A 144179-nucleotide genomic window follows, 5' to 3' on the forward strand; every position below is an offset into this window, starting at 1 on the left:
TTGTTTCTTTCACTATAGGAGGACCACTCGGCAAGCCCTTATGGGTTTTTTTTGGTTCCTCCTGCCCTTTTTTTCTGTTAAATTGTATTTCTTTTTTGTTGTTTCCGTTTTTTCTACATACTGTTTGTCTGAATTTTTGGCGGTTGTATATATTTTTTTATGTGCAAATAAATAAATAAATAAATAAAAAATAAATAAAGATTGATTCATGCTCAACTTATAAGTAAAAGTTCGGAGCTCAAAACCCAACAAGAGTCTCGTGATCAGGACTGCAAAACGGTACTAGTTTCTTCTGAGCTTAGTAAGATTTTGGTCCGCGGGTCGAGGTGCGGCCGGCATGTGATCCCGCTGCACCCGTAACTAGTAACCAGTTACTAGTAAACACAATATATCAATATTAGTAACCCAATATAGCGCTACAGTTTGTCATCTCCACGACACGTATCGTGACGTTTTTGTATCGCAAAATTTCGTGGCACGATATATTGTTACACTTTACAGCAGTAAACAAGCCTGGATGTGATGATATTTTTTTCCTCATGAAAAGCCTTGTTAGGCCCGATCCACGCCAACAAGCTGACACCCGCAGACGGATCTGCCGGAGAAGCCCTGAGCTCGGAAATCCGGGGGGCGGAGGCGGCGCTCCCGTTCCCCAGGAGCCATCCGTCATTATGATCCCAACACGACAAAAACCAGCGATATGCAAACACAACACCATTTGCTAGAACTCATCATGCATGTAACATCATTTCCCGGGAAGACAAGGGGGGACGGGGGGACGGAGAGGAGCAAAGAAAACTTTGTATAATCTCCATTTCTCAAGGTGATTTGTTTAGATGCTGCTTTTTTCCTTAACAGGCACAAAGTGACGGCGACGTGGAGAATGATCAGAGTGAGACGGAGGCTGCAGGAAATTATGCAAATGCGCAGGAATTCTGAATTAAGACCATGCTGAACGTTTCTACCTGAAGGTGCAGTCGATTACACAGAGACCAATCTGAGATGATTCAAGGCAAGGCAAGGCAGAACATGAACAGTTGGATATTAATACTGTTGGCCTTTGTAACCACCTGATCCTTGACCTTGAATCCATTCAAGCACTTTTGGTACATCCTAGAAGCCTGATGCATTCACCAAACCCTGGATCCTCCAGGGGCTTAAACCAATTAGAGAACTTTGTTTTTGTACAATTTGTTTCTCATGCACCTCTGAAAATTTTTGTAAGATTACAAAAACCTGATAAGAATCATCTTTAGGATTTGTATTAACCCCTTGAAGCCCATTAAAACGTATACTTGAATTCTAATCTTTAAAGACAAATTTAACTTCCCCTTGAGACTTTGCAATAACCTCAGAAACTATTTCAACTAATTTCTTAGACATTAACTTCTAGTAGGACTTTGGAGCCCATTAAGAGATCTGTAATTTCTTCAATATTAATACTTCAAACCACATTTTACAAGACCTTCCAACTCTCCAAATACTATCATGACATCAAGACGAGACTAGGTCTTTTAAAGTTCACTAATGAAATCTCTGGAACACTTTTCTGAACACCAGTTACGTCAAAAGATCAATTAATTTCTCCATGAGTCAGTCAGACAGCCTAAAGACTGGACTGAGTTCCCAAAGTCCATCAGAACCTCCTGCAGAATCTTTGGAGACCTTCGCTTTTAAGCTGGGCATACACTGTGCGATATTTTAAATCGTTTGATTCAGGCCCATCTCAAACTGCACGACTAGATCGTTGAGTTCAAGAGTTCACAGCCCACGATTTATGGTCTCACACTGTACGACCCGTCTGCTCACACTATACGATCATAATCCTCACGTCGGACTTCTGTTACTGGAACTGCAACGTCAAAAAGAAGTGGAAGAGGAGGAACCCGGAAGTGTGGGAGACACCGAAGATGCTCAGCAAAAACAAACCTTAAGCCTGATTTAGGGTTCCGCGTTAAATCGGCCGCGTAACCGTACGGTGCGGGTCACCGCGTACCCTACGGCGTAGGCTCTGCGTTGGTGTAACGCGGAACCATAAATCAGCCTTTAGCAATTTGTGCCATTCTGTGTGGCGATAAATTAAAAAAGATTAGACAACGCCGTGATTGGACAAGGAATTGGCTGGGCAGACGTGGGAAATGCAGTCTTTTTTTTCTGCTATTAAAACATGATTTGTAATGTGAATTTGCAACACTTTAAACTACAAATAATAGTTTTTGACGTGACATCAGAGATTGCGCATGCTCTCTGTGAAAGGATGAGGCCAATCGGGTCGTAGCTGCTTCAACTGTGCGATTCCTTCACGAGGAGCAACCAGGATTTCAAACACGTTTGATTTTCTTGCGAGCACACGATTTGTGATCGGGAGCTCGTCGTGAGGTGTTAATCTCTTGTCGTTACCACACGTACACTGCACGAGGCACGAGCAACGATTGGGTCGAAATCCGGCCCGATCCAAAAAATAGTCGCACGACTGGAAAATCGGTTCAAAACGAGCCGGCTTTAAACTCCCCAAGATCCTCATCAAGGACCATTTCAGCCTCTTGGTCGACCTCTGGGACTCTTCCAGGAAGTTTGTAAAGGCCTGGAATACCAACAGCTGATGCTTAGGGCCTTCAAAGATTCCTTGAACATGATCAACTGACCCTCTTGAACAAGACCATGGTCTTCTTTCCAAATACCCTGGAAGGTCTTGTGACATATTCTCTGAAATGTGCAGAAAGACAACAATGCTGGAAAGATTTATGAGGCTCACCGTTGAAGAACTGCTGCAGCGCCTCATCCTCCCCCAGGACCTGGACCGGCAGCCGGCCGGCTCCAGGATCCATGATGCCCAGCGATGGCCGCTATGGTGGGGGGGGCTGGAAGGACTCCAGGGGGGGCAAACTGGTGGAACCAACAACCCTGAGACGAGAACACAAACAGAATACTTACATACAGTCTGTGTGTCATAATAATGGGGAAAGAAGGCAAGGCAAGTTTATCTGTATAGCACAATTCAACACAAGGTAATTCAAAGTGCTTTACATCAACATTAAAAGCGGCAAGACACAATTAAACAGTAAATAACTAATAAAATGAAATAAAATTATAAGAAAAGAGGTAAAATAATAAAAAGCACAAGTTGTTAAAAGTAAGGGCAGTAGAGTACAGCAGGTACATCTCATTCTTAAAATGGCAAGAATTATGTTTCTATACGGTCAAAACGTACAAAGACCGGGTCAAATACAGTATTACAAAGTAATCTGTAACAATTCGTACGGTGAATTAAACCAATTTGACAATTCTACGTCACAATGCCTGTTTCCAGGGCTTATCCATAACTTTTCAAAAAGTATTTAATTTAAGAGTACACTTAAATAACAAATTAAATGAAATAAAATGATAAGAAAAGAGGTAAAATAATAAAAAGCACAAGTTGTTAAAAAATAAGGGCAGTAGTATGGAAGAGTATTAAGGCCAGGCAGGAGAAAAATAAAAATAATATTTTAGAGAAGGAAGATTTTTTTTTCATTATGCACTTCGAGAAAAAAGTGGAAATGTCGAGAAAAAAGTGGAAATGTCGAGAAAAAAGTCGAAATGTATTTCAACTTTATTCTCGAAATTCCGACTTTATTCACAAAATGTTGACTTTTTTCTAGAAATTGTATTTTCACACTAATCTCGACATTTTGACATTTTTCTCGACATTTCCACTTTTTTCTCAAAGTGCACTATAAAAAAACTTTCCCTCTCAAATATTTTTTCTCCTGCATGGCCCGAATACAGTAGAGTACAGCAGGCAAGTATTTAATTTAAGAGTACGCTTCAGTAAACCGTAATTTTTAGGACAGTAATGTTTTTATTGTTTTGTATCTGTTTTTATTATTCAGGGTAAAAGCTCATTTTAAATCTGGTTTCAGTTAAAGGAGAACCCCAGATCCAGCCGGATGAGTTCTGCCGGGAGAAACAGTGCAGCAGATATCAGTGTTGCCTCTGAGCTTCTGCAGGTCAAGGGGAGTCGGGCCCAGCAGGACGTTATGAGCTCAGCGGGAAGAGTCCAGAGGACCAGGGAAGGTCTGGGGAAGGGCAGCTTCTGATTAATACCTTTCTACTACAATGCTTAGTAGGAATTTCCAGCTGCACGCTGCTGCTTTAGTGCAGCAAGGTCATCCGTGTTGGCAAGCCTGTTAGGTTGCAGCTCCGGGTCAAAAGCCCGGTGCAGAGGCGATTGAATTGTAAAAAGCTTCGCTGGTACTTTCCTTGAAAAAGAAAAAGGAAAACCCATCAAACTAAACAGGTTTTTTGTGTTTGTGCAGAAAGCTTCATGAAGCTGCAAGAAAAAAGGAATCAACGTTTGACACTTTGACGCTTCGCGTTTCTTCCCCTTCAGCAATCCGCTTCATGTCATTAAACATTTTCCACCTGAGTAAAGGTGCAACGGGGAAACACAAAGGCAGAGCAGGGGAAGAAATGAATTTAACCTGCTGATTAATTACGTAGGACAAGAATATTTAGGTTTTTTAAATACGTGACATGTTTCGGCGATTACTTCCGCCTTCATCAGTCACAAGATGGTGTGTGTTTGTATGTAACATGTAAAAAAAACAAGAAAAAAGCCAAGAAAACAAATACAGGTGGGCATTCCAGCACATAAAGAAAAAAAACAACATCTATATGAAGTTCTATATGAAGTTTTTTTTAAAGATGAATACTGTATTTACATTTTACTTATTTATTTTTTCATATGTTATTTATTCACTGGTTTATGTGTGATTCTCCCTACGCCTGTCAATTTCACTGGAATTTTATATTAATTTTTTTGTTACATATATATTGGAGCACTTGTCTACGGAAGAGTATTAGGACCATGAAGGAGAAAAAATATTTGAGAGTCAATTAGTTTAAGGGATCTAATGTACTCTTTAAACCCAAGGAAGAAACCTTTAAAGTGGGTGGAGTTTTGGAGTATTTACACTTGCCGTACAGAATGAACAGGTTTATAATAAAAGTGATGTCATTTTCTTCATGGACAAAATAAAATATCACACTCCTACAGTCAATTGAGATGTTTATCTTGATTTTAGGAATAAACATTTGACACTTTTCACAATTTAAAAAAAGATACAAAAACTTTTTTTTCAAAATATAGATGCGAATAAACATGTAGATATGTACATTTATTAATATATGTAGATATATAGATTTATATTATGGATATAGATATGTTATATGTAGGTATGTATATAGATATATTGAGTTACATTATACGTACAGTATTTATATATCTATATCGCTATTAATATATATTGATTTATAGTTATATGTAGATATATGTCGATATATAGATTTATAGTAATTTCTATGTATATAATGAGGTAAATATATGAACCAGTATATATTGCATATCTACTCTTATATAGTTAATTAAGTATATTGTTATATCATTGCTGTCTATTGTTCTCTATTATATTGTAGTATTATAGTAAAGTAATGATAATGTAATACTATACATTATAATTACTTCTATTAGTACATACATACATAGTAGCACAAATAAATGCTGGGCGTTTGTTTTGTTTTCTTTTTGCTTGCTTTGATTTGTTTTGTTTTTAACTATATTTATATATATATATATATATATATATATATATATATATATATATATATATATATATATATATATATATTTGTATTCTGTTTTATCGTGCATGTTCGAAAGAAAATTTTCAAATCAAAATCGAATCAAACTTTTGTCTTATAGATAACCAGCCTAGATTGTTATGTTGCTGGACACATTAGATCTATAAAGACACAATAGAGCACAGCGTGCAGCTTTATTGTGACCGGTGTGACCCACCATTCATCAGCTGATGTTGACCCACCTGTCAGAATACCAGATACTGGTTCATCCCAAGGACAAAATACACCCAGAAAACAGATATAACACCATTTACGAAATACCATCCAACCATAAAACATACATCTGGAGACGGGGAGGAGCTTTATTACAAGGAAGAAGGAACATAAAAAGGAAAGCCGAGAACCATCAACAGGGACGAGGGGGGTCTACATGCTCTCTCTCACCTGGAGGGGGGGTGTGACAGCAGGGGGCGGGACTCACCTGTCAGATCTGACAGGTGAGTCCCGCCTCCTCCATCAGCTGATTAATGACGGGTCACACACACCATCTCTGATGAAGGCGAAAGGTTATTCTACCACTGTACTACATCTCTCAATTTCTGGTCTCCATTTGAACAATATATTGTGTCTGAATTTGAATATTTAATTTGAACATGCATGTAAAAAAAAAAGAATACAAAAAAGTCAAAAAATAAAGTACAAATATATATATATATATATATATATATATATATATATATATATATATATGTACAGCACTTGGGCAGACCTCATGGATCCACCAACATGTTCCAAACGGAGTAGGATTGAAGTAAACACTTATCGAGTCCTACCCCTGAATCTTACATACATTCTTACATATAACAAGAGTTTCAATAAACTTACTTATAAAACACACATAACCAAACACCCCTACTTTAATAACTATTCAATCTAGTGATATAATACTCAGTTATATGTATAGATAAATAAAGTCAAAAACAAAACAAATCAAAGCAAAAAGAAAAAGAAAACAAAACAAACGCCCAGCATTTAGTTGTGCTACTATGTATGTATGTAATAATAGAAGTAATTATAATGTAAAGTATTACATTATCATTACTTTACAATAATACTACAATATAATAGAGAACAATATACAGCAATGATATAACAATATACTTAATTAACTATATAAGAGTAGATATGCTATATATACTGGTTCATATATTTACCTCATTATATACATAGAAATTACTATAAATCTATATATCGACATATATCTACATATAACTATAAATCAATATATATTAATAGCGATATAGATATATAAATACTGTACGTATAATGTAACTCAATATATCTATATACATACCTACATATAACATATCTATATCCATAATATAAATCTATATATCTACATATATTAATAAATGTACATATCTACATGTTTATTCGCATCTATATTTTGAAAAAAAAGTTTTTGTATCTTTTTTTAAATTGTGAAAAGTGTCAAATGTTTATTCCTAAAATCAAGATAAACATCTCAATTGACTGTAGGAGTGTGATATTTTATTTTGTCCATGAAGAAAATGACATCACTTTTATTATAAACCTGTTCATTCTGTACGGCAAGTGTAAATACTCCAAAACTCCACCCACTTTAAAGGTTTCTTCCTTGGGTTTAAAGAGTACATTAGATCCCTTAAACTAATTGACACCAAACAAAGTATAACATCCACTGATATATATGAGAAGTTTTTTTTAAAGATGAATACTGTATTTACATTTTACTTATTTATTTTTTCATATGTTATTTATTCACTGGTTTATGTGTGATTCTCCCTACGCCTGTCAATTTCACTGGAATTTTATATTAATTTTTTTGTTACATATATATTGGAGCACTTGTCTACGGAAGAGTATTAGGACCATGAAGGAGAAAAAATATTTGAGAGAGGGAGATTTTTTTTTATTGTGCACTACGAGAGTGTCGAAATGTCAAGAAAAAAATCGAAATGTCGAGAATAATGTTGAAATACAATTTAAAGAAAGAAGGTGATATTTTGCCTTTTTTCTCAACATTTCAACTTTATTCTCGACATTTCGACTTGACGGTGTCGCTGCTGTTGTCTTGAACGTCTGTGACGATTCCGCAGGTTTTAGCGCCGTTACTTCGGCGACACCAACTACAGTACCCACAATCCCCCTGACTACAGTAACAGAAATTACCGTAATGATCATATATAAGGCGCAATGCATTATAAGGCACACTGCCGTTTTTTGAGAAAAATACTTATTTAAAAATACGTATTTTCATAACGGTATTTAAAAAAAAAAAAAAACTATTTTTGTCAGACGGAAAAGAATCAGCAAGTTAAATTGTAAATAAATGGACAAAATGAACTAAATGAATTTGTCCACCCACCCCAAAAACAAATGTAGCCAAGTAAATGTCATTATCAAGTCTGCCTGGAGTCGACCACAGACCCGATGAGATTCTCAGTCGTCTGACTCAGGTATCAGCACCAGCTCCTAAACTCTGAAACAGATCGCCCCCCCCCTCGCCCAGGCCGGGTCTGATGAGCTGATACCTGAGCTCCTCAGTGGGGCTGATGGACCCCCGACGGGGACACGAGTGGCTGCCCAAGCATGGCCTGACAGGCCGACAGGTGAGGAGATGGGCTGGCGTCGCCGGGGAGAGGCTGTACAGTAGAGGGGGGGCCCACGTGTAAGACACGACACGGTTAGTTACATCTGTCAAGTCTGCACCAAAAGTGAAACATGAGAGGTAAAAGACGGGGGGGTTGGGAGGCGCCGGTGCGGGCTGGAAGATCATGCACCTCTCCGACTGCACCTGACGGCTTCAAGGACCGCTGGAGTTCAGGAGACGAGATGAAAACACCAAAAACACCGACTTGAAGCAAGTCTGGGTCGTACCGTCTTATCAAGCCGTCCTGCATGGAGGGATTTCAACCTGCTGCACTTTATTTCAGGTATTTTGCAGGAAATCGGAGTCTGCTAATGTTTCCCGAGACGTCATCCTCATGAACTTCATTTATTTATTTATTTTTGTTCAAATTCTGTTTATTGATTTTCTCTCAAATAACCAACATACAAAACATTCATGACCATTCATACACTTCATATCACCTAACATTTCATGTCACCAAATATTTCAAGACACCAAATACTTCCTGTCACCAAACACTTCCTGTCACCAAATATTTCATGACACCAAATACTTCATGTCACCAAACATTTCAAGTCACCAAATACTTCATGTCACCAAACACTTCATGTCACCAAACACTTCATGTCACCAAACATTTCATGACACCAAACACTTCCTGTCACCAAACACTTTCTGTCATCAAACACTTTAATAAGAAATCCTGCACCTGTTTGCCTTGTTGAAGTTACTGCACGAAACTGTTAATACAAACATAACACAGGGTTTAAAGCAAAAAAAAATCCCAGGACGGAAAGTTTTCAGACCCCCCCCCCCCGTTGCGGTTGAAAACGTAAATTTATAATCCATTCCAGTTCATCTTTTAATCCAGTGGCAATATCCGTAGATACTTTTTATGTAATAATGACAGGGGGTTCTAAACGAGCACTACAGACTCGCTACATAACTTTGAACAAAGCATCTGAAATTAAAATGCAGATATACAAGCTCACAGCGCGTCACATTCGTAATGCAACGTAGGCTTGTAGCTCCGCAGTGTTTACATTGCGGCACACCGACATGCGACGAGGTCTAGCGCTGAGTTATGGTTCTGCGTCACACCAACGCAGAGCACACGGCGCAAGAATACACACAAAAATACACACAAAAAATCTGAATTTTTGCAAAGAATGATGCATTTTGATAACATAATAACACGCATTCATCATCATGGGTAATTCTTCATGCATGAATAAATCTTGAAATGAAGATAATTATATCTTAAACTTCTACAATGGCCAGAATCCCCCTTTCCCACCGAAAAAACTAGGGATGCACCTTAGTAATTAAGGAGTTAAAACTCACTCGCCACTTACGGGACTCAGTATCCAGGAGAAACGGCAGTAGGAGCATTTATTACATTTATTAACTGTACACCGCTATTATGAGAGGTTATTTCTCACAGTATTAACCTAAAGGGACTTAAGTCTGATTTATGGTCCCGCGTTACACCAACGCAGACGCAGGGTACGCGGCCGTACGCACCGTACGGCGCGCGTCGCCGCGTAACCTACGCCGAAGCCTACGGCGTAGGTTACGCGTCGATTTAACGCGGAACCATAATTCAGGCTTCACAGCGCGACTCCACTGTCGGCCGGTGCGCGCGCAGCTCCTCGCCACGCCGACTCCGCGCTCATATATTTAATACATTTATAAAGCCCATATATTTATAAAGCCCCACCTGGCCGAGCCCTAACACTGAGGCCATGGTAGATTTAGGTTACACACGGACACGCGGCACTGTTGACTTTTTTTCCCTGCCGGCTCTGCTCACTGCCGCAACGTGTTGCCTCCAGTCATTTCAATGAGAAGCACACCGCAAAACACTGCATTGCATATTCAGCGCCGCACAGAAGCTCCCAAATGGAAATGATTTTTGATTTCTGAATGAATGGATAGATACGTCGCTTATTTTTTGCATATTATGTTTTTCTTTTCTGGCCTGGTCCGTTGTTTGGGGAATTTATTTTTTTTTTCCCCGTTCCGCGGAAATTTTTTGCTGAGACCAAAATCCGCGGAAGATTCTGATGCCTGTATAATTGCAACACATGGTGCTTTACATGCAGAATAAAATAACAATCAAAAACACGTCGACGCAAACCACATGCGTAGTACGGCGTCGTTTTGACGCAGAACCATAACTCAGCCTAGGCTGAGTTATTAGGTGTCAGGTTACGTGGATCTAAAACCAGAGGAGAACTTTACTGTGTGTGCACAGCCAACAGCTGATTGACTGCAGTGGGCGCCGTTCGACAAGTCACCGCGGCGCTACAGACACCCCGGTGTTCATATTTTTTGTTGGATTTGCGCTGATCTCATAAAAAAATATCCCAAAAAAATCCCCAGGACGGAAATCCGTACCCAGTACGGAGAACTTTAATCCCTGATAACACAATTTGCATCCTTTTCAAATCATGAGCCCCCTAGTTTCAGTGGTCATTCAGCTCTAAAAAGATGCTTTTATTGTGAAATATTTGCAGAAAGCTGTTGGCGGAACACTCAATAACTTGCAAAGTTCAAATTAGCGGTAATGTAAAAAAAAAAGAAAAACAAAGAAGAAGAACAGGATAAGCACAGTAACACATAAGAGAAGAAGAAAAAAGATGGGGGGGGGGGTCTTCAGAGTTGACCAAAAATGTGCAACCAAATACAGTAGGTTGAGAACCACTGATCTAGTACATCTACATCTGGTGACCTCTATGTGACCCCCACCAACGGCCGTCGGATCCATCCAACTGGATGGATCATGGTCTCACAACCATCTGTGACTCAAAGGGGACCAAGTCAAGACCTGAAGGACGTGCAGCGGATCTGCATTTTCTACACCTTTTCCACCAAACCGGTTCCAGGACTGGTTCTGGTTCTGGGCCAGTAATGAGTTTGGAACCAGGCTTTCTGTTTCCACTGACAAAGAACTGGCTCCGGGCCAGAAAAAGGTAGCACCAACTCGTAACTGACGTTTGCAGCGATGTAATGATGTGGCTCCTCTTAGCACTCGAGTTGTGGAAAAGCAAACCAGTTCTCAGCTGGTTCACAAGTTGAACGAGTTGTAAACCAGCACCAGCACTGGTCCAGAACCAGCACTGGTCCAGAACCAGCCCTGGAACCGGTTTGGTGGAAAAGGGGTATTCCTAGTCTGGCGCAGTCTCCTGGTACCACGCAGGATTTCAAATTTTCATCCAAAAGACTCAGGAGCAAGCAAGAGAAGAAAAAAGGCAAAACACGAGGAAACTCGGGCTTCACTTGAAGGTTGGGATGTTGTTGAAATAAAACTTTGTAGCACAAACACCTGAGCTGCCACTCAGATAGGAATCTGTCTCCATCTCTGTCTAGACTGGAGATTTTTGTTTTTCCAGCAGCCCTGATGAACATTTATTGAACGCCTTGTTAACACCCCATGCATTCACCTCTGTTGAAAAAGAGTGGTAAAATGACCAGTTGGTCGTATATAAGCTACAAACCTTAGCCAATAGTTACCTCCAATAGTTAATATATCATACACATTGGCTATAGTTTTACATCAATATATATTGTTATGTTTTTTGAGTTTTTAATGAGATAAATGCATCTGTAAAAGGCACACGTACGTCTTTAGCTCTGATTTCAGACCTGCGATACCTGCTTTCAGTTTATTGTGGGGTATTGAGGTGGTGGAGGTAACTTGATGGCCATTTGTGACTTGTTTATTTAAAGCGACACTACGTAACTTTTCCACCTTAATATCATATTTCCAGAGTCATTGTGATGGTACATCAACTTCCAACAGGTTTAATGAACCTCTGTTATGGTCTGAGGGGTCTGCATCGCCTTCACTGGCACTATGTAACTTTGAGGAGCATGGTAGGAACCCTGCCACACTAAAAAACTACAAATCGTTACGACTTTGACTGCTTTACGGCATACGTCACTTCCCCCTCCTTCCCGATTCGCAGTCGAGACGAAAATGGGCGGGGCGTGGAGCGCAGAGCTCCACAGAAACTGGTAACCCGTTGCTGCTGCAGCAGCTCCACACAACAGACGTGGGGAAAAGATCCTAATGGTTTAACTTTTCAACGGTTTCCTGCTCGGAGGCAGAACCACGCAGGCCAAGTATCTGATATAACAAAGTAAAAGAGTGAAAGAGTCGTCGGCTCGCTTTGGATCGCGGCTGTAACGACCAAACACACAGTAAAGCATGATTTATGGTTCTGCGTTAAATCGACGCAGACCTACGGCGTAGGGTACGTGGCGACGTGCAACGTACGGTGCGTGTCGCCGCGTACCCTACGCCGTAGGCTCTGCGTCGATTTAACGCAGAACCATAAACAGCCTTAAACCACAAACACTCACACAGACGGGTCGGATCAAAACACAGGTTTTATTCCCCACTTCGCCAGCTAAACGCAGTTGCTGGCCAGCTCTCTGCGGTGCAATGAACCCCAATCTTCAGATAAAACTAGTTTGTTGAGGAAAAAATATTAACTCTTATTTGTAGCTGCAGAGGAAAAAAATAATCTCACGAGGAAAACAAAAATATTGCTCACGCCTCTTCAACATAATATAGCAGTCAAAAAAAAAGAAAAGAGAAGTAAGAGGGATACAAAACATGTACTGTATGTTGTACTATTATACAAATTTATTGAAACACATGGCTCTTCAGTAGGGATTAATTATTATTATAATTAATAATAATTAATAATCATTATTTTCTCCATATACCGCTCCCTGGCTTCCTTGTTTAAGGTATCCCGGTAAATTCCAGTTCCTTTCCAGCAGTTTAACATCTTTTTTTTTGCGTTCTGTCTGTTCACTTGGTGAAACAGAAAAGTGTCCCGTCTCCTCTCATCAAAACACATGCAGCGACGGGACAGGAGTTTTCCGGCAGTACGCGCTGGTGCTCATGGGAAACGTAGTGTTCTTTCTGGTAAAGCACTACCGCTTTTGTCCAAAAGATGCCGCCAAACTCAGAAAAGCTGAAAGTTACGTTGTGCTGCTTTAAGTTTTAAGTTTTTTATTTAACATTTATTCATTATTTCAGATTGATTTTTTTTTTTAAATTTCATTTGACTCAGACAGTCAAATTACCTTATCTACCGTACATGTGTTATTATTGATGGGTTGTCAAGTTAAATGGCATGTTGTGATACTGTCATTTATTACCATTGGCCACGGTTACATGATGTTTTTTAATTCTGAATTAATAATTTTGAATTAAATAATTCAGAATTAAACTATTTTCCTTCGAGTTTACATGGAAATAGTAATTCTGAATTTAGGTTTACATGGAAAACACGTTTGATCGGCTTTATCCAATTCCTCTTAAGGTCTGGGGGTTGGGAAGGTTCTGATTGGATAGGGGGGCGGACGTCTTTGAATTACCTTGTGTTGAATTGTGCTATATAAATAAACTTGCCTTGCCTTTACGTATTACGTAAAGACGTCTACCAGAAGAAAAACAAACTTAGCCACTACAACTTTGAAAAGTTCACAATTTTTATGTTTCCTGTTTCCATCTGTTCTTTTAATTATTTCCAGGTCGTCCAAGCTATTTATTAAATAAATGGTCTCTGCTCTTGACCACCGTTTACTGCGTGCTGCCATCTTGAAACTTTGTTTGGAAAACAAGCCCAGCGCGGAATCTAAGCGTCATGGAGACAGACGGGCGAGGGAACGAGCAGAAAGAAAAACCGGAATTAATTTAAAGTGGAATGAGTGTATACATGATCGCAGAATTATTCTATTCGGATTTAAAATTGGAGCAAACCAGCCACTTACTTGGATTGGAATTAAGTTTAATTCGGAATGGCCATTTTAATTCGGAATTAGGTGTTTACATGGTAATTTTTACTCATTTTGAACCGGATTTAATTTTAATTCTGAATTAAAGAGGAATTAAACTCCCCATGTAAATGCGCTGAATTATACATTTGGGATGGGGAGAGGTTTGAGGGTGGGGGGGCCTCCAATTAACATTTCGCTTAGAGCCCCATTTGGCATCACTCCCATCCTTAACCTCTAAATGGGTCATGCTGCCGTATGTCAAGTCTACGTGATCTAAACTGACAGTTTGCATCAGAAAACCTTAACAAGTCCAGGTTTTTTGAAGAAATTCTGCCTCATTGTTAAATAAAAAGGCAGTTGTGTGGATTTCTCTTTGATTCATCAGTTTGCGTGGGAGGAAACGCTCTAAACTGAACAAAAGACCAAACAAACAACAAAAATGTGATTGTAGTTGTTTGAGGGCGACTTAAAAAAAAAAAGAAGATCAAACCAGGAAGAACGAGTACGAATTGTTCCGCTGTAATGATGCGGCACCCTCGGGAGACGCAGTTAGTAAGCTTCTGGCTACACGTCTTCTTGTTTCCATCGCAGCGAGATCCGAGGCCCGGACAGACAAAGCCGATGTGCTTGGAAGTGGGCCTGATGAGGCAAATGGGGAGATTATAGCTGCACCGCGGCGCGGCCCGCGGCTAAGACGGCAAAAACCTTCGCCGAAACAAGCTGAGACAAACACCAGGCAGGGGATGTTGAGGGGATTTCATGAAAAGGAAAAGCAGATGAAAAGCAACCCCCGTCTGCTCTTAAAGCCGGAGTTTAGCCTTCACAGGGAGGGCGTTTTAAAATCACAGTTTTGGCTTTCAAAAGAAAAAAAAAAAAAAAAGGTGAAAATACAGACTTTTTCTTTTTCCATGACACTTTCCATCATTTTGTATCATAAATCAGCACAAATTACAAATAAGAGACCGTATCACAAAAACATATTTTTCAGCATGTATCAAATTTACTTTAATAATCCTTTAATAATCGACGGTACTGTTCTCATAATCTAATGCCGCAAATCTCATAAGAATCTGAAGACTTGCAAGAAACATATTTAGATGAGTTGGATGCAGCTTCTCACATATGATCATGCATCCACACGTAGAATCATTTCAGACTGAATCCAACTTGTTCTCTGAATTTGGGAAAAATGTTAAAAATAAATAAAGATTTATTTAATACTATTTTTTTATTTAATATTAATAATAAATATTAATTTATTCAATATTAAGTCATTTAATATTTATTTATTTATTTATTTAAAATCTTCAAATTCTACAATTGAAAATGTAATAACATGCATGTTATTATTAAATAAATGTTCAATAATATTTATTTATTTAATACTAACTAATAAATAAATATGAATGTATTTAATATTTATTTTATTTATTTATTTGTATATTATTTGTATTTATTTGAAAACAAACTGATTAAAAATAATAACTCAAATTCCAATGGCCCATTTTTTGGCTACCTAAACTAAGGTTAAGTATTTCTTCCTGTCTATATCCATCATTGCAATGACTTTCACTCCCATCTCTTTAATTACTATATTTATCTTTGGTAATATACTGTCAAAGCTCAATCACAGTTGGCTGGTACATCATCATCTCCATAAATCTTCTAAAGGATGAAGCTGCTTTGCTTCTCATTGCAAGACGCTTTAAGACAGAAAAGCAACCATGAAATGACACCAGGGCCAAACAGTGTTGGTCATCGTCCTTTAAAAAAGTAATTAGTTATAGCTACAAATTACTTCTCTCAAAAAGTAGTTGAGTTAGTAACTCAATTACCTCATTGTAAGAGTAATTAGTTACTCAGCAAAGTAACTGATGTTATTTTTCATGTCATATGCGCTATTACGTTCTATAACATCTTTAACGTCAAAGATGTTTATATTAACTGAGTGAAGAATAAAGACACTATATACAGTATTTCATAACATTTGGTATTATTTGAACTAAATAGAGTGCAGCCTGGCATATGATTTGCATAGAAAATATGTCAAAAATAAATATTGAAAATAAAATTCAAATGCAAAATTAGGAAACACATGCAAACTTGTGTAAAAAGAAACAAATTAAAATTTGGCATTTTTGTAGTGCAATTCTCTTTACCTGCATACCACTGGACAATAAACAGAGCAGTATCCAACTGTTAAATATTCAGTAAAGTAATAGAAATTAAATATTGAAAATGAATAATATTCAGTTATTCACACACTTTGCAATTAAGTGCAAAACTAAGACACACAAATCTAAACTTGGGTAAAAAGAAACAAAGGAAGACTTGGCCATTAAGTAGTGCAAATCTCGACGGCACAATAAATACTATCCAGCTCTCTATGTTGTTCCTGGCAACATGTTGTTTGTTCTTAGTGAAAATGAACAATACATTAATCTATACTAAAATACTCCTCTGATATAATGACTAAACCAGTACGTAACGTAGGAGGAGAAGCCTCAAATCTTTGGTCAGTCTTAGCAAGGATAGCTCTGAATGGGTCTCTCAGGACCTCTTGTTGCATGCAACACCTAAGGCCAGGTTTACACATAGTAGTGCAACTATGTCCTTTTTATTTACAAAAAACAGATATTTCCCCCTCTAGGTTTTGAAAAATTCCATCATTTACACAAGATCGTTTTCAAAATCTCTTCATTTACACGAACCTGCATAAATACGCTGTTAAGGTGCTATGAGCAGCCAAACCTGCAGGGGGCAGTGTAACGAGAAGCATAAAGTCATGCTAGCCAATCAGAATTCTGGAAAAAATCATCAACAAATGACACGTGTAACTTCCAGTTAAGGCTGATTTATGGTTCCGCGTTACACCAAAGATACTCTATACAGAAGATCACGCATTACCGTTTCTGCCAATGGTATGAAATGGTATCCACTTCCTGTCTCCTAAGTGGGCGTGGTCGCCCCTCTCCCCACATCGTTTTGGAAGTGAACGAGATACAGTACAACTTTAATATTTGCAACTTATTTTGCCGCTCGTTCTTTTTATCTGCTACTTTAATGTCTGATATCAACCTGATATCAATCAGTATCTTTTTTTGCCTTCCAAAAAGACTTCAATAATAACAATAACAGTATTATTAGGCAAAGAAGCAAGTTTTATTTTAATTTTAAATTTTAGTTTATCCGATCGGAAAAGGACTTTGGCAGTTCTGCAGTGACCGACGACTCTGAATCTCTGAATCAGCACCACCAGAGAGGAGAGCTATGAGAGCCAAATCTCACGAGAGTGTGTTGCTCAGACAGAAACAGGTCTCAAACAAAGTTAATTTTCTCCTAATCTGTCGGTCTGAAAATTGCCATTTTGGTGTCAGAATGTTCAGAAGGTTTGTGGCTTTTGAAAAATGGGTCCCATATTTACTTAGGTTACTATGGGGCGAAGGAATTGGTAATAATATGTGCTCATGTTCACTTTTCCCATAGGACTCAATAGATCAGGACCTACTGTTAGTCTCATAAAGGGGCAGGGCAGTGGGGAAACCCACGTGACACAGATACGTAGGGTCTGCATTGATTTAAAGCGGGACCATAATTCAGGCTGACGGAACGAGAGTCTTTCGTTTGGAGTGACAGAGAAGTGGAGTTACTTTTAAGTGTGACTTTAGAATATAAAACAGGTAAAATACAAGAAAATATTGACGGTGGCCAAACAAATTGTAAACGCAGGTCGCGCACATGACGCTGGTGACGTTTCTGTCGCATAATGTGACTTTCTGAAGCCTAAATGTCCGTTTCCCTCCGTTTACAAGCAAACGTGAAAACTGAGTTTTTGAAAATCTCCACTTTGGTCGGAGTTTTCAGAAATGATCGTTTTTAGTGACTTTGAGCTTCGTTTTCGTATAAACGAACAGCCAAAACGCATGAAAACGCCACCGTTTTTGCTACGTGTAAACGGGGCCTAAATGCTGGTTGTTTCTGAGGAGCACCGAATCAGAGGAAAGGCAACAGAAGCGCTCACAGGGAAATTAACGGAGGACAACGATCTGACATTTTGATTAAGGAACCAACAAATTTCATCTGCACTTTCAAAACGTCTCCTCAGTATTTCCCAGCGGACGCTTGAGGTTTGGACGCCAGCGGGTTTCCAGCCCAACTTTAGCCGTCAGGCATTGATCCTCCCCAGATTACACACCGGCCGCCGTCACGTCTCCCCAGCAAGACCGGCGATATAAATAATGGAGCAGCTCGCATGTGAAGGCATCTCCAGGGCGGATCTGCAATCTTTCTAATGGCAGAATTTAACGTAAAACCTGAAGCGATGTAAAGGTCAATGGCATCCAAAGCTGGGATACTATTGACCTTGAGTAAATATCAGCTGGAGAAGGATTACTGTATTTTCCGCACAATAAGTCGCACCAGCCATAAAATGCATAATAAAGAAGGAAAAAACATATAGGCCTACAAGTCGCGCTGGAGTTTAAGTCGCATTTTTGGGGGAAATTTTATAAAATCCAACACCAAGAAAAGAGATGAAAGGCAATTTAAAATAAAAATAGAATAGAGGCAACAACAGGCTGAATAATTGTACGGTTTGCTTACGCTGCATGACACAACTGAGAACGAGTCTGGTATGTTAACATAACATAAAGAGTTATTCAGATAACTGTAGCATGAGAAAATTACCAAACCATCCGTGTCTCTCCAATTAACTAAAATCCAATGAAATCTTCATCCTTGGTAAACAACTCTGCTAACTCCGGAGGTAGAAGATGCGGCGCTTCCTCTTCTACGTCGCTTACGTCAGACTCATCGTCAGTTGCGGTTTAGTGTGAAAATAACATGTGAAATGATAAAACGGTAATAATGTGTTAATAATTTCACACATACAGTAAGTCGCTCCAGAGTATAAGTCGCTCCCCCGTCCAAACTATGAAAAAAAAACGCGACTTATAGTCCGGAAAATACTCAAAATGTGGGTGGCTGCATGCGTGGTGAATCTGTGAAAGAGTGGTAAATCTGATGATGTCACGTGACCCGGATGTGAAAACGTTTACATGCATCTCCTCAAGACAAACACGTTTATTGGTCTTGTGACACACACACATACATATATATATATATATATATATATATATATATATATATATATATATATATATATATATATATATATATATATATATATATCAGCTGGATATATATATATATATATATATATATATACACACATTTATACATACACATATACATATATATACACACACAAGTGTGTGTGTATATATATATACACACACACACACACACACACACACACACACACACTATAAGCTATATATATATATATATATATATATATATCAGCTGGATATATATATATATATATATATATATATATATATATATATATATATATATATATATACATACACACACATTTATACATACACATATACATATATATACACACACACTTGTGTGTGTATATATATATATATATACACACATCATCTCATCATATACACATCATATATCATATACATACACCTCATCATATATATACACACACACACATACATTATGGCGTACAGTTTAAGATTCCCAGAATATTCTAATTTTTTGAGATATTTGAGTTTTCTTACAGTTGATTTGTAATCAAGAATGTATGACATTTTTGCATTACAGAAAATAAAGGATTTTATCACAATATTCTATTTTTTTGAGACAGTCCTGTATATACAAATATACATATACATACATACAGAAACACATATATATTTATATATAGATTTTGTAATGTTTTAGTGTGTGAATGTGCCTTAGACGCTCTATTTTTAGCCTCTCAGGAAACGAGGCTCCACCTGAAGTCCCGGGTGTTCCTCCTGAATCCATCACCGGGGTTCCCCACGCCCAGAGCCGGATTAACGGAGAGGCAGAGTAGGCACGTGCCTAGGGCCCGACAGGGGGGGGGGGCCCAGACAGAGGGGAGAAAAAAAAAAAAAAAAAAAAAAAAATTTTTTTTTTTTTTTTTTTGTCTGCACACATATTAATGGTTGATAACATGCCGGTAAAAACCTAAGGCATATATATATTATTATTACTATATTTAGTATACATACATATATATATACGCATACATACGCACAGGGCCGCCGCAAGGGATGTGCGAACCGTGCGACCGCACGGGGCCTGGCGCCCCAAGGGGCCTGGCGCCCCAAGTCTTTGCATATCAATAAATATATGTGCAATGATGACGCGTGTCTGTTGTTCAATCCAATGATCAGACCAAGCGCAGACACAAGCTGCTCTGATCCAGACGGGTGGAGGTGGAACAAACTGTCACACAATGTCGAGAAAACGAGACAGATTCAGGAAATTTCCATCAGGGGATGAAAAAATAAAAAAACTAAAGACAATGGAAGAGTTTAATGCCTCTCTGAAAGGCACGTTTGATAAATTTGTTACAAAAATCACCGATCCGCTCGGGTCTCAAGCAGCCGTGGGGCCCCGCGTCGAGGTAAGCCCAGATGATGATGAGGCAGGGGAAGGTATCCAGTATTTTGCTAATTGGAGAGTTAAAATTGCGCATAGAGACACCAGATCTGACCCGAAAAACCCAAAAATTTCGCGCGCGCTCGCTACGCTCACGCGCGAGGGCCACCCTGGCTATTTCACACAGGGCCTCGCAAATCTCTCTAACGGCTCTGCATACGCATACACATACACATACATACATATACACATACAGACATACATACTACAGCACACTTTGTCTTACTGCAAATTGTATTGGTCTTTGTAGATTTGACTTTTATTTAACTATTCAATTTAATCAACACATTTAATTAAGATTTTCTGCAAAATGCTCACAATCGATAAGATAAGGATAATTTAATAGCATTTAATAGAGCATTGTAATAACGTATAAATAATAAAAATCTAAAAATAGTCTGATAGACTGTTTAATATACAACACATGACTTATTTTGGAATACAAAGAACCAACTTGACTATGACTTTGCTATGTAAAATGTGAATTAAGTTTTATTAGTAACTTTGGTAAGTTTAAGATTTCATAAATAACATCGATGGAGGGGGGCCCGAAAATCACAGTCTGCCTAGTGTAGTCCATTTATTTAATCCGGCTCTGCCCACGCCCCTCCACGTCCAAGAGGATGAGAACCCCCCCCGACTGCTCGGCCTAAATCTGACACTCTCTCTCTTTGCCCTACGGGGTGAGGAGAGGAACGAGGAAATGTTCCTCCTCAGCTCCTCCCACAGGGAGACGGGCGAGCGCCACGCTCATGAGAGGATCACGCGCCGAGGAGTTGATGGTGGGGGCCTCTAATAGCCGAGAGTTTAAAACCCCCCTCAAGCTCACTGAGATGATGGGCGGGGGTGTCCTATGGGATGGAAACCTAACATATGGGGATGATGCGAGGCGGGGAAGACCGGAGCCGTCACCAAAGAGGTGGAAATGACTGATGCCTGGAGAACAGAGGAGGAGACTAATCTGACCTCGGCCAGACCGGCAGGAAACCAGACGTGGACGACGGTGTGAGTTTTAGATGAGGCCCCCGTGGGGATCTCGTCCTCTCGGTCACAACTCAGAACCAGCAGCATCATCCGACTCCTGTCCGGGCCAACTATTGATTTCCTGCGGCAGAATGGGAGGAACCCCCGGCTGCCAACGGAAGAGCGTTGCTATGGTAACGGTTTCTCTATCACAGAGCCATGTCCTTGTTTCCTGTGGATGTTTTCACACTAAAAACACTCGTCGACCTGCGTCAGGAGCATGAGCGGCGACCGTGACATCAGGACTCATTCAACAATCACAAGTTTTTAATAGTTTAATCAGAGTTTTAGACACTTCCAGGTGGAGGACCGAGGGGCTTAACTGCCCAGTAATGAAGGAATGAAGGAAAATATTTGCTAATAATTGCCATCTTTGAAGGAATTTCCACTCCTGAAGAGTCAGAGATTTTGCTTTTTCTCTCCAGGGCTCCTGATTATTCCTCCTCCGTGACATTTTTCCATTCGTGTCCGATTCATCTTTTTGTGTTAGTTTATCAGGACGGGAGAGAACCACTGAAAACCCGTAACCTGGAAGTTTCTATGCATCCTCTGAGATGTGATTGTGCCTCTTTGGTAGGCCTGTAGCGAAGCATCGATGACGTTGACTTCAAAATATCGTCAAAGTCATAGTCTGTCCTAGACGCATCGCCACAAACATGTGGGTCACCCAAAACAAACAGTTTGCATTTTGTTGGGCTGTGAGGAGGTCGCTGTTTCAGTCTGCAAAGTCCTGCAAAAAGCCAAAAAACAGCCCTAAGTCCTCAAAAGTATGTGCATATTTTAAATTTAGTCCCAAATGCCTTTTGGAGTTGATACCAGACCAGCCATGTTGGAGAAGCTGAAGCGGAGGCCCCGGACCCTTTGTCTCTCGTGGGTGGGACAATAATAATTGTAAAATATAATAAGAAAAATAACTGCAAAAGCACCTGCCTCACCTCTAACTGATCAGGTATTATTGCTTATTCTTTAATAACTGACCAATAAATAAATCAATCTGAAGGTTTGAGCACAAAACAAAATCAAACAACGTTGAGAAGGAAATGATTCCCCGAGCAGAGGTGGGTATGATGTGTGGGCTCCTGCAGAGAGAGGGAACCCTGACCCCCGAGCAAATTCCTGGTGTGATGTAATGTAGGGTTCACATCTCCCATCTGCATCTTTAAAAGCCTGGAAAATACATGGATGCCGTTGCACCGTGGGTAAAGCCACAACAGTCGGGCTGCTGGGGACGTTTGCTGGTATGTCCATCGTTTCAGAGGGACAGGAAGAGAGAAGCTCCAACGCTGGCAGTTATTTTGTGGAGCTGAAGTGTGATCCGAGCAAAGCTGCATGTGTCTCTGGAGCCCTGACAAAATCAATTCCTCTAAAGTAGAAACACACACACACACACACACACACACTCCACACACACACGGACCTGGATGTAACACCGATACTGAAGGGCACAGATCAGGCACCTTCCCAACGGACCCTTTAAGGCTTTTGGTCGAAGTCCAAAGAGACTCACCTGCTCATTCCCATGTACACCTGTATATTCACACTCCCGTGCACACACACACACACACACACACACAAACACACACACACTATAAGCTGCTGCTTGTCTCCCGTCCGGCCCGAGGCCTCTGGTGAACTCTTCTCTTCATCTACCAAACACTTCCTCTAAAGGTTTTCTGATGGGAAATAAATACCCCCTCGAAAAAAAAGAAACTCATCCATATTCTGAGGATTGAGTTGGAGACTGAATAAAACAAAGTGTTTTAAGGTTAAATCTCCTGCCCATCTGCTTCATTAAGAGCTTAGAAAGGAAGAGAGAGAACGGGAGCAACAGGGGAAAGGGTCAGGGATGGGGGAGTGTGCTAAGGAAACATAAGAGTGTGAGGAAGAGGCGAAGCATGCAATCTTCATAAAGCTTCCCATGCATTGCAAATCATGCTTATATATGCATCCATCATCCTTTATGCTAATGGGTCAGTGCTGCAGGACTGATACATATTCATGCTGCGGAGGGAACCGGAACCCGTCTGCAGGCTGGTTCAGGTGAAGGCTCCGAGTTAACATCCGGCATACGCACACGGCCAGGTGCTCGTGGTGCTTCTTCAGAGGGTGAACCTGAAGTGAGACGACAGGCGATGCAGCCTGGTGTCGTAAAACTCGGGCCGTGCAGGACCACGTGGTACCAGGAGCACCAGCCTCACCTGCTGGTGGTGGTTTGGTCACATGGACGTAAAGTTGCTTTCGTCAACGAAAATGATGACTAAATATCGTCGTCAACGAACCTTTATCACCTGAGGAAAACGGGACGAGACGCAACGAAAATGCTGGTCATGTGACGATAACGATAATTAAATAAATAATGCAATATCGTAGAGGAATAAAAACCAGACAAAAATGTAGATAACAAAATAAAAACTGCTAAAATGTGTCTTCATTTTCATTGACCAAAACAAGACAAAATGTTCAACAAAGATTCTTAATGTCCATGTTTTCAGTAGTTTCTCTGGTTTAGTTCTGCTGGGTGACGTCCTCAATCCCAGTCGCTGTAGCGGGGAATCAGATCCAGAAGATGCAGCTGCAGAGTTAGAGGCTGATGCCGTTAACGCAGAGCTCTAGGTTCACGTCAGTTAAAAACAAAGTTACATAGAGAAACGCGGGGATCTGCTCTGGGGCTGGAGAAGAAGAAGAAGAACCATCTTTGGATACACTTTCCTACATAGACGTGGAAAAGAAAACCCAATGTGTCGTCGACAAAGAAAAAGATGGGGAGAAATGTAGAAAATAAATATGATGTAAACTCAAATTAGAGTCTTCTGTATCTGGAATGAAAGTATTCTTGAGTCTATAAGGTAACAATAATATAATAATAAGATAACCTTGTTTGAATTGCAAAATGGGTTTGGCTAAATACAATCTTTGACTAAAACGAGACTAAAATGGACAATTCTGACTAAAATAAGACTAAAATGCTCAGACTTTTAGTCGACTGAAACTAGACACGACTAAAAGGAGAATGAACGTGACTAAAACTAATAAAAACAAAAATGATAGCTCGACCCAAAAAATAGACTCAAACTAAAATTGAAACGGGCTGAAAGAAACAACACTACATGGGCGTGACGATCCGGCGCTTATCACAACCATAAACTGGACCGAAACGTGTTTAAAATAATGTTAAGATGAGATAAAAGTCTATGAAACAAGAGATGTCTGACTGAGTTATTGCTTAAGGAGAATAAAAAAAGGAGACGTCTTCACCAACTAACTGAAAGCAAATTGGAGAATACAAAACGTACAGTACTCCCTCGTCGTAATCATCCCGTTGTCCCAAAGCAGATATTGGGGAAGCCGCGCCGCCACTCTTACAGCGATCATATTAAGACACGTAATTAAACGCGGCACAAAAGGAAAATTGGCCGAGAGGCGAACATTGAAAGGAGCCTCCGACGAGGGTGTCCCACCCGCCCTCTGTATTATTGAGGAGCCGGTTTTTGGCCGGGGTCCTCGCACAAACATATGCCGACAGGATGGGGGACGGAGGCGGCGGCCAAGACGCCGCCATCTTGAACGTGACCTACTTCTGTTTGGATGAATAGAGGGACAGGAGGAGTGCAGTGTGCAGCTCTTGTGCTTCTCAATTATGTTGACGGCGTTTTATTCAATCAAAAAAGGAAACAGGCTTGCGCAGCAGTCGCATCGACGACTCCGGGAAGACGTGAGGAGAGACGTGAGCGATCAATATTCCTGGGAGAGGGGGGGTGCCAAAGGACAACATGATCCCACCTCTGCCGGTCCAGTATCTTAAAACAAACATTTGAACCTGAACCCTGAACTGGACTTGTAGTTCTCAAGACCACTTTTTTGTGGTCCTGGTCTTGTCTCAGTCTCGGGTCTCTGGGTCTCTCCAGGTCTCAGACTCGGATAACCGTCCGTTGCACCAAGGTGACAGAATCTGGTGATCAGCAGATTTAATGTTTTGGTGCATCTGCATGTGTCTGTATTTACTGTAATTATAGTTTTGTGTTTATAACGGCCTTGTTTGAATAAATATATGGATAATATTTGCATATCATTGTGATTGATTAAGCATCAGGTCCATTTCAGTGATGCTGATATACGGTGTAATCTGATAACTTTAATGGTAAATAATGTAATTGTATCTTTAATATTTAAAATTCATGTTTCATCTCCAAATTAAGTAATTTAAATCAGTAACATTTATTATTCATGACTTTTCTGAGGTGGAGGGGGGTGTTGGAGCTGGTTATTCTGCTAGAGGACTTTGGGACTAGTTAGTAGTCGTGTCAATCCTTAAAAGCACTGGAGTCAATCCTCCAATAGTGTAGAAATAGCGGTAGTGCAGTCGCCACACATATCTGATCTCAGCTGATGGATGGAAACATTTATAGTGAGTTCAACATCATCATCCACTTCTCTGTGTTATTGAGCTGCAGTTGAAAACAAGCTCATATGGAAACTAGCTGAACCAGGATGATGTTCTACAATCACGCAGGATCAGGACATTACTGGGTTGGTTTTTGGTCTCGGTCTTGATCTGAACTAGTCTTGGTCTTGGTCTTGATACTCTCTGGTCTTGGTCTTGGTCTCGGTTTAGCCGGTCTTGACTACAAGTCTAGCCTGAACCCTGATCCGGGTCGGACCCTCTTCTGGACTGGAGAGAACTTCCCTGAATCATCCGTAATGTGGACAAACGACTCCCATCGCCTCCCTCTGACCATCTGTACCAGAGTACCGGGGGAGGCCTCGAGGATCTGAAGATCAGACTCGCTCCGTCTTTCATCCCTCCTTTCCCCTCTTCTTCTTCTCCTTTGTTTAACCACCTCCTTCATTGTCTGTCGTACACGAGAGGACGCAGCCTGGAGGACGTGGGGACGCACACTTCAATTCATGAAACATGAATAAACAATGGAGTTTCCATGTGCGGCACAAATTTCCCATGGTGCCGTTCACTCGCCGACACACACACACACACACACACACACACACACAGGTCTCTCCGCGGGGGGCATGCAGCCGCGGTGGAACGGATGCCGACAAAGACTTGCGGTCTCATGAAACTGTGTGAAATATCTGCAGTCGCAGAACAAACTTGTACTGAGACACACGTGAAGAAAAAAAATGGTATGAATGCATTCACACATGCACATGCACACACACACACACACACACTCTCTCACACACACACACACTCACAGACAACAATATAGCTTTATGAGTTGTGATGGGGAGCACACAATTACTCGCTCTCAGCAGAGTACAGTGTCACACAGGAAACTGCTGTGAACACAAATTTGGATAATGGTCACACACACACACACACACACACACACACACACACACACACACACACACACACACACACACACACACACACACACACACACACACACACACACACACACACACACACACACACACACACACACACACACACAAAACCCAGTGCTGCAGAGATCTTTGTTGCAGCCGTTTGAAGCCGACTGTCCTCAAGAGAACTCTGATGCAAACATCAGGAGAAGAGACGCAGCAGCCATGTTTGGAGAGAGAGAGAGAGAGAGAGAGAGAGAGAGAAAGCATCTCCGTGGTCATCTGTGAGTGTCTGAGCGTCTGCGTTTGCACGTCTGAGCACAGCCCTCGCGGTCCTCGTCCCTTTAATTCTGGGAGCTGAGATAATGAGAATTTTATCTGCAGCTCCTCCGAGGCGTGGGGGGGGGAGGTTTGGGGGGGTCTGATTGAATGGGAGCAGAGTGTAACGGATGAGACGAGCGATAGCGGGCCAGCTAGGTTACACTCAGACAGACTGAGTCGTGGGGGGGGCGTGGGCCGGGCGCCGGCTCCTTTAACCTCTCGGGCTGTAAAGGACTCCATGGTGGAGTCACGATTCCTGCTTCGACGCTGCCAACGACCAAATCAGTGGCCACGGTTACATGATGCTTTTTAATTCTGAATTCATTATTCCGAATTAAACTATTTTCCTTCGAGTTTAGATGGATTTAGTAATTCCGAATTGAGGTTTACATGGAAAACACGTTTGATCGGCTTTATCCAATTCCTCTACAGGTCTGGGGGTTGGGAAGGTTCTGATTGGATAGGGGGCGGACCGGAAGTTACGTCTACCGGAAGAAAAACAAACTTATTTTTCCTGTTTCCATCTGTTCTTTTAATTATTTCCAGGTCCTCCAAGCTATTTATTAAATAAATGGTCTCTGCTCTTGACCAGCGTTTACTGCGTGCTGCCATCTTGAAACTTTGTTTGGAAAACAAGCCCAGCGCGGAATATAAGCGTCATGGAGACAGACGGGCGAGGGAACGAGCAGAAAGAAAGACCGGAATTAATTTAAAGCGGAATTAGTGTATACATGATCGCAGAATTATTCTATTCGGATTTAAAATCGGAATAAACCAGCCATTTACTTGGGAATTAAGTCTAATTCGGAATGGCCGTTTTCAATCAGAGTTAGGTGTTTACATGGTAATTTTTAATCGGATTTAATTTTAATTCTGAATTAAAGAGGAATTAAACTTCCCATGTAAACGCAGCCAGTGACTCCTGACTGCTATGTCCCTCCTGTACAGTGGTTGGCGCTATGTACCAAAAAGAGTTGTAATCCACCTTATTTAGGAGAAGAAGAAGAATCACCACAGAAAAAGAGGAAGATTTGAATTAGCGTCAGACGTTATCTTTGCTGGAGTGCCTGGAGCCAAATTTGAACTTAAAGGGGACCTATTATGGCATCTAATCCCTATTTTAAACAGGCCTTGAATGTCTTAAAAACAAGCTTTTGATTTTTTTTGCTAAATAAATTAGAAATTCAGCCTCTGAGCCATGTCTTTAAGTTCCATGTTTCTAACCTCCTTCTCTATGTGGGATTCTGAGTGGGCGGGGCTATGATAATGAGGCTCTGTGCTGATTGGCTGCCTGACACGATGACGCGATTGACGCGATACACCGCTACGAAAAAATGACGGAAGCTCTGGCCGGCGGAGTTAGTTGTGGGCGTGGTTTCACGCATCGCTCCTGTCGTGACGTCACGACAGGAGCAGAATCTGAACGGCTCATAGAAGCCACATCACACTGGATGGCTCATCCGGGGGGCTGTACGGAGCTGCAGAATTTGGTTGCTTTCCTCCTTCTCTGAGTTGGCAGGCTGAGGGGAGACCCCTTTATATATGTTAAAGCAAGAGAAAACCCGTTTTTCAAAATAGGTCCCCTTTAAAAACGGCTAAGAGATTGACAAAATAAAAAGAGGAAGAGGGGGAGAAGGATATCCTTGATAGACGGTGAAGTCTTCAATCACTTTTTTAAATAACTTTTGTGTTCAGATAGGAGATCGTTTTGCTACGGGCCACGGGTATCAAGCTAACGTGGGCTAAAATGGAGGCTTGGATGCCTGAGCATTTCACAGTTCTGCCATGTCTTTGTATGTGCATCTATTGTTGTGGGAAAAATCAATAAAAATATGTTTGAGAAAAAAAAACTTGTTGCAAAGTTGTTGTTTTTTTTTTTTTTACATTTTGTACAGTGTGAATAAACTTAAATGTATATATACACAAATTTCATCTCCTGTGCTTAATATGTACATTTCAACATTTAGAAACTCTGATTGCAATTTATTGTTGGAGAAACTAATTCATTGTCATAGCCTTGGCCCCCTCTGGCCCCCCCAAGGTGAAAAGTCTAGCTCCGCCACTGTCCTCACCTTCCTCGTAACGTCTGTGATTAATTATTTCCATCCAGAAAGACTTCCTTAATGACTTACAGCGTCTCAGCCGTCGGAGAGAGCTGCGACGCAAAAATTAATAAGATTAATCAAATTCATTAAAACGCACTACTTCTTCTTCTAAATATGGAAAGTCGGCTGAGCCAGACGTCAGGTGGTCGGAGCTCTTTTTTGGGGGGATATCTGAGATTTTACGTTGAACATCAATCCTAAAATCACGTCTCGTTTATCCTTGACCCAGAAAGAAGTGCTTATATGGTAAAAGCATCTTACTCACTCGTCTAATTACGCAGGATAGGGGACCTGGTTCGGCTGGTAGTAAGGACGATGTCTGCCGTCCAGGACCTGAATTACAAGATTACGTCCAGTTAAATGTAGTATAAAACCTATAAACATACCATAGACAACATTGATAATTTATGCACAGAGCGACTGATTTTACACATTTGTGGCCGATGTATCTATTGCCCCTTTTCCACCAAACCGGTTCCAGGGCTGGTTCTGGTGCTGGTTCACTAATCGGTCAATTTGGGAACCGGTTTGTTTTTCCACAGCTCGGGTGCTAAGGGGAGCCACTTCATTACGTCACTGCAAACGTCAGTTACGTTGCTGCATTTGCTTGAAAATTGAAGCATTTTGGCCATATTGGACCGAAAACACAAAAAACAAATATGTCTGCAGCCGCAAAAAATGAAAAGTCTTGTATCAGCCTTAGAATGAAGGCAATACATGCTGCATGTATCTATATTAGTTATAACTGGGGGGAGATTTATTTTTTCATTATGCATTTCGAGAAAAATGTCGAAATTTGAGAAAAAAGTCAAAATGTCGAGAAAAAAGTCAAAATGTCGAGAAAAAAGTCGAAATGTTGAGAAAAAAGTCAAAATGTCGAGAAACAAGTCGAAATGTCGAGAAAAAAGTCAAAATTTTGAGAAAAAAGTCGAAATTTTGAGAAAAAAGTCGAAATGTCGAGAAAAAAGTCGAAATGTCGAGAAAAAAGTCGAAATGTTGAGAATAAAGTCAAAATTTTGAGAAAAAAGTTGAAATGTCGAGATTAATGTTGAAGTACAATCTCGAGAAAAAAGTCGAAATGTTGACAAAAAACTCAAAATGTCGAGATTAAAAAAGGAAAAAAGAAAAAAAGAGAAAAAAGGGAAAAAAGAAAAAAGAAAAAATAGAAGAAAAAAAAGAAAAAAGAACAAAAAAAGAGGAAAAAAGAGGAAAAAAAGAAAAAAGAAGAAAAAAAGGAAAAAAAAAGGTCAAACATTTTTGAAAAAGTTCCAGGAGCTACTAGGGCGGCGCTAAAGAGCCGCATACGGCTCTAGAGCCGCGGGTTGCCGACCCCTGGTTTAGACCAGCAAAGAGTTGGTGCTACCTTGGAACCGGTTTTTCTGGCCCGGAGCCAGTTCTTTGTCAGTGGAAACAGAAAGCCCGGTTCCAAACTCAGCACTGGCCCAGAACCAGAACCAGGACCAGAACCAGCCCTGGAACCGGTTTGGTGGATAATGGGAATACGATGAGGAGCCCTGAGTCGTCCAGACTGAAAGGTGACGGCGTCCTCCATGACACCCGGTTCACGGCGTCTAATCTCACGCCTTGCTCTCTTATCCTCGTTGGCTCCTCTCATAAGCCTCTGATAAGGACACCAAGGAAAAGTGTTTGAAAAATGAATTATTCGCAGCTTCGCAGCTCGATATCAAACACGCCTCCGTCTGCGTCAAGTTTCTCTTCTTCACGAAAATTACTCTCATAATGAAGGAGAGTAATAAGACGAGAGAGAGTCTCACATGACTTGTCTGGACGTGAACTCGATGCATCTCTGCTTCCGTCTTGTTTGTTAGCTCTTTGCTCTGCAGGATTCTTGCTAATCACCAAATCCTTCAATATCGAAGAAAAAAAAAAACACATCTGAGATTCATTACACACATTCATAACAACGCTTTTCCTCGGATAATGAAGCAGATGAAGAGCACAAGATGAGATTTAAAAAAAGGGAGGCAATTTAGAGGCAATCGGTAAAAACCACGCTGGGGGCTACTGACAAGTGCGACACGAGAACAGAGCGACGGTAACGCGGTCACCTCCAAGGAAAAGAAACCATTACTGTCTGATTTAAAAAGCAAGAGTGATGATCATGTTTCAAAGCCATATGGGCGTCACGGCAACAGTTAATAATCAAGAGGATTGATTTCTGGTTCAAGACGAATGTCTGCAGTCAAGATGCTCCAAATGACTCGCAAGCGAGGTTTACATTTGGGAAGCAAGGACATGCATCACACACGCATTTGATGAGGTGAAGAGGGTTGTACGTACTCCCTTTATTACATCAGTAATACTAAAAGATGGTTGCTGTATACACACAACATTGATTAAATAGTTAAATATCCCTGATAAAGACTTCAAACCTGGAACAAGCTGAAGAGGAGACAATGAGGATGTGTAGAAGCTTGAAACTGCCGATATTTGACTGGAGGCCAGAGAAGCTGCTCACATCACGAGTTCTAGGTTTTAGTGTTGATTCGTGCAGCCGAGTTTTAAACCAGCTGAATTTTATAGAGGGACGTGAGAGGTGGATCAAAGGAGAGAGAGTTTCGGAAATCAATGGACGGGATGACGGGAGTGTGAACAGAGATTTCAGTGCTGTTGGGTGTGATGGGTGGATGGAAGTGATTGATGTTGGGTGGAAATACAAATGTGTTTGAGGATGACACTCAGACTCAACCTGGGAGGAAGAAATTGTAGAGATGTCAATGGTAATAAATACAAAAACAAACAAAAACCTTTCCATCACGGTAGATTAAAGTTTTAGAAGAAAAACTGACTTTTATTTTATTTTATCTTTGAGGAAAAATACAAGAGAACCAGGTGTTGATTGGTAGAGGGGTACAAACTATCAGAAAATATGGTGAAGACAAAGTAAATAAATAGAAGTGACCCAAGGACAGAACCCTGGGGAACACCGGCTGTGACCAGCTATGTTTTGAATGTATGCACGTATGCATGTATGTACTTATGTACTTATGTATGTGTGTGTGTGTGTGTGTATGTATGCATGCGTATGCATGCATGCAAGTATGTACTTATGTATGTACTTATGTATGTGTGTGCATGTGTGTATGTACGCGTGTATGTGCGTATGCATGCATGTAAGTATGTATGTATGCAAGTATGTGTGTTTGTATGTGTATTTATGTATGAATGCATGTTTGTGTGTGTGTGTGTATGTATGTGTGTGTATGTGTGCATGTATGTATGTGTGTGTATGCAAGTATGTGTGTTTGTATGTGTATGTATGTATGAATGCATGTTTGTGTGTGTGTGTGTGTGTGTGTGTGTGTGTGTGTGTGTGTGTGTGTGCATGTATGTGTGCATGTGTGTATGCATGTGTGTATGCATGTATGTATGTATGTATGCATGTGTGTGTATGTATGTGTGTGTATGTGTGCATGTATGTATATATGTATGTATGTGCGTATGTATGTATGTATGTATGTGTGTGTATATGTATGTGTGTGTATGTATGTGTGTGTATATGTATGTGTGTGTGTGTATGTATGTATGTGTGTGTATATGTATGTGTGTGTGTGTATGTATGTATGTATGTGTGTGTATGTATGTATGTGTGTGTGTGCGTATGTATGTGTGTGTGTGCGTATGTATGTGTGTGTATGTATGTGTGTATGTATGTGTGTGTGTGTATGTGTGCATGTATGCATGTCTGTGTATATGTATGTGTGTGTATATGTATGTGTGTGTGTGTGTATGTATGTATGTATGTATGTGTATGTGTATGTATGTATATATGTGTGTATGTATGTATGTGTGTGTATGTGTCTGTATGTGTATGTATGTATGAATGTGTATGTATGTATGTCTGTATGTATGTATGTATGTATGTACTGTATGTATGTATGTATGTATATAGACTATGTGTAGGAAATAATGTTTATTACTTCTTCCTTCTCCTTTTCAAGCATGACGCATTTATTTATATTCATTAATTCTTTGTCTACTTTGTTTACTAAAGCTGCACTTATTATTTAGTTATTATTGTTCTTTTTTTATTTATTGCTTTGCTGTTTTATTTAATTTTATTTTTTTGGTGATTATGTTCAAAATAAAAGATATCAATCGAATTACAGTAAACAAAGTGAGTCTGGCTGCAAAAAGCAGTGACTTAAATCAGAAGACGTTTAGGCTAGTGCTGTTTTTTTGGTATAGATATATGCCTCATGCAGTCTGTATTTTCATGGGAGGAGAGGGAAGGCAGCAAAAAACAGGCACCAGAATCATTTAAATATCAACGGTGGATGACAGCTGAAGCTCCCTAACTTCCCCTAAACTGACCACAACAAGCAAACCCCCCTAAATTTTTACTGGCTTTCAGGGGAAGTTAAGTCAGACAGAAAGGTGGCAACGAGAACAAGAAGGAAACATCCTTCGCCTCCAAAGCCATTCATTCATTCTGATGACGCAGGAGTGTGGTGATCTGGTAGAGAACCTAACTCTTGACTGATGGACAACCAAACGGATAACAAAGTAGGTTAACAGAGAGAAGGAGTCTGCAGATGTAGGCAGGTAAAGTGAGCGAGGATACAGCCAGAAATGTGCCAGCAGAGTGACTAACCCGATGAGGCCTGAGGTTCCAGTGTTTGAGCTTCACTTCCTTTCCTTCTTTCTATCTTTATTCTTTATTTCATTCATTAAAAGAAAAACACAACAGTTCAATATAATTACAACAAATCTCTTTCCTTTAATGAAAGGGAACCGAAAGAAGACTAAGCTTATTTTATCTGTCGCTTTTTCCCAAGAAATCAAATTTCAATTAATGTAATAATAAAAAAAAATTACAAATTATGCAATAATAAAACACTTTCCAATAAACGTAATTTAAAAGAAAAAACAATCAAACAAAAAACAAAATCAAAACTACAACAAAGTTATAAAATAACACAAAATAGCTGTCGTCAAACACACAGTCATATTCTTTTTTGATTCAAAGAATACAAAATATGACAATGGTGCTAAAAAGAGAGAGAGAAAAAAAAGAAAACCCACCTAACTTAACAATTATAATGATATTTCTTCATCAAACTGGCTTTTATTATTCTTTTAAACTTCCTGCCCTGCCTGATGTAATTTCAACCAAATGTCAGCGATTACTCTCCAATCAGACTATTTTTAAGTCATAAACACAAGCACATTTATTTCAGACGTAATTCCAAGATCTTGTGAGGTAAGTTTGGATTTTTTATTTTTTATTTGGCAAACTGTCAACGTGTCACTGAGGCAGCTTTCATGAAGATCCGTACCCGAGATCTGAGATTGTCATTCCAACAAAAGCAACTTCAAATCCCATCCCAGGCAGAGCAGCGTGATGCTGGAGCTCCCCCCCTCACCCACCTTGATGAACGATGCTCCGGCTGCTTCTCTGTAACAGGTTTAGTTTGGCCCAGGAAAGCAGATACTCTAATGGTTCGATCTATGAAACAATTTCAGAGTCAATATTCAGTCCAAACTCAACTCACTTCCAGGTCGCTGAGACTGTTGATTAAAGTGAAACAAAAAGAATTAATGAACTTAACTGTACGTGGGAGAAAACCCCCCCAAAAAACAAAGTGTGAATATGACAGGAGTTGGAGCTGATGGACGAGTGACCAAGCTTCAACACGCGGTAAAACCAAAATGTTCAGGGGCAACAGTTCATACATCTGCAGAATAACTAATTATTAACACTTTAAATATAAAATATCGTTACTCAGATTTACAAAAAAGCATAATCAAAACTTATCAGCACTTCAGTTTCCTAGAACATGTATTTATGGGTTTCTGCAAGTTTTCCAGCTCTTGTCTCCCTCTTTTTTACTTTAAACCTTTTTTTTTGCACATTTTAATCATTTTTCTCAATTTTTACTGAAGAGTGATGTTGGATTTGGTTGAATCTGGTTGAAACCCCAGTGCCAACGCTTCCCCACGCCCTCAGACGGTCTTCATGAGCGCTCATCATGACATATTTCAACACCTTCATACTTCGTTTTATCGACATAATTCATCTCAAACTAGTGCAAATTTGCCATTAATGGCGTTTTTTTGTCACCATCAAGCCTCCAAATAGCCTGTAATTCCTTCAGACTGATAATTTAAAATATCACCAATCACACAACTGGTTTTCTTGTGTTTTCTAGTTTCATCAGACGTCAGCAGGTTCTTACGAGTCTTCGGTTCGGAGGAATCTCTGCAAGCTCTCAGCGAGGAGTGGGGACTTCCCAAGACATGCAGAAGTCCTGCTTCCAGTCACGAACACAGTCAAATCTTTGAGAGGTTACTTAATGTTTCCAGCAACGGCGGGTGCAAAAATCCAGCCGTGTATCTGGAGAATGGAAGACGTTGATTAACAGCGTCACCGTTCAAGCCAAAGACAAAATCTGACCTGAAATAAAGTCTTGCACTAAAGAGTTCACAGACTTAGACATACCATGTTTATTTGAAATCGAAATAAATACTCTGTACTGAGATGAGATTAAGATTTCATGATTGCAACACGTCTGAAAACACTTTAAACTCGCTGGTTAAGTGGAATCTGTTGCAGAACCGCTCTAGTTTTGTGAAATGTCCGAGGTCGACCATAATCTGACGGGTTTTCTCTCTCTGTCTCTTCCCTTTTAGTATGATGAACAGTTTGCACCTGGTGGTGAATCACCTGTATTTGGACTCCAGAGGTTCTCACTTCCTGACACATTTTTCACTTGGATGGATGTTACTGAGGAGGTTTATGTCTGAGGTTCATTTTGGTGTTTTATGTTTCATTTCCCTCTCAAACCATTCCTGACGTTTCCACCAGCAGCTCCATATGCTGCTCGGATTCAACCTAAACTTGTCTAATTAATGAGAAAGTAAAACATCAGTAACCTACACACGTACATGGACAAGCTTTGAGTCATTTGTTCAACTACTTCCCTTGAAAACAAAAAAAACAGCGTCAGACATTTTGATAAGATTTAACTTCAGTCCAGCTTCATTTCTGCCAACGCGACCTGAATTCATTTTAATTCTACAATGACGAATATAATAAGTCAATGTCCGTATCTATGTCCATTTTCAGGCCTTGAATCAGGTTTCTTTCCTCAGTTTTCTGTTTGAAAGTGATCTTTGGCCTTTATTTCTCTCAGCAGCTTATTCTGTAAAATCCAGTCCGGCTCAGCGAATCGATGCGTCGATGGAGAAGAGAGGAATAGTGCATTAAGTGGAAAATCAGAGGGCTGCGGCCGTGCGGCCGACCAAAACAGCCCACATCAATCCAGAAGGTACAAAGAAACCATCGGGCGTGAGAGACAGAGAGAGAGAGAGAGAAAAGCCGGTCCCGCTGTGATGGAGCGACGCCTGTTATTTTCACTTGTTTCAACTGCTTCTGCTCTTTCTGGACTTTTTTATTTTCCTTAACAGGAGCTGACTGATGGAGCGTCAGCAGGTGGACGGCGGGGCGGTTTGTACTGGAGCTTTTTCTTTCCGCCTCCTGAATGTCGCTGCAGCTAAAAGATTATATAGATACTAGATAGCAGCAGTAAGGACACAATTTCTGGTTTTTCTTCTTCCAGCTTTTGTGTTTCCATCTGACCTCGTCTCTCACTTCTTCTCCCGTCACATCCACCGACTGCATGTCCTCTATCTTAGGGGCTGCGAGCCACAGGGTGTATACAGGTTTGACCAGGGTAAATTTAAGACTTTTTAATACCATTTTCAAACTAAATTTAAAACCAAAAAGACAAGTCACTAAGAAATCCAGTGCTGAGGTTGAGGTTGCCACCGAAAAATCCACCAAAATGATGAAAAAACAGCCTGAATCATACTTTCTCTATGTTAAAACTGTCAATTATTAAATGTGTAATACATCTTAAGCTTCACAACAACACTAAATAGCCCCAAAAAAGTTCAGGCTCCAAACAAAAACTACACTAAACTGAGTATATTAAAGTAAATAAAATATAAGTGAGTTTATTGTGTAAGTTTCTACTTTTCTCCGCCATAATGGGAACTTTTTTGTTAATAATTTCTCCTAAATACAGGACTGTCTCAGAAAAGTCCTTTTCTTTTCTGTAATGCAAAAATGTCATACATTCTGGATTCATTACAAATCAACTGAAATATTGCAAGCCTTTTATTATTTTAATATTGCTGATCATGGTTTACAGCTTAAGAAAACTCAAATATCCTATCTCAAAAAATTTGAATATTCTGGGAATCTTAATCTTAAACTGTAAACCATAATCAGCAATATTAAAAAAGGCTTGCAATTTTTCAGTTGATTTGTAATGAATCCAGAATGTATGACATTATTTATTTATTTTTTATTTTTTATTTTTTTTTTTAAATTGCATTACAGAAAATAAAGAACTTTATTACAATATTCTAATTTTCTGAGACAGTCCTGTATTTAGTAAAAACCAGGAAAAGCAGCCAAATGTATATTTTTCAGCTGAAACTTGCCAACCAAAGATTTAGAACCTCAGCAGGAGATTCTCCTCAAACCGATAAAATGAACTTTTTAATGATGACTGGATACATTCCCTCTAAAATTAAGACCCTTGGATTGAGATTTAAGACAAATTCAGACATTTAAAGGCCTTATTTTAGCAAAAATGTAATTTTTCAAGACGTTTTAAGGTACCAGGGGCGCCGCGAGGGATTTAGAGCCCCATGAACAGAATCTTCACAGGGCCCCCAACACAGCGGCAACATTTTTTTATGCTATTTTACATAAAATTATGCATTTTAATGGTCTTATACTTGGATACTTGGATTCAGTGCAGCATCTCATTATACGCTCAAAGCCTTGCAGCACGACGACGTCGTCCTGTGAGTTTAATTCTACTAAACATAACAGAGGCAGACGTGGCGCCGGCTCCATTGTTGTCGAAGGACATCATTCTCACCAGCGACTCGTTCTAACGAGAGAATAATATTTAGACGGTGCTATTGTGTTCTGGTCGGAGGAAATCAAACAAATTGAAGCACAAAGCTCCGTCCCCCGACTGCGGCGCTGAAACCGCAGATCCATTATCTTGTTTCTGGAGGGATTAATTGGTTCTGGGGACGTTTCTGAAAAGAAAAGGCAGCAGAACGACAAGCGCCGGTTTCTGTTCCCAAAGATCTGTTTGAATAGCTGCAGGGCCTCCGTCGCCCGCCTCCTCTGAGTTACCGCGGCAACAATATCACCCAGATGTTCCTGAGCCAGGTAGGAGGCAGAGGTGTCAAGTAACGAAGTACAAATACTTCGTTACCTTACTTAAGTAGAAATTTTGGTTATCTATACTTCACTGGAGTAATTATTTTTCAGACGACTTTTTACTTTTACTCCTTACATTTTCACGCAATTATCTGTACTTTTTACTCCTTACATTTTAAAAACAGCCTCGTTACTCTATTTCATTTCGGCCTTTAAAAAAAAACTATCCAGTTAAATTGCTCCATCCGGATAGAGTGAATTTGGTTGTGGTTGTTTCAGATGTTCTTGTCCAGTTTTGTTCTTACATCCGTTCCCTCAGATTCCTGCAACTAAACTTGGATGTACATTCCAATAAAGGTTAGGATAAATGATAACATGCCTCTGAAGTTTGACTTTTTGCACCATTACAATACTTATAGGCAACTAGTCATCATATCTCCTGCTCTCTGAAACACATGTTAATGCTCAATAGTACACATATATGCTTCTTTAATATATTTGCATTATACTAAGATGCATTCATTTTCAATGGCTTTTGTCTTTAATGGCTTTTTTCCCCCTTACATTACTTTTACTTTTACACTTTAAGTAGTTTTGAAACCAGTACTTTTATACTTTTACTCGCGTAAAAAACTTGAGTTGATACTTCAACTTCTACAGGAGTATTTTTAAACTCTAGTATATATACTTCTACCTGAGTAATGAATGTGAATACTTTTGACACCTCTGGTAGGAGGGCAGGTGGGTAGGACGTAGGAAGGTAGGTGGGTAGGGTAAGATCTGATTACTTCTGCAGATCCAACACCTTTATACACGACAATGAGGTTCGTTCGTCAGAGCTTTATAACACACCTTAGACATGTTTGCATATATGCTTTTATTGCCCACCATAGTGCCCATTACCTGGCTGAGCTAAACTAGATTAAGGGGAGCTAAAATGGAGAAAGGGCAATCCTGCAGACGACGGGATCAGAGCTTCTGTGATCCCTGATTGTATAAATAACAACGATGAAGGATGAAACACGTTTCTTCTCAGACGTACTGAACTGATCAGATTAGATCCAACTGTAATGATTCCTGCGGGGGAACCAAGTTTCTTCCTGCCCCAAACCAACCCCGGCCTAATAGCAGGTAATATATGTAGCAGATAACTGTAATCAATGCAACCCACCGCTCATGAAATCACTTCTGAAAACATAAATGTCCAAATAAATGCAAATAAAACTTCAGAGTCGCCGCGGCGCCGGCAGCCGCTGCCGTTTTAATCTCCAATAAAACTACAAAGTACACGATATAAATATTCACCATCACACTGGGGCCAAATTAATGTGAACAGATGAAAATAAAACTGAAAAAGATTTATTTTTTGGAACATTTTCGGTTGTTTAAGAACTGGAACAGCAGATTTGATGGAGGATCTGTGGGGGAGGGGGAGGGAGGGGTCAGAGGTCAACCTGTCCAGGTGCGTGCCATCGATATATCGCCGAGGCGGATCCGGCTAATTGCAGCGTGTCAGCAGTAACAAATGCACAGGTGACGGCAAGCGAAGCCGTCTGATGACAGCGGCATCAGCTGAGTGGATGGAGACCGCCGTCGCCACGGCAACGACACAGGTGCTCCGCTTCGGACGAGACGTTTCTACCCGCCTCCCAACATTCAGCCCGTCACAATTAATATGTGCTAAAATGATATGTGATCATTTGCAGGATGGAATAATCACCTACCTGGAATCAGCTCGTTGGATCTGCTGATTCAAATATATGTCTGTAAAGTCTAAACAGATGATGTTTAAACAGTTTTAGGTTTATAACATTAATATTAGAATAGCTTCATAGCGGAAAACATCCTTCTCTCCGCCCTTCATCCAGTTCAAGGTCACAAAGGTCAAAGGTCTAAAGTCTATCCCACATTTATGTACAAAAGTTTCTCGGCTGAAAGATTGAGTACCATTTATTCTATTTTATTTTTTTTACCTTGTCTGCATATATATGAATGGTTAATACCAAGTTTGTAATATAAAATAGATTTATGTGTTATATATTATAGATTTGTAATATATAATAGATTTAGTCCCATTTATTTTATTTTATTACATTTTTTTTTACCTTGTCTGCATATATATTAATGGTTAATAATAAGTTTGGTAAAACTTAATGCATATATATGCATTTTAATCTTTTTTTTTTCCTTGTGACAGTTTGAGGAGGTTTAATATTTTATTTATTTATTTTTTTCCCATTTATTTTAAACTACCGTCAAACATAAACCAAACATGTCAATAATCTACGATTCATCAGTAGTTTCCGGTTGACATCTAATTATTGATACTCTAATTATAATTATATAATTCAAATTATTGCTCGGGGTCATGTTCTGGGTCTCTGGAAAGCGTCTAGAGACAACATTTGTCGCTATACAACATCGCTATACAAATAAAATTGAATTGAATTGATACAGCAAATTAGACGAAGGCGATGCTGAGAACTGGCGTTCGTGTGGAGGAGGTGGATAAATGGATAAATGGAGGAACCAGGCGGCTGTTTGTTCAGTCTTGTGACATCCTGCATCCCAAGTAGACTTGTAGTCAAGACGTCTAAACCAAGACCAAGACAGACCAAGACCAGAGAGTATAAAGACCAAGACTAGTTCAGCTCAAAACCAAGACCAGAAACAAACCTACTAAAGTCCTGATCCTGCGTGATTGTAGAACATCATCCTGGTTCAGCTAGTTTCCATATGAGCTTGTTTTCAACTGCAGCTCAATAACACAGAGAAGTGGATGATGATGTTGAACTCACTATAAATGTTTCCATCCATCAGCTGAGATCAGATATGTGTGGCGACTGCACTACCGCTATTTCTACACTATTGGAGGATTGACTCCAGTGCTTTTAAGGATTGACACGACTACTAACTAGTCCCAAAGTCCTCTAGCAGAATAACCAGCTCCAACACCCCCCTCCACCTCAGGAAAGTCATGAATAGTAAATGTTACTGATTTAAATTGGACTGAATTTGGAGATGAAACATGAATTTTAAATATTAAAGATTGAAATTACATTATTTACCATTACAGTAATCAGATTACACCGTATATCAGCATCACTGAAATAGACCTGATGCTTAATCAATCACAACGATATGCAAATATTATCCATATATTTATTCAAACAAGGCCGTTATAAACACAACACTATAATTAAATACAGACATTATTTACCATTATAGTAATCAGATTACACTGAAGAACTGCTGATCACCAGATTCTGTCACCTTGGTGTACAACGGCATCTCAATTATCTGAGTCCGAGACCTGGAGAGACCGAGAGACCCGAGACAAGACCAGGACCACAAAAAAGTGGTCTTGAAAACTACAAGTCTAATCCCAAGTACAACTATTATGATGTTTGTCTAATGTAAATCTGTATTAACTTTTTTTATTGGAAGTAGTTTCACAAGATACAACGGGGAATACTTCCATCCTTCCCATCAGTCCCCGGCACTCACAACAGACCCATAGACAAGAAAAACTACTAATAATAAAGAAAAAGAAGCAATAAAAATGCATAAATAACAATAATAAGAAAAAAAGGAATTAATAATTCAAATAAAATAAATGGAGGGAGGGGGGGACTGAGTTAACAAGTCTCCAGGTCCTCTCAAATGAATATAAGGAGCCATTGAGGGAAAATCTGAGCTTTTTAACTTTTTAACAGCTTGTGCTTTTTATTATTTTACTTATTTTCTTATCATCTTATTCATAATTTTATTCAATCTTATTTGTTATTTACTGTCTAATTATGTCTTGCCGCTTTTAATGTCAATGTAAAGCACTTTGAATTACCTTGTGTTAAATTGTGCTATATACTGTAAATAAACTTGCCTTGCTTTTTCAAGACTCATGACCAGTAAAACTTCTTCCACCTACCTATTATGGGATGGATAGTGTTTCTATTTAAAGGGGACCTATTATGGCATCTAATCCCTATTTTAAACAGGCATTGGATGTCTTAAAAACAAGCTTTTGATTGTTGCCCTGACGCGATGATGCGAATGACGCGGTGGAAGCTCCGGCCGGCAGAGTTACACGTGTCCTAACGCCTTGTGTCATAACTGCATGCGATGTGAGCGAGCGTCAGCGACAAAATCAAATTCCATTGCTTTATTTTCTATTGGACTGTCCTAACTGGCCGCAGCGCGACGCGGCGCGCCGTTTTGAGCTGAACATTTCCTGTCGCTGGCGTTGAAAGCCGGTGGAAAGCGCTGTAGGAAACAGTCATGGATGAGGAACGGCTGATCCAGTTAGTTGAAATGAGAAGTTTTCTCTATGATTCCTCCTCATTTCACTACAAAAACCTCAATAAAGTGGCAGCTGGCTGGAGGGAGATGGACAGAGAGCGTCCGATGTCACGCAGTGCGATGCGATAGTTTGACGCTCGCATGCAGTTAGGACACGGTGTTTAGTTGTGGGCGTGGTTTGCATGTTGGTTATGTAACGAAACTGCGCAAATCTTAATGGCTCGTAGAAGCCACATCACACTGGATGGCTTTACCTTTTCATCTTGTTTTGTAAAAAAGTGTGTGTACAAGCCAAAAAATGGCTCAATGGCTGTACAGACACTGCAGAATTTGGTTGCTTTCCTCCTTCTCTGAGTTGGCAGGCTGATGGCAGTGGTGAAGGCGAGGGCATTCGGTATAATTGTAGAGGTAAAAAGCTGTAAATCTAACTTTAGTTCACCTACATCGTGGGGCTTTTAGACAAACAAACAAACAAATGAAAGCCTCCTGAACTTCAGCATCCTTCATCCCCGAATGTGAAGCTCCTCCAAGATGACATGCAAGATTTGTGCTTTTCACCCACATGTTGACTGAAATCTCCAACTTCCACCAGCACAGATCATTTCCACAGAGCGAGAAACAGATGTGCTGCACATTCTTTGAGGACTTGATGACGTTGCGTATCATTAGTTGCAATAAAAAAAGTCATCCAAGCGCTCCAGGTGCATGCTGGGACTTTGGGGAGCAAAAGTAACCCCCCCGTCAGTGATGAGACCCTCATTTTCACACAGCAGCCGGAGGTGAAGCGGTTTAACGGCCGTCAGGAATTCTCCCCACGTCCCAATCTTGCAGAATCCTGCAGAATCAAGCGAAGCTAAACTGTCACAGCTTCATCGACGTGGACTTAATGAGTCCGTCTGCCAATCACGCCGCCTTAAAACTCTCAATCCTGGGCCTCAAAGGCTTTACCTGGGCACGTATGTGGGTAACCAGAGTGGGGGGGGGGGGTCTATTAAGCTGCTCTAAGTCCCGGCGAGTTCATTAAGCAGCAGGAGCAGCGAAGGACTGACGGACTGCCTTGATCAATGCAGATGAACGGCCGCGGGAACCAGATCTGAGGTGAATTAGCAGGCGGGTGGGGGGGGGGCGGCATGTGTGTGGAATAAGGACTAGTTAAGACCCATTTTCGTTCAGTCGTTTAGAATAACGGACAAGGGGACGGAGAAGGAGACACTTAGAGCTCGGTCCACTAGTTCTCTGGACGATAGTCCATGAGTTTGAGCAGCTGGGAACCTTCACGGCCTTCTACACCTTCAGAGAAGGCCTAAAAATAATAATATAAGAAATAATAATAAATGTAATAATAATAATAATAAAAAATATATACTGTATATATATTTATATAAATATAAAAAATATATTTTTTAATATATATATATATATATATATATATATATATATATATATATATATATATTTTTAAATATAATATATACAAATATATTTTATGTTTTTTTATATTATATCTAAATTTATTTTTATATATTTTTTTATTCCTATCTCATTTTCAGAGGCCTAAAAAAATAAGAAATAATAATAAATGTAATAATAATAATAATATTATATACTGTATATATATTTATATAAATATAAAATATTTTTTAATATATATATATATACACACATATTTTTTTTAAATATAATATATAAAAATATATTTTATGTTTTTTTATATTATATCTAAATATATTTTTATATATTTTTTTATTCTCATTTAATTTAATATATTTAACAGATTTAAAGTTCATGTCCTGAAAACCTGTTATCCTGTTAGTTTCTTGTTGCGGAGAATGTTATTGACGTTATGGTCTATTTGTTTACATTCTTGTCATTGTTAATTAAATGTGCACTCGTTAAACCCTTTCAATTCATTCCACTGTTGCTTTTTTCCGCAATGATTTCTTTGTGATGAGGTGAAGGCCCAGCGGTCGTGCTCACGGTTCGCCACTGAGTTTGGGATGTCACATGACCGGGAAGGGTGCAAAGATCAGACGCCAGGTCGTCGTGACGACAGCGACGGCTCATCATCACCTCCCTAAGTAAGAACACTTGAGCGTCTCCGAGAGATTCATGGTTCCAGGCCAGCGGCGGCTCCTCCAGACGGTGGCGAGCTCTGGGAGACCGGGGGAAGACAGGCGTGAGGGTTAAAAACCCTCTTATCTGAGGAGGGACTGAAGGACTCCTGCCTGCACTTAACGTACGTGATTCCTGCCAGGAAATGTGGCAGACAGATGCTGCCAGATCGTCTGGATGCACTCGGCGCTCCGCGGCTCCGAGGACGAGCTTGTTGCTGGCACTTGTTGCCAGTGGAGCTCCGAGTCCCGGATCCTGATCGTTTTCAGTCTGGACGACCGTTTTTAGTTTGTCCTGTACCCCAGATCCCACTCCCTCGCAGTAAAATGGGCCTCCGGAAACAGTACAGAGGTGAAAACGTGTAAGTTTATGTAAATAAGTGTCATCACATTTGGTGGTCTTACTGTTTTCTGCCTATGCACTAAATTTTAACTGTATTTCAGCTATAAAACTAAGAAACTACGAAGAAGAATATTGGTTTCATCCACTAGGAAAAAGTGTTTTTTCAGCAAGATTATTCAAAAAGAAAGATTTGTAGAAAGAAAGAAGGAAGAAGAGAAACAGCAAGAAGCCATACACTGCAAAAACTCACTTAGAAAGATAAAAAGCCTTGTTTCAAGAAAAAGTTGGAATTGTCCAGGACCATTTTAGCCTAGTTTTAGTCAAAGATTGTATTTAGCCAAACCCATTTTACAATTCAAACAAGGTTATCTTATTATTATATTATTGTTACCTGATAGACTCAAGAATACATTCATTCCAGATACTAATTTGAGTTTACAACATATTTATTTTTCCACATTTCTCCCCGTCTTTTTCTTTTCCGATGACACATTGGGTTTTCTTTTCCACGTCTATGTAGGAAAGTGTATCCAAAGATGGATCTTCTTCTTCTTCTCCAGCCCCAGAGCAGATCCCCACGTTTCTCTATGTAACTTTGTTTTTAATTAACGTGAACCTAGAGCTCTGCGTTAACGGCATCAGCCTCTAACTCTGCAGCTGCATCTTCTGGATCTGATTCCCCGCTGCAGAAACTGGGATTGAGGACTAACGTCACCCAGCAGAACTAAACCAGAGAAACTACTGGAAACATGGACATTAAGGATCTTTGGTAGAACATTTCGTCTGGTTTTGGTCAATGAAAATGAAGACACATTTTAGCAGAGTTTTTATTTTGTAATCTACATTTTAGTCTCATTTTTATTTGTCTACGATATTGCTTTATATATTTAATTATCGTTATCGTCACATTACCATTACATTCTTTTGCCTCTCGTCTCGTTTTCCTCAGGTGATAAAGGTTTGTTGACAAAAGCAACTTTACGTCCATGTGAACAAACCAGCACAAGCAGGTTAGGCTGGCGCCCCTGGTACCACGTGGTCCTGCACGGCCCCAGTTATACAACACCAGGCTGCGTTATGGTCACATGAACTGCATTTTCATTGCATCTCGTCTCCCTCAGGTGATAAAGGTTTGTTGATGATGAATATTTAGTCATAATTTTCATTGACAAAAGCAACTTTAGTTTGACTAAATGTAGGAATATTAGGCTTATTTCTAGCAGGACTGTTTTTGCAGTGTATCTCATAAGAACCATGACAAGATATTAGATATAAGATAACTTACCTGTTAAGATAACAGGTAAGTTATCTTAAAGTGTGTTCAGGCTAATCAGGCTAAAAGTTCATGATAGTTTATAGTTTATGATAATCTGCAGAAAACACAGTCCTACAAAAAGAGCTTTTCCAACTCTGTCTCAGATCTTCTCCATCACGTCAGACCTCCGACGGTTAACAGTGGATGGATTCAGCAATGGAGCGGGTTCCTGGATCAATAAGAACCGGAGGTTCCCACCGGGTCGAGTCTCCGGTCTTCAGGCAGGGAGATTCTGCCATCCTCTCCCCAGGAGTGGCATATCTTGACCCGATGGAAGAGAAATGAATAAATCACGCTCCATTAAACGTCATTACGCCTGTTAGCAAAATCTAATCCTACAAAAGTTCAGCGTCGGTCTACAAATTGAATGTAATTGCCCAGAATGCAAATGGGTCGGGCTCTTGTTGTTTGTGCGGCTGCGAGACCGAGCGAGGAAACGGAGGGAGAGAGAAAGAGAGAGAGAGAGAAAAGAAAAACAATCGTGGCGAGCAGGAAAACCTTTAAGCGGCGGCATAATGGGCTCCAATCGTCCCGGTTTTCAATCACGAGTCTGAGCCGCTGCAACTCCAGGAAATTATGGATTGTCAAGGCTTGTCAGGAGCGATTGTCAGGGGAAAGAGGGGAGGAAAAGAGGAAAGATGGAGAAAATGTAATTACCCAGCGAGAGCTGTGTGGGAGTTTTACTGTTTGATAATTATCCCTTTAAGGCGTGTTAAACTTTTCCTTTGCTATCCGTGTTGAACTCCACACACGAGAGGTCGCCGAGCCGCGGGGAGACGGCAGGCGGAGGTGAAGGTGAACGAAGGAATGTTGGACGACAGAGAGAATAATAAAGGTGTATAAAGCCCTAAATGGACTAGCTCCGTGATATTTGTAAAACCTGATAGTTCATCATGTTCCTAACAGAGTTCTCCGTTCTCAGAGTTCAGGTTTACTCGTAGTTCCTAGAGGATCCAGATGTAGATCTGGAGGACAGTCTTCTGGACCAGGAACCGTTACTATGGAAACAACTTCCAATCTGGATTCAGGAGGCCGACACCATCTCCACCTTTAAAACCAAACTTCAAACGTTTATGTTCAGTAAAGTCTCTGGTTAGTTTAAGTAAAGCCTGTAGTTAGTGTTTAGTAAACCTCTAGTTAGTGTTTAGTAAACATCTAGTTAGTGTTCAGTAAAACCTATAGCTAGTGTTCAGTAAACTTATAGTTAGTGTTTAGTAAAACCTGTAGTTAGTGTTCAGTAAAGCATCTAGTTAGTGTTAAATAAACCTCTAGTTAGTGTTTAGTAAACCTCTAGTTAGTGTTTAGTAAACATCTAGTTAGTGTTCAGTAAAACCTATAGCTAGTGTTCAGTAAACTTATAGTTAGTGTTTAGTAAAGCCTTTAGTTAGTGTTTAGTAAAGTTTCTAGTTAGTGTTCAGTAAACCTCTAGTTAGTGCTTAGTAAACTTCTAGTTAGTGTTCAATAAAGTCTCTAGTTAGTGTTTAGTAAAGTTTTGCCAAAATGTTCCTTTATTTCAGGGGAAGCAGCATCGGAGTAGCAGCAGTTTGGAAACGTGATGATGGAGAGGATCCGATGGACCCTTTTTCAGTTCCTCAGCTCGGCACAGCGAGCCATCCGTCTCGCTTTCAGCACGTTGCTGCAGCTCTGCTTTTACTTGACACTCACAAATGTGAAGGCTAACGCCACAAAGAGTCTTTTATATCGCATCACCGTCTTGTCCAGGAATGTCTTGGGCGGGAGCTGGAGATATGAAAGCTTGACCTTCCAGCACTTCTGAGAAAAAAGAGGCCGGTTTCACAAAAGGATGATCTTTCAGAGTCAGAAGAAAACAGATGTGGGAGGCAGGTTCAGAGGGTTGGCTGTGTTTATCACTGAAACTGAATCACGGACAGAAAAAGTATATAAGGTTGAGTCTGTCACATGAAAAGAAAATAGTTCATGAAGCCAAACATGAGAGTACAATATCTAAAGAATATATGAAAAACACCCCACTAGCAGTGATGAGTCGCAGTGTGACTGGCTCGGTACATTTCGTACCAGGCTCTGGACGGGAAGGGTACCAGAACCGTTTCAGGAGGAACGAGCTTGATGAAATGAGCTGGTTAATGCCATGCTCCGTTTTGTGTAATAAAATGTTTGTGGGTGTAAAAATCAAAATCAAAACAGATTACTTGGGTACGGAGAATGTGCAGACACTGTTGTTCGTAAACTAAACTAAAGTTACTGTACATGTTCCCGTTTATCATCCTTTGCTGCTCAGAAACGGTGAGAATAAGGAGTATACCCACAACAGCAACTGGGAAAGGCCAGTTCAACGCCCTTCATTTGGGTTTATTTACATCGGTACACAGCAAAAACTGGAGAGTTGAAATTTCAGGGTTTAACATTTAGGAGTGGATTTCCACCCTCAAAGTGTAAGTTTAACACATTCTGATTTAAGTGGTGTCCAGTGTTGGAGTTATTTGGCAGAGTTGATTAGGTGCGCCACATCAGTGTTAACCCAACTCTGCAGAGATGCAATTAAGCTCCGCCCACGCACTTCACTTCTTCGGTTAGAGACAAGGAGACAAGTCAGCGCCATTTTCCTCCTCCCATGCAGTTCTACATGGTAACAGCAATTAAGTTCAAACTTACTGAGACAATTATTAATTGATGCTGTCAATATGTACAATGAAACATCTACGGAGAATATATGCATTCCAAAACCTCGTTTTTTGCCAGGACTGAACAGCAAATTTGTCTAGTTGAGCTAACGTTAACATTAGCAGTCTATGGTAGCTAAGTTAGCTAACGTCAACCGTTAGTAAAACCGTCTCCAACTTTATCGATAATGAGTTAACAACTATTAACATGCTAGCTCAAAGTGACGTGTGGTCTGAAAAACAAAGCTTTATGTTTTTTACGGTATAAAATCTTGTTTGAGGCTGGAGCAAAGGGTTGCACTTTTTTTGTCCCTCACCATAGTTGAACATGAAAGGGGCCGCCAAAAACATGTCCCAACATGCAAAAGTGCATGTTTCACGTGCCTAGTTGATTGTGTGACCCCTACTTCCTTTAAATGTTAATTTAAAGTTAAGTTTTGTCAAACTTTCTTGCATGTCTCGGTAAAAATGCTGGTCCAGGTGAAGTACAGCCAACAGCCAACAGCAGAAGTATGTGAAGTTGGATGAGGTTGAAGGACGGTTTGACTCTGCAATCCCATGAAAAAGGTATTTATTTTTCCTTCAGCTTGGCTTATGAAAAAGGTTTAAGAATACTCTCATATTCTCATACTCTCATATTCATAGCTATAGGTCACCACGGCAACCATGTGTCATATCAAACGTCAGCAGGGACTGACAGATCTGATCTGATCACCCGGGAATAGGAACTGAAAGCAGTCGGACGGGAGTGAACCCCCCAAAAAACAAAAGGATCTAAAGGAACGTCTCAAACACAGAGGCCAAGGCATCCCAGAATAAACAGTTTCTCTGAATCCATTAAGCTCCTTTTGTTTTTGTTTTTTTTTGGGATCGTTGATGGCATCTTTGGAAGGGTCACGTTTCCTCCCTCGCGCCCCGAGTCATCAGCCACACTTCTTCATCAGCGGCATCAATCTGGAAGATAGTCGTCTAATTAACGGAGGATTTCCTGCTGCTGCACATGAGCGGCGGCGAGTGAGGAACTAAATAACAAGGCATGTTGTTTATCCATGAAACTACAAAACATGAAGGAGTCCAGTCTTCCCCATCTGTAGCTCAGGCTTAGGCCTTAAATTTGTAAATGTTATATTAGTTCAATGAAGTTCATATTATCTATATTTACTGTAGCTTGTTTGGTTTCTCTGTTATCGGACACAGTTTGTCATGACATACTTGAAAAATGCCGGGTGACAGAATAAATTAGGCACTTAAAATGATTTGTTTACTGCATGAGCTGTTGCCATTTCTTTCTTTTTTTGCACTTTAAATGGATGTTTATTTCTTAGTCATTTCACAATAATTATTGTGAAATTATTTCACTATAATGTGTGTGTATGTATATATATATATATATATATATATATATATATATATATATATATATATATATATATATATATATATATATATATATGTGTGTGTGTGTGTGTGTGTGTGTGTGTGTGTGTGTGTGTGTGTGTGTGTGTGTGTGTGTGTGTGTGTGTGTGTTTATATATGTATATATAGATATATTTTGTTTTTTTGTATAGAAATAAATAAATACATTTTGATGATATTGAAATATACCGGTAGTTTAGGGGGTAGGATTTAAAAGGATTTAAAGTTTTTACTTCTTCCTACTCCTTTTCGAGCATGTTAATATTTATATTTTTGTTTTGTTTTCTTTTTCACATTTATTTATTTATTGATTATGATTGTTTTGTTTTGTATTCACTACTGTTTCATGTTTGAAATACAAATTTCAATTCAATTCTACAGTCATATAATTCAGGCAACACCTCAAAAAACATTTTTAATAACACTAACCCAAATCAATCTAGGAATCTTAAGAATCAAATCGACTCTTGACATTTTAATCGATACCCAGCTCTACTCAGGGGGGTACGATGGAAAGTTTTTTGCCCCCCCCAGTTATTCCCTGCATGTACATGTATTTGGTTATTGCCAGCGCCACTTGTGTGTGTGTGTTTCTCTCCATTTGCTTGCAGGATGCTGCTCTATTACGCCAGAGAGCCAATTAGCGTCTCTCAGCTTGACACCGTCCTCGTCAGGACCGGCACGCTCATACATGTTAATTCTGGTCTTGAATGGCTGCAGAGGCTTTCACCGCCTCATTACAATGAGAACATGAAACCTAACATCCCCCCCCCCCCCCCCCCACACCCTTTTTTCTCCCCCCTCGTACTCAAGAGTCTAAAAAAAAATGACCTTCAAATAAAAAGAACTGATCTCTTTTAATCAGAGAAGTGAGGAAGCTACAACAGGAGACAAAACTCTGTTAAAAGTTGGGCCGCTGCATAAAACGTTGGAAGCTCCACGCCTCGAAGAACGTTGGGAAGTGAGCAACATAAAGCTGGAAAATTAAGTGGTACTAAAAAGAAACGCCTGGAGGAACATTTTGCAACTAATTAGGTTAATTGGCAAAGGGTCAGTGATGAGACTGAGTGTAAAAAGTATCGTGGAGAGTTTCTCTCGGCTGAGAAAACTGCTTCTATAAGTTGTGGAACTATTTCAGAATAACGCTTCTCATTGTAAAATTACAAAGGCGTTGAATATCTCCCCGTTTGCAGCACATAACATCATCAATATAGACAATCTAGACGAGAGATGGGGATGAAAATCAATATTGGATGTCTGTGATGTTCGGGCCTCGGGCAGCTCTGCATCTCTGCATCTTCTAAGATTCCCAGAAATCCCCAAGAACTAATATTTCATCAAGCAAATAAAACCTCATATATGAAGATGATGCTGAAATGTCACCGTCTTCTCCGAGCCAAGAGTGGAAACCCGTCCTCCGTTCACACGAGTCAAAGATGCTCTTTGGAGATTATAGACACCAGGTCCGTCCATCCATCCAAGCAGGGGTCTGCATTACCAAAACACGATGTTTAAATCTATATTTTTAACGTGTGCTGTTTGGATCTCATTCAAGGATAATGTGTGTGGGGGGGTGTGTGTCACATCCAAGCCTCGGGCCGTATTTTACCCATAAGGCAAATCAAGCGAGCTGATTCTTTGAAATAAAATCGATATCACAACAAGCAGGTTGTGGTCAAACATCTCAACGTTGGTAAAGGAGATTTCCTACAGAAATTTAAGTTTTTTTGTGTAGCACATTTCATGGACAAGACAATTCAAATTTTTTTTTTAAAGTAAGAGTTTAAAGACTACGACAGAGTATTAGGGCCAAACTAAGACAAAAAAAAAATATTGGAAATTACGAGAATAAAGTCATAATAATATGAGAATAAAGTCGTAATATTACGAGAATAAAGTTGTAATATTATGACAATAAAGTCGTAATATTATGATAATAAAGTTGTAATATTACGAGAATAAAGTTGTAATATTACGAGAATAAAGTTGTAATATTACGAGAATAATGTTGTAATATTACGAGAGTAAAGTTGTAATATTACGAGAATAAAGTCATAATATTACGAAAATAAAGTCATAATATTACGAAAATAAAGTCATAATATTATGACAATAAAGTTGTAATATTACGAGAATAAAGTTGTAAAATTACGAAAATAAAGTTGTAATATTACGAGAATAAAGTTGTAATTTATGAGAACTCTAACAGGAAGAGCACATACGTCTTTTGTGGAAGAGGAGCTGTCTGGTATAGTATAGTATAGTATAGTATAGTATAGTAGTGGTCGACTGCAAGGCTAGCGGTGGTTCCATCTACTTCCATTCAAAGAGGTTTTGTTGTTTCTCAGGAAACAATGAGGATGAACATAAAGATTTTCCTCTTCCACAAAAGATGCAATTTCTTCCAAGTCTGTGTGGTTCCTTCTTCGAAATAGACGCAGTCGTTTGGACAATCGTTTTAAAGTCCTTATACTGATAATAATTCGATGCTGATGTGCCAAAAGATTAAGTATTTCCTTATTTGTGAAACCGATACCAAAATATAACTTCACAAGATGCTCAATATTCCTCATTTTAACACAGGAAGAAGACTGCTCTTCATGTTAGAGTTCTCCTAAATTACGACTTTATTCTCATAATATTACCACTTTATTCTCGCAACATTATGACTTTATTCTCGTAATTTTACGACTTTATTCTCATAATATTATGACTTTATTTTCGTAATTTCCCTTTTTTTTGTCTTAGTTTGGCCCTAATACTCCGTTGTAAAGGACAGACACAAGTTAAAAAGAATGATCATGACGATGAGCTGGGGAAGAAAAAGAGATGAACAATAAATAAACACAAACTGCACATGATGCTCGATTCCCGCTGAAAACTAAAGCAGCAAAACACAAAGAGACAGAAGATCAAATGGAAAATGCAGACAGACAAATTCAGTGCCACTCAAGCACTCTCTTACTCCTCTCTTCTGACAGCAATACCATCTTTTTAGATAAAGAACAGAAGAAGCCTCAGTGTACCGAAGTCTAATTCACATCACACTAGAGCTGCACTCCAACATGTTCTGGATATGATGATGTCTCAAAACTCAAGAATGTATGGTGCTGAAACATTTCCTGAATACAGACGACCTCCCTCTCCCCTCTCTCTCCCTTTCTCTCTCTAATGAATAGATAATCAATGTTAGAAACAAATGACTGACCATCAAGGGGAGGAAGAACAGAACAAAGAGAATCCTGCAACATTATAATCGTGTGATTAGCAGCAGTATGAACAGAAACAATGGCATGAAGGCAGAACGGTGCATCATTGGTGCATTGTTGGTGCATCGCTGGTGCATCACTGCGTTCTGCAGCTGCTACGCCTCTGTAACACCTTGGGAGATGGTGACGGGAGATAAATGAGTTCTGTGTGAGCTATGAATTGGGATGGCCGCAAACGTGGGGCTGGAGTTGAAGACGCCATCAATGGAAGTAAATCTGTGTCATTGGATTTTGAAAGAAAAAAGTGATTGAATTTCTTGAATTTCAGCCGTCTATTACTGAATCTTACAGATACAAACCACACTGATGGCACAAAAGAGAGTTAAAACACACTAAAGCCCCATTATTATTGGACATGGTTAAAAATTGGTCACCATGGTAACCGACAACCCGCAGCTGTACCGGGGTGATCGAGCTCGCTCCTTTTTATTGACGCATGCTCCGATCTTGAATCAATTGCTCTTCCTTGGGTTCCCGCACGTTGCGGTTGAATATTTTATGGTTTAATTTTTTGTTTGAATTTTTTGCGGTTGAATATTTTAACATTGATTTTTTTGCGGTTGAATATTTTGTAGTTGAATATTTAGCATTTTAATTTTTTGCAGTTGAATATGTTGCGGTTCAATATTTTAACATTGATTTTTTTTTGTGGTTGAATATTTTGACGTATAATTTTTTTGCGGTTACATTTTTTGCAGTTAAATTTTTTGCGATTGAATATTTTAACGTAAAAAATTTTGCGGTTGAATATTTTAACATTTAATTTTTTGCATTTACATTTTTTGCGGTTACATATTTTAACATTGATTTTCTTTGTGGTTGAATATTTTGAAGTAGAATTTTTTTGCAGTTTAATTTTTTACAGTTCAATATTTTGTGGTTGAATTTTTTTGCAGTTGATTTTATTGCAGCAGAATTTTTTGCAGTTGAATATTTTAATGTTGAAAAACATTCAGATACATAATTTCAATGCATTAATATTCAGTGCTAGAAATTCAATCACTTTCCTTTCAAAGTCCGATGACACATTTACTTCCATACCATCTTGCTGATCTTGCCATCTTGATTTTACATTATTCAGCGTTACTTTGAAAGAAACTCTGCAGGACACAGGTGGACGTCTCCACAATTGAGCTGAAAAACAGACCAGAGTTGGTGAGACTGGATAGTTGTGTGTCTGACCAGGCGGTCAGCAGCAGAGGAGCACCACAGGGCATCTTACTCTCACCCCTCAGACTTCCAGGGCAAGAGTCCTGTCATCTGCAGGAACATTTAAGATGACCCTGCAGTTGTAGTACGGAGTATTGGTGGACCACAGCGTGCCACGGTGGAGACGATTGTGGATGTTAGGAGACTCAGGAACCAGTTAAACTATTTTAACTACGAGAGAAGAAGTGTTGGTGTTGGACCAGTACCAATACCTCGATGTTCAGCTGGACAGCAGACTGGAATGGAGACATATACTGTACAGATACTGATGCCGTCTACAAAAACAGACTGTAGTTCTTGAGCAAGACTCCGTTGGACCCGATCCGAGCCAAACTAATCAATTTGGGTTCAGCTGACCGAAGAACATGCTTCTGATATTCATTCAGGTCCCCCTGAACTTGTAGATATATCCCAGGCCCCAACAACGAGATGCTATTTATCCTAAACTAAACTGTCTACAAGAGTCATTGAAACAAGCAATTTAGACAAAATGCATCTAAATGAAATGGCAGCATATCTGCCGCTGTGTTACATCATATTTATCCGATTTAAGTGATTTACAAGCACACCAACAAGTAAATTATGGATCTTGATTCTCCAATTAGAAACAACCACTTTATCTCCTGTGCAACAAAAAAGGCTTGTTTTAGTGTTTAGGGGAAGAACGTTTAAAAAAAATAGTGTTCAGAGCCTTCCCAACAGAAAATATGAAGCCGTTGAGAAACCTGGAGATCTTGCCTTGGACGATACGACACCTCTTCCTTAATGAAAGGAGGTGAAAGGTGGAAATACAGAGGAAGCTTCGCTGTAAACGGGTCTGGTTCCCTTTTCCTCTTCTGTGTTTAAGATTCCATGAGAGTCTCCTCCTGTCAACACTTTTCCTGCGAGTGAAGAACTCATTGCAACAGCAGTCAGTGATGAAAGTTGTGCAGCAAATACCCCCCGGTCCCTCGGTGAATTCTCTGACCTTGGGCCGGTTTGCGCTGCACATTAACAACTGCTGATGAGGTGTTCACAGGCCCCGCGTCTGTTTTACTCTCCTCCAACACCTCAAAGACGATGCCAAGGCTCCAGCTAGCTGTGTTTTGACACAACGCCTTTTTCTCCCAGGTTCTGCCTTTGATACTTCGCTGGCAGGCCTCCTGACCTTCATCTCCTCCTCCTGATCGAGCATCTTTACACGTCTCACACTGAGCTGAAGATAAATCTCACCGATATCAAAACGAAACCCTTATTTCAAGAAAGTTGAGTAGCAAAGCTTGGAAAAATTAAATAATCTACCTACGTCTCCCGAGCTCACATCACAGCAACCATCATCTCAACTAAATGTTGGTTTACAATTCTCTTCCAACAACCAAACCTCAAACATCATCCAAGGAGTCAGCCTGAAAAGTTTCCTAGCGTTCAGTGGCCAGAAAAAATACCTTTTCAACAGGACTCGTTCCTCGGCATCCATCATCAGTTGAATATTTTAACATTTAATATTTGCAGTCCAATATTTTGCGGTTCAATATTTTAAACTGCATATTTTTTAATTAAATTTTTCGCAGTTTACATTTTTTGCAGTTGCATTTTTGAAGTTGAATTGTTTTGCAGTTCAATATTTTGCAGTTCAAAATTTTGAGGCTGAATTTTTTGCATTTGAATTTTTTGAGGTTGAATTTTTTGCATTTTCATTTTTTGTGGTTTAATTTTTTGCATTTGAATTTTTGCAATTTCAATTTTTTGCGGGTTAAATTTTTAGCAGTTTAATTTTTTGAGGTTGAATTTTTTGCATTTGAATATTTTGCACTTGAATTTTTTCCAGTAAAATTTTTTGAAGCTGAATTTTTTGCATTTGCATTTTTTGTCATTTAAATTGTTCGCGGTTTAATCTTTTGAGGCTGAATTTTTTGCAGTTGAATTTTTTGCAGTTACATTTTTTGCGGTTGACTTTTTGCAATTGCATTTTTGGAGGTTTCCTTTTTTGCAGTTTAATTTTTTGAGGTTGAATTTTTTTTTAGGTTGATTTTTTTTTTAGGTTTCATTTTTTGCAGTTTCATTTTTTGCATTTTTTACAGACGGTACTCATGACGTGCTGAGCTCACATCACACCAACTATCATCTCAACTAAATGTTGGTTTACAATTCTCTTCGAACAACCAAACCTCAAACGTCATCCAGGGAGTTGGCCTGAAAAGTTTCCTAGCGTCCAAAGTGGCCATAAGAAATTCCTTTTCATCAGGACTGGTGCCTGAGCATCGCTCAGCGGCGCCCCAGTAAATCAGACGGGCAGCAGTTCAGAGCACGTTGTGATAGAGCATCTCTGAATGAGGCGAGATAACAGAACAGCAGATAAAGTAAATATGAGACGAGGCTACAAGCGGCGCTCGGAGGCGGCGGTGATGGAGCTGATGCCGACTCTCCGCCTCGGCTGTTTGTACACTTTCCATCTGAAGCGACTATCTCACTCAAACACTCTGACGGCGGGGAGGCCGGCATCTCAAGCACCAAGTGGAGCTGAAGCATTTCAGAGACGAACAAAAGGGGATTCTTCTCCTCTTCATGTTAACAAGCTGCAGTTCCCATGGCGACCTAATATTCAATTAAAATAACTTAAATCGATACGGACACTGATGAAGACTGTGCCCTGGCTTTATTTTGGTCAGAGAGCAAGAGGTGGGTTCAAAAGCGAGGAAGATGAGAGACGTATTAACAAGCTCAGTCTGATCCACTGCAGCAGACCCCCCCCCCCCCCTCCCCTCCAAACAAGAGCGCTGAAATAATGTGGTAAATGGTATGAATTTATAGCGGTCATAGCTCATTAGCTTGTTGTTTGGCTGTCGATAGGAAAGTGGAGACGAACGCTCGTGTAGAGAAAGACAAAGAGGGAGCTGGATGTCTGTCGGAGCGATTCAGGGGACGAGGCTGGAGATGAAACTGTTGCCACAGTAACAAAGAATCCATTCCTTTGGACACGCTGAGTGTTTATTCTACTTATAAAATGTTAATCTGTGCTTACAATTAAAAATAAAACAAAAAGGAGGAAAAGCAGCTGGATGACTGTCGCAGTTAAGAGTGGGCTGCAGGCTCCCTTAGCAGGCTTTTTATGTGCGTTTCATGCATCTGCAGGGCTAAATGATCAAAAGATCTCTCCAGACCACATCCTGCTTTATTCACCGCAGAGTCTCAAAGAAAACAGGGTTCAAAGTTCCCTCAATAAAAGTCAGCTTCTTCACCTTAATGACACATTATGAGTCCTCCATCACCTCAATGGCTTTAGATTTGGTGAAACACCACCTACTGTCTCAGGGGAGCAAAGGTCAAGGAGGAAGGGAGCTGACGCGCATCACATGGCGAGATTCACTTATTTTGGCCTTGCCCACCAGTGTTGTGTATGAACGCGTTCAAATGAACGCAGTTTAATATTGGTTTCAGAGGATCAAAAATATGGAACTCATTACCTTCATACCTATGGCAATTCTCCTCCAATCAATTGAAAAAAGCTCTAAAATCAACTCTTTTAAACAATAAATACTTCCCATACGGTCTTCCAACTTAACCAGGTGTACCCAATGTTATCATTTCTATTGATTTTTGTTTAATGTTTCTGTATTTAGTTATACTGTCCCCCCTCCCCCCTTTAATTTTATAAATTGTATTGCCTTCCAATGCTTTGGATGTATGTAAATGGAGAAAGCCACTTCTCAAGCCCCTGGAGGGTTTTTAGGCTTTCTCCTTCACATTTCTTTTTACTTTTATATTGTGTTACAAATGTTTTCTATATGTGAAAACAAATAAACAAACAAACAAACAATTCATTGCTGTGAGAACGTTGGACTGAACGCAACATATTTACAAATAAAGAACTTGAACTTGTTCATTCTGCAGATCATGAACTGGAATTTGAACTGTTCAGATTATGCGAGTTTCAGCTTCACTGTTTAGGTCCAATTATTACGGAATACATTTCACCAGCGGGCGGCGCACACATTTAAAATACTCGAGACGACGACTTCACACTACATTACCCATAATGCAGTGCACACACTAGCATAGCAACGGGCACCAGCTCCATAGCAACGGTGGCCCGAGCCCGGTGCATCTTTACATGACCAGTAAAGAGAGAGCCGTCAGATGATGATCCACTTATCATTATCTGCAGGAATTTTACACATAGTCTCCCAAAGAGTCCGACGGTAAAAATATAACCTGTGTAAATTATGCCCACCTGCGCTGAGAAAACAAGTCAGAGCATGTGCCTCGTCAACTTCACATTTTAAACGTCATGTGGAGTTAAAGCATCCGCCCAGTGTGAGAAAATATCTGCAAGTCCTTGACAATCAAACAAAGTGATCAGAAAATACCAAGAAGACCCAACAGCCCCAAACGACCCCAGTCACTGCTGCTCCTTCAGGGGGAAGATTTACCTGCAAAAGGTAGACAAACTGATAATAGACTACATTGTCGGAGATTTACAGCCTCTGAGTAAAGTTGAAAAGCCACTAGGACAGGGGTGGCCAACCAGTCAGAGGCTAAGAGCCACAATTGGATACTGTGTTACTGCAAAGAGTCACATCGTACACATGCACACATCAACTGCCCCATCCCTCACTCCCTGCTCTCTCTGAGACATAAAAATACCATTAGAAAACGGAATGAGCATATAATGAGCATATACCATGGCTTCCATTCTAAAGCCTTATCACAGCATATCATTCCGCGTCAGGGAAGCAACAATGTATCCATGACAACAACCAACTGTTACATATTTTTTGACGGTTACAGCAGGTAGCAAAAAGTAGCTGGTGTTAAAGTTTATTTACTATTTTCGTTCAAAATTAATTAGGCATGTTCACTGTAAACTTTGATCTCCCGGGCGGGCTAACGATGGATGAATGGATTGAGGAGTGCCTGTCTCCGAAAAAAAAAGCCAAGCAAAAGACGACATGCGCAGCAGACATCTGGAGAGGTTGACCAACTGGAGAAGGAGAGAAGAGAGGCCAATACGGTTAAACAGACCAGGTGGGCAGTGAGCTGCTTTGAAGAAGGTGCAAAGATAAAGGTGCGGCCGTGGACTTTCAGACGGTGTCTAAAAAACAATTCAATTACATTTTAAAAGGAGCTGTATGTGAGAGCAATAATAAAACGAATCATAAAATGACCCCGATATGTCAACAGACATTTAAAAATCATGTTCATTTCAAATACTTATGTCACTGACAACAGCACTCAAGCCAGGATATTCCCGTTTAAAAAGAAGAGTTGCAGCCCTCAACTGATGTTTATGTTGTCATTTTTTGTTTTGGCCTGAAGCTCCACCCTCCACCTATCTCCCAATCACCAAGTCAGTATTGTTTCTGAAGCTCCACCCTCCACCTATCTCCCAATCACCAAGTCAGTATTGTTTCTGAAGCTCCACCCTCCACCTATCTCCCAATCACCAAGTCAGTATTGTTTCTGAAGCTCCACCCTCCACCTATCTCCCAATCACCAAGTCAGTATTGTTTCTGAAGCTCCACCCTCCACCTATCTCCCAATCACCAAGTCAGTATTGTTTCTGAAGCTCCACCCTCCACCTATCTCCCAATCACCAAGTCAGTATTGTTTCTGAAGCTCCACCCTCCACCTATCTCCCAATCACCAAGTCAGTATTGTTTCTGAAGCTCCACCCTCCACCTATCTCCCAATCACCAAGTCAGTATTGTTTCTGAAGCTCCACCCTCCACCTATCTCCCAATCACCAAGTCAGTATTGTTTCTGAAGCTCCACCCTCCACCTATCTCCCAATCACCAAGTCAGTATAGTTTCTGAAGCTCCACCCTCCACCTATCTCCCAATCACCAAGTCAGTATAGTTTAGCTCGGCTATAATTATGGCAGCCATGGCAGCCTACGTTCCTGCTGCATTCTGCAGCCTACCTGGCAACCTCTGGTCGGGGGGAGGAGGGGGAGGGTACACGCCGCTCAACAATATTTTGAAAGTGACTGCAGTACCAGTTTTGGACATTTCTTACAGACGGCTCCTTTAAGAGAGTTTTATGGCACTGTCAGAAAATTCAAAGGTGAACTCTATGGACTGAGCAGGTACATCGGTCTCCGCGCAGGACTCAACAGATATGGTAGGGTGCATTGAACAGTGACTTTCTCCTAAAAAAAAAAAAAGCTGAGGAAAAGACGAAATGCAGAACTAACGCCCTGCTTTTTTGAGAGTGGATTTTTTCAACACGAGCGCGCGCCCGTATGGTTCAACGGGTTGAGCAGGCAACTTATGTACACCTTCCCATGTACAGCGACGCTGGTTCAATTCCAGTTGCGACATATTTTGCCCCCACTTCCTACGTGTCTGTCTTTCACTGCACCTATCAAATAAAGTCGCAAGAGCTGCATGACACCCGGCAAAGAGCTGCATGCGTCTCGCGAGCCGCGGGTTGGCCACACCTGCACTAGGACAATACATGATTGTATACAGTGAACAGTTTTAGGACAGGGGGACGTTTCATTCGTACTTCTCACCTAAAAATATTGAAATGAACTGAATTAGAACTAGTTCAAAATGAAAATGGTGAACTATGAACGTGAACTACTCATTTTTAAACCACTGAACTTTGAATTAATTCATGAGAAGTAGGAACTTGCACAACACTGTTGCCCACACACCAGACAACTCGCATTGTCGGTGTTCACATTCATCCCCGATTTAATTTAAGCTGTTAAATGTTGGTTATACAGAACATGACTGAATTCCCAGTTTTATTTGATCAACTTGTTAATTATTTTATCAAATTTTTTATCATTTTGCTACACAAATCTACAAATTTCAGGCAAGAAACCAAACTTTTTTTGAACTTTCTGAATATATTAAACAATATATCTCCTCTGTTTGTGATTGTGAGCATAACAAAGCTGTTAAAACATATGATCTATCTACGTTTCACAATATTTTTATTGAGTAAGTTTTATTTTATTTTTTCAGTCCTGCTGTCAACCTCTGGCATGTTTGATTGATAATGATTGTTTGTGTGTTAATGTTGTATACAACATCCCATCATTATTGTATACACTGTTCAGTCTTATGTATAATCTTGTCAAAACCCTTTTAAAGAAAAAAAAGGAAGAATTCAGCACAAATGAGATGGGGAAAGGCAGAGGAAACAACAAGTTTCTCTCTTCTCCCTCCGTCTGTTTACTGCTTTGGAACAAAGATTCTGTACATTTTCCATGTTTTACCTAAACATGTTTCCTGTTTTAAGGCCACAAAAGCTTGTTGTAAATTGTATAATTTGAACGAGACTTTAGGGAGTTGATTAATTCTGGGCAGTACATTAGTAACATAGTAATAATAAAGCTTATCAGTGAAATCAGTTAAATGACTGTGTTGATCATGAGTTCATGTTTACATGCTGTTAACAGACTTCATAACTACGGATCCATATTTGCATAATTACCAACAATTGTGAGCTTTAGGAAATGTGAAGACTTAATAAGCCCCGATCTAACAAGCACAGCATCCAACAGACTTCTGGCAGAAGTTTAACTCAAAACAAAAGTACTTGTGTGTGACCTGAATCTTTGGCAGAACCGGGGCGCAGACGGAGCCAAGCTGGAGAATTAAAACAGAGACGCAAGATAAAACTCTGCAGTTCTAATTAGAGAGAGCAGCGATCTCACCAGTTGATATTTCTCATTTTAATTTTGGTCATTAGGTGAAAAACTAAACTAACAAAAGTCTGTACTTTGTCTCTCTGAAGCTCCCAGATACTTGAGGATGGTAATGATCTTGTAGTTTGGATGATTAAGTTCAGTTTGTTGAAGAGCAGAAACATGGCAGCCACTGATGGGGGTGGGGGGGGGTATTAGTGTCAGTGTCAGGCAACGTTGTCGAGTAGCTCAGTTTTTCTTTTTTTTTAATCAAAATTCCGTCAACAATTACAGTGTCAGGTTTAACATACTTCACAAAGCAATTATTCTTATATCAATGTCCTTATTGTCCAGTGGTGATGGTGGTGTCCTCTTGCTGTGCTCTATAATCTGTCAATTTTCCCATTTTTCCTGAAATTGTCTCTCTTGTAGTCGTAGTTTATATATCATTTCTTCCATTCCAAATATTTCTTCCGCAGTGCTCAGCCTTTTAAAAAAAAATAAAGACTGCGGAAGTCTTTCTTTTTTTAAAAAGGTTCTTGTGGCGCTAGTGGCCTTTATTGAAAAGGGCAACGGATGGAGAGACAGGGGGGACATTGCAGTACAGAGCGACAGGCCGGGAATCGAACCTAGGCTGCCCGTACGAAGACTACAGTCTCTACAGGCCCGGTTCTACGAGGGTGCATAAGCATGCATTGCACCCTCAGTTTATGTGTTTGCATGCTCAGTTGAAAAGACGAAAAGAAAACTGACAAATGCGCGCGCGTTAAGCCTGATTTTATGGTTCCGCGTTAAATCGACGGCGTAGCCTACGGCGTAGGGCCCCCGTGTATTCTACGCCGTAACATATCATTCCACTTGAAATGACTGTCATGTTTGGTGATGGTTTTGAGCTGTATAGATAAAATTAGTTTGAATTTCTATGTTTTATTTTCAGGGTAAGAAAAATCTGTTGCTAGATTGTCTGATGGGTGTGGTAGCCCAGACTAAATGTAGCACTTTATTTGTTCTGCAGCAATATTGCTGCAATAAAGCATTTGAAATACACTTTAAATATTCTTGTTTTGCTAGTATCATTCCGCTTGAAATTATGGGAAAATGCATAATTTAGTGTTGAATAAGGTGCCAGGCATGTGCCCCCCCTCTGATCTGAGATGCAGCCCTAGTCATCATTTTCTAGAACCGGCCCTGAGTCTCTACGAATGAACCCACTGAGCTCCTCTCTCCCGGAGGATCTCAATGGACGCCGAGCCAGACTAAGGCCGAGCTACTCTTGAGGCTCTGGATAGCTCAATGCGTTGAGTCTGTGCCATTTGTCGAGGGTATAGTCCTCGTGGGGGCAGCGCAGGTTCGAGTCCCAGCCTGTCTACCTACTTTATCAATCAAGGCCACTAATTCCACAAAAACCTTAAAAAAAAAAGAAAGGAAAAAAAAGAAAATGCCCTCCAATCTGCCGCCCTTTAGCAAGGGTGTACGAGCGTCGTTCCCACCAGAGCCGGCCCAAGGCATAAGTCAGGGGTCGGCAACCCAAAATGTTGAAAGAGCCATATTGGACCAAAAACCCAAAAAACAAATATGTCTGGAGCCGCAAAAAATGAAAAGTCTTGTATCAGCCTTAGAATGAAGACAACACATGCTGCATGTTTCTATATTAGTTATAACTGGGGGAAGATTTTGTTTTTCATTATGAACTTCGAGAAAAAAGTCGAAATGTCAAGAAAAAAGTCGAAATGTCTAGATTAAAAAAGGGAAAAGGAAGAAAAAAGAGAAAAAAAGAAAAAAGAAGAAAAAGAAAGGGGAGAAAAAGAAAGAAGGAAAAAAAGAAAAAAAAAGGTCAAACATTATTGAAAAAGCTCCAGGAGCCACTAGGGCGGCGCTAAAGAGCCGCATGCGGCTCTAGATCCGCGGGTTCCCGACGCCTGGCATAAGTGAACTAAGCGGCTGCTTAGGGCCCCGTGACCACTAGGGGGCCCCCAAGAGTTAAAAAAAAATATATTTTTTTTTTTATGTGTGAGTGATGATTCAAACATTATCAAAGGTATGTTATTGTACAAAAACCAAATAATGAATATTATTACATAAACAATATTGTGTTAACAGACTAGAGTAGACGACTGCTGGCAATTCACGACTACCTCTCGGCTCCAGAGCTCCACTGGTCATGTGTTCATTCAACCGTGCATCACGACACTTCGCATCTGAGGAGTAGGTTGAAGGCTATTGGCGAGGTTCTGTTTATCTAAGTTGAGTGATTTTAATTACAGTTCAAGTTTTTGTAGTACTTGGTTGTTGAACTTAATTGTTGTTGTTCCACTTCAAATTGTTGTTGCACATTGCTGTTGCAGTTTATTTAAAACAAAAATAAAGTAGATACCGTAGATGACCATTTAGTAGCCCGGGCGTTTAATATGCTAAATCCACTTGGACCCCAGGCGTTAATAAGAACCAGGCGGGTATTTGCACCAGGCTACAATTTATTTTTGCAATGAGCAGCACCAGACCATTACTTACAAAGAACATATGAGATCACCAAAGTACCACTGGAACTAAAATTGTACACACTGTACACAACACAACACCTCACGACGAGCTCCCGATCACGAATCGTGAGGTCGCAAGAAAATCAAGCGTGTTTGAAATCCTGGTCTCTCCTCGTGAAGGAATCACAGTTGAAGCAGCTGCGACCCGATTTGACTCATCCTTTCACAGAGAACATGCACAATCTCTGATGTTACGTCAAAAACTATTATTTGTAGTTTAAGTTTTGCAAATTCACATTACAAATCATGTTTTAATAGCAAAAAAAAAAAGAGTGCATTTCCACGTACGGGTCGCCGCGTCCCCTACGCCGTAGGCTCTGCGTTGGTGTAACGCGGAACCATAAATCAGCCTTCAGTGTGTGCGCTGTCTGCTGAACTCTTTTTTCTCTTCTCATTTTGCTAGACGCCGGGTCCCTCCGCCGAGACACAACTTTTGCGGTATGCGTTTTTTGTTGTGTCTAAAAATGATTCGCAGTGCACACACCCAATCAGAAACGGTACAGATATTTTGGGATTTTAATATATAAAAAAATAAAATTATAAATAATAAAGAATCCCCATAACCTTTGATCGGGTGGGCAGGATGCACGTTTGGGTGTGGGAACAGCCCACCCCTGCACCAAAACCGGCCTCGAGTTCCAGTACACAGACTTCAGGTAAACGTGCATTTTATATGCATGCAAACATTTTTGGAGCGGTGCGGGGTGCAGTGTTACTGGAGCGCTGAGCGGTTATGGGTGGAGTGTTTTTTTGCGACTTTGAGGGAGGAGCAGAGCGGTGACAACCTTTGTGAGCGAGGAGTGGAAATTCTCGCCGCTTCACTCCGCTCACATGCTCTGATATACAAAGACAGTTTGTCTGTGTAACGGCGACACACGGAGCTGATCAGAGCAGTATGAACGATACTGTACACAATACAATGCAAATACAGTGTTATTACCAGGTTATTACCAGTAGTCGCCCGGGCGTTTAATTGAACCGGCGTTTATTATGCCAAATGGGCTCGGACCCCAGCGGGTATTAGAGCACAGGCGCGTATTTGCGCGCGGGCGACTATTTGGTCATCTACGGTAATGTGTTTATAGTAAATGGTTTATAAATGATCTATTTGATTATTTTGTTTCTTTTAGTAGGCCTACACTGTAGATGACACTCAGTATCACACTTAGTACTATATCACTTTAAATATTAAGTGTAAATCAACCCCAGGCCGCTCTTGTAGCTGAATTTGCTCCCATTTCAGATTAAAAACCATAGATGGGTAAAAACATGCCAGTCTGACAGTATGATGATGGAAACAACACTGCTGCAACTGTGCAGCTCTCTGACCTTTCATCTGTTGCTTCTCTGTGTGGCCAGTAGGGGCAGTTGCTGATTTTGCAAAATATTAATTGAAAGATTTTTCTGCAAATCTGTTGTCTGCTTCCATGGTCTTAATAACTGTGGATTACAATCTAACTACAACAAAAAGTTCTTACATCTAGTTTTACAAGTGTATTTGCAATGACAGGGAAGAACATGAAATAAGTTTATAGTGGGTGTGTGAATGATCAATAACAGGGGTCGGCAACCCGGCTCCAGAGCCGCATGCGGCTCTTTAGCGCCGCCCTAGTGGCTCCTGGAGCTTTTTAAAAAATGTTTGACCTTTTTTTTCCTTTTTTTCCCTTTTTTCCCTTTTTTCCTTTCTTTTTCCTTTCATTTTTAATCTCAACATTTAGATTTTTTTCTCGACATTTCGACTTTTTTCTCGAGATTGTACTTCAACACTAATCTCGGCATTTTGACTTTCTTCTCGAAATTTAGATTTTTTTTCAACATTTTGACTTTTTTCTCGACATTTCGACTTTTTTATCAAGATTGTACTTCAACATTTATCTTGATATTTCGACTTTTTTCTCAAAATTGACTTTTTTCTCGAAGTGCATAATGAAAAATAAAATCTTCCCCCAGTTAAAGCTAAAGCTACTTGCAGCATGTGTTGCCTTCATTCTAAGGCTTATACAAGACTTTTTTGCGGCTCCAGACATATTTGTTTTTTGTGTTTGTGGTCCAATATGGCTCTTTCAACATTTTGGGTTGCCGACCCCTGATCTATAATCAGTATTATTGGCAGAAATAGAGGCCCGCATGGAGGCTTGGGCCGGCCCTGGTTCCCACACATGAAGCTGAACCTTGAATCTAACGAGCTCGAGTGTGTCACGGTCCAGCTCCCACTGCACCCTTCTCTCTCCCTAAACGAGATGGACTCGGAGTATTCAGCATCACCGCGGTTACCCGTGTCTTGCTGACACGAACGCGGTACGCCGCACGCTTCAGATGAAGAGTGGAGTGAATCCAGTGTGCAGCGGAGCTAAGAAACAACATCAGGTGAACATTGCTGCTCCAAATGACTGGAGCAGCGGCAACAGCAGCCACATCTGTTCACAACACCTGGGAGGAGGCAGCGCGGCGTCGGGAGGCCCGAGCTCCAGACTCGTCTTCTGAGGGTAATGAATTCGATCACTCGCTCTAATCTCACTGACCTCGTTGCCATTCCTGCCTCCGCTCAGAGAATCCCCCTAACGAGCGCCAGGCGCCGCCTCCGTGAGCTCCCCGTCCTCCTCGGAGATGCTTTTCTTTAGGCCCTGCACAATAAAATTGATCGTATTTAGCTCAGACTCTGACACCATTATGGGATGCTACAGGCTCAGACTGCAGCCTTTTGTAAGGTGGAATATTTACATCCTGCAGACATTTGCTGTTGCAACGGGCTGTTCTGTCCAAAGAAATCTGGATTAAATAAAGCCATAAAGCTGACAGAAGCCAATATAAAACTAAAAACTAAAAGATGACTCCACCCTGATGACATGCGTTCAACATGTCTGTCCAGGCTGTGCAGAACTCGATTTGCTCCTTCTCATCACGGTTGATGTTTATTTGCCCCGTTTGCTTTTGAATGAATGAATTAATTAATTAATTTATTTCAAAAAATTACCACAAAAGTGATGGTAAACAGTTTTTACTAAAGAACAATCCCAAACAACATGTACATATTCACCAGTATTAGCTCTTTGTTGCAATATATATTTATATATATCAATTTGTACATAATCGAAAAATAATCTAAACAAAATTTCCATTTTTAATAAACTTTTAAGTATTTATACCTTCAGATATGACATTGATTGATGCAAATTGTCTTAAAAGGAGTATGAAGAAGCAAAACTTATTTATTCACACCCCTTCTCCCTCTCATTGCCCTTATAGCTTAGTTTAGCTTGGTTTAAGCGTCTTTGGCTGCAACTAGTGGAGAAGACGGGATAACAGCCGATTATCGGCTTAAATTAAAGGCAGTTGGACTTGACAGTGACCCGTACAGTTACCCCAAGAACCAGTGGTCCATGGACATTAATATTTGGTTTCCTGATATTTATATGTACTTAATTTCTACCCCGGGGAAATACACGAAGCAAAGCTTGAAGGAATACAAAAGTCTTGATGCTTGGTCCGACTTCAAGGCAATCTACTTATCCTTACTTTGCAGTGCATCACAATAGGAAATCAGTAGGTACAAAAGCATTCATGTTCAAAGGTCCAAACGACTGGAACCATCTACCTGTAGTTATCAGATCATCGCAATCATTAATCTGTTTTAATCAAGTCCTATCCACCTACCTTGAAACACCCTGCTCCTGCTTTCATTAACTCCGTCACCATATTTTTTATTTTCTCATCTAATATTTGTTTAAACTCTGGTTGCAATTTTGTCGAAGTGATTTTTGTATACGTCTGTCTTGTTTGTTTTTTTTTGGTTTGATTGTTTGTTTTTGTTTTGTTTTCGTGTCTGTATTGTGTTGTATTGTCTTGTCTCCTTTCACTGTATTGTGCTGAGTTGTGTTATGTCTTGATGTTTGTTGTGTAGGACGTAAACGAGTTGTTACAACTCAAGGGGCTTATCTTACTATAAATAAACAACTTCAACAACAAGTGGTCCATGGACATTAATATTTGGCCACCAATCCAGTTTCCTAATATTTATATGTGCGTAATTTCTACGCCGGAGAAATACACGAAGCAAAGCTTGAAGGCTTACAAAGTCTTGACGCTTGGTCCTACTTCAAGGCAGGATTTGTTGGTGAAATTAAACTGAGCACACCGAACTTTATGATTTGACCGTTTAACGTTAGCTACCCAAAAATCCAACATTACCTGATACAAAATGGGAACCACAAATCCACGTTTCGGTGCCTGGAATCCAGTTGTTTTTGTGAATTGCAGCGATCCATTTGTCTCTCTTAAGCTTATTTTTCGGCAGTCTGTAAAACGATAACTCTGATTTCTTGCTAAATCTATGAGTACAGTCAATCGCACAACAGGTCTTTCCCATTTTAGATGTTTTCCAGTTGCTCAAACTGAAAGTTTACGCTGCCACTCAGTCTTTCTGCCACTCAGTGGGCGAAACCCGCTGTGAAGTCGCATCTGTGACGTCATGCGCATTCCCTCTATACCGTATGTTAATAAAGCTCAAGTTCATGTACATTTATGCAAGTTTACATGTAAGTTTACATAAATGTGCTCTCAGATGGGTTAGAAACTGTTATATTTGCATTATATGTCACATTTCTGGGCTAAACAGGAATAATATCTTCCTGTAGCTTTTCAAAACGCTGCCCATCAGGCACCAGCGACACACACACACACCTGGACGGCTAGCCGGCCCGCTGAAGGACATTGGGGATGTCAGCTCTGATTAAGCCTGCAATCAGCTTGCAGAGCAGAGTCCCCGGGTCGGACAGAGGTGCGGAGGAGAAGAAACGACTGCTGTCGGCTGATCAATGGCGGCAGGCAGCCGGGCCCTTCGGAGCCTCGGCCCCGCCGACCCCCGACAGATGCCGGCCGGTTCGGCCCGCCAGCCGCGCCGTGGCCCGCGGGCCAGCGCCATCATGAGCGATGGCCGCCGGCCGCCGCAGGCGCAGCTGTAGACGTCGTTAACACTCGATAAGGAAGGAGAGCAGCGTTGCGGAGGGGGGGTAAAGTGATGTTGATGGAGGCTCATCTCCAGTTGTCTGGTTCGCTGAGCAAATATGAGAATAAATATGCCCTTTTGTGCGGGATGCGTCTTTCATTAATATTAACCAGCAGCCTCGGCGGCGCCGGAGAGCGTCCATTAGCGGCAGCCACCAGGGGTTGACAGCCACCGTCTGTTTACAGTTTTGAAATCGTTTTTGGCTTTTGTCGGCTACTCTGGCGCGGCTCTTTCACACCACGCAGCCAGTATATGCAAAAACTCCATCCAACAAAAGTCTTCTGGGTCCAAGTCGGCAAAGTCAATTATGTTTTTTTTGCGACTGTATATTGGAAAGTTGTAATATTCCGAGACCATGTGCCAGCTCCAGACAAGGTCTGCCGCAAATTAATCCTGCGAGGATTCGCTTTGTGTTGGCACGCACTTTTCTCCCTCTCTAGTGCTCATTGTGCTCACATTACCAGGGAATTAAGAAGTGTAAGAACTAACGGCATTACAGACAAAACAACAGATACAAAGCAGGCATGTATAGGATCTAAGTGATTTGGAGACTGGGCCTCCGTCTCTCTGCATCTTTGAAGTTCGTTTCCAAGCGACGAGCCTCGCCAAGCTCCGCCAGTGAAGTTTTGTGTCTCTGTTTATAAGTTTCAATCTGTTCTGAAGTTCTTTTCGAGGCCTCATGCATCTTCATCTTCTCCAGCATCATAGCCTACATGTGGAGTCCAGATCTGTTTGCTGCTGCTGGACAGACTGACAGACGGGAGGCTCTGAACTCCGCTGGTCAACTCTCTTTGCAGCAGGAGGTTAAAAATCTTTTTTAAATTCAGCCCAAAATGTCTTTCGACCTGTTGCTCTACAAGGAAACACAGCTGGGATCATGTTCTGGTTCAGGTTTCTGTCTTCTGAGCTTGGCTGTGGTTCTGGTCTTTCTCAAACGGAGGGATTTCTGAGGGAGGGACTCCCTCCTCTCCGTCCTCATGACCATCCATGCTGCTAAATTCACACTTTCTCCAACACAATTAGCAATCGCAGCAAAGCGAAAGTAATAAGAGCAAGACGGAAGATGCCGAAGGTGTGGGATCATTTGAAATAAAAAATTAAGGTCCTAGTCCACGTGGTGTAACTCTTGTTCCAAGTCCTGGCCCACAGCCAAGCATTTCTGTTTAAACGTATTGGTGCTGAATGTGAAGTTGCACAATTTAAAGGCAGTGTTTAAGAGTATTTTTTATTTAATTTTTATCGGAAAATATAACAAACGATTTACTAGTATACATAATATGTAAATAAACGTCAATTATTCTTATAAAGCAAAGAAATTGGTGCTTTGTATTAAGTGATCTGTCTTGTTTTCTATTGTATATTTATAATTGGGCTTTAATTAAGCAATAGCACGTTTTATCCGATTAATCGATGTAATATTTCATAGAATAATCGATCACCAAAATATTTGTTAGCTGTAACCCTAAACATATATAAAGCCAAACAAAACAGTCTGGTAAGTCGAACTTTATTCAACTTGTTCACAATAACGGAGGGGTTTTTAGGGAGGGATTCCCGTCCTCATGACCATCCATGCTGCTAAATTCACAGTTTCTCCAATCAGTCCAAAGTTGTTGAGGAAGAGACACGGCCTCACCCAGGTTTTAGCCAGCAGACCTGTGATATCAAACAAACTGGATGTTTCACACCCCAAACACGCAGTTATTCTGGAGCTCAGGTTCCCAGCGGTAGAACATCACCAGATACAGTTAGATGTTGGGATGGACGGGTCTCTGCCTCCCATCAGCGGTTTGAGTCGAGTTGGGGGCTTTTCCTTAATCTGCCAGGTTTGATGTTGTTTTGTTTTTATCAGCCTGGTTCAGTTTTAGTTTTAGTCCAGTCTTTGGGTCGAGCTTATTCCACTCAGAATTGTCCAGGACCATTTTAGTGTAGTTTTAGTCAAAGATTGTATTCAACCAAACCCATTTTACAATTCAAACAAGGTTATCTTATTATTATATTATTTTTACCTTATAGACTCAAGAATACATTCATTTCAGATACGGAAGACTCTAATTTGAGTTTACAACATATTTTCTTTTTTTTTTTGGACGACACATTGGGTTTTCTTTTCCACGTCTATGTAGGGAAGTGTATCCAAAGATGGTTTCTTCTTCTTCTCGCAGCCCCACAGAAGAACCCCTTAGACCCCCAAAGACCATCAAAGACCATGGAAGACCCTCAAGACCCTCAAAGACCCACAAAGACCTTCAAAGACCCTCGAAGACCCCAGAAAACAGGAGTTTTTATTTTGTAATCTACATTTTAGTCACATTTTTATTCGTCGACAATATTGCATTATATATTTAATTATCGTTATTGTCACATTACCATCGTTTTTGTTGCGTCTCATTTTCCTCAGGTGATAAAAGTTCGTTGACGATGATATTTAGTCATAATTTTCATTGACGAAAGCAACTTTAGTTTGATTACACCAGTGTTGCTGCCACTGGCTTCAGTTTGGTGACTCCTTGTTTCAGGCAGGGGTGTGCGAACCGTGCGACCGCACAGGGCCTCGCGCTATGGGCCGTTTTTTTTTTTTTTTTTCAAATATATTTATTTTTTTTCCGTTTTTGTCACGTTCCATTACGGACCTAAATGTGTACTAGTCTGTGGTTATCAATAAATATATGTGCAATGATGCGCGTGTCTGTTGTTCAATACAACTGATCAGACCAAGCGCAGACACAAGCTGCTCTGATCCAGACGGGTGGAGTTGGAACAAACTGTCACACAATGTCGAGAGAACGAGACAGATTCAGGAAATTTCCATCAGGGGATGAAAAAAGTAAAAAACTAAAGAAGATGGAAGAGTTTAATGCCTCTCCGAAAGGCTCGTTTGATAAATTTGTTACAAAAATCACCGATCCGACCGGGTCACAAGCAGCCGTGGGGCCCCGCGTCGAGGCAACCCCAGATGATGAGGCAGGGGAAGGTATCCAGTATTTTGCTTATTGGAGAGTTAAAATTGCGCATATAGTAGGGCTGAACGATTAATTGCATTTGCGATAATATCGCGATGTGATAAAACACGATTTTCTAACCGCAAAGGCTGCGATTTGACCAGTCACGTGATCTGGTCACGTGATCCGGTCACGTTGCCGGCAGGGAAAAAAAGTCAGCAGTGCCGCGTGTCCGCGTGTAACCTACTGTATCTACCATGGCCTCAGTGTTAGGGCTCGGCGAGGCAGGGCTTTATAAATATATGGGCTTTATAAATTTATTAAATATATGAACGCGGAGTCGGCGTGGCGAGGAGCTGCGCGCGGCGCCGAGCACGAGCCGGGCGGACAGTCGCGCTGTGAAGCCTGATTTATGGTTCCGTGTTAAATCGACGCAGAGCTACGCCGTAGGTTACGCGGCGACGCGCGCCGTACGATGCGCGTACCGCGTACCCTACGGCGTAGGCCCTGCGTTGGTGTAACGCTGAACCATAAAGCCTTAAACCACCTGCAGCCCGACAGCTGATCAGGAGAAGTTAAAGAGCGGCTGCGAGTTGTTCATTGCTGGTTCGTTTTGTTAACTCTGTGAATTTTATTGTTTTGTTTGTTAGTTTGCTGGTGTTTTTTTTTTCTCTCTGTGATTTTTGAGTTATTTATGAAGAAGTTCTGAGTTCCCTGTGAGCAGTACTCGAGTTGAGGGGGGATGAAATAAAAAACGGTCAAAATCATCCCCCCTGTAAAACTGACATCCCTCCTTTCCATCCCTTATGTCATTTCATCAATGAATGTGGTTTTACTGCCATTTCAACATTTAGAGTCATCACCAGAAAAATAACACCAGAAAAATAACTTATTTGACAATTTTCACCTGTTTCAAGTACATTTCACTTGAAATACAGTAAGTAGGAAAATCTGCCAGTGGGACAAGATTTATCTTCTCTTTACAAGCAAAAAAATCTCGTTCCACTGGCAGATCTTTCTACTTCTTTCAAGTGAAAATCTACTTGAAACAGGTGAAAATTTTTGTTTTTTCCAGTGATGAGTCTTGCTTTAAGTGTAATGAGATTTTTTTTTACTAAAATGAGACATTTTAACTAGAAATAAGACAAATATTCTTGTTAAGATTTTGAGTTTTTGCAGTGATCCATTTTACTTATCCTGTGAAGGACAGAGTCATATTGATAAGTTCAGAAAACTGTTTTTTATTGTTGTGTTTTGATGTATTTGATGTAAGCCCAGTGGATATTTAAAGCTTACGAAAGGCTGCATTTAACTGCTGCTTTGTCATTCCTGCAGTATTTCTGCAGGTCAGTGCTATTATTTGTTATATATTTTATTATTTGTAATCAGCACAAATTATCAAATTACCCATGTGATAAAATCAACCATCCCCCCTGATTTATTTTTTTACAACTCAGGTACTGCCTGTGAGGAAGGTTTTTTGTTCCCTGTGGGAGTTTTTCTGTGTTTTTCTATTAAACTACGCCTTGTTTTGGCTAAAGTTTAACCCGGTTTGGTGTCGTGCGATTGGGTTCAGAGAGAGCGACCCATGTGTAAACGTGTTAAAGAGGTAAAGGCACAGATTTGTTTTCTTTATTGTTGTAATATGTGCTTTAAATAAATCTGGCATTGTTTATTATAAAACAGACTGATTTATTGCTTGTGTAGTTGAAAAATACATGAGAACAGGACCTTGAAAAAAATTATCGCATATTAAATCGCAATCGCAATATTGAGGAAAAAAAAATCGCAATTAGATTATTTTCAAAAATCGTTCAGCCCTAGCATATAGACACCCGATCCGACCCGAAAAACCCCCAAAATTTGCGGGCCCCCCGCCCCCGCCATTTAGCACAGGGCCTCGCAAATCTCCCAGACGGCTCTGGTTTCAGGGCCAAGAAGAGTCCGTTACAAGCCTCCAGAAGCCGTTTCGTTCGCTACAGAAAACACAAAGACGCCTCTAGTTCTGCCGGTGGCTCGGTGGCGCCGGGCTCCGGAGAGTTGGCCCTATTCTGTGCAACGATTTTGACGTCTTCACAAGCTCCTGTACTCCTGTATTGTACGACTTTGAAACCAGGCCAGAGAAAATCTAACACTACCGTTAGTTGTCACCGTACTTTAAAATAAGCACTGCATGTTCCTTTTAGACCGCCTTGTACTACATTTCACCAGCTGTCAGGTTCAGGAGGTAAATTAATGAGTGAATTTACTTATTTTCTTAGACTAGGAGCTCCTTCATGCATGTGCACTCTAGCGTCCATTGGTTCGTTTGGTTAAATGTAGCTTTTCCCTTTTCATTAAGACTTGCACTTAAATGTGATCCAAGCAGAGCTTCAGCTTTGAGTTAAGCTTTTACAAACTTACAGGATTTACCATTTAGGAATTACAGTTATTTTAAGCTAAAGTGTCAAATGTCTAAACTGTTTAGATTATTGATTATACGGAAACTAATTGGCCACATAAGGTCCCTTTTTGTGTCAAAACAGACAGGCAAACTCGAGGCACACAAGGCAAATCCGGTCCGCCACCTTATTTTTTCTGCCCCATGAGATCATGCAAAGATAAATAAATACTTACAAATAAATTTTGTGCCGTTTTAGAGACATTCATGGACCATAACGGCATTTCCCATGATACATCTTGATTTTATTACCCGTACCATGAAGACTTCAACCCAATGGAAGGAGGCTGAAGATTAAATTAACAGAAAAAAATGGAAAACTTATAAAAGAAGACAAGCACAAACATGTTTTTGCCAAATTGAAACAAACCAATATTTTTGTTTTATTTATTTTGTTGCCCGAAGGCAGATTTTCCCAACAAGCATATGCTAATAAATGATTTTAAATCTATTACTTAAATACATAGGCAAGTATGCAACATGGGATATATATATATATATATAAAAAAAGCAGAAACATTAAAATAGTCTGCCGTTTGCTGCACTCGCACCCCTCTGACACAGACTCACGTCACTAATCCTGTCTGACACCTGCTTAAGGCAGATCAGGCAGATAAAAGGTCCGGACCTGGTATCAGGTAGCAGGTTGTTTGACTACCAATATGATGTCCAAGGAAATCTAAAGGTGAATGAAAAAATAAAGTAGATAAGAGAGAAAGAGAGAGAGCAAAGGCACCCCACTTACAGTCTGTGACAAGATCAAGAGTCTGGAACATTCTTACAAAGAAAAAGCTCTGGTTATCTTTTATTCATTTTTCCGACAGTCTGATGGAAATATTAGCTTCAACTATTTGATGAACCAAATCTACTGATGGGAATGTCGGTCTTGGCCTGGGTACAGTGTGAAAGTTGATCATTGGTTCCTAAAAGATTAGCTCTGTTGTCACAGTGACCTGTTTATCAGAATCATAAGGATTAGTCATCATTTGTGGTGTTTTAAATCATTGTTCATCCCTGGTTCTGTCATTTCCTGCATTGAGGCGCCTGATGTTGCAGGCAACTGCTTCATTAAATCTACTGTAATCTGACTCATCTCTCAAGTCTTATTGTTGGTAATTTAAGAGGCATTCAGTTTCAGTTTAAACATATCATATAGAGGTGGGGGTCGGGCTGTGTGTCCTTCAACAGTCGTCTTCGACGGTCTGATCCGACATATTTTATTAACATTTGAATTCCTGATTCTGACAGAGAGGACTAAAACCAACGATGTGAAACATGAAAGGACAAGACTGATAGAAAGGCAAGACAGTGACGTGATAAGTAAGACACTGACGCGTCAACCGTTAAGTTCACGACGCAGGGGCGTGAACCATCCGACGCGAAGCGGACGATGGTTCACGCCCCTGCGAAGTCCATATATTTATATTAATGTCACCTCAAAGGGCATTATCCCGCTTATACCACGGTCACTTACCAAAAAACATAAATCAGTTATTCATGCTTTAATGTCTTTTCAGTTGAAATCATTAGTTTTATAACAAGCGGAGTGGCTGAGCGGACTAATACCTGGAACATTCACTACTGTCCCATAAGGTCCTTATGCAATGGACACAGTGCTGACTTCTCCAGTAACTAGAACGGACCTGAGATACGACTTAGCAACGGGAGATCAGTAACAAACAGTAAATATATTTGTTTCAAAGAATCAAAGTCCACAGATAGTTTCCTAAATCGTTTTATTAAGCTACAAATATGATCAATCATTCAAATAAATAAACGAAACAAGACGGTATGCTATCCCAAAGTAGAAACTACTTAAAATTAAATGCTACATTTCCATTAATTGTGAAATTGGAAAGAGATACTGACATGTCCATCATCGTTGCATTTGATGGACGAATATTTAAAGTAGGGCTGGGCGATTATACGATCTCGATTTGTGATCGCGATCAAATTAAGTTCGATCACGGTGATCAGCTGTGGGTCTACTTTCTCGATCACGTGCAAAACATGCTGCAGCAAAGTGCACGACAACCAATCACAACCCGCTTTCCTGGCACCGCGCTGTCTGCATTAATTGATCATGCGCATGAGATGCCGCGGTAGTCGGTAAGGATCCAGACGGGAGACGTACGTAGCTCTGTGTTTTACGTTTATTCACCATTCCATGCATAATTCTGGTCCGTTCCTTAAAGCAGGGCTTTCCACAAGCACCGGCTGCCGGCCATATAGCCGACTACTCGATTAGGTCTAGCCGGCTACTTTAATGACCATTATTTTTTTAGCCTATAAATATTATTTTTAGATTTTAATAAAATTAAATGTTTTTCTCATAGACTGACAATAATGTCAAACTGAACCGCACTCATTAAAGTTGTGATTCGCTCTGCTTGTACACAAATTACTGATCACCGGGAGAAACTCTGCGGCCCCGACATGGGTGTGTGTGTGCGTGCATGTGTGTGCGTGTGTGTGCGCGCTCAGCGGAGTGAATGTGTCGGAGGCAACAAGCAGAGCTCAGCAGATGATTTTTTTGTCACCATAAAAACGGTACGTCCTTATTACTCAGGCTATCCACTACAGAATTTAATCAGTTTAATCAGTTCATATTAAAAAGAAAGCCTAACCGCGTTGAGACGCGCGCCGTACGGTGCGCGTCGCCGCGTACTCTACGCCGTAGGCTCTGCGTTGGTGCAACGCGGGACCATAAATCAGCCTTAAGTCCCTTTAGGCTAATACTGTGAAAAATAACCTCTCATAATAGCGGTACTACAGTTAATAAATGTAATAAATGCTCCTACTGCCGTTTCTGCTGGCTACTGAGTCCCCTAAGTGGCGAGTGAGTTTTAACTCCTTAATTACTAACCAGCGTCAGAGTCACGCACAGTAAACAAACAGTGATGTTAGAAAGCCACCTTTTGGTCAATTTAAGCAACCGCATCGCCAGCTGCTTGACAGTGGCTCAACTCATATTAGTTTACTGGTTTTGTTGTTAAAAATGTCATTGCAATTTTATCTATGCAATTGTGAAAAAAAAAATGCCAAAATAAATGAAAAACTGAACAACCGCATGTTTTGGTTGGTTTACATTTTAAATGATCATGAACATTTTTTTTGTCTGCTAAAACTACTTGAAACTTTTTTAAACTGCTTAAAACTACCTGTTTGTTGTGCCATTTTCTATATGGCTCTTGTTAAAACATGCTATTTGCTTTATTTGTTAATAGAAAAAAAAACTAATCTCTGGTTTCTTTCTATTTTATTCCAGAAGGGAGGGGGGATCTTCTGATTTTAAAAATCGTGATTAAAAATCGAGATCGTTCAATATGGGAAAAAAATCGTGATCACTTTTTTTGCCATATCGCCCAGCCCTAATTTAAAGTTTGTGGGTGGCGATCCTCGCCACTGCTTCCCGGAGCTTTATACTGTCCTGTACTGATGGAGCCCAGTCAACCTGCAGGCTGCTCTCACAGCCATGACCCGTCACTGACATGATCTAGCAAGTTTCCAGTTTACAGAATCACTCATGTCGCCGTCCTGCGGTAGCCGGCTCTTCTTCTCTGACTCTCCGTTGCCGTGGTTACCACCTGGCAGTTGATCCAGCGCAATGATATTAAAGTTATCAGGCAATTTGACCGAACTTGTTTTCGAGGTGTCGTTTATAATAACTAAGCTCCACCTGCCAGCCAATCAGAATTGAGTATTCACACAGACCGTGGTATAATCTAATCTAATCTAACAAAAGGTAGTTATCACTGCTAACGCCATCCTCCCTGGCTACCCTGGAGTGTAACCAAACGCCCCCTGTCCATGGTACTGACGTCACCAAGAGCAACTGACCCAATAGACTAGGGGTGTAACGATACACTAATCTCACGATACGGTACGATACACGATATTGAGGTCACGATAACGATACGATATTATAGCAGTATTTTTTTAACAACCTTGAATGAGGAACATATGACTGGAAAAAATGGTCTTTTATTCGAAAGACACAAAATACAAAACAATGCTGTGCGTTTGCCCTATTGTTACAGTTTGTAATGCTTTATAACTGTTTAAGTTCTAAAGAGAAAGCCAGGCCAACCATTTTCCACAAACTGAACTAAAAGTAAATGTCAGGTTTGCATTATGCATCTTCAGTTTCATACAAGTACAAATATTTAGCCACAAACTGAATAGGTTCTCTCATGTATGATTTTACTTTTTTCTTTTCCAGAAATTTAACAACTAAAATTAAATAAATAAATAAATAAATTCAATTTTACATCATAAAAAAGATTGATTCCTGCTCACCTTATAAGTGTAAGATGAGATTTATTTTAGTTAAGAAGGTTATTTTGGTAATTCAGGGTTCATTATTTTATTTAATATTTATTTAATATATTCTTTATATTCTGATGTAAATCAGGGACTATAATGACACTAGTCAGTTTATCTGTAGTGCTTAGTCTGTTTTAGATTGAGTGATACGCCATAGTACGGCACTAGGTGCTGTGTTGATGTTCTAAAATCCTACACTGTTGAGGGACATTAAAGTACACTGGAACTCAGCAGAAGTTTCCCCGTGTTTATCCTACTCACGACCCCAAAAAGGTTTAATTTAATAAGGTAAGGCTTAACTCTACACCAGCCTTACATAAGTAAAATTCAGAGCTCAAAACCCCCCAAGAGTCCCGTGATCGGGACCGCAAAGCGGTACTAGTTTATTCTGAGCGTAGTCAGATTTTGGTCGGTCGGATGCGCGTTACAACACAATAGATTAATATTAATAATCCTATATCGCGATACAGTTTGTCACCTCCACGAAACGTATCGTGACATGTTTGTATCGCGAAATTTTGTGGCACGATATATTGTTACATCCCTGCAATAGACTAACACTCCCGCCAAACGCCAGATTTGAGAGATGATGAAAGTGTGGTCCACATCTTTCTGGGCCCTACCAGATGCCTCCTGACGTTCTTCCATACTTGCAACTTCACAGCCGGCCCTCGCCCCAGTGACCCAGGTATGCACCAAGGTTCCTCTACAGTCTCCTAACTACCTGAAAGCCATGATCCTACACTCCGATACAATACAGCAGCGTCTTAATTTTGCATGAATTATTTTCCAGTTTTATGCCAACAATCATTGAGGCCTCGCCAAAACAACATTGCAGATGATGTCTTCATTAAAGTGTCTGGAAACCTTGATGTGAGGGAACAGGGGGGGGAAAGAAGCTTTGAGCAGAGCTCTTTAAAAGCCCCAAGTCTCAGGATAATAGTAATTAGTCTGGGAAAGACAAATTATTTAAGAGCAAAATTACTAGAATAATAAAACATTCTCATTTTATTTCCTTTCGATGTGAAAAGCAGAGAGGCTCGTGTTCCAGCACATTCACATATTTTACTGCAAGATTTAAAGACATCTTGTCAAAAGTCTTTATAAACTATAGTATATAAACATGATGAACGTAAACATACACTAATCTGCGTGGCGGTTGAAACAAATATCAATTATTCTAAGGAGAAAGTAAGAGAGGGCTTTTTAATTAAAAGTATGACGATGTTGTAAAACATAAGACGCTTCTGTCAACATGTATTTGTAATTAATCAATGAACACGAGCCTCTCTCTGGCACACAGCCACTACCTGCATTACTTAATATTAAACCCGTGTAGACCGTGATGTTATGCTTTAGACGTCAATCCAGCAGCTGCTGCAGACGTACGGTGTGAGAGGAAACACATGTTTACGAATTTAAACGTTTGAATTCTCCTTATCTGCTTACAATAATACATCATTATGCCCCGATCCGTGTGAATCCGACGTTAAATAACCGCAGCGGTGCGGGAATGCTAGTGATGGAGCTGATAAATGGCCGGTTTGAGTTTCCTGAGCATCTGCATTTTTCTCTGCAGGACCGGCAACGGCGGCGCTGGCAGCCCCACGCTGAGCCGGATGAATAATGACACCGAATTGAGAGGTGGAGGAAACAAACACAATGGGTTGTTGTTTCTAACAGACATTTCACCCAGGGGCCCCTAGTCACAGCAACCCCTTCTATTAAAATTTATTATAGCCTCCCTACACCTCCTACTGCTACAGAAAAATAAAAGGTAATTTGCTCCTTGAGGGGTTGAAAATTCCCCTTTTGGTCCCGTGTCACCGATATTCAGACCTGTCAAGTCTCCCGTTTCGGCCGGGAAACTACCGTATTTCCCCCTTTTCTTTCCCATATCAGTATTTTCCCGTAAATTTCCTATTTTATAATATAATACTTTTTAAACAGCAAACTGAATTGTCGCTAGCTTCGCGAGAACGGCCCCCTGCTGTATCCTGGGTGGCACTTCTCGGAGGTTAGTGGCGACAACGGGAACAAATTCGGAAGAACAAATCAGAGATGGATGGATGTAAAGAGAGAGAAGACATTGTATAAATATCTCTTAAAATGGGAAAGCGAATTTACTTTCCTAAAGAGGAGCAGGACGGGGAACAGTTACTGAAAGATGTGTAACTGCGATGTTATGGCACTTTTCCAATAGTACCTACTCAGCCCGACTCGCCCACTAGGGGTCTAACGTGCCGAGATGATACTTTTTCTGTAACTACTCTGCCGAGGTTCTAAGCGGCTGAGTCGGGCTGTGATGTCATCCCACTACAGGCCACCGATTGGTCGGGGGTTTGGAGTCAGACGTCTGAGTCAGGAGGCGGAAATTAGCGAAAGAGCGACTCTGGCGGCTTCTTGTTCATTTTATTCCACCAGCAACGGCAGCAGAAGTCTGTTTCATGATCCAACTCTGAGGTGCAGATGTTCATAAACCTGGTGCTGAGGAGAGAATTAAAAAGCGATCTAGACGGAGATAAGGAACGACCAGATCTACCAGGAGCTCTGTCTCTTCATAGATGGACTTTTCAGCAGCGCCGAGACAAGCAAAAAAAAAAAAAAAAAAGCGTTTCCGCTTGAAGCTTCTTTCACTCTAATTTTTTAACTTTTTTTTAAATTTTTTAACTTGGTATCGAACACAAGTCACAGACCCAGCAGCACATTTATCATCTCCTCCAGGTTCTACATCTTTAGTGTTGCTGTCTTCTTCGATTAGATACACAATCAAATACGTCACAGCAGCTTCGCTCCAATCTCCTACTTCTGCTCCAGGTGCTGAATTGTTATGGAAAAGAATCCAGGCCGAGTTGAGATGAGCAGAGCTGAGTAGGTACTAGTGGAAAAGCGCCATTAGTGTCTCTCACAGGGAACAATGTCCGTCAGCAGCACCAGAGAGCCACATGAGTGAAAATAACAAATTAAAATAAAATGTAAATGTTTCACTTGAAGACAATCAATATCTATATAAACTGAAAATATTTAACCCTTGTGCTGTCTTTGGGTCAAAATTACCCAATTCTTCTATCCTTCTTTCCTCCTGCCATGCTCTCTCCTTCCTTCTTCATTTCCTCTTTTCCTCCTTTTTCTTCATACCTCCCTTTCGTCATTTGTTCCTTTATTACCTTCTTTGCTTTTCCTCCCTTCTTTCCATAGTTTCTCCCTTCCTTCCATCTTTTCTGCCTTCTTTCCTCCCTTCCATCTTTTCTCCCTTCCTTACTCCCTTTCCTACTTCCTTCCTTCTTTCCCCTTTCTTCCTTCCTCCTTTCCTTCCTTCCATCTTTTCTCCCTTCATTCATTCTTTCTTTTCTCCCTTCACCCTCCCTTGACCCAAAGACAGCACAAGGGTTAAAATAAATAAATGTGCTTCAATTAATGTTCATTTAGTGTTGTTCATTAATGTCCACAGCATTTCAGTATCAACAAAGGTCGGACTAGCAGATTCGGAGCCCAGAATTGTAGATTGTAAGTGGTTGACAGGTAGATATTTTGGATTTCTCCTAAATCTATCTTAAAATCTAAGAAACTGGACTCGGTTGGGCTGGTGGGACAGCGGCGGATAATTTCCCTTATTTTTAAATCCAAAACTTGACAGGTATGCCTATCTTCCTTTATTTCTAAGTCATGGGATGCCTATAGAGCAGATAAGATGCACGGCCCCATCCTCACGACTCAGGGGTTGATAAAAGCGCGAGGCCGGTTGGACTGCACCTTGCAGGGTGGAGATTAAGCCTAATATCCTCACCTTGGCTGCCGGTCCAGAGGCCCCAGAATCCCCAGAATCCCTAGCAGTGGCCGAGGAGCTTTTCCACCCCTGCACTCCGTCCCCAGCATCCCTTTTTCTGGGATTTACGAAGGTTATCTGCAGCCATCCTGTGTGGGGCCTCTGGCAGGAGCTGGAGAGAGCAGCCAAGCCGCCACAGGTGTGAGGGCTGCAGATAACAGGAAGGCCCGGGGGGGGTGATGGGATACGATGGTCCAACATGGCCCAGCACAGACCTGCATTCACACCTCTACATTCAACAGATGCATTTTGGGATGAGTAAACAAACGGCTGCTTGCCAGTTTATGATGGAGACAGAAAAATGAACGATGCAGAAACTGGAATGGAGAGACAAAGCTGGGGGCCGAGGTGCTACCGGAGAGTAGAGATGTTTCTGTCAGCCTGCTCCAGTTTTAGTTTCAGTCTTGTGTTTGGGTCAATTTATCATTTTAGTTTTTATTAGTTTTTCAGTCGACTAAAAGTCTGAGCATTTTAGTCTCATTTTAGTCAGATATGTCCACTTTACTCTAGTTTTAGTCAAAGATTGTATTTAGCCAAACCCATTTTACAATTCAAACAAGGTTATCTTATTATATTATTGTTACCTTATAGACTCAAGAATACATTCATTCCAGATACAGAAGACTCTTGAGTTTACAACATATTTATTTTTCCGCATCCCCCCCCCCCCGTCTTTTTCTTTCTCCACGACACATTGGGTTTTCTTTTCCACGTCCATGTAGGAAAGTGTATCCAAAGATGGTTCTTCTTCTTCTTCTTCTCCAGCCCCAGAGCAGATCCCTGCGTTTCTTTATGTAACTTTGTTTTTAATGGACGTTAACTAGAGCTCTGCGTTAACGGCATCAGCCTCTAACTCTGCAGCTGCATCTTCTGGATCTGATTCCCCACTGCAGCGACTGGGATTGAGGACTAACGTCATCCAGCAGAACTAAACCAGAGGAAACTACTGAAAACATGGACATTAAGGATCTTTGGTAGAACATTTCATCTCGTTTTGGTCAATGAAAATGAAGACACATTTTAGCAGAGTTTTTATTTTGTAATCTACATTTTAGGGTGCTTTCACACCTACGGTCCGTTTGTTTTGTTCCGATTCAGGGGCTAAATCGACAGTTGTTCCGTTTCTCGTTTGTGTTCACAAGGCAAATGTCTGTACCGTTTCAAAGCTGTTAACAAATGCCATGCGAGAACCAGATGCTCTCTGATTGGTCAAATGAACGCGGAAGGAGTTTCCTCTTCCGCACCCCGGGATAAACGACACGTCCCTTTCAGCACAGCGCAGACAGCAGCCGCAGCCGTCGGATTTAGGCTGATTTATGGTTCCGCGTTACAACAACACAGAGCCTACGGCGTAGGGTACGGCGTAGGCTCTGCGTCGATTTAACGCGGAACCATAAATCAGGCTTTACCCATTCATTTATGGACGAGAGGCCGCCTGCCGCAGGGTTTGCGCTGCGCAAACCCTGCCCGAATTGAACATTTTTCAAATTTCACTGTGCCGCGCTGGGACGACATCTCGGCACGTCCAATAGGAGAGAAGGAGGTGGAGGCTGCACCGACTCCTCTCCTTGCGCCGCGGTTGCACATACACAATAAATGGAGTCGTGTCGGTTGCTGTGTCGGTTGTGTTCTCACTCCAAATAAAAAAAATTAACCATTTCAGGTCTCGAATGGAATCGGGCCGAGACCACCTCTCCTAGGTGATTTCGGCTCGCTTGTTTAGTACCGTTTCAGAGCGCGATTGCTGTGTTCACATATACAAACGTTCCGATCTTTAGGGGGAAACGTTCCCTGTTCCAGAACAAATGCTTGAAACGTGACAGGTGTGAAAGCACCCTTAGTCTCATTTTTATTCGTTGACGATATTGCTTTATATATTTAATTATTGTTATCGTCACATGACCAGCATTTTCGTTGCGTCTCATTTTCCTCAGGTGATAAAGGTTTGTTGACGACGATATTTAGTCATAATTTTCATTGACCAAAGCAACTTTACCGCTTTAGGTGCCGTGGAAAGAACATGTGCAGTGTGTAAAATTTGAGAAATGGTGAAAGTGAATGTGGCCTCAGAATGTTTAACGGCTGTAAAACGTGAAGGGTTGGACTGATATCCTGGAGACAGAGCAGTGGCCAATCCCAGTAATACCCAACACACTCGGTACATCTGGAGGGTTTACGTTCCTGCCATGAAGCATCTCCGTATGCGCAAGTAGGATAAGAGACAGGCAGGAAGCGGCGTCCTCTCTTTGACTTTCCTCCTCCATTAACTCCCCCGGGATGATAAGTGGAGCGTTACTAAAAGAGCCCAGAAACTACACAGATGTATGCAGACCGCATCACGTGCACGCATTCAACACACACTGAAATTCCAGCTTTACACAAATGTGTACATGCTGTACATACGTAATGAATACCAACTAGTAGGAACCCGTTCTGCATCGTCCTCAGATTACAAATATTACCAGGAGCTGCAACGTGATATGCAAATTACAGTTGTACTTGCTACTTATGTGTGTTTCAATGTATACTGACAAATAAAACATTATTATTAGGGCCCAAGCACTGACAGTGCGAAGGCCCTATTGTATATGTAGGAATTTAATTTTTTTTCTAGTTTTTATTTTTCTGACAAAATCAGGGCCTTTTTGACCCCCTAAACGTGCCCCAAAAGTCACCAAATTTTGCACGTAAGCCAGGCCTGGAGAAAAATTAGATATTTCATGGTTTGCATTAATGGGCGCCCCCTAGAAAACTTTGTGCCTCAAGCCCCACAATACGGTTTGACGTACATGCACCAAAATCGGTACACACCTGTATCATGTTGCAACTTAAAGAAAAATCTCTTGGAGCCATGGCCGAAACCAAACAGGAAGTCGGCCATTTTGAATTAATCGTGTAATTTTGGCACAATTTATGCCATTTCTTCGGCCGCTTCTTCGCCCGAACCGTATCGTGAACCCAGGTGTGTTATACATCAAAATGTGCGTCTCGATCCTGCGACGATGCGCATGCAAAAGCATTACCGTGGCGACATTAGAAGACAAAAAGCGTGCCCCCCTTCATTGGCATGAATTAGCCCCGCCCCTTCTTCTGATTGGTCGATATTTGATAGAACCTATTTTCTGCCATAACTATTGAATGGTATGACATAAAGAATCATGGGTGGTGACATCGGACTTAGTTTTGAGTCCCTGACTTTTATTGGTGAAAATTGCACGTGCGAGGGCCCGCTCATTGCTGCTTGCAGTTTTAATTATTAATTATTATTGTAAATTACCTTTAATATGAGCAGAATATTTCTATAAATGTGTTTTTAGATTTACTCATTAACATTTTTTAAAGCCAGGCTTTTATTTTATTTTTTATATATTAAGCAGACAGATATTTAGTGCTTTTATTTTGAAGGCATCTCGCAGAGATCTCGTAAACATCCGGCGCTTCGGACTTTAACGGTTAAAGTTTAACGGCAGTAGCAAAGTGTGTCTGCAAGACTAAAAGAGTGTCAGGAATGCTAAAGTGGTGCCTAACTGACACAAAAAGCACCTGGCCGATAAGGGGCACAAGGTCTGTTTTGTTTGCAAATTTTATGCCGTATTTATGTCCAACTTGAGTTTGGTTGCCATGGTTACTGTCATGTATTGTGGTTAACTGTAGCTGTTATTACCGAGCGAGCAGCTCGGTCTGTATTTAAGTTAAATGAAACTTACATGGATGCAGTAAGAGTAACTATTTTATTTTCTTCTTTTATAGCTCTTACAGTTTACAGTGTATTTACATTCAAGGAAAAAAAACATTGTGAACCATCAGTTTGAAGGTCAACCATCATTCAGTCGGGGATGCTACAATTATTATTATAATGTGCAAAGAAATTGAATAAAGTCAACCACCAAACACACAATGAAAACAGAAATAAATTCCAGACACATCATATTTAAACAGATTAAATTCATATTTAATCATTCATCTTCATGTCAAAGTGACCGTGGGAAGATAAGTGCCGTTAACTAGTTCAGGAAGACAACAACTCAAACTGCTGCTGCACCGCACCCTACTAGGGACGGGAATTCAGATACCAGGACGATCAATACTAGTAACATTTACTGAATTGTTTAGTTTTTATGAAGGTTTGCATCAGGGTTCCCACTCGTTCCCTGAAATTATTTTCCAGGACTTTTAAGCCGACATTGTAACTAAGGGTGCTTCTCTTCCCTGTGAGCATCTCACTTCGTCGACAGCTACTTTTATTGGAAATTCATGGAGGTTAAGTCGACATGAAAAGTCATTAATCTCTCTAGTATCTGTGCACAAACACAGTATTTTAATACAACAGAATTCCTAAAGTTTTTTTTCACTTACTTTCTACTGTCAGACAATAAAACTAGTGTGAAATACTGAATAAAGTGCAGCTTGAAGATTACCCGTTTGCTGAAATCGGAGTAAAGGCCACGCCCACTACAGCTCTGCCTGTCACTCAAAACACGGAAGAGGGAGGAGCTTGTGGCTTGTGGGCGAGAAAAACCTGCACATCTAACGACACTTTTCAATTTTCAGTCGGTAATTTTGTCTCTAAACGTTTAGTCTGTAACGGCGTCTGAAAAGTCGCTAAATCCAGCAACAGTCAACAGGAAGCAGAAATGGAGATCTGATGTACATACGCACAACTTTTAACTCATTTACTTTCACTAACAAGGCAGGAGGAGGAGACTTTTCCAGGACAACTTAACCGTTTCCAGGACATTTGACGTTTTTTTCCCCTCATTTTCCAGGTTTTCCAGGCCGCGTGGGAACCCTGTTGCATGGCTTTTAGCCGACGCTGTGCTCTTACTCTCTGCAGGTATCCCATCCATACCACAATCACAATTTCAGAATAAGGTTTGAATTCTTGGAAGTCGACCCAACATGCTAGAACGTATCTAAGACTGTATGCATGTACTTCTCAAAAAGGGCAAACACTGATATTAATCCAAACATATATGTACAAGGTAAACAAATTGAGGTGGTGCAATACTTTAAATACCTAGGAATCACTCTTGACCCTCAACTCCTTTTCAAACACCAGATAAAAAAGACTGAACAGAATCAAGTTTAAGTTGTCCAACTTCAGGTTTATTAGGAACAACCTAACTCCTGAGACAGCAAAACTACGGGACCGCAGAAACCCGCCTGGACTGGTAGCAGGGACTCCCGGGGACCGACCAGCGGAATTTCAGCCGGATCTGCCCGGCGGATGCTGCGCGACGGGCGCTGCAACCCCACGGCGGGCGCACAGATCAGCTCCAGAGCGCATCCGCGGCGCATCGCCCGTTACCGGTGATCAAACCGACAGATTTGGCTGAAAATCTCGGAGGGTGAAGCTGGTCCGACCTGGGACAGATCCCCAAGGACCCAGCTCCCAAACAACCCGGGAACCTGGATGATTTAACCCGGATCCGCTCCGCCGCGGCGCCGAGTCCGACTGGCTGAAGGAAGCACCGCTCCAGCCGGCGTACAGAGCTGGTTGTGGGCGTGGTTTCAGCAGCGGGGGCTGAACCTATGGAAATCTGCTCCCGTTGTTACGTAACGACGGGAGCAGATTTTAATCGGCTCAAAAAAAAAACCACGAGACACTGGGGGACTCTGTCCGGCGGGGGTCAGAGAGCTTGCAGAAATTCATGGTATTTTGTCTCCCCTGTGTTGGCAGGGTGAGGGGAGACCACTTTATATATGTTAAAACAAGAAAAAACGTGTTTTTCATAATAGGTCCCCTTTAATGTTAATTATCTGTTTTAATTTGTACGTACTATGTGCAATGCAACACGCACTTTGTATGTCACACAACTTGCATACTCTCAGTACCATAATATTACCATCGCTGGTACTTCATTATTGTAATATGCATTTTTTGCTCAAGTCGCTTTAAACTCAAGTCACTTTAGATACAATCCATACTGCTTTTAAATGCTGCTAAATCTATTTTGCTACTATGTATGTTTTATGTTTGTTCCCTTGTTTGATTGTATTGTTTGACTGAATTGTTTTTATGTTTTCTGTGGGGACTGCGGGTGGAAACTAGCATTTCTGCTAAAATCCGGTGTATTTTCTGCTTAATGTAGTGTTCATTAATATGCATTGTATCGTCTAAATAAACTTTGATTTGATTTAGAAACCACAGAGGTTCCTCTGTGCTGCTTTACCCAAGAGGTCACGAAGCAGAACTGTTACAACCTTCCCAGGGAGGAGAGTAACTTTTAGACTTGCTAGAATAATATTAGTTGATACGTGGATTTCCTCCCGTTGAGAAGCAGTTCTGAGGCAAATACAGGTTTACCTAAGTAAACAACGTCCGTTGAAGGTGGCATCAAACGGTACAGGATAAAGAAATTCCTTCAATTCATCGTTTTGTTTCCATGCCAACATGTTTACGGACCAAAATCAGTAATAAGGAGAGATCAGGTTTCAATTGCGTAAGCGGTGAGACTGCTCTGTGACAGGAATTAAAGAGTCAGATCAACGCTTTACGGAGCAACAGAACATCTAAAATTGGCATTTTTCTCGGGGAGTTAGGAACCTACACAATTATCACAGTGACTAATGAGGATTCATGGATTGTTTTTCAGAGATCAGTGGTGCAAACAAATTGTTAGGTGAATGTGGGGGTGGCTACAACATTGGAAACGCAACACTTATAGCGAAGCAAACACATATGTATGCAGGAAGAGCCCCTCTGCTGGAGCTGTGGCTAATTTCAGACTCTGGCTGCACAAACACCATTAATCAAGCTGACTAAGATTAGTCACTGGCAAGCAACCCTACCTGTTTATTATAATTAAATCGATGTACATGTCATTGCAGGCGTGGACCCAAAACTATGGCGGAGGCGGCTGCGCTTAACATAAAACAAAGGATAAAGGGAATAAAAAAGGAAAACAATGATAAAGTTTGAAAATGCAGAAAAGGGGCATTTAGAGACGTTAAAGACGCAACGCTGGCGGATAGTCAGCAGAACTGGATGCAAATGAAAGCTTGAGGTAGCAGAGGTAGGCGGGATCCCATCGTTCTTCTTAGGGATGGGAATTGATTTTTACGATTCCAATTCCATTTTCGATTCTGCTTCAAGATTCGGTTCTTTATCGATTCCCTTATCGATTCCCATTTGAAAAAAAGGGACAACAATGAAGCAAATGTTCCTAATATGATAGGCTGTGTTTGTTAATTAGTTACCTGCAGTATTATTAGCCAAGGACCCCCTAACATTGCTGCTGCTGGGTTAAGAATTACTGATGTTAGTCTGGAGCAGATCGAAAATGCAACATTCATTGATTTGATTGAATTGCATGCTGTGTGCACAAATGTTTTTCTATTTTGGTAGCATTTCCTCCCTTTGACAAAATATTCTCTTAGCAAGTATTGCAAGTTGCCCAGCTGTCGTCTTTTTTACTGAAATGCAACCAGACTTTTGAGGGTTTGTATATCTTGGGTGCCATGTTTACTGTTGACTGCTGACTTACGCAAGTTGCATGATGTCATTCGTGCCCATCGCAATCGAAAAGGGAATCGAATTTGGAAGCGATTCCAAGGAATTGAAACACTGGGAACCGATTCTGAACAAGAACTGGTTCTCAATTCCCATCCCTAGTTCTTCTGAACGCCCAGAGAGCTGTGAAAACGGCCGACCAAACACATTTAAGCAAACACTCCAGCTGAAAAACAGTGTTTGCGTATTTCCATTCATCCATCCATTTTCTGCCGCTTATCCGTTACCGGGTCGCGGGTACAGCAGTCTCAGCAAAGATGCCCGGACTTCCTTCACCCCAGACACTTCGTCCAGCTCTTCCGGGGGGAGTCCGAGGCGTTCCCAGGCCAGCCGAGGGACATAGTCTCTCCAGCGTGTCCTGGGTCTTCCCCGGGGTCTCCTCCCGGTGGGACATGCCTGGAACACCTCCCTAGGAAAGCGTCCAGGAGGCATCTGGTACAGATGCCCAAGCCACCTCAGATGACTCCTCTCAATGTGAAGGAGCAGCGGCTCGACTCCGAGCTCCTCCCGGGTGACCGAACTCCTCACCTTATCTGTAAGGGAGCGTCCAGCTACCCTGCGGAGGAAACTCATCTCGGCCGCTTGTATCCGCGATCTTGTCCTTTCGGTCACTACCCAAAGTTCATGACCATAGGTGAGGGTAGGGGCGTAGATTGACCGGTAAATCGAGAGCTTCGCCTTTCGACTCAGCTCCTTCTTCACCACGACGGTCCAGTACATCGACCGCATAACTGCGGTCGCTGCACCGATCCGTCTGTCAATCTCCCGCTCCATCGTTCCCTCACTCGTGAACGAGACCCCAAGATACTTGAAGGCAGGACTTCTCCACCCACCTGGAGAAGGCACGCCACCCTTTCCCGATGGAGAACCATGGCCTCGGTTTTGGGGTGCTGATTCTCATCCCTGCCGCGTCGCACTCGGCCTGAAACCGCCCCAGCACATGCTGAAGGTCCCGGTCTGATGAAGCCAACGGGACAACATCATCCGCCAAAAGCAGAGATGAAATCCTGAGGTTCCAAAACCGGTCCCCTCCGGCCCCTGGCTACACCAAGAAATCCTGTCCATAAAAATTATGAACAGGACCGGTGACAAAGGGCAGACCTGCCGGAGTCCAACATGCACTTGGAACAAGTCTGAATGCGAACCAGACTCCCGCTCCGATCGTACAGAGACCGGACAGCCCTTAATAGAAGGCCCTGGACTCCATACTCACTGAGCGCCCCCCACAGAATGGCACAAGGGACACGGTCAAATGCCTTCTCTAGATCCACAAAGCACATGTAGACTGGTTGGGCAAATTCCCATGAACCCTCAAGCAGCCTGCGGAGGGTATAGAGCTGGTCCAGTGTTCCACGACCGGGACGAAAACCGCATTATTCCTCCTGAATCCGACGTTCACCTAATTGCCATATTCTCCTCTCCAGTACCCTGGCGTAGACTTTCCCGGGGAGGCTGCGTATTTCCCTTCCAGTGTTTTCCTTTCCGTGGTGCGTCGTCGGCGGTCCTGGTAAACGCCAGGAAATAAAAGCCTCTGCTTCAAAAGCCACTGTGTGCTCTGCACCTCCCCAATATATATCGAGTGTATCGAAGTTCAACGAGGTACAAGATATTAAAAAGCCAGAACACACACACACACCAACCTCTTTTTTTGGCTTTGCCAACAGAATGACAGAGTAACGGCTCGTAAAGGGAAATTGAAAGACTGATGTTTATGGCTGCAGTGGTTTGAGACGGAAAGCAGCTTCCCACTGGGCTCAGACTCGTATCGCAGCTCCTTCCTGCCATAAAAAGCCTCTCTTTGCCAATAGTTTTAACAACTGCGCCATACTTTTTTTTATGTAGATGATATTGTGGTAATCATCTCAAAAGTTGTTATTGTTTAAAATTAAAAGTACAGAATGAAATAAAAAGTTATAGTGGCAGGAAATGAGTCTGCAGATAGTCATTTTCATTTTTTATGTGTCTGTAAGAACAAAATACAAGTCAAGTTAAATACGCAGTAAAACTGGACCACCAGTACTACAGCTATGATGATTAGGGTGTCTGAGCAGAGGGAGAAGTATATTCATGGGGCTCAGGTTGTTAAAAAGAATAAAGAAAACATGGGGTGGATGAGATTTGTCCTTGAAGTTCCCTAAGCTGAGAGCTGAGTGTTATTGATATTACAAAAACAGTTGTAGGTCCAGAAAATGACTCTGGGCTGGCCTCGGGCATTGCTTTAAAGAAAGATGTTACAGGCTGAGAAGTTTAAACCAACTTCATAAAATCTTAGGATTTCTGCTAAAACTTACAACTGCAAACTAAAATCTTTATTTGTGTTCCAATGAAGAAACCATGAATACATTAAAAGGAATATGCCAAGTTTTGGAGGGTTGACTTGAGTTTGATTAGAGGATATTTACCTGTTTCTGTGCGTCCGACCGCCGCCACCAGCCGAGTAGCGCAGTCACTGCTCCCATCCATGATGGCAAAGTCGTTCAGAAAACATGTGACGGCAACGCATCATTAGCAAATCTCTGTGACGTGCCGTGACTTCACTTACTTGACTTAAGCCCTTTGCTCCTCTAGGGTGCATAGGTCGTTGACAAAGGTCCTCCATTTCACTCGGCTTTTAGCTGTTCTTTGGAGATCTCCCCAGTTGAGCCCGCTCTCTGCCTCGGTGGTTCTTCCCCAGCTGTTCCTGGGGCGACCTCGTTTCCTCTTTCCTTGGGTGTTCCACTTCAAGGCTTGTCTGGTGGTGTTTGTCGCCAGTTTTCTGAGGGTGTGGCCAATCTAATTCCACTTTCTCTTCCGGATTTATAAGCCAATGGGATCCTGGCTTGTTCTTTTCCACAGATCCACGTTGCTTACTTTGTCCCTCCACCAGATGTGGAGGATTCTCCTGAGGCAGGTGTTTATAAAAGTCTGCAACATGTGCGTTGTGAGTGTTGTTGTCCTCCTGGTCTCAGCTCCATACAGCAACACCTGTTTCACACTGGAGTTGAAGATGCGCATTTTGGTGTTTAAGGAGATGTTATTTGAGCTCCAGATCTTCCTGAGCATATTGAACACCACTCTAGCCTTGTTGGTTCTGCTTTTGATGTCAGCATCTGTCCCTCCGGTGTTGTCCACAACACTGCCTAGGTAGGTGAAAGATTGTGCCTCCTCTAGAGCAGGGTTTTTCATAAGGATAGGGTTGGCGGTTTTGGCATGGATCTTGATTACCTGTGTTTTGGCAATATTGGGGTTGAGACCAAGTTTTATTGCAGTTTGTGAGAGTCTGTCCGTTTTCTCTTGCATCTTTGTATGTGTATGTGAAAGGAGAGCTATGTCATCCACAAAATCAAGACCATCCAGCTGCTCACAAATTGTCCACTGGATTCCATTTCTCCTGCCTGTAGTTGTTTCCTTCATGATCCAGTCGTTTGCCAGGAGGAACAGGAAATGTGAAAGCAGGCATCCCTGCTTGACGCCCGTCTTGACCTCGAAGCTCTGAGAAAGCTGGCCTGCATGCATAACTTTGCATGAGGTTCCCTCATATAAGTTCTTGATTAGGTTTAGGTGTGACGTGCCGTAACCGTGGAGTTTGCCAACCCGACGCCAGCAGTTCAAATGTCTTTGCAACAGCGAGCACCACCAAGTGTTGCCATCGATGGCGAGGCTTGACGTTTCTGAACAAGGCAGTGCACAACCTCTCCCCCCATAATGTGAGATTCACAAGTTAAACTCTCTGATCATGTTTTTCGATCATTTTAAACAATTATTCAGACACAATAAAAATGTGCATGTTAAAAACATGCAAATAAGAACATTTTGGAGTTCCTCTGAAGTTTATCTAGCCACCCATTTCCTGTAACTATTTACTGTAACCAAGGCACATGTAATGTAATGTACTTTATTTATACAGCACTTTACAGCAGCCTTTCAGTGTGCCAAAGTGCTTTACAGCCAGTAATAGATAAAAAGGAGGATAAATAAGAACAATCAAAAACAATAAAAACAATAAAACATAACAAAATCTAATAAGATAAAAGTGTCATCACACTACTGGGTGTTAAAAGCCATCTTAAATAGGTGGGTGGTGGAGAAGACAAAGGTTTATACCCTCTTATCACACTCTGGGGTAAAAGCAAGAACTCTATTGACCGAAATATAAGATAAGATAAGTTATTTACTCTTCCACCTGAACACGCCTGGAACAGCTGGTTCATCCTATAGTCGACTAAAACGACCTCTGGACCTGCAGTGAATCTAAAATTACACCCCTACATCTGTATTCACTTCAGCGCATTAGTTCCTGCTGGATAAGCCAAGTCTGTGTTTTACCGTAATTTAGAATTACATTAAAATATCTGATCAGATGCTCAAGAGTTGGATTTCAGCAACGACACGTCACATTCTGACAAATTGACAAAAAAAATTGAAAAAGACAAAGATGGCCTATGTTTCATGTTGCCATGGTAACAGTAAACCTAACGTAACCGGACCTTTCGCTGAGGCCCTAAAAAGGTTTGGAGAGGCTTTGAGCTTGATGTCAAATAAAAAGCTTATCACTGCACGACGCAACCAAGCTAATTTGAGATGTTCTGGTTACAGCAGCTGGCCTTTTATTTTTTGCCGTTAATGATTTATTGAAAACTTCTTCATCAAGCAGTATTACAACGACATCCTGCAGCAAACATCCCATTAGGAGCTCTTGGACTTGTGGAAGCACACTGCCTTGAGAAAATGACCATATAAGGAAGTTCTGCCCACTATGAAGTCATAGAGAGCTGATGTTTAAAAAAAAACTATTTAAAGGAAAACATTGTCAGCACCCTGAAAATCAAATATTTTGTGAATAAGACATATTTACCAAATTATTTGAGCAAATATTTCATGTCTAAGTTGTTAATAAGGACAATAAAAACAGTGTGAAAAAAAACTAAAAACATCTGGAGCCAAAATAATGGCTTAAAGTTTGTAATAAGACTGTTTGTAGAGAATTATAATTTCTTGCTGATGTCATTCAAGCTTAAGTCTGCAAATGTGAGTAATATTAAACCTTTGTCTATGTCACCGGACTCCAAATGTAATTTATAGCTTGCCTTTAGTATTGTCATAAACCAGAGGAAAAATAAAGGAACCTGTATCTGAATACCCAGCGTCTAAACATTTAGACAGGTTTTTAAAACTTAATTCATTTTTCTAGCACAGGTTTAGTCTGCAAATAAAAACAGAGATAATTCTGGGGTAATGAACCTCTTTCAGAGAACTGAAGGGACTTGCGGGACAATAGAGTTTTTGCTTTCAATTAAAACACTGCCAAATGGAGCTTTATGTGTGGATTACAGGTTCTGGGCAAAGTGTGCAGGCCCTTGGCAAGCTGTTGAACGGCATTCAGTCCATAATCACTGGGCCAAGTTCTGCCGTAAAACACCACAAGAGCAGACTTGGCCAGACCTCCTTTATCTAATGAGAAGTGGAAAGCTTGTGCAGGGCCATGAGTTGCACGCTTCTCTCATTGTGTGAATATACAGCTGACATTTAGCACGGCTGCAGGATTGGTGTTAATCAGATGCTGCTTCGGCGGGAAGGATGACTCATGTTCTACGTAGGTGTTTGAAGAGGGATGTTCTCAGCTCAAAGTGGGTGAGGGGTTAAATGGCTATACGTTTTATCTTGTGGATATTAGCACTGTATCCCTTATGAAGCTATATGCTGATGGATTGCTGATGTCAGCTCATTAGTGGTGCTACCTTTGCAGAGTCATCAGCCCATTGAGGTGTAGCAGCGCCATCGTTTAAACGGGGGGCAGAAGTGAAGGATGGGATGTGATACAACGGGGGCGAAGCGCTGTATGTTGTAGGCAATGTTACAATGACTTAAGCCTTTAGGTGAGAAATTAAAATGAAAGCTTGAAATCTGCAACTGCAAGTGCACTGATTTATTGATGTCCCGAATACTTATTAGAGGAAGGCCTGGAGTGCAGGCAGGCCACTTCAGCATCCAGACTGTTCTACTATGAAGCTTTGGTACCATCGTCTTGCTGAAATATGCAAAGCCTTCCTTGAAAGAGACATTATCTGGATGGGAGCATTGGACTCTAATGCTGGATTCACACTGGAAGCAACGCGCTGCTTGCCAAAGTCTGTCGATGCATGTCGACGCCTGCAGTGGGCGGGGCTTTCAAGCTGCGCTGCAGAACTGGAGGGAACAAAGTGCATATAGTCTACATATATCTATATATAGCGTGGACATCTTCAGTTTCCTCTTTCACCATGGATCACATTTTGGAAAGCCGCCTTTATATTTCGGCGTTATTTCCACGTAGATGAGAGCGAGTTTGATGCTCCTCAACAAGGCTGGTCCCGGATCAACAGCAACCATCGGCGAGCCGTTGGTCCAGGTGAAGCTGCAGTCTGTCTGCGGCGAGCAGCACCGACACAACGGGTCGTAGCGGATTTGGTCATATTGATTAAACTGTGTTTTGTGATTAATAAGCACTGTTTTTAATGATTTTGCGTTGGATCGATGTAGCAAATAAAACCGTTCGGACCATCCAGCCCCTCAACCATCAGTTAAATGTCAGTTTGCTGGATGAAATATGTGAATTCCTGATAAAATAAGTTTGTTAGTGCACAGCTATGCTCATGTGTGTACATGAATGAGTATGTTTGTGTGTACATGAAAGTACAATCTGCATTGAGGCTTCTTGCTTCGGGAATCCCGGTCTGTGATTGGACACTGCCTCGGTGTCGCCGCTCCTTATTTGCATAAAGTTGAGATTTTTCAACTTCAAATTGACGCTCCCGACGCCTCCAACGCCTCCGTGGCCTCTGACGCCTCTCGCAGCGCGCTTTCATAGACAATGAATGGCAACCGGACGCCTCTGACGCCCGTGGTGCTTTCAGTGTGAATCCAGGGTAAAGCATCTATATAGAGTTCAGCATTGATGTTTCCTCCCCAGATGTGCAAGCTGGCCATTCCCTGTGCACTGATGCGCCACTACACCATCAGCAGCGCAGGATTTTTAACCGATCAAAACTTTTTTTTTGCAACGCAATTTCTTTTTCATTTGACCACATGGAAGAAGCCAGTTTTTCATGAGCAGGTGAGAAACAGCAGAAGGGATGAGACTCGGCACCTCCGAATCTGAGACCGTGAGTCTCAGTCTGGGTCTCTGGTAGGGATGGGAATCGAGAACCGGTTCTTGTTCAGAACCGGTTCCCAGTGTTCCAATACCTTGGAATCATTTGAATATTTTTCAAACGATTCCCTCTTCGATTCCAGTGAGCATGAATGAAGTCATCACGCATGTTGCGTAATGTGCGTAAGCCAACAGTCAACAGTAGACAAGCAATACAGACGTACGAAAGTATGGTTATATTTCAGTAAAAAAGACAACAGGCTAACTTGCAATACTTGCTAAGTGAATATTTCGTCAAAGGGAGGAAATGCTACCAACATGCAAAAATATTTGCGCACACAGAAGCAATAACGATCAAGGAATGTTGTGTTTTCCAGCAGCATCAACAACGTTAGCATGTCCTTGGCTAATAATACTGCAGGTAACTAATTAACTAGTGAACACACCCTATCTTATTAGCGCCATTTGCCTCATTGTTGTCGTTTTTTTCCAAATGGGAAGCGATAAGGAAATTGTTAAAGAACCGAATCGGTAAGCAGAATCGAAAAGCATGAGGTACTGCCCCAAGAATCTTGGGGACTTGTTCACGAGGGAGGGAAAGATGGGGCGGGAGAGTGACATCTGGATCAGGGTGACATCTGCAGTAATCCAGATGTCGTACCGGCCTGTTGTGGTGGAGACAGATTTTGAGGATCTCCGTTTACTGGTCGATTTACATTCTGACCCTCACTTAAGAACCGTCTGAAAGAACAAGATTCTGGATACAATCTTGCTTCCTCTATAGTGTTGCTGGACTCTCGGAGATGGGGTTCTTCACGTTTAGAGGATCCAGCTGGGGTGGTTCCGGCATCAGTTTAGGACGCCTCCTGGACCCCTCCCACGGAGCCATTCTGAGCAAGGTCTTGTGCAAGGAACCAGGACACACCATTGTAATTATCACTCAAGGTGACTTGGAATCACCCTGGTAGTTCCCTGCAGCTAGAGAAAGTGACTGGAGAGGGGGGGGCTCAGGGTCCTGCCCCCGAGAACCAGAATTTCGATAAGTTATGGATGGATGGATGTGACCACAGGACAGTTTCCTACTTCAGTCAATTAGTTTTGACCCTGAGAAGACAGCAGAGTTTCTGGATCATGTTCTTCTGTGGCTTTTTTTCTTTGCACGACACAAATTCAACCTGCATGTTTGGAATAACACAAATACCCCACAAAGAGAAAATCTTTTCACAACATTACATGTATTGTGTATTCTGAGAAATTCAAGGCAGATTTTGTAAAAATAATAATACATTTTCTTTCATTGGCATCTTTCCTCGTCCAAGGTCACCTTACAAAGTTAAAACATTAAAAACATTCAAACACTTGCTTCGGCACATAACGACAAAGTCAGGGTGAGAAAGGCCAGCTTTAAAAGCTGCGTTTTGAGTTTGGATGTGAAAGATGTCATCCAAGTAATGTCGGGAACAGAGACTGAAAACTCTCTCCATGGTGCTGAAACAGGAAAGGGGGATGGTAAGGTGCACAGAGGAAGACGACTAGAGAGCGTGGGAGGGAATGGCGATGTGGAGCAAATCAGACAGGTAGGGATGGGCTACATTATGAATACATTTGAAAGTGAGAAGCAATATTTTGAAGATGGTGCGTTGTTAATTGGGAGCCAGCAACGTTATTGTAGAACTGGGGTAATACGTTCAAAGAAGAGGTGCGAGTTATTATTATTATCATTAGGGCCCGAGCACTTACAGTGCGAAGGCGCTATTGTATCTGTAGGAGATGTTCTCGTTTTTATTTTCCTCGTTTTTATTTTCATTTTTCTTCCGATGAAATGAGGGCCTTTTTGCCCCCCTAAACGTGCCCCAAAAGTCACCAAATTTTGCACGCGACTTAAAGAAAAGTCTCTTGGCGCCATGGCCGAAACCGAACAGGAAGTCGGCCATTTTGAATTAATCATGTAATTTTGGCGCAGTTTATGCCATTTCTTCGGCCGCTTCTTTGCCCGAACTGTAACGTGCACCCAGGTGTGTTATACATCAAAATGTGCGTCTCGATCCTGCGACAATGTGCATTACTTTTCTCAGTCAAAAGTGTTACCGTGGCAACGATAAACGCCAAAAAGCGCACCCCCCTTCATCTGATTGGTCCATATTTCATAGTCCCTTCTTTCTGCCATAACTTTTGAATGGTTTGACATAAAGACATGTGGCTGGTGTCATCGGACTCGGTTTTGATTAATGTTTCGCAAATGGAAATAGGCAGCTGGGTAACGTTGTTGATCGTGGAATGATAACGTGAGTCCTTTCCTGAGGGGATGGAAGTATGGAGGAGCCATCAATGTTGATGGAAAAGCCATGGGATTTGGTAAGAATAGAACATTTCAGATTTATCGCTTTTAAGTCTGAGGAGAACCAAGATTTGATTTCTTGAAGGTAGTCAGGAAGGGTGCTAGGTGGTAATGATGAGTTGGGTTTGGAGGAGATGTAGAGCTGGTTGTCATCTGCATAGGACTGAAATGTAACCAAGGGGTCGTACATAGGTGATATACAGTAGTGGCCCTAACACAGAGCCCTGGAGGACACCAGTGAGGTCGATCTTGAGGTTTGGGATTCAAGTTGTTTAAACTGTGCGCGGCCAGAAAAAATAAAAAAAACCAGGTGAGGGTTATATGAGAAATGCCAAAGGAGGCCAATCTATTTTGAAGGGTGCTATGGGAAATGGTATCGAAAGCAGCACTAAGATCTAAGAGGACAATAAAAGTAAGGAGCCTGGAGTCGGCTGCCGTCAGAAAGTCTCAGTGCTACAGAAACGATGAAAGCCAGACTGGAAATGCTCAAAAAGGTGGTTATTTGTTAAACAGATTGGCAAATCTCTGCCCATTTCCATCTTTAAGAATCTCTTTTTACATTCAGTCATACCAATAATCCATTGACATTTAACCTAATTAGCTGGAACATTTCTCCGGGTGTCTCTTATCTAAGTTCCCAGCTTTTGAGACACATTCCTGCCCTCAAATTCAATAATGATAAATAATAAATAGGATAATGTCTATCTTCCAACATTAAACATGATATTTGTGTCCCGATGTGAATAAAATGTACATTTGAGATCTACAAATCATTACATTCTGCTTTTATTGAGATTGCTTTTTTGGAATTGGATTTCCATAAAAATGATGCAAATTATATTTTGCAAAATTCTCTGTAAGACTTCTGCAGCAGCATATTATAGCTAAGAATGTTGATGCATCATTCATCTGTATGCAGACCCCGAGCTCACAACTTTGGTAGTTTAGACGGCACAGAACTGTACAAATGCAAACAGAAATAAACACAGCATAGACACGCGACCTACTGTACAAAGACATCTCACACTTTGGGTTCATAAGATGGAACAAAGAGAAATCTGTTATTTTGCATCGGAAAGCGATGGCGAGCGGCTCACACATTGTGCTGGTTGCCTGAAGCGCCATGGCAACAGGGAGAGTCAAGGATTGAAGAGGGGCGGAGGTTCAAGGACTTCTCTTGTTCCAGCGGCATTTTAATTACTTCGGGCACCAGTGTTTAGTGAATGAGATGCATTCTGAAGCGTGAAGAGTGGGACAAAGATGGGCTGGAGGGATAGGAAAAAAAAGGGTCCAAATGAGAAAAGAAATGAAGCCAAGTATATACAGATAGAAATCTCTAGAGTGGGAGATGCTTGACGCGTGAAGAAGGTGGCTGGTGAGAGACGTGAGGCGAGGTGAGCCGAGGAAATGGGAAAGGGGGGGGATTTGTGGAATTAGAAAGACTTCAATATTCCTTTTTTAGATCCACAAATAGAAGTAGACAAAAAATACATATGTATCTGGTGAATGCATGGACGGACGGATGGATGGAGAAAAGTTTTGCACGGCTTTATCTGGCAGGTACGAGGGATGTGAGCAGTTTAAAAGCTGGGAACATGATTAAATGTGGATCCTGTTTGTGCGTTTCTACATCCATTTGAACGAATAGGCCTGCGTGTGAGATTACAGAAACCAAAGCCTGTTTTTATTTCTTCCCTTTAACGATGCCATGCCTAACATGATCAGCGCTCATTAAGAGCTCTCTAAAAGCCTTTGCACCTCGCAGACGGGAAGCTCCTCCAGAAAACACAAACCCCCGGACCCAGTAAACACACGGCTGCCGGCCTCGGGGCTGCCGGCCTCGGGGCTGCCGGCGCCGGCGAAAACAAACTGGCACTCACTCCGAGCGCTGATAAGGTTATTCATATCAAATACGATCCAGGAAAGAGAAAGTCATTTCTCCCAACCCACACACTCACAAAAAAAATTAAATTCATTTTTCTGAAGTTGTATTTTTCCTCCTCGTATCGGGATAGACATTACTCTCCGCTTAGACAGTATTCATTTATTTATTTTTACTTTTTTCCAACACAACCCCCCAGAATAATCTCTCTGTGTTTTTTGTTTAGGTTTAAAAATGGGTCCGACTGTACTTCTATAAATCAAATTATTTTATTTCCACATGCTGTCTGAGGAAAAAGAAGTCCAGCAGTGGATGATCACCAACCGTTACCCCGACCGCTGCATTTGACTGATATTGGAAAACGCAACCAAAAGGAAGCCAGAAAATAGCAATTTTGCTCTCTTTCAGAGGTTTAGGGTTGCCATTTTTCATCGTGACACTGAGAAATGACCACGAGGGGTCATACATGCACATTTTATGTGCATAGACCAGCCTGAAAACGTGTCACTAAAAGCCAATTCATTACTCGCACGAACATTACAAGCAATGCACCTTTGTAACTGTGCAAGATGAGAAAACGGACAATTTGAGGCATGCAATCATCCTTGTTCACGACATGTTTCTATCTCGGAGCAGGAGGTGAGACACCCGGGATGGGCTCATGCAGGAGAGCAGCTCTTTTGTCATCTGTAATAGATTATTTTATACATGCATTTGGACTGGGTTGCTGATAGATAGCAGCCATTGTTGGGGTGCATTCACTCCGCCGCCTCCTCCAGCGCCGCTATTTATCTTAGTCAAGTCAATGGTGCCATTGTGCAAAACTCCCCATTACACTGAACCACCAAGATGTTAATGGGAGAGTCAATGCCACACCTTCCAGACCATGAAGGAAATGAAATGAAAGTGTTTTCCAATGGAACGGATTACTTGGATAAATAGGTGCATTTCAGAACCACTAGGAGGGTTTTGTGTCCCGTTTACAAGTGTTGGCCAACGCCGGCGTGCTGGAGGTTTAATAGGAGGTAGCAAACACCGTTTCCTGCAGGCCAGTGAACCTGGCTGACCTGCAGAGTTACGGAAAACACCCCAGGCTGTGGCCTTAGATTCCAAGATTAAATGAATCAAGACAGAGGAGAGGAAGACAAAGTCTTTTTGAGCCATCTCTGTAGTTCCTCTCTGGTTTTGCTGTTTTCCCCATGTGTGCTGTATAATGATGATGGTTGCACTGATGTAACATTGTTTTTTGGATGACCAAAATAAACAAAAAAGAAAGAAGAAAGAAAGTGACAAAAGCATGAGGAGTCTGATACCCTTTTTCCACCAAACCGGTTCCAGTGCTGGTTCTGGTTAACAACTCGTTCAACTAGGAACCAGCCAAGAACCAGTTTGTTTTTCCACAGCTCGGGTGCTAAGTGGAGCCACGTCATTACGTTGCTGCAAACGTCATTTATGTCGCTGTGTTTACATGAAAGTTGAAGCAACAACAAGGTATTTGCTCTAATAGGACTTGGTCCACGTAGTACCTTTCGTGGACCACATCTCTTGGCGCTTTTACACTAGTACTTACTCAGCCCGACTCAACTCGCCTTGCCCTCGTTTCTTTTCAATACCCAGATCAGAAGTAGGCGGGGTTGGAGCGAAACTGCTGTGATGTACTCGATTGTGCGACACAAAAGAAGAAGACCCACTATTGTGATCCTTCACCGCACGATAATCGCTTTTTAACTTTTTCAGTTTGTCTCGGCACTTCTGTAAAGTCAGTTTGTAGCCTTGAGCAGACATGGACTGAGAAAGCTCCTGGTATATTTTTTCATTCCTCGTGGCCCCATCTAGCTCTCTCTGGATTGGTGGTCAAATTCGAGTCTCCACCTCGGAATTTGACCACGGAACAGATTTCTGTGCTGCCATTGTTCTTCTAAAAAAATGAACAAGAAGCCGAGAGTCGCTCTTGAAATGATGTCACATCCTGACTCAGACATCTGATTGTGTAGTGTGATGACGTCAGATGTAGCCCGACTCAGCAACTTAGAACCTCGGCAGAGTAGTTACAGAAAAAGTATCTACTCGGCACGTTAGACCCCTAGTAGGAAAGAACCAAACCGAGTGGAGCCGGGCTGAGTAGGTACTAGTGGAAAAGTGCCATAAAAGACAGGTTGTCTCCTCCTCAGACCACTGCTGCTTTGCTGCATCCGGATGAATTCTTATTTGAGTCTCAAGTCTTGCTATTGCCGTTAGTGTCCCAAGAACCAGAACCAAGCAAGGTGAGGCAGCGTTCAGTTATTCTGCTCCTCACCGGTGGAACAAACTTCCTGTAGACCTGAGGTCTGCTCCAACTGTCAGCTCCTTTAAATCAGGCCTAAAAACATAACTGTTTACTGAAGCGTACTCCTAAATTAAATACTTACCTGCTGTATTCTACTGCCCTTATTTTTAACAGCTTGTGCTTTTTATTATTTTACTTCTTTTCTTATCATTATATTTCATTTATTTGTTATTTAAGCGTGCTCTTAAATTAGCAACCTGTGCTTTTATTATTATTATTCTACCTTCTTTTCTCATAATTTAATTTCATTTTATTTGCTATTTACTGTACAATTATGTCTTGCTGCTTTTAATGTCAATGTAAAGCACTTTGAATCACCTTGTGTTGAATTGTGCTATATAAATAAACTTGCCTTGCCGTTGGTCTTAATAACTCCATCCACTTACGTAGCGGTTCTTTCCTCTGGCCCAGCAAAGAGTTGGTGCTACCTTTGAACCATTTTTTCTGGCCTGGACCCTACTTCTTTGACAGTGGAAACAGAAAGCACTGGCCCAGAACCAGAACCAGCCCTGGAACCGGTTTGGTGGAAAAGGGGTATAAGAGGAATGGCAACAGGGACAGATAAAAGTCTTTTCTGATTGAACGTTGCTTCATCGTGTGATTTTCTTTCTTCCAGACCATCTCATTCTCACTTTCTCCTTTCCCAGTTTCTCATTTTTTGTTCCCAATCTCTCCTCCCCCATCCGTCAATTTGTGACGGCCCCATATCATTACTGTCAAGAAAGAAAGAAAAGAAAAGAAATCAGACTGCAGCGCCGCTACAAAAGCTTCACATGCGCCATCGCGTATACTGGCACACACTTGTATTTACCGCCCACTCGTGTTGAAAGAGTGACTTCTTCCTCCGACACTCGGCAGCAAAGCATCTCCCGCAGGAACCCCGAGCCAGACAGACGAGCCAAGAGAACTCGCAAGAGCCGACGTCTTTGATTTTCCTGTCAGACGCTTTTAGCCCCCTCTGGCCCCCGTAAACCGCCGTCGCCGCTTCCGTCTGATTGTGCCATCGTCTCCTTACGGGTCGGCAGATCTGTGCTCACAAAAACCCGTGCAACCCTCGCATTCCAGATCGCCACAAATCGGGGGGACGACCTTTAACTGACCTTATTGAGCAGAAATTTATTAAAAAGACTGATACAATCAGCCCAGAAGTCGAGGGGGCAAAGATTGAGATTGAGATTGAGAGCGTTGCGGATAAGTGCACGGTTTGATGGGGAGCCGGAGCCGAAAAGCCTCTCCGAGTCTCGGAGGCAGGTGATTACAGCCGTCATCACATCTCACACCTCATTCTCAAGCGAGAGCTCTGATTAGCATCGATGACCCTCCACCCCCCATCCATCTGATCCCCGGTAAGAGGCTCTTAAACCCAAACGGGCTCCACTGTTGAGCCTGGTGTCAAGTAAATAACGCATCATTTTATTTGCAGACACCCCACTGGATAAACATGTGAATTGATGAACGGAGCCAAATATCCTCTTGTCAGATGTAAATGCTGCCCCCCCCTCCTCTGGAAGTGATGGAGCCACGAAGGAGGTCTTTAAATGGAGGTATAATATGAGACAGGAGGCACTTATGCTACGTCTCAGCCGCTTAAGCTGGTTCTTCCTGTTAAGACACCTCTGAGATTTCATCCGATATCAGCGGCTCTTCTGTGATCAGTAATTCCAACATATAACCCAGCAACCTGTTCATTAGCTCTGCAGTTCAGAACGCACTTTGTTTAAATGTATTTTATAACTTTAGAGTCTAAAACAGAGAAATGAGACATTAACGACATACATCAGGCATTTTATTTGGTCCCTTGAGGAGAATCATCTCAGGCTTGGCGGCGCTGCAAATGCTGCTGGGTCCATTTCCCGCTACGCCTCCACTCAGGTGGAATCCTCAATGGTCAATTAGATAACTTGAAGCTGACAGAAGTAATCACTAGTCAAGTTTATTTCTATATCACACTTAAAAGACGACTTCAGTATGGGCCAAAACACAAAATAAAAATACGCAAATATATCTCGTAACACAAAAGGGTTACGGGTCGTCAGTTTCAGGTAATTCCAGTCACCATTACAGGCTTTTCTTTCTTAAATTGAAGGTTAAAGACGAATGTGTCAAGAAGAAGAAGAAGAAGAAGAAGAGGGAGGAAGGAAGAAGGAAGGAAGGAAGAATGGAAGGAAGGAAGGAAGGAAGGAAGGAAGGAGTAGGAAGGAAGGAAGGAGTAAGGAAGGAAGAACAGGAGGAGTAAGGAAGGAAGGAAGGAAGGAAGGAAGGAAGGAAGGAAGGAAAGAAGGAAGGAGTAACGAAGGAAGGAAGGAGTAGTAAGGAAGGAAGGAAGGAAGGGAGGGAGGAAGGAAGGAAGGAAGGGAGAAGTAAGGAAGGAAGAACAGGAGGAGTAAGGAAGGAAGGAAGGAAGGAAGGAAGGAAGGAAGGAAGGAAGGAAGGAAGGAAGGAAGGAAGGAAGGAAGGAAGGAGTAGTAAGGAAGGAAGGAAGGAAGGAAGGAAGGGAGAAGTAAGGAAGGAAGAACAGGAGGAGTAAGGAAGGAAGGAAGGAGTAACGAAGGAAGGAAGGAGTAGTAAGGAAGGAAGGAAGGAAGGAAGGAAGGAAGGAAGGAAGGAAGGAAGGAAGGAAGGAAGGGAGGGAGGAAGGAAGGAAGGAAGGAAGGAAGGAGTAAGGAAGGAAGGAAGGAAGGAGTAACGAAGGAAGGAAGGAGTAGTAAGGAAGGAAGGAAGGAAGGAAGGAAGGAGTAAGGAAGGAAGAACAGGAGGAGTAAGGAAGGAAGGAAGGAAGGAAGGAAGGAGTAACGAAGGAAGGAAGGAGTAGTAAGGAAGGAAGGAAGGAGGGAGTAAGGAAGGAAGGAAGGAAGGAGTAACGAAGGAAGGAAGGAGTAGTAAGGAAGGAAGGAAGGAAGGAAGGAAGGAAGGAAGGAAGGAAGGAAGGAAGGAAGGAAGGAAGGAAGGAAGGAAGGAAGGAAGGAAGGAAGGAAGGAAGGAAGGAAGGAAGGAAGGAAGGAAGGAAGGAAGGAAGGAAGGAAGGAAGGAAGGAGAGAATTCAGTGAGCCCGTATCACGTCATCATGGATGTTATGTAGCTAACGTAATGAGCCAGCAGTCAACAGTAACCACGGCAACCAGTGATACCAACGCTCCAAAAGTCTGGTTACATTTCAGTAAAAAAAGACAACAGGGCAACTTGAAGGACTTGCTAAGTCGATATTTCTTCAGAGGGTTAGGGTTACAGATCTGCAGAATGCACAGTTTGATTGTATTTGACTTGATTGTAGTTGTCGCTGGCTGACAGTTTTATTTTTCAGTTCTCAGCTCATATATCCTTTTAAAAAAGAGAAGTTGGACTTGACAGTGACCCGTACAGTTACCCCAAGAACCAGTGGTCCATGGACATTAATATTTGGCCACAAATCCAGTTTCCTGATATTTATATGTACCCGTACTTAATTTCTACGCCGGGGAAATACATGAAGCAAAGCTTGAAGGCATACAAAAGTCTTGACGCTTGGTCCGACTTCACGGCAGGATTATTTGTAGAAATTAAAGTGATGAGGACACCGAACTTTATGATTTGACCGTTCAACATTAGCTTCCCAAAAAATCCAACATTACCTGATACAAAATGGGAACTGCAAATCCACATTTTGTTGCCTGGAATCCAGTTGTTTCTGCGAATTGCAGCGATCCATTCGTCTCTCTTAAGCTTATTTTTCGGCAGTTTGTAAAACGATAACTCAGATTTCTTGCTAAATCTATGAGTACAGTCGATCGCACAACAGCTCTTTCCCATTTTAGATGTTTGAGTTGCTCAAACTGAAAGTTTACGAAAGTTTACGCTGCCACTCAAGTCTTTCTGGGCGAAACCCACTGTGAAGTCGCATCTATGACGCCATGCGCATTCCCTCTGTACCATACGTCCAAATCTGGATTTATGGGTAATATACGTTGTCTCATTTCCACCATGCTGCGTTGTGCAAAAGCACCGTTATCTAAAGCCATCACTGACTGTCACGTTTGATATCGGCGGCGTGGGTTTGGTCCGCTCTGCCGCGTCGATGCGGTTCATCTGAGACCTTTCCATCAACGTCATCAGCACCCGCCATTCCCAATGTCTCACACTTCTTTTTAAACATAAATAAATCCATCTGCGTGTGCTTGTGGACAGCTAGGAGGTTAAAAACTAATTTTTCTCTAAAATGACAAACAAAACGCTTTTTTTCCTGCTTTTTCCAATGACATGAATGACTTAATCACTAATGTAGTCTTTATGGCTTCTGGATGGGACAGACGAAGACTGATGGCTGACTATTAAACATTATTAATGGCCGCCGTCTGACAGCACGATGGGTTCATTGACTACAGCCATAATGTTTGCTTTATCATAAGTGGAAAACTGATGGAAAACAGTGGAGTTGAGTCGGGAGGGAGGGTAAGACCACCGTCCCTGGTCCTCAGACTCACACCACTATGCCGCTAATAGGGGAGGAGGAAATGCTACCCGAGGTGGGAAATCGATAGGGGTGTAACGATACACTAATCTCACGATACGGTACGATACACGATATTGAGGTCACGATAACGATACGATACGATATTAAAGCAGTATCTTTTTAACAACCTTGAATGAGGAACATATGACTGGAAAAAAATTGTATTTTATTTGAAAGACACAAAATACAAAACAATACTGTGCGTTTGCCCCTATTGTTTCAGTTTGTTATGCTTTATAACTGTTTAAGTTTTAAAGAGAAAGCCAGGCCAACATTTTCCACAAACTGAACTAAAAGTAAATGTCAGGTTTGCATTATCCATCTTCAGTTTCATACAATAAAAATATTTGCCACAAACTGAATAGTTTCTCTCATGTATGATTTGACTTTTTTCTTTTCCAGAAATTTAACAACTAAAATTGAATAAATAAATAAAAGTAAATAAATACATACAATTTTACATCATAAAAAAGATTGATTCATGCTCACCTTATAAGTGTAAGAGGAGATTTATTTTTGTTAAGAAGGTTATTTTGGTAATTCAGGGTTCATTATTTTATAAATATATTCTTTATATTCTGTAAATTAGGGACTATAATGACACTAGTCAGTTTATCTGTAGCGCTTAGTATGTTTTAGATTGGGCGGAGTGATACAGCACTAGGTGCTGTGTTGATGTTCTGAAATCCTACGCTGTTGAGCGGACATTGAAGTACACGCAAACTCACGCAGAAGTTGTCTCCGTGTTTATCCTACTCACGACCCCAAAAAGGTTTAATTTAATAAGGTAAGGCTTAACTCTACACCAGACTTATATAAGTAAAGGTTCAGAGCTCAAAACAGGACCGCAAAACGGGACTACTTTCTTCTCAGCGGAGTAAGATTTTGGTCCGCGCGGTCGCGGCTGCGGCCGCGGTCGGATGCGCGTTTCTAGTCAACACAATAGATTAATATTAATAACTGAATATCGCGATACACTTTGTCACCTCCACGACACGTATTGTGACATTTTTGTATCGCGAAATTTCGTGGCACGATATATTGTTACACCCCTAGAAATCGATCACTTACACATAGAAATCCACCAGTAAACTCCTTTCATATTCACTATTTAAGAGAACCTCACTTTAACCCTTTAGCATATTTTTTACATTTTTGCATGCTATACTGCCATTTTATGGAGTATTTAGGGCCCGAGCACTTACAGTGAGAAGGCCCTATTGTATCTGTATGATTTTTTTTTTCCTCGTTTTTCTCGTTTTTTTATTTTTCCGATGAAATTAGGGCCTTTTTCCCCCCTAAACGTGCCCCAAAAGTCACCAAATTTTTCACGCAAGTCAGGCCTGGCGAAAAATTTGATATTTAATAGTTTGTATTAATGGCCGTGGCAAGATGGCTCAACAGCGCCCTCTAGAAAACTTCGTGCCTCAAGCCCCACAATACGGTTTGAAGTACATGCACAGAAATTGGTACACTCCTGTATCATGTCGCAACTTAACGAAAAGTCTCTTGGCGCCATGGCCGAAACCAAACAGTAAGTTGGCCATTTTGAATTAATCATGTAATTTTGGCACAATTTATGCCATTTCTTCAGCCGCTTCTTCGGCCGAACCGTAATGTGCACCCAGGTGTGTTATACATCAAAATGTGCGTCTCAATCCTGCGACAATGCGCATTACTTTTCTCAGTCAAAAGCGTTACCGTGGCGATGATAGACGCCAAAAAGTGTGCCCCCCCTTCATCTGATTGGTCCATATTTGAAAATCCCTACTTTCTGCCAGAACTTTTGAATGGTTTGATATAGAGAGTCGTGGCTGGTGTCATCCGCTAAATGTCCAGGTCTGAAGAATCTACATGCAAGTCATACAAGCGCTTCCACTGCTTCCCCGCGGTAAATGACGGATTACTGTATTGCATTTTTTATTAGTATTTTTATTTGCTATGCATCAAAACAACCAATATAAGCCACTCTTTAAGAGATTTCTGCAATTTTACTGGATTATTATGTGATTTTTCCCAAATGATTTAATGGATTAAAACTCTGAGACACTAAATGCAGGATATGTAAGTGAAACTCTTCCTGTTTAACATGCAAAAAGAATTATCGCTCTGTTTTATTTGGTTGTAATTGTACGTTTTGGCGCTCCAGCCGGTCATGGGTCAAGGGTTAATGAGACAGGCTTTACCAAAGCTACTGGAGAACATCATGACTACCAAAACTAGTTGAACCTGACAATCATTCCAAAGATTACATAACTTCAAAGTGAACAATCTGAAACATCCTTAAGGCGTATGTTTTAAGTTACGATAAAGTCTGTGGGACAAATTCAAATGACTGTCCCTGAAAGCATCAAACAGAAGTATACGTAGGAAAATGCATGTAAATATTTGGTATTTGCATTACAATTATTAGCAGTAAAGATATAAATGATGAAAGTTAGAAAAAAGGTGGACTGGGAAAAATTTTTAAATGAGGCTAAAGCTGGGCATACACTGTGCAATATTTTAAATCGTTTGATTCAGCCCCATCTCACACTGCACGACTAGATCGCTGAGTTCAAAAGTTCACAGCCCACGATTTATGGTCTCACACTGTACGACCCGATGCTCTGATGCGACCCGTCTGCTCACACTATACGATCATAATCCTCACGTTGGACCTCTGTGTACTGGAACTCGAGGCCGGTTTTGGGGCAGGGGTGGGCTGTGCCCACCCAAACGTGCGTCCTGCCCACACGATCAAAGGTTATGGGGTCATTTATTTTTTTATAATTTAATTTTTTTATATATATAAAAAAATCCCAAAATATCTGTACCGTTTCTGATTGGGTGGGCACTGCGCATCATTTTTAGACACAACAATGAACGCATACCGCAAAAGTTGTGTCTCGGCGGAGGGACCCGACGTCCCAGCAAAATGAGCACAACAGATAAGAGAAGTGTTCAGAACAGCACACAGAGCACACACTGAAGGCTGATTTATGGTTCCGCGTTACACCAACGCAGAGCCTACGGCGTAGGGTACGCGGCGACGTGCCCCGTACGGTGCGGGTCGCCGCACCATATGCGTATGGTTGGGCAGACTTGGGAAATGCGGTCTTTTTTTTCTGCTATTAAAACATGATGTAATGTGAATTTGCAACACTTTAAACTACAAATAATAGTTTTTGACGTGACAACAGAGATTGCGCAGGCTCTCTGCGAAAGGATGAGGCAAATCGGGTCGTAGCACGACCAGGCTTTCAAACACGTTTGATTTTCTTGCAAGCACACGATTCGTGATCGGGAGCTCGTCGTGAGGTGTTAATCTCTCGTCGTGAGGTGTTAATCTCTCGTCGTTACCCCACATATACTGCACGAGGCATGACCAACGATTTGGTTGAAATCCGGCCCGATCCAAAAAATAGTCGCACGACTGGAAAATCGGCTCAAAACGAGAAGATAATCGCACAGTGTATGCCCGCCTTTAATCTAAGAGTTTTAAAGACAAAGAAGTTAGTGTATAAACAACAGCACTATATATCTGTCAAAGTCAAACTTGAACTTAAACATACATTTAATTAATACTTCTCTAAACAGATTATTAAACCTGTTTAATCATTCCTAAACATACAATAATATCACCAGCAGCTAATAGACGGCTGTGAAAGGCACTGTTGTGAAATCCGGATTAAACAGGGATTAGTATCTTAAATGTAGCCACTATTTCAAATTCCTTAAACTGACCTTGTGATTCTAGTGTCTGATTTGCTGATGGTCCATCCGTCAAAAATCGAAAACCCAAGTCAAATATATTCAAGTGGAAGTCAAGAGTCACGAACCAACAGTTATTTGGGGTTACCGAGGGGGTAAATCCAGATCAATAGCAATGATTTCTGGATCTAAAAAGAAAACCCTGACTTCTACATTCCAGCTGCCTTAATCACAAACTCCATTAAAGTTAGATTTAAACTTCCTCGGCTGGTAAAAAACACAACCTGAAGCCTTTTCCCTCCAGTGAAATGAAATAAACTCAATGTCCAGTTAATTGTGGCTGTATCTCCGTTAATCAGATCCACAAGAGGTAAATCCTTTAGTTGTGTCACCTCTGAGAAGTTCTGCTGCTCTATTCGGGCCCAACGGTCCTGAAACTGCACCGAAAGGCTGGATGATCCATCGCTACCTCTGTTTGGGGGGATGTGGGACGCCATGACGGTTGGCTCAGCTGCGCTGCACGTGATGAAAGCCGACAGTTCGATTTGAAACGGTAGGAGCGCCGTCTGTTGCAATCAAGCTCAAGAGGCCGAGTTGGATGCTGCATAAAATGTTTACAGACAAACGTATCACCGCGGCGACGTAAACGAGCGTGTCGAGGAAGCGTCAACAGATATCGCCGAGTGCATTCGCGTCCGGGAAAAAGCAGGAATTGGTTTGGTTTTTTTTGCACCACTGCAGAGGATGACGACATGCAGAGACACAGCCCCCCCAGGACAGAATCATAACTCTGGGAGTTATGGTTCTGGTTTGGGAGACCGGCACCCGGGGGGGTCGCCCTGCACCCGGGGGGGGGGGGGTCGCCCTCCACCCCGGGGTGCTGTGAACCGCTCCGGCAGCCTCCGCCGGGAGCAGCGAGGCCAAACACGTGAGGAACCGACACATGCAGCCCATCATTTATTCACCAGTGTTGGAAACATGTCGACACAAATCTGAAAGCTGGAATAAACACAATCTGTTTCATGAAGGTGGAAGAAGGGAGGAGGAAGGGAAGGAAGGGAGGAAGGAAGGAAGGAAGGAAGGAAGGAAGGAAGGGAATATGATGATTAAGGAAGGAAGGAAGGAAGGAAGGAAGGGAATATGATGATGAAGGAAAGAAGGAAGGAAGGAAGGAAGGAAGGAAGGAAGGAAGGAAGGAAGGAAGGAAGGAAGGAAGGGAATATGATGATGAAGGAAAGAAGGAAGGAAGGAAGGAAGGAAGGAAGGGAATATGATGATGAAGGAAAGAAGGAAGGAAGGAAGGAAGGGAATATGATGATGAAGGAAAGAAGGAAGGAAGGAAGGAAGGAAGGAAGGAAGGAAGGAAGGAAGGAAATACGATGAAGAAGGAAGGAAGGAAGGAAGGAGTAGGAAGAAGGGAATATGATGATGAAGGAAGGAAGGAAGGAAGGAAGGAAGGAAGGAAGGAAGGAAGGAAGGAAGGGAATATGATGATGAAGGAAAGAAGGAAGGAAGGAAGGAAGGAAGGAAGGAAGGGAATATGATGATGAAGGAAAGAAGGAAGGAAGGAAGGAAGGGAATATGATGATGAAGGAAAGAAGGAAGGAAGGAAGGAAAGAAGGAAGGAAGGAAGGAAGGAAGGAAGGAAGGAAGGAAGGAAGGAAGGAAGGAAGGAAGGAAGGAGTAGGAAGAAGGGAATACGATGAGGAAGGAAGGAAGGAAGGAAGGAAGGAAGGAAGGAAGGAAGGAAGGAAGGAAGGAAGGAAGGAAGGAAGGAAGGAAGGAAGGAAGGAAGGAAGGAAGGAAGGAAGGAAGGAAGAAGGGAATACGATGAGGAAGCAAGGAAGGAAGGAAGGAAGGAAGGAAGGAAGGAAGGAACGAAGGAACGAACGAACGAACAGGAAGGAAGGAGTAAGGAAGGAACAGGAAGAAAGGAGTAAGGAAGGAAGGAAGTGTTACCTTCATGTTACCATTGAGAGCAGACTTTAACTTAATAGTAATATATGTTAAATATTCCCTTGGCTCTTCCTACAACATTTTAATTGTTTATTGTTAATTTAAAAAAAAAGTTAATCAAAGATATGTAAAAAAGAGATTGAAACAGGACTAATGTCTGAGAAAGTGGGACAGATGGATTAAGGTACAATGTGATCATCATTCAGTTACTGTAATTCCCACTGTTTGTTTACATAAGAGTAGGATATGAGAGAATACATAAAGAGATTTGAGTTAATTTGGTATTCTGTTTCATTTATTTACTTTTTTTTCCCCCTTTCTTTTTGGTTCTTAATGGCCTTTGTATCTTACAAAAATTCAGATGCATTAGGTTATGGAACAATTGTGGGAAGGAGGGTGAGATGAGAGAGATTGTGATATTTCTGTGAATATATGGACCTTTGTGAAATCTAAATAAAAAGAGAATAAAACAGCTGAAATACAACAAAAACACGAGAAAAATCAATCGTCTGATGGGAACGACATGCTGGTGCTAATGTTGGAAACCTGATTATGAGGTGTGAGTTTTTCGCTGTTTAATAAAAGCGAGCAGAAATGAAAAATAAACAGAGGAAGGTGGTCGAGTGCATGAGGCCGACGAGCTGCTAAGTAATGAAAGTGAAGGAGGAGCTCGTTAGGCCGGTGCGGTTGAGGGAACAGAAGGATGAGCGTGAGAAAGGCAGGAAAAGAGAGATGGATGAGTGGTCACATGGGAAGGAGAGCAGATCAGGAGTCGGAGGATGTTTGGAAATGTGAAGAGCCTTAAAAGACACTTGATTGCAGAGAGGAAAGCATGAGATTGATCCCGTTGATGCTCATCAGGACGAGGCAGATCAACCCCCCCCTCCCTCTCAAAGGGACAGAACTTCACCTCCTTCTCATCTGCCAGGTTCAGGTTTTTCAAGGTGAGCGTTCACCGATGTGAAAGAAATCACATCAGAGCAAATCTGCTGACCGGGCATCAAAACTCAGACCCGACTGCAAAATGATGAAGTTAACCCTTGTACTGTCTTTGGGTCAAAATGACCTAATTCTCCTATCCTTCTTTCCTCCTGCTCTCTCCTTCCTTCATCCCTTCCTCTTTCCTTCCTTCTTTTCTCCCATCGTACATTCTTTCCTTGTTTTCTCCTTTCCTTCCTTCATTCTTTTTTCCCTTCTTTCCTTCCTTCCTTCCATCCTTCTTTCCTGCCTTCCTTCTTTCTTTTATCCCTTCCTTCCTTCCTTCCTTCTTTCTTTTATCCCTCCCTTCCTTCCTTCTTTTTTCCCTTCCTTCCTTCCTTCTTTCTTTTCTCCCTTCCTTCCTTCTTGTTTCCCTTTTTTCCTTCCATCCCTCTTTCCTGCCTTCCTTCCTTCCTCCCTTCCTTCTTTCCTTCCTTCCTCCCTCCCTTCTTTCATTCCTCCCTTCTTTTCTCCCTTCCTCCCTCCCTTCTTTCTTTCCTTCCTTCCTTCCTTCCTTCTTTTTCCCTTCCTTCCTTCCTTCTTTTCTCCCTTCCTTCTTTTCTCCCTTCCTTCCTTCCTTCCCCCCTTCTTTCATTCCTCCCTTCTTTTCTCCCTTCCTCCCTCCCTTCTTTCCTTCCTTCCTTCCTTCTTTCCTTCCTTCCTTCTTTCCTTCCTTCTTTTTCCCTTCTTTCCTTCCTTCTTTTTCCCTTCCTTCCTTCCTTCTTTTCTCCCTTCCTTCTTTCCTCCCTTCCTTCTTTCCTCCCTTCTTTCCTCCTTTCCTCCCTTCCTTCTTTCCTTCCTTCCTTCCTTCTTTCCTCCCTTCTTTCCTCCTTTCCTCCCTTCCTTCTTTCCTCCCTTCTTTCCTCCCTTCCTTCTTTCCTCCTTTCCTCCCTTCCTTCTTTCCTCCTTTCCTCCTTTCCTCCCTTCTTTCCTCCTTTCCTCCCTTCCTTCTTTCCTCCCTTCCTTCTTTCCTCCCTTCCTTCTTTCCTCCCTTCCTTCTTTCCTTCTTTCCTTCCTCCCTTCCTTCTTTCCTCCCTTCCTCCCTTCCTTCTTTCCTTCTTTCCTTCCTTCCTTCCTTCCTTCCTTCCTTCTTTTTCCCTTCCTTCCTTCCTTCTTTTCTCCCTTCCTTCTTTTCTCCCTTCCTTCCTTCCTTCCCCCCTTCTTTCATTCCTCCCTTCTTTTCTCCCTTCCTCCCTCCCTTCTTTCCTTCCTTCCTTCCTTCTTTCCTTCCTTCCTTCTTTCCTTCCTTCTTTTTCCCTTCTTTCCTTCCTTCTTTTTCCCTTCCTTCCTTCCTTCTTTTCTCCCTTCCTTCTTTCCTCCCTTCTTTCCTCCTTTCCTCCCTTCCTTCTTTCCTCCCTTCTTTCCTCCTTTCCTCCCTTCCTTCTTTCCTCCCTTCTTTCCTCCTTTCCTCCCTTCCTTCTTTCCTCCTTTCCTCCCTTCCTTCTTTCCTCCCTTCTTTCCTCCTTTCCTCCCTTCCTTCTTTCCTCCTTTCCTCCCTTCCTTCTTTCCTCCTTTCCTCCTTTCCTCCCTTCTTTCCTCTTTTCCTCCCTTCCTTCTTTCCTCCCTTCCTTCTTTCCTCCCTTCCTTCTTTCCTCCCTTCCTTCCTCCCTTCCTCCCTTCCTTCTTTCCTTCCTTCTTTTCTCCCTTCCTTCCTTCCTTCTTTCCTTCCTTCTTTTCTCCCTTCCTTCCTTCTTTCCTCCCTTCTTCCCTTCCTCCTTCCTTGACCCGAAGACAGCACAAGGGTTAAAAAAAGACTGGAAACTATTCAAATGAAAGTGTGTAAATAAATAAGAGGAAGGTTTTAGGACCAAAGCTTTGAGCCATAACTGTTCATTATACCGTGATAAAAGTTTCATGGCTGCTTTTGATTGTCCGCCGTGTTTATTTGTGGCAACCCGTCGCCCTGACCACCTTCCCGATCCATCCCATAATCAAACAACCCACAAAACACTGGCCACAATTCCTTTAAATAATTTAGAGACAGAAATGAAGAACAGGGAGATGCCTTAGTGGAACATAATCAGAAGATATGTGCGTCCCAACCCTCCCTGACCAAAGTCATGATCACACTTCTGTAAAACCTCGGCAAAAAAGCAAAAGCCCCCCCATTATTGGCCAAATAATAATAATGGAGGGGGGGGTTGACAGCTTCCTTTTCGCTCGCCTTCGAGTGTCTCCAAGGTTACATCCAGTTCATTTTTATTCCCAGCTTCACTTCAGACTTCTAGTGACTACGTTTACATGCGGTACGGTGCATCCAAGTGAGCGCTGCGGCTTCGTGGCGCTCGAACCCAGAGACTGTGTTGATAAGAGGGGGGGGCGGGAAGGCGTTGAGAATGAGGGAGATGTGGTTATCAGCAAGTGCGTGTGTGAGCGGTAAGTCTGTGAACTTCGTCCCAGAGCTGGTCCTCAGCCATTGTCCTTGATGTTATCAGACGGCCCGGTACAGTTCTGTTACAAGTCCACAGATGTCCTGGGAAGGGGAGGGTTAGTGGGGGGGAGAGCGTCTTGTTTTCATTCCTCCAGGGAGATTGTGACTGGAGCTGCCGGCCAGGCTGCTCTGTCAAGGTCAGATTATAGAATCAACAATTGTGTTGAAAAAACGGGCGGATTCCAGTAATTTTCCATCTGCCTTAAGTCTCTGGTTCATCAATGGCGACTCCAAACGGACGAATTTGTGGTCAAGCCGAGCTTCCAACTTTTCCAAGGTCTTTTCCATCTTGCCAATGAGCTCAAAAACCGCCGCTAGCCTGCGATTCTGCTCAAGAATCGCATCCAGCTTGCAGTTTTGCTCCCCCAACGTTAAAGTCTGTGTGTTGGCCGCAGAGCTTATCCCCTCAGCCACGTCGGGCAGCTCAGAAAGGGCCAGAACAGCTGTCGACGACTTACGCATTTGTCGATATACCAGGAACCCACCAACTCCAAAAAGCAGAAATCCTGTTCATCAATAATCCAATTATGAAGGCATCTTCAACGTCCTCGACGGACAGAATCGACAGGCACAGGATCCTCCGATGCTTCCATGAGTCCATCATGTATCCGGCAAAAAATGTCCCATCGGGGCAGGAGGGCTCCCTTGTCCCCTGTCCCCCTTGTGCTGAGAGACCAGTTAACCAATTCCATGATTGTAGAGAGTTTCGGGAGGATGTGAAAAAGAGAGGCTCTAAAAAGACAAGAAAGGACAAAAAGCAGCAGCAGGGCAGATAGGGAGGGAGAGGGAGCAGAAAAGTGTCTGCCTTCACTGAGAGCCGGAAGAAGAACGTAAACGTAGCATGTAAACGTAGTCAGTGATATAACGCAGAAACTCAACTCAGGTGATATTACAATATTTACATTAACCAAATCACCAGTGACGTTGTCATCAAGCATAAATGTAAGATAATCTTAAGTGAAACCTGATCAGCAGTCTTACATAGACCAAAGTTCTCCCGACTCTCGGCAAAGCAAGTCTAGAAAACAAAATAATTATTCACTGATTCATTGTTTGATTAAAATCAGCCTCTTTTCCTTGTACTAGAACAATTTCTCCTCAAACCAATTAACTCTATTAAGACTTCAACATGAGAGCTTTTCGTGAGATCCCTCCAAGACATCTTTTGCGATAAACAATATCCAACCGAGGGAGAAGGGGGTGAAATACGGTACGGTAGTTTCCCAGCCAAAACAGGAGACTTGACAGTAGGGCTGGGCGATATATCGAGATTTTAATATACATCTATATATTTTCAAACGCGATATGGTACGAGACAACATCGTTTATATCGATTTAATTTTTTTTTCTTTTTTTTTTTTTTTTAATTTTGATATAGCTTATTTTGTGACAAATTGACTTGAATGTTTTATTTGAGATTTGCACAAATGTTTTGTTATTTGCACAACTGTCAACCTCAGTAGAAAAGTCTGCCTGTTACTGTCTACATTGTATTAATTGTACAGTGTATTTTAATTTAATTGTTATGCAGGAAAGGGATATTTGTTTTATTTTATTCAAGAAGCATTTTTATTCTATATATGCAGGCAGTTTATTTTTATTTCATTTGTTTTATACATTTTGATATTGTGCAGACCTGTTAATAAAAGGTACCTGTGTGACATTTGGCACGAGGCTTTGTATTAAAACTGACTGTTTTTTTTAAGGGTTTGCCTCAGAAAAAAATGAAGCTAACAGAGATGCTAACAGAGATGCTAACATAGATGCTATGCTATAATGCTTTGGGGGAAACCCCAATTATGGCACAAAAAATATTGAGATATATATCGAGTATCGCCATTCAGCTAGAAAATATCGAGATATGACTTTTGGTCCATATCGCCCAGCCCTACTTGACAGGTATGGCCTCAATCACATCTCCCTCTTTTACCCCTTTTCCACCAAACCGGTTCCAGAGCTGGTTCTGGTTTACAAATTGTTCAACTTGAGAACCAGTTGAGAACCAGTTTGTTTTTCCACAGCTCGGGTGCTAAAGGGAGCCACGTCGTTACGTTGCTGCGTTTGCGTGAAAGTTGCAGCAACAACCAGGTATCTGCTCTAACAGGACTTGGTCCACGTAGCTCCTCCGTGGACACATCTCTAAAAGACAGGTTGTCTCCTCCTTAGACCCATGATGCTTTGCTGCATCCAGATTAATTCTTATTTGAAAATGTCTCCGTCTCCCAGTCTTGGGTTTTAGTTTCTAGTATTTATACTTTTCTAGTCAGTGTGTTCTGTATTTTAACTATACTAGTATTTTTCACATCCATGGGATTCATTTAAGGTTTATCTATCTATCATATCATCATCTAAGCTAGCAGAAGCTTATAGATGTTGAATACAAGGGGTCCTACGATGGAATCTTGGGGAACTCCACATCGAATCTTAACAACTCCGCCCCCTCCGCTTACGTAAGCGGTTCTTTCCTCTTAGCCCAGCAAAAAGTTGGTGCTATCTTGGAACCGTTTTTTCTGTCCCGGAGCCAGTTCTTTGTCAGTGGAAACAGCACTGGCCCAGAACCAGAACCAGCCCTGGAACCGGTTTGTTGGAAAAGTGGTATTTGTGTTGTAATCCTTGAGAACAAGAGACCAAACCCCATACTGCCCCCATCGTTAACCGCTGCAATTACATCGGCATATGCCCTTCCTGCACAACCTGGTTGATGTGGTTTGTGCCCTTGAAGTTGTACGTAAATGCTCTCCTTTCCTAAGAAAGGAAAATATTTTAATGCAAAATATGACTTTTTTCACACCGGAGGATAATGAATGAATAAAAACGCCTAACTGCTATTACGATGTACTTGGTCATGGTTGGGATGAAATAAGAAGAGTCTTCAGAAGCACGAGTTCAAGGAAAGTGTCAGCATCCCAAGTTTCAGATTATTCAACCGAATCCACAGACTCCTCCTTCCCAGCTTTATTCCACCAGCCCCCCTCACTATGTAAACTCACTCTTTGATCTCCAACAGTGAAAGGTGGTTTTATCTTAAATCAGAGAGACAGACGATCAGAGACTCGGTGGGCCTCAGAGAAATCCGTAGGAGAATAGAAAGATAGAGATGGAGAAATGAGGAGGGGGCGGGGGGGAGCACTTACAATAGCCAAGGAATTAGTCAGCTCTTGGAGGTGAGAAGAAAGACAGTTTGATATCCATCTGGCTCGAGACTCACTTACTCAGCGTTACTCACCAAGGACTACGGCGTTTGATGTTGCAGCCTTAATGTAACGTGCAGCAGAAGAAGAAGAAGAAGAATCTCAGAAAAAACTGAATTAATGTCAAACTGTGCTGCGATATTATTATCAGGACACGTTTTATCTTTGTAAACGGCTGCTAACGGGCACGTTCACAGAGATCATCTCAAGGGAGGCCCTCGTTAACGCTGTAACATCTTTGAAACCAATTTAAAGTGAGACAGAGTCCTAATCCTCCTCCGACGCTGGTTTCCCTGTCATCTGCCAGGATGACTTGGCAAAATCAGCTTTCACTAAATCTGGAGAGCCCCCCGTTTTATGATGATTGGGGTTATTGATGGCGGAGAGGTTTGAAGCAGAGCGGGGCAGAAAGTCTTGCATTAGACGTACAGTAATTTAGGTTTGTTTGATGACTTGTTTCCGTCAGTCTGTGGTGGACATAACTTTACTCTGGGATGTTTTAGTTGGAGAAAATGTTAAAACTTCCCTTTGCTAACCATTTTATGAGAACTTTGACTCTTTCTGGTCACAGAAATTCAAATAGTTGCTTCAATCAGTCTGGTAGACACGGACCATCTGCACCTCTTTTTTATGAAATATTCACTATTATCCATTTATAAACTTAATGTTTTTCACTCATGCTTGTTTGTGCATAAGTGTATCAATAGAAAAAACAAGATCTTCCTGTCACTTTCCAGCAGTTTTTTACTTTTTCATCTGATTTTAATTCATATCCAACTAGACTCAGTGGCAATCTTCATTTACCCTTCTGTGGAACATCTGGTCATCAATTTAAATCACATTTAGATCCAAAACTCTGGAATGACTTGAATGTGTCGCTGGAGTCAACATTAGTTATTAAAAAAACATCTTATTCTGTCTTAAGAATGTCTTTATATTTAATGTAACCCAGACCTTGTATCCAGGTTCTCTTTTATATTTATAATTTTTTTTAATTTGTTGTACATTATCTTTGTTACTTCATCACAGTTGTTGATGGGAGTGGAACTCTGTAGAAGCCCTTTGTTCCCTCCATGCACTGTTCAAAAAAAAAAATTGTGCTAAATAAATAAATGAAATTAAATTAAATGAATCCGACCGATCTTTTGACTGCTGCCCAGTGGTCTGGTCAAACGCCACAGCAGACACGATAAACTTCAAAGAGTGCAAAATAGAGCAGCTTGCTTGGTCCTGGGTTGTGATTCCAGAACAAATTATTATTTAAAATGCATAGAAATCTCAGCTGGTTAATGGTAAGAGGTTTAATAATATTTGTAAGAAATGTATCCATATCAAAACCCCCGCAAGTTCTATACAAAAAATTATGTTACAGTTCAGAAAATCATAGCTACGGCACAAGACATGCTCTCAGAGGGAACTTTTCACTGCCAAAAATAAAGACAAACCATGGTAAAAGAACTGTGATGTACTTTTAGCTACGTCTACATGGAACCCACTTCCCAAACACTTTAAGCAAACTATTAACATAAAAATATTAAAATTGTTAGTAAAGAATCTCTTGAATAAATATATAGAAAACTTACTTAATTACTATTAAATAAACCCAAACCCAACTGAAGCTCTTTGAAATTGAGCTTTAAGTGCCAGATAATGCGTCCTAATCCGAGTTATTAGTGGCAGACAACTTTGTAGTGGTGCATTTCTGCCAGCATTAGTGGAGGAATTGACTTAACAAGCGGCGACATACGACAATGTGCCTGTTCACGTACGTAAGGGAGCGTGAATGGGCCTTAAGAAACTGTCAATGTGTCTCTCCATCACCTGAAGCTCGACGGACCCCCAAAATGATACGCCAGGACTATGGCCAAGTGTGGAAAATCAGTCTGCCTCAGAAAAAGAAAATGAACCTCATCTCCGCGGAGACGCTGCTAAACGGGCCCGAGGGCCGTTCACACCACAAGTTTTACAAATGTGTCTGAACCGACCGAAGCTGTAAAGAAGAACGATCAAGAGGGACCCACAGCTACTCAAAGTGCTTGATGGAAGTCATTACATCCAAAAGGAAGGTCAACAAACTTCTATTTTTGTTGAAATGGCAGCGTTCAGGACCTAGGGTGTGACCTGAGTGAGGAAGACTGGTTAAATATCTTATTAAATACAGGGAAACGCATGAGGGAGGCAAAGGGGAAGTTTATTCAGTATAAGATCATTCATAGATTTTTATATATATATATATATATATATATATATATATATATATATATATATATATATATATATATATATATATATATATATATATATATATATATATATATATATATATATATATATATATGATTGAGAAAACTCCATTAACAGGCGATAATCTACTTTTGGCAAATAACTATTTACTCTACATAATTACTCTACATAAATGATTCTCATGACGTGAGTCATGTGATTAATGTCAACTTTAGAGCGGAAAAACGAGCTAGCTAGCTATTTAAGAAAATAAAATTTTATGCGAAATTGACTTTGCCATTTCCTATTTAACGCTAGTTATATCTGATGGATACATTTGTGACAATAACGAAGCCTAAAGCTGGAGATTGTAACGTTACAGCTCGGCCTAACGTTACTCCTTCCACGTCTGACGAGTCAGGAATTGGTTAATAAGGTGATATAAGCAAAATAAAACACATTCAAAAGTTATTAGAAGCCAGGCTTAAAACTTGACACATTAAAAAAAAGGGAAAAAATAAGAATTACAAGCGGGGGTCCCTGCTCTGTTTTTCTCTCATCCAAGGGGTCCCTGGGCTAAAAAAAGGTTGAAGACCCCTGATATGGACATTTTTACATGTGACATGGGGATGTAAACTAGTGTACCCATTCTGGGAGAAAGTACTGGAACATGTGAGTAAATGGCTGGGTGTGGTGGTACCTGTATCACCAAGACTGTGTTTGTTAGGGGATCAAACAGAAATTCCAAATATATCTAAAGATTGAGTGGTTTTAAAAGTCGGGATGGTCACAGCTGCTCGAACGAGGAGTATGGAAAAGTACAGTTGCCCCAGAAATGTCAACGTTCAATCAAGACAATAGAAATGATTGAGCATTATCAGTTTTGTGTATAGAGGGAATGCGCATGACGTCACAGTGGGTTATGCCCACTGAGTGTCAGAAAGACTGAGTGGTAGCGTAAACTTTCAGTTTGAGCAACTGGAAAACATCTAAAATGGAAAAGAGCTGTTGTGCGATCGACTGTACTCATAGATTTAGCAAGAAATCGGAGTTATGGTTTTACAGACTGACGAAAAATAAGCTTAAGAAAGACAAATGGATCACTGCAATTCACAGAAACAACTGGATTCCAGGCACCGAAACGTGGATTTGCGGTTCCCATTTTGTATCAGGTAATGTTGGATTTTTGGGTAGCTAACGTTAAACGGTCAAATCATAAAGTTCGGTGTCCTCATCACTTTAATTTCTACAACAAATCCTGCCTTGAAGTCGGACCAAGCGTCCATGCCTTCAAGCTTTGCTTCGTGTATTTCTCCGGCGTAGAAATGAAGTACATACAGTATAAATATCAGGAACCTGGATTCGTGGCCAAATATTAATGTCCATGGACCACTGGTTCTTGGGGTAACTGTAGCGGTCACTGTCAAGTCCAACTGACGCTAATTTAAGCAGATAATCGACTGTTATCCCGTCTTCTCCACTAGTTGCAGCCGTTTTTGCTGATGTTTTGCCGCTCAGTGCGAGTAAGTGGGCGTGGTCCAGTGGGGAAGTGACGTCAATGCAGATCCTCTATTATTGTGGCTGAGATGATGATCAAATCACATTTATGGCAAATTAATGCAGGAAAACAGTTGTTTTGGTTGTTTTGGTTTTTTTTAGATGGTTCACATATTTTGTCGCCAAATCAGTGACTTTCATGAACTTTTATACATTTCCCCAATTTCCCTTCCATATGTTTTTATTTGCTGTCCTATTTCAAAAAAAGCCATCAGTGGCTGGAGAGCTTTGATGAAATGATCAAAGGCAGCTGTCCGTGAATGAATTTAAAAAACCATCTTTGAACCGAATCCAGATGAAGTTGAACTGAGCCGACAGAGAGACAGAGAAACTAAACGCGGAGGGCTTTTCGAGGCAGAGGACAGTGAGATTGCCCTTGCAGTCGGACCACCTTATCAATTTGATTAGAGAGTGTGAAAGGACACTTAAGATCTCAATTGCGAGCACATTAGCAGTCGACTCAGCCCTCCGCCTCAGACTCACGGCTAATGTCGGAGGTAGTGGGGGAGTTTAAAAAGATTATTTGATTTCACTTAGATATGTCTCTGCATGCAAAATCAAATAGCGATTATTTAATGTGTGCTAAATATGAACGGAGCCCGGTTCATTTAAAAATTGATTTGCATTTAAAATGTTTTTTGGCACGACCAAAAGAGTTGGAGTTCTGCATTGTATGTAAAAGGGCAAGAAAGATGGAAAAGATTGCTGTATTTCTGATCCACTATTGATTTAGATTAAACCTTTAACAGCTTTGGGAAGAATAAAAAAGAGAAAAAAAAGTTTATAACCACAAGCTTGGATGTAGATATGAGATAAAGTTTTATTATTTTCCCTCTGCTCTTGGGCAAAGAGTGCAGCAGTCGGCAAAATGTAATAATAACTCAATCTGCAAAAAATAATTCAGGGAGCAGGAAGGGGCTAAGCAGATTTATTTATCTATTAGACTTATTTTATAAGCTCGGCTTGAAAGGAAGACGGAAGGAAGGAGGGAGAAGAAGCTGACCATCAAGAGGCGAGTTTCTGTTCACGCGGATTCAACGGGTGTTTACAGAGATGGCAGGCTGCAGAAAACCAAAGATTAAAATGTAAATGTCTTTATATTCTGGCACATATAGAGCAGATATTAAATTAATCTCATTTTTTTGGGAGACGAAGAGATCAATACATCCCCTGACAAGCAAATAAATCACAGCGCATGTTGGCGTCCGTGGCGTTATGGGGACAAAGGCAGCGGCCGAGCGACGGCAGCGGCTCAGCGGCGCTCTGTAATTCATTCACTTATTCGCATGGAATCATCCTGCAGTCAAAACCTCATTAAAACGCCGACCCCTTCGGCATGAATAAGGGAGTGTCTGAAGTGAGAAAAGGGCCAATTGGACCCGAGCCGTCGTTTTCCAATAAAACGCCCTCATTCGAGGGCCGTCGATTGCCTCGGCTGTGGCGCTCGTCGCATCCAATTCTTCAGCCCTGGATCCAATTTTCAGAAAGGTTATTGGCGAACCCAAAATAGCCATGATTGTTTTCACCGGCGACTCGTGGTCAGAAGGTAGCGCGGCCCCCTGACGGGGTATGAAAACTGGAGAAATAATAAAATATTTGCACACATTTCATGTTGTTTTTTTGTGTATGAAGCCAACCCTGCCGTCACTCCCAGGAGGATTTTATAACTTTCAGCGTTGCTTCCTCCTATATCAACAGCCCTCACGGTCTCCGAGTGAGACTAATAGTTGCCAACAAAGCAGCAGACCCAACCAATAAAAATGACTCAGATCACCAAGGGAACTGAACAGATTTCATTTAAGCCATTTTTCTCTCTTTTTTATTTTTTTCCCTCCCGCAGCTGCCAGCGTCTCAATAAATCCACTCATATTTGCCTCCACTTTCTCTCCTCGCCGTCAGCAGGCATCTCCTCTTCTTTGTCTCAGGTCATCAAGCGCGTTCGTCTTCATCAAGGTGAGCTGATAGGGACGGGGGGCAAACCTACCGCCAGCGGGCTAAGAAACACGACCGCATAAACCATCCAACACAAGCATGTGAGACGATGGCGTTGATGGCGGCCCCGGGGGGCAGAGGTGAGACCGGTGCACGAATTTATGGCTCCCGGTTTTTATTGGTGTTTTTTGCGATGTGAAATGTGAGCGACTCATCACCTAAAATATTACTGCAGAGCCGCTCGAGGATGGAGGGGGATGAAGATCCATCAATAACTGCATATATGCTCTGCTACAATTGCACAGAAGCAGAGTTTCAAGAACGTAAACACGCTGCCTGAAGGAGTTTGAGGTCATTTGTTTTCTTAAATTAATTTTTAAGTGTATAAGCAACTCAGCACCTGAGCCACTTTGTCGATTTGTTGAGAGACAAAACAGCAACAGAGTCACCAGAACCTCCTCAAACCACAATGGAGGGTCTGCATTGACGTCTTTTTTGACCTGTCACTTCCCCACTGGACCACGTCCCCCTTACTTGCACTGAGTGGCAAAAATGGCTGCAACTAGTGGAGAAGACGGGATAACAGCCAAATAAACCAACCAAATAAATACAACATTTCATTGAAACGTCCCCACAAGGTAGAAGCAGTGACTATGTTTACATGCAGTCAATAACCCTTTTCTAACCGGAATATTAGCAATAACCCGGTTGCGCACAAAACAAAAAAAACTAAACCGAAAATGACCTTTTCTAACCCGAATATTGGGTCATGTAAACGCCTAACAGGATATCCCCATCAAACGGAAAATGAATTTATTTTCTGCACATGTTCTTTTCACAAGGAATCTTGGTCTTTTGAGTCCAGGAAGTTCTTATAAACATGGAGAAACACAACACCAGGAGGAGACTAATCACTTCATAAATGTAATGAAAGATATGAACATTTTGTCATTTGTAGACGGTAGAAAGTACCGGGATAGCCAGATTTACAAAAAAAGGTGAGCGAAAAGTTTCGCGAAGCAGGATTTGTAGGAACGCCAGACCAGATCAAGCACCGCTGGAAGGCGAACTACAGGGCCAAGAAACAAAATGATACCAGCGGGTCCGATTATCCGCCGTGCTGCTGTTATTGTTGTGGATTTGTATACAGGAAGAAAAAGCGGAAATTACGGGAATTGCGTCATGAAGTTCTCCGTGCGTCGTTTGTTTGATCCAGATATCCCAAATGATTAATTACCATGTTTACAGGGATAAACCTGATTGCTCACGCATGGAAACAGATTATTCCCAATGTTTCAGTAACCGGAACCTTGACCTTAACACGAATTTTGACTGCATGTAAACGTAGTCAATACCTGCATATATGCTCTGCTACAGTCGCACAGAAAGTGCGTTTCAAGAACGTAAACACGCCGCTTGAAGGAGTCTGAGGTCGTTTCACTGAAACGTCCCCACGAGGTAGAAGCAGTGGGTTTGGAGTTTGTATGTTTATGTTGTTTTGAGGGCGTGCAGGTTTGGGATTTGCATCGCCGCATGAAAGCGTGCACACGTTTGTACGCGTGCACACGTGTGTGTGTGGGTGTGCGGCTGGCTGCCGCTTATGTAAAACACTAATTGTCATGCAGCGCGCAAGGTGCAGACTCTAACCGCAGACATGAAGGCTTCACCCGGCCCACAGCGATGAATATTAAAACACGTCTGAATAATGCAGCCGCAGATCCGAGAGACGGCCTGTAAACAGACGGAGGAGGGAAAAAAAAACGGCTCCTTTTTAACTAAAACTAAACATTTATCTTATCTCACGCACACACCTTGTGGACACAAGGCGTCCGAGTGGGGAGTGTTTGTTTTACGAGTGTATGTGTGTTTGTGCGTCCGGACCTCCTTGTTTGTGAGTCCGGTTTATTATAGGAGGAGGAATAAAATGTTAAAAAGAAAACGTTGGTCTGTGATTCACGGCGCTGGGAGGACTCTGGGACACCGATGTGCATTCTTGAATTAATAAACCCGCGCCACAACAAAAAACGTGATTTGATGTGATGCAAGGATGCGCCGCTAGCTTTTCTGGGCTCAAAAATAAAAATAAATAAAAAGAATCACATCATTTGAGGAAATTGGTCTCAAAATTTCCCAAACTGCTCTGCGGTGATGTATCAGATGAAAAAAGCGCGCCGTGCCGGGGTCGGTTTAGGACTTCTCAGATGAAGCAACTGAGCTGAAATCTTTGAATTCATAATCTGCTCGTGTCCAGATACTAGAGAATAATTTAAGAACAGAGGTACTAAAAGATGGATGAAAATAAATCAAAGCGCATAAGAAATGAGACTCAACAAGCAATACAATCAATTTTAAATGAGGAGTTTCTTCAGCAATTTGCAGCCCGTGTTGGGAAGACGTCGTACCCACCACAACGCCAAACCCGCGAGGCCCTTCATCATAAAAATTATTTCCCTGGACCTCTCCACAACTTTTCTAGAGGCGATTTTGAAGACTTTATACATGTGTTTTTCCACTCAACGCTTCCACATCACAAACGGACAGCAGCTGAAAAGGAAACATGATCATCAAGTGCTGAATTGCTGTCATTGCAGAACGGGCCGGTGTAATTAAAGCAATTCCACCCTGCGGGGAGGCAGAGCAGCTCCGGCTGTGTTGGTTCCACTCCTGGCCCCCCTTTTGTCCTCTTTGGCACAATTGGCACCTTGTATCCTTTCAATAACTATCATTATTATGATGGCTTCAACTTTTATGGAGGGTTGTGCTGCTATTCTGGGGAGGAAATGTGTCGAGCCCCCGCCCCGCCAGCACCCACGGACCCGTTTTCAGACAGTTAACGGTCTCTCTCCTCAGCGGCAGAGAGCCAACGGAGCTTCAGCACTCGTCGTCTGCCAGTTTTGTTCTTACTTAGTTAAATTTATGCATTTGATCACTCGGTGCAGTTTCGTCTGTCAGAGCTACCGGGGAGAAATAATACAACAGAAAGAGCCGTCGTCTGTGTCGGAGCCATTTATCTGCAGCGTTTTCTTTTAGAACCAAATTTCTATGATTTGGAATCAAAATAATACTGGATCCCTATTCATGTTGACATACTTTAATAGCTCAAGCTCCGCCCACGGAGGTGTGGCAAAGTCTGTGTTCTCGTTAATCAAATATAGCAGGTGTGCAGAGGTGGGTAGAGTAGCCAAAAATTGTACTCAAGTAAAAGTACTGTTACTTCAGAATAATATGACTCAAGTAGAAGTAAAAAGTAGTCATCCAAATAATTACTTGAGTAAAAGTAAAAAAGTACTTGGTGAAAAAACTACTCAAGTACTGAGTAACTGTTAAGTAACCGAATTATTTTTTTTAACACAACCATTCAAACAGACAAAAGTACAAAATAATCATCTTCAGGCAAATTAAATCAATATAATAAAATTAAAAATAGCTTAAATTAAAATAATCTTAAAGTAAATTCAAGTACTCTAATAAATAATAAAATAACAGAATAAAAAATTAATTAAGAACAAGTAGCACAAAATTTCCAGCCTTTGTACTTTTCTTTTTTAACCAGGCAGAACTAGAACAAACATGAACTCATAGATACTCTGTGTGTTTGAGTCTGTGTAAATGTGACAAAACATGCAAAAACAAACATTTTTCCCAAATAATCACCCAGTGATGTCATGAGATTGATGCGTACGTGGATAAAAGGAATAAAAGAAAAGTAACAGCTCAACGTAGCCTAATGTAGCGGAGTAAGAGTAACAGTTTCTTCTTCACAAATCTACTCAAGTAAAAGTAAAAAGTATAGTGATTCAAAACTACTCCTAAAAGTACAACATTTCCCAAAACGTGCTCAAGTAAATGTAACAAAGTAAATGTAACTCGTTACTACCCACCTCTGCAAGTAGGATTAACTGTGCAGATGATAGTTGACGCATTAACTCATGGCAAGCCATTAAAGTGGCCCCGTTATTTTAACCTCTGGCTGCAAGAGCAACTAAATAACTCGGAAAGCCTGTAATTACTTCAGAGTGACAAAAGACCAAGAACCACTAGGAGAGATTCTTCCAAAAAACCTATTCAAGGGGGTTGCCTATGGGCAGCACTTACAGCTTTAATCTTAACCTACTTGGTTCAACCGTCCTTGTTGGAAAGTGTTGGAAAAGAAAAAACTGAAACCGTCTATTGTGGACGCCTGTTGCCTGGATAAGACGATTCAGACCGTTAAATCACACCTTCTATGACATCACAGAGAGCCAATGTTAGAAAAAAGAGCTCCATAATGAAGAGTTCTCTGCAGCCTGACAGCCAAGAAGTTTATACTACCTGATGCATCACATCCAGGAGGACAGCTCATCCTGATCAGAAAAATATATACTCTGGCTAATTTACTTCAAACAAGTTGTAGCTCGGACTTTCTTACAGAAAGGATACAGGATCTCATGCCAAGCCATTAAAGTGGCCCCGATATTTTAATCTCTGGCAGCCCCAGAGCAATTTAGCCCCCTAAATAACTCCAAAAGCATTTAATTACTCCAGAGTGACAAAAACCAAGGAATACAAGGAGATATTCTTCCTAAAAACCCATTTAAGGGGGTTGACAATGGGCAGCACTTTCAGCTTTAATCTTAACCTGATCAACTGCCAACTCCAAGTGCTACTAAGGAAAATAAAACACTGAAACAGTCTTTTGTGGCATCTGTTGTTTGGATAAGACCATTCGGTAAAATCCCACCCTCTATGACATCACAGAGAGCCGATGTTAGAAAAAAAGCTCCATAAGGAAGCGTTCTCTGCAGCCTGACAGCCAAGAACCTGATGCAACAGGATGCGTCACATCCAGGAGGACAGCTCATCCTGATCACAAAATATAGACTTGGCTACTGTACTTTAAACAAGTTGTAGCTCAGACTTTCTTACAGAAAGGATGCAGGATCTCGTGCCAAGCCATTAAAGTGGCCCCGATATTTTAATCTTTGTTATCCCCAGAGCAACTTAGCACCCTAAACAACTCCAAAGCCTGTAATTACTTCAGAGTGACAAAGACCAAGAACCACAAGGAGAGATTCTGAAAACCCGTTTAAGGGTCATTGCCAACAGGCAGCGCTAACAGCGCTAACAGCTATATTCACCGGTCCTGAAAACTACATTCAGGACCTGTTCCAAATAAAAGAAACCCGCTATGACCTGAGGGGGAAACTCATGTTTGAGATAAAAAGGGATGTACATCAATTAAGGCTAGAGAATTATGGAACAGTTGTGACAACGACCTAAAAATGTGCAGTTCTATCTTCAAGTTTAAGGAAATGTTTAAAGAAAATATTGTAAATAAATATAAAACACTATAGTTATAAAGTATATTATCAAAAACATTCTAGAATGTGAAACGTCAATTTTATATTTTGTCTTATTTTTTTCTTTCTTCTTTATGGTTTGTTTGTTTCCACGGAGTAATGCTAATGTTTCATATTTAAGCTGATCATAAGAAAAGGGGTAGGCACTATAAGCTACGGCTTCAGCCTACACCTTTTCGGCAAAAGAAATGTTTATTTTACCTTTTCATCTTGTTTTGTAAAAAAGTGTGTACAAGCCAAAATAAAGATTCATTCATTCATACCCATGATGTTTTACAACACAAGAATAAAGCTTTCAGGTCTAATCTCTGATGGGTTCAACCAAGTGTTGCTAAGGAAAACAAAAAAACTGAAACCATCTTGTGAACGTCTGCTGCCTGGATAAGACCATTCGGTAAAGTCCCACCGTCTATGACATCACAGAGAGCCGATGTTCTGCATAAAGAAGCGTTTTCTGCAGCCAAGAAGTTGATGCTACAGGATGCGTCACATCCAGGAGGACAGCTCATCCTGATCACAAAATACAGACTTTGGCTAATTTAGTTCAAGCAAGTTGTAGCTCAGACTCTCTTACAGAAAGAATGCAGGATCTCGTGCAAAGCCATTAAAGTGGCCCCGATATTTTAATCTCTGGTATCCCCAGAGAAACTTAGCACCCTAAATAACTCCAAATGCCTATAATTGCTTCAGAGTGACAAAGACCAAGAAACATAAGGAAAGACTCCTCCTGAAAACCCGTCTTTTGTGGACGCCTGCTGCCTGGATAAGACCGTTCAGTAAAATCCCACCTCTTTGACATCACAGAAAGCCGATGCTAGAAAAAAAGCTCCATAAGGAAGTGTTCTCTGCAGCCTGAAATCCAAGAAGTTGATGCACGTTATTGGGAATTACATATTTAGATGTTTTTTTTTTTTTTTTCCAAAACTGATAATGTAACACTTGACAGATAATGTAATGTATATGTTCATTTGCAGTCCAGAGAGTGTTTTAAGAATCTAAGAATGTTATACACACTGGATTTGAAACACCAGAATGACTATTGGGTTAAATTGCAGACTTTTAAATTTCCAATAATGTAATAAGGCATTACATTATCGGTAAAAATGTTATTACAATATCAGTCAGGATATTTTATTACATTATTGGGGAAGTTATTACATTATTGGGTTTTATTACATTTTCGATTGAGTTAAGTGCAAATTTTATTACATTTTCAGGCGTTATTACATTTTCAGGAAATTATTACATTATAGGGTGCTACACTCCCTGATCCGTCACGTCCAGGAAAGTTCATCCTGGTCAGAAAATATAGACTACTTTACTTCAGACAAATTGTACTTGAACATAAAGTAGCTTGGACTTTTTTATCTGCTGCAACAAGAACGTACCGGCCGGCGCTTCCGACACTGACGACACTAAATCAAATCAAATCAGATTTATTTATATAGCACATTTCATATGACAAGCATAAACTCAATGTGCTAACACACATAAAAACACATAAAAAGTACAATAAAACACATAAAACACAAAAACATAAAACATGATAAAAGAGATGATGGAAATTAAAAGATATTAAAATTAAAATTATAGTACTGATTCCAACAAACTAGCTAAAAGCTTGTGAAAAAAGATATGTTTTTAATTTACTTTTAAAAGAGGCCAGTGATGAAGCAGAGCGTAGTTCATGTGGTACAGAGTTCCAGAGTGTGGGACCGTAATGACTGAATGAACCATATGCTGATTGAGAATTTATCCTGGGTATGATTAGGAGATCTTTGTTCAGAGATCTAAGGGATCTTTTCGGTACATATAAACTGAGCATGTCAGAGATATAAGAGGGGGCCAGACCATTAAAACATTTATAAACTATAAGAACTAAGGTGAAACACACGCTGGATGAGACATGGCTATTTAAAACAGCTGCGTTTAGTTTAGTTTATTGTTTTGCACAGTTTTATAAATATACAGGAATTATCAAATATAAATACTATAGGTGCAGGAAGAGGCAAAAAACCCAAAGGGCTTATTTGAAGCCTCCACCAAAGTTATTAAAATTTCATGTGTTATAAAGAACACAAGATTAACATACAAAAACAAAAAGTATAACTACACAAAAGTGATGGCAAACTAATAATGCATTATATAAATAATAAAGAATAAAGACAAAAAAATATGTGTGAGTGTGCATGGGATATTATATAACTTATATTACTTATATTGACTCCTGAGCAAATAAGATGGTACATGGATACAAGAACATGGATACATGTACAACATTACATTGGGAAAACAATTACAAAACAGCAGTCAAGTTCCTTCAAACGTCTTTTGAAACATTTCAAAGAGGAAGAGCTCTTTGCCAGGTGGGAAAAATCATTCCACAATTTAGTCCCTAAATCTCACCGAAAATTGACGTCTGCAAGTGAGAAATTTAGGAGGATGAAGATCTGAGGATTGTCGAGTTGAATAAGAATGAACATGTGAATTTAATTTAAAGTAAGTCTTGAACTGTCCAGGAATATTCCCTTCACTTGAATTTAGCTTATAAATAAAAACGCATATCTGAAAAATATTGATATCATAAATAGTAAGAATCTGGAGTTTGTGAAATAAAGGAGTAGATGAAGCGTGTGACTGATCGAGTTGCTAATCCTAACAAAACGTTTCTGTAGAACCAGAATTTTGTGAAGATTTGTAGGAAAAGCATTTGCCCAAACTATGTTACAATATGAGAGATAAGGATAAATTAAGCGTTTCCATTTTTATGTTTTCCTTCCCTCCAAACAGCCATTAATCCCCGGACCTCTGGGGGCAATCGCAAGGAAATGTGTAAAACGGATCCTTCACTGTACGTAAGGGAAGACTGATGTCGATTGGTGTGAAAAAGTTATCAATCAAGGAATTTCCTCAGCGTCCTGTTGTGTGATGATAACCACTTCCCGGATGCTGAATGGGACGATAACGCGCCCGGCTGATGAGTTATCTACCTGCAGGAGGAAGAAGGAATTGGGCAATCGGTGCTGCAGTTGGTTGATTGCTCGCGCCCGAAGCTCCTCGACGTAGACGAGCTCTTTAAGCAGCGTTAGGAGACAAAAATCACCCGGGAGGAGAACCAGGACTTCCTGGAAACCCGATTAGTTTCCTAAAAATGTACGCTGCATTTCTACTTCCCATATTTCGCTGGGTTCATACGGTTCACGCCATCAAGCCGGGGGGGTGTGAAAGTAACGAGTCAGCAGATATCAGCCAGTAATGGCTACGAGTTAAACACTGTAAAGGGAAGGAAAGTAGTTGTGCCTCTTTTCCACGCAGACGCCAGAAATCAGATGACTTCCACGCCGCCGCCACAAAAGGCCATTATTTCTTTTCCTCTCTTTTGACAACAGTGTTCATGTTCGATTCATTCAAAAGGTGACACGGCATTCACTCAGAGTCAATCACAGCCGCTCCCTTTTCTATAACCACACAATTACAATATTTATGAGAAATCCTGCTGATGGAAAGACTATTTTACTGCCTCCCCGACTATCTCCCTCTTCCTCTCGTGGTCCTCATTCTTCTCCGGGAGCTTATTTTAATGAAAAGTGTGATGCTGAATCACTTGGGCATTCGGTGGGCTTGTAATTTCCACAATATGGTGACATGAATAACTATGAGCTGATGATCCTAAAGATACTGACAGCTCCCAGATTAAAAATATTAACAAAACACAGGAGAATAAAAACGGCAGAACCTGTCTTCTTCTTCTTCTGTGGTGCGGCTGGCCCCCCCGAGAGCCTCCGGCAATAAATCACTTAAAATGACGGAGAAATGAAATGTACATCACCGAGATCTCAGATGGAGGAAAGAAAAAGAGAGAATGAGAAAAGTGACAAAATGAGTGCATTTAAAACAAGAGTGAACGTTGTGGTCCAACCCCGCCAGGGGGGGGTAAGTGATGGAGCTGGCACCGCTGTGGGTCTGCGGGGTGGCGTTAAAACACTCCGACCACGAGTCCCTCCTGCTGTAAAACCACTGAACCTCGGCACTAGAATATTTATCAGAGCGGCAGACAAGTGAAATGTAAATCGTCTGAATCTGAGGGTTGTTTCCTGGTGACAGATGACTTATTCGGGGCAGAAGGGGATGATTATAAACCCCAGGGCTCCGCCCCCTTCCGCTAGGGCGCCGTAGAGAGATTTCCACGCCGCAGGAGACGACTTCGTGTTCGTTGAGTCTAACAACAGGGTTACATTTAACAAGATTCACCCACGTTTTTTACCCAAAACTAAGTTAATTTGATACAATGAGAATAAAAACAGCCGAGTGTTAAATGTATAAGACATGCTGCCGTCTCCAGAAACTGCAGTTAGCGACCGCAGCTCTGAAAGTGCAGTTTATACAAAACTAAATAAGAAGTCATTAAGGTTCAGCTTCTTTTCTAGGAACCTAGAAATGTTTTCATCCATCAGCTGAGATCAGATCTGTGTGGCGACTGCACTACCGCTATTTCTACACTATTGGAGGATTGACTCCAGTGCTTTTAAGGATTGACACGACTACTAACTAGTCCTAAAGTCCTCTAGCAGAATAACCAGCTCCAACACCCCCCTCCACCTCAGAAAAGAATGAATAGTTAATGTTACTGATTTAAATTAGACTGAATTTGGAGATGAAACCTGAATTTTAAATAGTAAAGATTTAAATTACATTATTTACTATTATAGTAATCAGATTACACCGTATATCAGCATCACTGAAATGGACCTGATGCTTAATCAATCACAACAATATGCAAATATTATCCATATATTTATTCAAACAAGGCCGTTATAAACACAAAAATGTAATTAAATACAGACACATGCAGATGCACCAAAACATTAAATCAAATGCAAAATACAAATAGTTTAAAAAAAACTGTACATTAACAAGAGGAACAACTGCGGATCCCCAGATTCTGTCACCTTGATGACAAAAAAACTGTCCAAAACCACAAAAAACTGGTCTCGAGAACTACATGTCTAGCTGAGGTTTTAACCAGCTTTGGCGTCGACAGTTAAAGATTCTGACTTTTCATTTGAAAACTGAACAGAAAACTCAAATCACTCAAAAGGAATCTGCAGAAATTGCCTCTAAGCAGGAACGTAGGGACACTTGCATCACGTGACATAAAGGTAGCCCACCCACAGAAATCCAAATGTCAAGGGTTTCAAAAGAAAAGGTCATGTTTAAAAGCCCACCTCTGAGTGGTCGGACTTGATTTTGGAGCCAACCTTCAATGAAAGATTGCAGGTTGTTGTTCTTTGAGCACTTCTTCACTACTTTTATATCTCACCTGAGGGATTCGTGGAAGTGCTTTTATTCTGTCGAATAAAAAGCCACTTCTGAAATAAAGCTCTGCTCGTATTGCACGTGGTCGAAAAGTCTCCTGAAGTCCAAGTTGTATTGTAAAACATACTGATTTGGTTATTTATGAGTGTTTAAGTTCTATTATTGAAGCTATAGATGTAGCTGGAAATTGTAACAGGTCACATGACCAGAGTTTAGTCAAAAGCCATGAGCAAGGCATTGTGGGTAAAAGCCCTCATGGATGCACAAGAGAGACGGATGCAAGACTTATCCTGCATGTGCTCTAAGAGATGCAGACGGTAATACTTTTCATTATTATTGTCAAAAGTTAATGGAAATGCCTTCTTGTGGACTGTAGCACATTTTGTTGTTTAATTTTCTGTTTAATTCAAACTGTTCAAAGTGCTACACATTAGCTTGTGCTTAGCAGGACTTGTGATTTATTTTGTAGTTTTGTCTGACGGAGGAAAAGAGCGACAAAGAAATAAAGCTTCAAAGACATCAGTACGATGCATGGCATTTATTTTATTAGACCTGTGCAGCTACATACACCAGAAGTAATGTGTACGGGGTTAATGTCTTATTGTTTTCAGTTAAATTTGAATCCTGTGCAGACATTAAAAGAAGCAAAATGGTTTTATAAATGCATAAACAAAGAGAAAACTGCACCCCGCAAAAACACTATTTTAAATGGCATCTAGATTGGTATCTTGAGCAATGAGCTCTGATCTGATTGCTCAAACACATTGGCAACAAATGCCTGCTTGGCATTTATAGACTAATACACTCCCATTTATTTAGATTTCTGTTTTTTTTTTTTGCAATATTTATAAATATTGTTTCCCGCTCATGGGCTTTTATTTTGAAAACTGGTCAGATTCTCTTTGATATTCTTGCATCTTACTTCTTCCCATCATTATTACCACGATACACAAAATGCTGATAAACTGATGATATTACAGTTTACAAATATCAGTTAGCCAGAATTCTTTATTCAGTTGCAGCGCTGCATAAAAAACGAGGAGACGCCAGCATGAACACACGTAGGACATTAAAGTAGGTTTTTTCCAGGTGACTTTAAGCTTCTTTTTTTTTTTAAAGCACAAGACTTTGTGCAGTTAATCAGAATTAATTACAAATGCAGAGGGTTTCTGTGGAGGAACAGTGAAGGAGTCACTCGTCTCATCAGGATAAATCGCCTGAGGACCAAACTTTGATTGCAGTTCTTATCAAAGTGGAAACTCAGCACAAGTGTGTCATCCACCTGTGCCACTAACTGGGTCAACAAAAATCTCATTTCAGTCCCTAAAACTGAATCACGCACCAAATGGTGCTAAATCATCTTCTTATGAAAAAAAAAAAAATACTAATATTAAAAACCAACAGATCTTACAAAGCCTCTGATAAACAATAATCTGCTCTCAGTTTGTGGTACTGTATAAATAATTGACTTAAATGTTCAGACTTGAAATCAATCTCCTTTATATCCAACCAGCAATGTGATGAAGTATTTTAGACGTTACTGCAGGAAATAAACATTAAATGAGTAACGTGTAGGACCAGCATCTCTTCCTACTAGTGTAGGCCGATCGATGGGGGCCCGATCATGTCATTTCTATCGGTACCGGCCAAAAAAGTATCGGGACATACCTAGTTATTAATGTTTTTAATATATATTAATTATTAAATCACTTTATAATTGTATTTAACAATACAGACAGTTGATGTGTGTTTATAAGGCGCCGGCGGCTGGAAGCTCGTTGGTGCTGGAGGGAAAGAAGCGTGGCTAACAGAAAGCTAACAACAGCTAGCCTACGCCAGGGGTAGGCAACCCTGGTCCTCGAGTGCCACTGTCCTGCATGTCTTAGATCCTACCCTGCTTCAGCACACCGTGACAAGTACCTGTGTCATCAACAGAATTGTTCAGACCTTCATGACAAGCTAATGAGGACCATTAATTAGAATCAGGTGTGTTGAAACCGGGAAACATTTAAAACATGCAGGACAGTGGCACTCGAGGACCAGGGTTGCCTACCCCTGGTCTACGCTAAGATAAAACGGACACAATGTCTGAAGTGTGGAAACACTATAAACTTGAAAGTGAAGGCAGCCCAACAGCCGAATGCAAAGTTTGCCAGGCGGACATTTCGCGTGGAGGAACGAACAGGTCTTTGTTCAGTACGCCAAACCTTATTCGACACCTCAAGACCTAGCATGAAGACCTAGCATGAAGACCTAGCATGTAAAGACATGCAGTGAGTACGTTGACGCAACCGAGGCTGCTGCACTGAGACAGTCGATAATCAAAGTAAGTTTTAAAGAGAAAGAAAAGCTGTCGGAGAAAAGTGACAGAGCCAAAACTATAACAGTGATAGCTGATAGCTGAATTCATCGCGTTGGACAATTTCAAGTTTATACTAGTGGTGGGACTCGATTAAAAAGAGCTCAAAGCTTTGTAATTAATTAATCGCAATTAATCGCATATCAATATTTGACACGAAAAGCAACATTTTTCAATTTAAATGGATTTTGGTACATGACTGAATCATTGAATTGACAAATAAATGAGCTTAAACAACAAAATTGTGTTTATTTTGATAATTGAGTGTTAACATAAACTGCAATATGAATAATAGGAATATGATTGCATTGTCCACAAGGCACAAACTTAAATTCAAGTTAGCTATATTCAAGCTTTTTCAGGATATCGTCTGTGCTAGCTGCAACATGTTTGGCGTTGAGGTGGTAGCGGAGGCTGGAAGAGCTCTTGTAGTAGGCAAATTCTTTCTTTCACAATTTGCACACAACTGTGCTTTTATCCAGGTTTCCACTCGGTAATTTTTAACGGCCAGCAACGACTTCCCATCGGTTTCGATTTCCATTGTTGTTTCTCGTGTTGAGTTCTGTGCATCAGTATTACGGGTAACTTATACCAGGAACTCGTGCAATGAGAAACGTTCCGCACTGTTTGGAGTGCAAAAGTAAATTGTGATTAAATGCGTTTTTTTTGTGTGTGTTATGTTTCTGTAATTAATAAATCGTAATTAACCAGATAAAGTCCTAGCCCTAGTTTATACATTTTGTGGCACCCGTGCTGATAAGCTTTGTTTTGATCCAATGATGCAGTCAGTGAAAAGAAATATGTCCATGTTGGAGAGAATGGACAATAAAAGAAACTTGGGACAATTAATTTTAGTCCTCTTTTTTCACTTAATTCATTGCCAAAATGTATCTGATCGGGAAAAAGTATCGGAATTGTATCGGGAGCCAAAAAAAGTGATCGGATCGGCAGATACTCAAACTCAAGTGATCGGGAGCTAAAAAAATCCTGATCGGGAGAACCCTACTTCCTACTAAAGATCACCGGCATCCAGCACAAGCCCACCCACAGCAACCAACCACACATGCTCACAAAACAATACCTTTATTATTCACATGCAAACTCTGCAACGTGAATGTCAGGAAATGCCCAAACTGGGATTCAAACCGGGAACCTTCCAGCTCTGAGGCAACCAAAGAGCCGTCATCCTGCCGGATTCTCACTCTCAGGTCAAGACAGCGATATTTAAAAATCAAACCAAAACTTTATCACTTAGCTACAAGGACACAGTTATAAACTTTAATAAGAGAAGAAAAATACACTTAAAAAAAAGTAAATGAAAAAAAGATGAAACTCACCTCCGACTGAATGCGGAGAGATTTCTTCCTTTCAGAGGTGATTAAAAGTGCAGGAGCAGCCAAGGACACTGTTTCTCAGAACCTTAATTCTGCTTAATTGCATTCACCTGGAAACACCAGGTGCAGAGCTGGGGATCGATTCAAATGTCAGAATCGATTTGATTCTGATTCTTAAGATTCAGAATCGATTATCAAGATTTGATCCAATTCGATTCCGATATTGATTTGGGTTAGTGCTACTAAAACAGTTTTTTGAGCTGTTGCATGAATTATATGAATGCAACATATTAATGCTAGTATTATATTGAGATTCAACAGCAAGTATTGGCAGCTAATGATGCTGTAAGGACCAATCACCACTGATAGAACTGCTTTCAGAATCATCGTGTGGGTCAGAATTACCAAACAGATCCAGGGCAGCAAACAGAGACGTATGAAATTAGTTATTTTTTCCCACATTACGTTTTAATTTTTTCCATTTTCGGCCTTTTAAGTTTTAAATTTTTGACAATTTGGTTTTTAGCATTTTATGCAAATGTAACCCCAAGATAGTATATAAAGTAATGAAATATCAAAGTGCTTATGCTCTTTGTTCAGGCTGCATTTGTAAATAGGAATTTGTTCTTAAATTGCTTGCTTGGGTGAATATTGGGTGAATAAGATTAAATAGACAATTTATGCAATTATAACTGAAAAAGTCAATGTTTTCATACCTTTAAACATATTTAAAAGGGAAAAACATGGCACCAGTTATTCTTGTGTCCAACAAAACATTCCTTTTTTGGCTATAAACAAAAAAATACCAAAAGTTGTAATGTAATGATTGAGACAAAAAATAAATAAAAAATAAATAAAAAAATAAAAAATAAATAAATGGATCTTTAGACATACGAATCGATTTTTAGGAATTAATACGAGAACCGACTTAGAATCAGAAAATTGATTTTTTCCAACACAGGCCTAGCCAGGTGTAAAACAAATACCGCCCTGATTACATTCCATCACAATCAGTGGGGCTCAGAGTCATTCACGACACGTCGGGTGAAGGAAACGAGGCCGACACTGAGCGATTAACAGCCGCGGCGAGCAGTGACAGAACATATCAGAGCCGGGCCGGGGGCGGGGCAATTTACCACAAACTCACATTCTCTTGTTGATACTGTGTGTCTGCGATTGTTATAACTGTAGCCTACCTGTAAACCCCGGGACCGGGGATGAATCGCTGTCAGTTTCAAAAACAAAATATGCGTCTAGCTTGGGCAATTTGGCTTTTTCTTGCTCCCTTTTTTTTTTCTTTGCGTTTTATCGCTCCACTTTTGTGTTTCTAACTCCCGCTCATGTTTCGGCTGTAGGATTACTGCGCTCTGTTGACAAGTTATTGATGATGATGACGTATGACGTTGATAGACGGTAGGAATGGGCGATATTTTACCGTTCATGATATACCGTCAAAAAAAATCCCCACAGTAAGAATTAGTCATCTCGCGGTAAAAACGATACATTCCCGTTGATGTGTTTTTGTGTAAAGCCTGATTTATGGTTCTGCGTTAAATCGACGCAGAGCCTACGGCGTAGGGTACGCGGTGACGCGCAACGTACGGTGCACGTCGTGAGGCTCCAGCTCCTTTATCTGGAACTGGTTTGGATTTAAAAAGAGTGACGAGGACAAGTCTGCAAAAAAATAGCGAGTGCAAAGGATGGCAATACAAGTCATTTATTATATATTTTACATTATATATATAACAGATTATTATATATAACAGCTGCTGCTGAGGTCTCCACCAGAGTGGTGTAATAATTGGTGTAGTTTAGTAGCATTTAGTATCTTTTAGAGCAGTGTTTTGGGGGCGCCAAAGACTGAATGTGGTGATAGATTTATAGTTAAAAAAATTGAGTTGAATTGGTATTTTTTTATCGTCATTTTTATCGTTATCGGGATAAATGCCAGAAATTATCGTGATACATTTGTTTAGTCCATACCATCCATGCCTAATAGACGGCTGTTGATGACCAACGATTTTACCCAAAATACATTTGGAGATTCACTTGCAATTTTTGTTTTAATGTTACCTGTGAGTGTGAAAATCTCAACACAACATATTTTACAATGCTTTATACCTAATATGAACCAAGAGGTGCCACAAAAAAAGAAAAAAAATCTTGCAGGCGGGGCCTGCTGCCTCAGGGGCCCCATTGGGCCCCGGGCCGGGGGAGTACTGCCCCCCCCCCCAGCCTCCCCTGAAGCCCCGCCCATGGCGGCGAGCTTTCAGGTTCACGAGCCCG

This window comes from Cololabis saira, chromosome 23, assembly GCF_033807715.1.
Source record: "Cololabis saira isolate AMF1-May2022 chromosome 23, fColSai1.1, whole genome shotgun sequence".
NCBI classification, from domain to species: domain Eukaryota; kingdom Metazoa; phylum Chordata; class Actinopteri; order Beloniformes; family Belonidae; genus Cololabis; species Cololabis saira.